The 134,220-nt window shown below is 47.9% G+C and overlaps 3 protein-coding genes across 6 annotated transcripts; 1 reads left to right on the top strand and 2 right to left on the bottom strand.

Moving 5' to 3' along the window:
- Positions 1–13,935: 13,935 nt before the first annotated feature.
- Positions 13,936–20,028, bottom strand: LOC111843087 (uncharacterized). 2 transcript variants are annotated; one of them, XM_023810315.2, is made up of 5 exons: positions 19,774–20,028; positions 18,827–18,952; positions 16,585–16,665; positions 15,649–15,825; positions 13,936–15,517 (listed from the first exon to the last, which is right to left on the bottom strand). In XM_023810315.2, the coding sequence occupies exons 1-5, from the start codon at positions 19,877–19,879 to the stop codon at positions 15,384–15,386; spliced, it is 624 nt and encodes a 207-aa protein (XP_023666083.2). In that variant the 5' UTR covers positions 19,880–20,028; the 3' UTR covers positions 13,936–15,383. The 2 variants fall into 2 exon arrangements, with proteins under 2 accessions (XP_023666083.2, XP_023666084.2); XM_023810316.2 differs by having other exon boundaries at positions 18,827–18,949; positions 19,774–20,025.
- A 3,704-nt stretch (positions 20,029–23,732) lies between these two features.
- znf277 (zinc finger protein 277) lies at positions 23,733–36,472 on the bottom strand. Of its 2 annotated transcripts, none has more exons than XM_023810313.1 (12): positions 36,388–36,472; positions 34,302–34,509; positions 32,791–32,879; positions 31,643–31,725; positions 28,077–28,168; positions 27,355–27,465; positions 25,948–26,080; positions 24,975–25,042; positions 24,794–24,890; positions 24,545–24,587; positions 24,221–24,395; positions 23,733–24,121 (listed from the first exon to the last, which is right to left on the bottom strand). In XM_023810313.1, exons 1-12 carry the CDS (start codon positions 36,419–36,421, stop codon positions 23,917–23,919), a joined length of 1,338 nt encoding a protein of 445 aa, XP_023666081.1. In that variant the 5' UTR covers positions 36,422–36,472; the 3' UTR covers positions 23,733–23,916. The 2 variants fall into 2 exon arrangements, with proteins under 2 accessions (XP_023666081.1, XP_023666082.1); XM_023810314.1 differs by having other exon boundaries at positions 34,302–34,506; positions 36,388–36,451.
- A 106-nt stretch (positions 36,473–36,578) lies between these two features.
- On the top strand, positions 36,579–107,999 carry LOC111843085 (dedicator of cytokinesis protein 4). Of its 2 annotated transcripts, XM_072710076.1 has the most exons (53): positions 36,579–36,779; positions 60,350–60,433; positions 62,832–62,872; positions 64,027–64,082; positions 64,219–64,315; positions 64,819–64,967; positions 65,165–65,249; positions 66,711–66,862; positions 70,698–70,779; positions 71,481–71,541; positions 71,635–71,767; positions 71,982–72,070; positions 73,959–74,084; positions 74,529–74,653; positions 75,085–75,247; positions 75,804–75,910; positions 77,238–77,391; positions 78,071–78,168; positions 79,844–79,927; positions 80,030–80,130; positions 81,138–81,219; positions 81,365–81,535; positions 83,051–83,243; positions 85,029–85,156; positions 86,112–86,246; positions 87,191–87,289; positions 87,821–87,915; positions 88,341–88,416; positions 88,638–88,738; positions 88,877–88,935; positions 89,300–89,448; positions 90,565–90,650; positions 92,785–92,811; positions 93,258–93,353; positions 93,475–93,535; positions 93,978–94,071; positions 94,502–94,650; positions 95,398–95,484; positions 95,601–95,705; positions 96,667–96,808; positions 97,789–97,955; positions 98,262–98,348; positions 98,801–98,977; positions 100,141–100,224; positions 100,439–100,558; positions 100,820–100,941; positions 101,348–101,468; positions 101,680–101,761; positions 102,394–102,503; positions 102,681–102,753; positions 103,752–103,871; positions 104,892–104,953; positions 105,842–107,999. In XM_072710076.1, exons 1-53 carry the CDS (start codon positions 36,743–36,745, stop codon positions 106,283–106,285), a joined length of 5,928 nt encoding a protein of 1,975 aa, XP_072566177.1. In that variant the 5' UTR covers positions 36,579–36,742; the 3' UTR covers positions 106,286–107,999. The 2 variants fall into 2 exon arrangements, with proteins under 2 accessions (XP_072566177.1, XP_072566176.1); XM_072710075.1 differs by lacking the exons at positions 92,785–92,811; positions 102,394–102,503; positions 102,681–102,753; ... (1 more) ...; positions 104,892–104,953; positions 105,842–107,999 and having other exon boundaries at positions 101,680–102,299.
- Positions 108,000–134,220: the final 26,221 nt, after the last annotated feature.

Genomic DNA, 134,220 nt, shown 5'->3' with positions numbered 1-134,220 from the left:
GCGGCTCTGTCCTCCCAGTTTAGGGCCTTTTTATTCACCAGTTGGTGTCAGATTTCTCTCACTCCTCTAGGAACTCGGTGATTCAGCACTCATTCCAGTTTCCTGACTATAGATGGTGAAAGATCTTTTTCAGCTGACTAAAATAAAGCAAGGCCGACGGTTTTTAGAATTCGGAAAGACCTGCATATGATTTTGCCGGAGTACGTGGACCTCTGCTGCAAGTCAGTTTTTTTTCCCTCCTCCCCATCTTGGTCAGACTGATTCCTGGCCATAGCAGTGGATTATAAAGCGTATTAGGTTACTGGCCAGATTCCTCATCCTAAACTGGATTAGGTAATAAAACTGTCTCACAAACGCTCGGCAGGACGCTGAGTCAGACCATTCCCCGGCTCAGGCGGGAGGGCAAGAGAGACAGCTACTTCTCACAGCCTGTTCCCACCTGCCTTTCATCACCGATCAGCTCCAACCAAAGTTAAGCATGGAGATGATGGACGCAGAAATAATGAGGGAATTACACTAGGGGACTAAGGAGGGGCGATTCTAGGATTTGAGGCCTCCAGTCGGGTTGATACTTTCAATCTGAGGAAAACCTGAGATCCGTCCCTAGCGAGTTCTTAACTATGAAATTTACATGGTGATGGGAGATTTAGAAAAATAATTTTTCTGGGGGGTAGAAGTCCGCCTTTATTGGGTCTAGGGTGTTGTGCCGAAGAACACATGAAGATGACTGAACATTGTGGGTTAACATATAAGCAGAGGGTAAACAGATGAGAAGATAATGTTATAGGTTTGAGGCGATGTTGTGGCGTGAGGTGGAAATGCATTAGCGAATGTTTGGGGATAAGATGGTTGACCCTCATGCAAAGAGAGCAACGTGGTAGACTAACACGTGTCTAAGTCGCGGGGTGTGTGTCAGAGATAACTGTGATGTTTTCCACTGCCGAAAGGTCACTGCTTACTCATTTGTGGCGTTAAGCTGCCGGCTGGTCCCGCGCGTTCCAGAGAAGAGAGCTGCTGGAATGGGAACGACTCTGGAGTCATGGGCAGTTGGCAGGTGGACAGCCTTTAGTTGGCTTTTTGAGAAGTGAAGGGGTAATGAATGTTCCTGTCACAATGACTCTAGTCCTGCTATAGTATATGTCACCCCCGTGCCTGTGTGTGTTTTACTGCCTTCTCACCAGTAGCAACAGCAAGTCCCCAGTAAGTGGCCCTAGAGTTGCCCGTCCTGGGGCTGGGTAGACTGCAGAGTCTGCACTCAGACCCCAAGATTCACTCACCAAATGGCGAACGAAGCTTCATTTTAAGTGGTAACTTTACCAGCACTAAAGGTTTCCAGCTGGTGCTCCTCGAGTTTGACCAGAAAGAGTCGTTCCGTTAAAAATTCCTAAAATACCCTGAGCCAGGCAGGTCTGTGAGGACGAAGCTGGCGGTAAGCGGATTATGGAGAACGTCTCCCATCGTTGTGCCGCGCGCCGATCGCGACACGTTTCCCGCTGAAGATGGCCGCATCCCACAGCGTGCCTCCCCTGGTCAACAAGTGTCCTCCTGACATCGTGATCCCTCTCGGGAAGCTGACGGGTCCAGATTAGCCAGAGACGGAGGCAGAGGGGGACGTCATGGAGAACATCTTGTCTTCCCCCCCACTGGGACGTTCCAGTCTCCTCTCATTCTGTGCATTAGATTAGACTGGCAGGCCGGATGAGAGTGTTATTTTTATCTGAGCTGAGGCAAAGATTAAACCACTCTTTTAGAAAGAAAAAAGAAACACAGCCACATTAAGCATACTTTATGCTCCACAAGTTTCATTAACGTCAAGCGTGCGGGGCCATGAGAGAATTCTCTGAGGCTTCCAAGGGTATGTGGACCAGGCGGCCATAACAAACCAAGGCAACGCAGCAGGAAACATGCTGTTCGGCAGGTTATCTTAAATGGCTTTGGTGGTGCTGGTTTAAAGAAAAGAACTTTATGTGGATCTAATGATTTGACACAAAAACGAGAATTCCACCTTACATTGCGCGATATGATGCTAAATATCTACAACATTAGCAGAGCTCTACAATGGATGAGTTTTATTACCTTTTAAAATGCTCCCCGGACCAAAGTCACAATGCAGACTATAAATGGGAACTAGAGGCAGCCTCCTTTATTTTGAAGATTTCCCCTACCTCAGTATACAATGCCCTCACCGGATTTAGCAGCTTGGGTAAAATCCTGTTTTATATACTGTGATGTAACCCACTCTTTCTTAATCTGCAGATTGTAATCATTTGGAGCATAGACTCCAACGCCTCATCCATATTTACTTGTGTTAATCCAGTCTAGCACAGGCCTGCTATCAGTCAGACTGAATTGAGAATGTAAGTCCGCTATGACAGATCTGTCTGGGTCTCTAGGGCGATGGATGTTTGACTCGTGTCATCATTCGGCTATAAATCTCACTGCCCGGGGTTTTGGCTGCAAAGCGGTCATACATTGATAGAAGAGAATATGATATGAACAAGCATTTAGGAGCTGTTTTGAGTGCCGGATCTGAGATAAGAGATGACGGGACACTGGAAGATGTGGTCGACGGCATATTTTTCTTATAACGCCGTTTAGTATGGACCCACGTAATAGTGAGGTTGAACAGATCGGGAAGTACACATTGTCAAACGTGAAGGATGTTACTGCATGGAGCATTGGACTGCAAAGAAGTGTAACCATCCCATAATGAAATTTAAAAGCAAAAACACTGCTTTCATGGCAGTTTTCCAAGATAAGTGATTTTTTTTCCTCATTGAAAATACCCCTGCCACTATTTTAAACATCTTTTGTTCTCTGTGTGAGAGTTTGAGTGGTTAATCTGTGCCTTTAAGACCTTTCTACTCAGTAACATTTTGGATTTTTTGTGTTACTTTTTTCCACAGTATATTACCCATGGACATTGGATACAGTTGTACCTTCTTTTCATTAAAGCTTAAATAATGAGCAGCACCAAAATGTGATCGCTTAATTAGGGTGATCTTAGACTAATCTGTAATTTAATCAGATTTATTCAGTGCTCGCTATGTAATGTTTTTTAGTAAGGGATTGTTTCTGCTTCCCAGTATTGCCTGGAGTCCCTCTTTACCCCTGACCTGTGTCCTCCATGTCACATAAGGCTGTATGGTTACCGCAGGACCACGGTTGCTAAGCAGCCACCCCATCTTTCAACCATGTTAATGGACTTAGTTTATATACGGTGTCATTTATAATTCAATGCGTACATATGGGAGATTCATGGACAGAAAGAGATTCGCAACATTCAGAACTAATTTTTGAAAATTTTGGATATTTTAGAATCATCTTAGGGCAAATGTTCTGTCCATCCATTTTCTAAATGCTGGGAGAGGTGGGGGCTGGAGCCTAGTCCAGATAGCCTAGGGCACAAGGCGGAGGGACACCCTGGACGGGATGCCAGTCCATCACAGGGCGGGGGGACACCCTGGACGGGATGCCAGTCCATCACAGGGCGGGGGGACACCCTGGACGGGATGCCAGTCCATCACAGGGCGGGGGGACACCCTGGACGGGATGCCAGTCCATCACAGGGCACGCAGACTCTCACCCCCTTTGGCCAGTTTAGTGATGTAAATTGTTTGACTGCATGTTTGAACGGTGGGAGGAAAATCCACACATCAAGTGGCAGCAGGGCTCAAAACCCGGCCCAGTCGGTGTGAGGCAACAGCGCCACCCACTGCATCGCCATGTCATCCCCCCATGTGAAGCATAATGCAGCTGTTAATTCCGATCAACAGAAATCATCCCCATGTATGTTCTTTCTTGTCGGTTCAATTTTTTAACAGCTTGTCTTTTAAAGCTGTAAAATATATTGAATGGTTTGATTTTGTATTTAACGGATAAATAAAATTCTGCATTCCGGACCATGTCCATCTTTAGGCGGTTCTCCGTTCCTGAGGGCCAGCACTGTTTCTGATCCAGATGGAGCTATGCTGCAGATGGAACTGCATCACCAAGCTATCTGCGTTGTTGTTCTAGTTACCGTCTTCCTCGAGGTACCGGCACTTCAGGTGCTGCATGGGGGAAATATTGACTCTGCATAACAGACACAGAGTTGAATCCCATTCTGATAGGTCATGCTTTCACCTTTACCCACCTTCAGCAGCCATAAGATGTAAGCTGACCTGGTCCGGGGCAGGAATAAAGTTTCGGATGGTGAACAGATTCTGAGAAGAACAGAATCTTTAACCGCCAAGTCAAGGTGGTAGTGAGAGAGATGCAACCTTCACTGTTGATCCCAGGACTCTTGGATCATCATGACCAACACCTTTCTGATAAGATCCATAAGCTTAGCATAACAAGGTTAAAATGCACGATACTTTCTCGCCATAAAATACATACACATTTGTGCTGTTACACCAATTGATTGTCGCACGTATCACTTTTAGAGGTGAATGCGTATTTGCGTACCAGTTATCCGCATCCCTGTGCATAGAGCTGGACTGTGTGAGTATGTACTTTGCTGATCCTGTGTTCTGCATGTGGCTAATGCTAATTGCTTAGTAAAGGGTCACAAGGAGCCCAAAGGGAAACACCTCTTTGCTGGTGATTACTGGGTCCTCCCTCTTATATCGCTATTAATGGCAAAGCTCAGCAGGACAAGTGTTGACACAGCGTGCAGAAGCAGTACAGTTAGATAATGGAAATGTGCCCAGTGAGGGGGATGTGTACCTTTCTATACTTTCAGGACAGTGGTGGGAGGGGGTCACATCTAAACAAACTGCGGCACGGGGTGAGGACTTCCCAACTTCAGAGGACGGTCCGGCTGAGGGCCGCATGAGTTTGCCGCGTGCTGGGGGTGTGAATGGAGCGACATGGCTTACCAACCCGGGGCTTTTTCCTGAGTCACATTTCCAGCTGAGGAGATCCATCTGGCGATTCGGCCCAGACCGCAGCAAATGAGGCAAATTTAGGCTCGACACTCAGACAGACAAAAACACTCCTGTAACGCTGCCCTCATGTAGAAAAGCGATGGAGTATATGTGTATTCTCCCTCATTATGGATGAATGGGTTGCAGTAGATCAGTACATGGTTGGGAAGCGAATGCATTCGCCTCGACTGTAGTCCCAACTGGCTCAAAAAAGCCTTGTTCAGATGTTCCCACTCCAGAAGCTCTCAGACACACCACAACACTCCTTGACGGAGCAGACGGAGCAGCTTGGGGGCTCTCCAAGTGGCCCCCACATCCCCCAGCAGGCTCGCATTCGCGGTGCAGTGACTCACGGCTGTTTCCCACAACAGCAGCTCTCTTGATTGTAGGTTAGGGTTTAAATTCTTTGGCCGATTGAGCCCACGGGTCCAAATTGAGGTGAAACATAAGCTGTTTCTTCACATTCGCCCTCCTCTGGACCGTGAGCCTCACCGCTACATTCTGTCTGGTCTTCCCATCGGTCGGGTAACGGGGAAGTGCTGGGACGACTGACGCGTCTTTAACCCTAGTGGTCATTAGCCAACTGATGCGGTGATGGCTTGAGTCATTTTTTGAGTCTTTGTAACCAATGGCAGATTAGTTTGCGTGCAAGTTACGCAAAACTGACTTAAATCCGGACTTAAATATCTGAGAGTGTACGAAAGCGATAATACAAAAAGGTGACATCTGTAATGCATAACCTATTGCCACATCATCATCGTCACCATCATCTTCACCACCAGCTATTAATTAATGCCATGGCATTAAACAACAAGAAGAGCAGCCCCCCCCCCCATGTCCCAGAATGATACTAGGATTAAGGTAAGTACAGTAAAGCATACTGTACTGAATCTTTAAAAGTAAATTTACACTGAAAATATCCATCCATTTCCTGTACCCACTCGTTTTATGCAGGGTTGCGGGCATCCAGAGCTGGTCTCAGAGGGTGGAGGTGCGAGGCGGAGAATCACCCAGGATGGTGTGCCAACCTACACACACAAGTCCAATTCACCTTGGCATGTGTTAGGACTGTGTTGGGAAACCAGATGAAACCCCACAATGACACGGGGAGGACTTGCAAACACAGAGCCTTGGCTTATGTGTTTTTTTGCTATAAGGTGTCTTGAATAGTGGGGAGGGGCAAATCTGACTCGTGTAAAATGTAATGCAGTTTGTGGAACGTGTTATGTAGGTGGAGACCTGCCTGTATTTCTGTCCACTGTATTGATTGACCCAATGGATTATGGGATCCATGTCTGTCAGACCACATGTGTTAGGAGATGTGCTCACCGCGGCTGTCGGACTGGGACGGTGTTCCTTTGTTCTCTGGTTTTCAGTTCGGGGTTTTGAATTGAAAGCTGTCTCTAGTACTGACACTCGTGCCAAATATGTCAGATGTAATCTATTCAATTATTCAAGATTATTCCAGTTGTGGAGTGTTTTTTGGTGTCAGAATTTTCGCCTTAATTTGAAACATCCATTTGTAGAAATTGTTTTAGATGCGGAGAAGACAGGGAAGGTAACCCAGGAAATTCACGGGACATTTTGGACAGACAATGAAAGGAAAAGTATTTTAATGATGGAAATCATAGTGAAGGTCTGTCACAAACATGAGGCTGATTATGAGCCAGGGACACTAACGGAGACAGAGACCAGGGGATTCTTTTGTGGAAGCAGGTGATGAAATGTATTTCATGCCATTGTTTTATTTTCATTATTTTTATTTTTTAAACGAGGGACATTTGAAATGAGTGGATTTCTGCCCCTAATGTGTCAGCGCTGCTCTCAGAAAGCATGTCTCCCACTGGCGATTTGCGGTCGGCCTTATGATTCGTGGGTCTGAACGGAATGTGATTCGGCTCAGTGACTGTTTATAAGTGGGACAGCATCTCTAATTTGTTTAAGACAGGAATCTTCCTTGTCCCGAAAAAAAGGCTTTTCTCTCACTAGAGGTTTGACCGTAAAAACATTAGCTGCCAGCGCTATTGTTGTGACCCAAAAAAGTCAACTTTCCATACTAGCAGTCCGGCCATATAAATTTCTGCTTCTCACACTGCTAGCCTGCCAATATAAATTTCTGCTTCCCACACTGGTGGCTCATCCCCATAAACGCCAGGTTTGTTTTCCGTAGCGGGGCAGCCTGCCTCCTGGGGAATGCCGACGTCCTTGGTCTTCAGAAGGAGGTCTGTTGACTGTTACTAACGATCGAACAGATTCGTTTCAATGACTAGTCGCACTGGGATTTCTGCGATGTTCATCTAAAATAACAAGTAGAAGAAAAATGCAGCCGAACGCGTTAATCCACATAAACCGCCGTGCCCTGGATTGTTGTTCAGCCTCAAGTGGAACACATTCACGCTGTGAGAAAATGCGCCTGGATATACGCGTAGCTGTGGGCGAGTGACTCTTATAGATTAAGTCAAACAGATACAGATGACTCACCATGTGAGTCAGGTGACCCTGGCCCCTCTCTGCTCATTGGTCGCCTCCACAAGCTCAGCAGAAAACCGATAGTTCCTCTTCATTGCCGCCCTGGTGACTCTATTCACCATTCGCTCATCATCATCCCGGGGTTAAGTGCCCCCGACTCTTGAAGGGACCAGTGAGAGGTCAGCAGTGACATTCTGGGAAAACGAGGGAGGCTGATTCGCTATCCACAGTCCCAGGAGTCTAAATTGCAGTTTCATCTGAAACTCTTGTAGCCACACGTATTTATATTTAGACAATCAAAGCAGCGTGTCGCTCCTGAGACACTCGCTGCATTCCTGCTGTCAATGACCAAGAAACCAAAGATCACTGGAGAGCAGATCTGGGGTCAGAAGTCTCCTCTAGCTCTCCAGAACCGCCGCACTTCAGTTCTGCGGTGAGTCACAAAGTCACGTCCTCATATCTGTGGTTATTCTAATCAAGACATAAAACTCCAAACAGAGACAGTGGAACCAGGGGGGGGGGGCATCAATAGCAATGCAGCGATGAACAGTATCACAGAAAAATGCAAACCGATAAAGGTTTATTAATGAAAGCCTGAATTATAGTTCTGTTTTTTTTATAAACAAAAGGTTATATATGAGTTTTTCAAAAGCAGACAAGTGGCTGTGACTACACGCCCTCTTCTTTATATGCATTCTGTTGTATATGACAACCATTAATAAACGTGAATATTTATGCATTTGTGAAAATACAGTTTTAAAAACGGGAGGCACTTGAAATAGTGCCCGCCCTCTCTCCCATATCTGGCTAATATAGTGGGATGTAATGTGTTTGACAACATTCCCTTGAATAGGCCTTATCAGCTGTCCTCGCTGTTCCAAGCTGATTGGCTGTGAATGGAAATGGGGCGGGGAGAAGGATGCCTTCATGCTTAAGTGGAGCGTCCCCTGTAATGAATGAGGAAGCAATGAGGTTTTCAGGTGATGTCAGGGCTGGTTGGATCGCACCAAGTTCTACAGTGTGGGGGTGTTCTATGTTAATATAGTCACCCTGGAAACAGGGGGCGGGTCAGGTGTTAGAGCTAACTCCACCCGCCACTCCCCACAATGCCCTATTTTCAGTACATGACCTTGAAATGGGTTTAAATTAGGACAAGTGCAGTGGTCAATTGCTTAAAGACATAACGATGGCCTAGTGTTATAGATGAAAAGATGGTATAGCCATTTGGTATTGTCACAGGGTACTGGGAAATACATTAATCTGGTAGTAAAGAGAATTATGAGTTAACCAGCCAGTAACAAAAGTAATGTACACCAATGTATTAATTTGGGATTATATATGGTACTGAGGTATCAACATATACATTTTATTACACTGAAAAGAAACATCAAATTCAAAATCCTGGTTAATGATTAGTAAAATAAAATACAATGTTTCCAGATAAACAGTGTTGTGAGTCAGCGTAAACCATGCTGCAGGAGTATTTAGTGGGATATTAAGGGGTTAAAGTGTCAGTCCTCAGTGACCCATCATTCCTGCAGTGTGCGTGTGTGTGTGGTGGGGTGTGGTGTGGGGGGGGGGGGGCGCTGAGCCATTCATTGAGGATGAACAGAATTGAGGTTGGTTCACTGACACATGACAATATATACACAGGGCATAGGCTGCAGTCAGTAAAATTTTCCATTTTGATTCTTGTCACTTGCATTTAAGTGGCATTTCCTTTAAGAAATGCCCAGATGCTACAATACATTGGAAAAAAAATGGCAAGATTCTAAGCCAGCGGGCTTGTTTGTTCCTGAGGGTGTGGATGGTTAAGGCTGTGTTCCTGTCGTCCTCCTGAGGAGCAGCACTGGTTTACAGTAAGAAGGCCACCTGGTGGACTGTGAGGCATTGTGGGATATGCTGGCGTGATGGATCAGCTCCCCGTGACTGTCCAGAGGATGGGGGAGAGTCTGCATCTGGCCCCGTTTGGCTCCCTGAGCAGTGCGGCAGGTCCGTTCGGTGTCGGCCCTCTGTAACGGATGAGAGGGCGATGGGCCTCCCTGAAACGGAGATTAATTAGGAGGCATCAGTGACCACGAGCTGCGCAGAGGTTAATAGATCTTGTTTTATGATTCAGGGAGAAACACTGCTTCCATTTCATTACAGACTGTGTGTCTTTTTAAGTAGAATATTCCAGGTGAATTGAGGTGACTGTTTTACACATTTTCCTGCACATTTTAATGTTTGACACCATATTTGTTTACGCATTTTAATAGTAAATTGGGATCACTGAGGGACTTTTAAAGAGGCTTACGAAAACTACATTTGCATTTTTTTATCATCTACAGCTAATCTGCAGTCTGTATTATATGATGGTCTGTGCTCTTACATACACTCATGATTTAAGCCTGGATAGTTTCATTTTTCAGCGTTTGTGAGGCATTTAATTAGAATTATTTCCATAATGTTGTTTATGATGATGAATTATTCATGAAAGCACACACACAGTGTATTGTATTGGACTCTGAATGTAATTAAGCCAAATTTACAACTCAAGTGTTGGCAATTCACTTAATTCTTTAATTTTAATTGTTCATGTAGAAAAGGCATGATATGTATTCTTTAGTACATACTGTCAGGCATTGTTGGGTGTAATTCATTTTGAGCCGTGCAGCTCCTGAACACTGGTTTGATTGGCAAATGTTTATTAAGGTCTTTATTCATGATCTTACAGTTCACTCCTTGGTTTGGCAGAGAGGGATCTGAGAGCACAATGTGATGTCTTCTCCCAGTGAGTCACCATGGCAGATTCACACGGCGCAGCCATGAAAGGAAAACGAGCTGATGATGCGTGACTGAAATGAAGCAGACGAGAAAAACAGTGGCCACCGCATACGGTTCCCTGTTCAGCCTCATCGCATACGGTACAATGTTCAGCCTCATCGCATACGGTACCGTGTTCAGCCTCATCGCATACGGTACCGTGTTCAGCCTCATCGCATACGGTATAGTGTTCAGTCTCATCGCATATGGTACCATGTTCAGCCTCATCGCATACAGTACCGTGTTCAGCCTCATCGCATACGGTTACCTGTTCAGCCTCATCGCATACGGTATAGTGTTCAGTCTCATCGCATACGGTACCATGTTCAGCCTCATCGCATACGGTACCATGTTCAGCCTCATCGCATACGGTACCATGTTCAGCCTCATCGCATACGGTATAGTGTTCAGTCTCATCGCATACGGTACCGTGTTCAGCCTTATCGCATACGGTACCGTGTTCAGCCTCATCGCATACGGTACCTGTTCAGCCTCATCGCATACGGTATAGTGTTCAGTCTCATCGCATACGGTATAGTGTTCAGTCTCATCGCATACGGTACCATGTTCAGCCTCATCGCATACGGTACCGTGTTCAGCCTCATCGCATACGGTACCGTGTTCAGCCTCATCGCATACGGTACCGTGTTCAGCCTCATCGCATATCGTACCGTGTTCAGCCTCATCGCATATGGTACCGTGTTCAGCCTTATCACATACGGTATCGGATTCTTCTGACAGGAACATTCACTAAATCTGAGCACATGTTTAAGATGACTTTGGAAATGGGCGTCATTGTCACCTGACACCTTCAGGGCCGGCCGCCGCGTGAGCGTATGTGAGTTTCCTCATGGTCAGGGGTCTCCGACGTTATACACGCTCTCATCTGCTTCTACAAACGAAGTGATGTGGGGGAGCTACGTGTTTGATACAAGACTGATGCAAGATCAGCTGGGGAGGTGGGGGGGCGGCGACGGTAAAAGCTGTCAGCCTGGGGGGCGGCGACGGTAAAAGCTGTCAGCCTGGGGGGTTAGGGTCCTTGTGTGCATGAGTATAAGCAAAATAAAAAAATACTGAATTTGCATAATTTATTTTTTGTCTAAAAAGTCTTCTGCAAGTTACTCATTGGCTCCCTGCGAGCTACTAGTAGCTGCTAGCTGCTAGTGGGCGACGCGTTAGCGACCATTGGTCTAGTTGGCCTGCTTTCCTCCCACAGTCCGACGGCAGGCCTTCAGGCGGAGCGCTGGCTCAGAATCGTCCGTTGTGTGCAGCCTTGGATGGTTGGTGTCCTGTCCAGGGTTCACCTCCGTCTCATGGCCCGTGTTCCAGGCCCCCGCTTGGCCCTGTACTAGATAAGTGGCTGGGAGATGGATGGATAGATGCAGTCAGAGCCTTTGTGCCGGATTACCCCCCCCCCCCACACACCTTTCCTATCCCAGCCTCAGGTGTTCCTGTATAAATAGCATGTGCTCTCCACCAGATCTGTGCGCTGCTTCGTGAGGCCCTGTGAGGAAAGCAAGAATCAGGTGCGCAACCTTCCGTGAGGCCGGCAATGAGGATAATATACCGCTTGTGCTTTTCATCGTGTCCTCTGTGATGTCATGTGCATCTGGTAGGAACAAGTATTCATAAATGATCAATCAAAATAACAACAACAACAATATTAATAATAAAGAGGAAAATGTTATGAATATCAGAGATCGATAATCTTATTTCCTTTAAATGTACAAGGCAAAAGCTTTGATAAAATTTTTATTAGCATTGTCACTGGAATGAAGATGTTCTCTAAAATAATTTCCCATCATGCCTTGCGGCTAACAGGCTGCCTCCAGTCACTGTACGTAGCTACACCTTAATTCACAAACTGGCTAAAACAGGCGGGTTTTTTCCCTTTTAAACAACCACATACAGCCTTGCACACGTAGACTACACTCTCCATCCTTCACCACCCCCTTTTGTCGTATGATAAAGGCAGGTTTCTGGAGATAGTCTACATGATAATAATGTTTGGTCCTTCATTTGCATCATGCCATTTCCATTCAACTTTCACCACTGAACATTATTAATAATAAAAATAATATAATTGGTAAATACCCAGTGCTTGTTGGTTACTGTACACTTATATGTAATGCAAACATAGACTTTTGCTTAGAAGTCAAAATAAGGTTAGAAAAAACTTTCATGGAAAAGATCAAATTAAACTACTGTTGTAATAAACTTTTAAAATAATTTATTGCAGTAATATGATTTTTTTTTTAAGAAATGCAATATAACAGTCTATGCACCAATAATTTGATCAGTTTTATTTAAATTGAAATTAAATGCACCGATCTGTTATCTTTTTGCAGGATACTATTATAGCCTAAAGATGGTCAGTACTGCAAAGATGTGAATGTATTTCCAGACAATAATAAAATATGGCACCTCGATTCAGTTCATAAGTGGGGCATAATCTGAGGCAACCGATAATGACAGAGGTGATGAACGAATCAGCTTGTCCCAAAATCCAAATTTCAGTGATAACATTCTGCCATCTGCTGGCCATGTGTAAAAATACAGGCACTAAATTTAAGAAACGTGTCTTAGACGAGGCGTATTGCTCTTGCGTTGTTTTGTACATTCCTGTTGTAAGCTAACGGTATTGCAAAGACAATGCACAATACTCATAGCAGGCCGGGTACTACATTCTAAAACTCTAGTGCAGCAAATCGTGTAATATACTGTAAGGTCAATGTACCGACTATATCGCTGACCATATGACCACGAGAATTGCTTAGTCCAGCGATCATTCATTCAGCCTGCACATTATGTCCCCTCTGCTCTAAGACTCGGGGGCTGTGTCCAAATTCAGGAGCTGTATCCTTCTAAGGCTGCATTGGAAGACGGCTGTCTTGTGATAAGGTCATCCCGTTTCGAAGGCTCCTTCAATTGCAGCCTAAAAACGTATTATTCTTCTGCCGAGATCCCAAGATTCATTGCACGTACCTTCGAAGGACGCAGCCTGCGAAGGCTGCATAGAGCGCGTCCTTCAAAGGAAGCGGCCCCCGATTTCAGACACAGCCAGCGTGTTCCTCAATACCAAGAACGCAAAGATCGTACTTGCCATCCTAGCAAAAGCAGTCTTGCTAACTTACCTTCCAAGAACAAACTTGGGGTGCAGTGAATCATGGGACTGGTCTCGTTTGGCAAGGATGCAACTGATGTATATTTGATATTTGGGGCGAGGCAAGAACAACATCCAGGGATGTTTACTATCCTCTATACTTCTTTTCATAGTATTGGAACTAGTCTTCGGCAGTCTGTAATCTGTGAAACACTCAGCCCCAATTAGAGGGCGGACCAATGTATTATTAACAGTTTTCTTGGGCTTGGTCAAGGGTCTTATCTTAAGACCAACATCAGACTAGTATTTTTTCTGCCTTGCAGTCCTGATCTAGACCTCAGGTGTGTTGGTGTTATTCTGGGTCTTGAATATCCTGGCATAAACTCCGCTATGACAGTGATCTCTTCAGTTAGAAATATATATTAAATATATATAATATATATTTTTGCTTTGGGTACAACTAGATCTAGACATCAGAGGTCTGATTTTACAGATTTCTTAAATTTTTTAAATACGATTTACAGTTTTAATTAAGACAAGCTTCACCTGTTCATATCACTGGCTGTTTATATCCATGGGCTGGCAGTGGGTTGCTCTAGTCACCACAGAGAAACAATGGCAGGTTAACACAACGCTGCTGACTCACTCTGTAAGTAGACCCCACACATTTAATGAAACACACAAAATATACAGTTACTGTTCAACAAAATAATGTTTTTTTTCATTTACGTATCTTGTTTTCTAGAAATATACTGCAGACATTCCGCGGCAGTCAGGTCCTTTGTCAGAATGGATGACTGTCAGAATGGGATAAACCACACTGGCTTATAGGTACGAGAATGTGACTGGGAGATGTTGTGAGACTGGGAGGTGTGTGTGAGACTGGGAGATGTGTGTGAGACTGGGAGATGTGTGTAAGATTGGGAGATGTTGTGAGACTGGGAGGTGTGCGTGAGACTGAGAGGTGTGTGTGAGACTAGGAGATGTGTGTAAGATTGGGAGATGTTGTGAGACTGGGAGATGTGTGTGAGACAGAGATGTGTGTAAGATTGGGAGATGTTGTGAGAGTGGGAGATGTTGTGAGACTGGGAGGTGTGTGTAAGATTGGGAGATGTTGTGAGACTGGGAGGTGTGTGTAAGATTGGGAGATGTTGTCAAACTGGGAGGTGTGTGTGAGACTGGGAGATGTGTGTGAGACAGAGATGTGTGTAAGATTGGGAGATGTTGTGAGACTGGGAGGTGTGTGTGAGACTGGGGGGTGTGCGTGAGACAGAGATGTGTGTAAGATTGGGAGATGTTGTGAGAGTGGGAGGTGTGTGTGAGACTGGGAGATGTGTGTGAGACTGGGAGGTGTGTGTAAGACTGGGAGATGTTGTGAGACTGGGAGGTGTGTGTAAGATTGGGAGATGTTGTGAGACTGGGAGGTGTGTGTAAGATTGGGAGATGTTGTGAGACTGGGAGGTGTGTGTGAGACTGGGAGGTGTGTGTAAGATTGGGAGATGTTGTCAAACTGGGAGGTGTGTGTGAGACTGGGAGATGTGTGTGAGACAGAGATGTGTGTAAGATTGGGAGATGTTGTGAGACTGGGAGGTGTGTGTGAGACTGGGAGATGTGTGTGAGACTGGGAGGTGTGTGTAAGACTGGGAGATGTTGTGAGACTGGGAGGTGTGTGTAAGATTGGGAGATGTTGTGAGACTGGGAGGTGTGTGTAAGATTGGGAGATGTTGTGAGACTGGGAGGTGTGTGTGAGACTGGGATGGTCGCACTGCACACTCCTTTCCCGCAGTGTGTAATAAGCAGTGTACATAGCTCTACTGAGTGTAAGTCCTGCCACCTGAAATTTATTTTTCAATACATCTATTTCATTCCTTTTTTTGTTAAAAAAAAAATCACATTTCCTGTAAGTCTCTACTTAAAATATGGTGTATCCTCAACAACCTGACTACCCTCCATATGCAGGGCCATTTACTGTGCTGAATAAGCAGAACTCCAATCGCTATCCTGTGCTGAAATCACGCTCATCTGGATGAGCATCCGCTCTGTGAAATGGCCACAGGGCACCACCTTCTCCACCGGGGGGCGCCCCACCTTTTCTCTCACTTGGCGGTACCCTCAGAGATGGAGATATCCAGGTTCTTCTCCAGCAGGGCCTTCCAGCGCCTGAGCTCCAGCAGATGCCTCTCCTCCACGCCGCTTCCCCTGAGCTCCCCCAGCACCGCCGAGTTTCGCGCTGTCAATCACGTGACAATGGAGGTGTAGTTAGGGTCTCCTGGAATAGTCTGGAAAACTTTGGATTTCATGAACTGAAAGCAGGTCAGTTAATTACTGAGCAGAAGGCAGGAGGGAAGGTGGCGCAGTTACCTATTAAGTAAATCGCACAGAAAGACAAGAGAAGACCAATCAGCAACATGGCGGCGAGTAAGAGCCAGGCTCCGCGGACCGGTGCCTGGTGGACAGGCCACGAAGACGGGCGCTCCTCATCCTCACCTCCCACCAGGGCGTCTGGTCTCAGGAGATGCAGGAGAGAGGCCAGGATCCCTGCAGATCATGGGTCAGTTCTGTCATAGGGCTCAGCTCCATTCTGTGAAAAATTCTCTGGGTTTTTGTTTTCTGAAGTTAATTTACTTTTTTTTTTTTTTTTTTTTACATTTTCCAACTTCCTATCCAGGATTTCTGATCTTATTTAGAGGGATAAATTACAAGCTCACCACAGCCCTGTGCTGGAAAAGCCGTCATGTAAAATAGGTGTATGGATGGATGGACAGTTTATTTTTTGTAGTTTCTTACATTATATTTATGTTTGTCTTCCTGCAAACATGCAGTTCAACATTAATTTAGCTTCTCCTAGTTTACACTTATAATATCTGTGTTACTGTAACCCAGCGTGGTACTGAAACACAATTTACACGGGCATCTGGCCCCAGGCATCCTGGTGCTGGGGGTGGTCACTCCATCAATCGGGGGGTGTGGTCTCCGTGAGGGCGGGGCTTTGATGTTACAGTCAAACTAGGTCAATGGCTCTGGTGCTATGACCTGAATCCACAGTTTGCTTTTTAATCTTTAAAGAAGCATATAGATGACCTGCTTCTGAACACGTTATTTATATAACGCTGCATGTGGAAGTTGGGAGCTGGATTCTATTCTTTAAACATTCATGTCAAAAGGCTGAAGGTTGCGCTGAGGGCCTGAGTTGAGGTCCTGCAGGGGATCCCTTCACTGCGCTGACGAGCTGAGTCTGCAGTAGCCGTCAGTTGGATTTCGGAGGACGGGGGAGGGGGTGGGGCCCTGCACACTCACCTGGAGTGGGGGGCCCTAGGCCATCACTCACTGCTTCCTCTAGCCTTTGGGGGGGCCCTTTCGGGCAAGTCGGGGGTGGAACTGAGACAAAAGAGGAGAACGATGTCAACCTGGTGCTCATCAGAACCACGTGTCATCTGAGAGCTGTTTATATGGGCAGCAGGAGTCGACGCTGATGTCATCTAATCATTGGATGGATGGATGGATGGATGGGTGGATAGATGGATTGATAGATGGATGGATATATTATACCTCTGAAATAAACAGTATTGCATAGTGGGTTGTACAGTAAATGAATGAGTGTTCTGTGAATGTGCCAGTGTGCCAGGTCCATTCAGATATTTGGTCACCCCCTCCCCCCCCTCACCATATGGGGAGTCATTGTAGAGTCTAATGGTGGAAAGTAGGAATGACCTTATGAAGTGTGTGTAGCTGAAAGTGCTCCTTTGTTTAATCAAGATGCCCAAATAAACCTGGCAGCCATGAGGGGGTCAAGAAAGGGGGGTTGGAAGGTGTCAGAGTGTCACACTTTCGTGCCGTCCAGATTGCAAATGGGTCAGATAAACACTAACGGCCCCCTGCCATAGTCGCTGGCTGTCACGTGAGCCAACTGTCACGTAAGCCAACTGTCACGCGTGTTAATGGCTGTCACACACGGGGTGGCCGCCAAGCGTGACCTGACTGTCACACCTCCTCCGGGTGTCACACATAGACCGGCTGCCACACATGAGCCATGTGTGGGCGAAAATTCCCTTGGCGACCCCACCCTGGGTGCGACGGGCACACACGTAGACGACTACGTTTCAGGTCCTTAAAGACACCACTTGGTTGCTATGGTAATGACTGAGCCATTGAGTCGTGGAGATTAAAATCCCTGTCGGTGTTTATTTACGTCGGTGCTGTCAGTGGTCGTTCAGGGCTGTGAGGCTGTTACAATGGGCTGTAACTCTCCGGAATCCAGCCCCCATCAAAGTGATATTCCTATTTTTAATCATGCCGGGACATGCGATGGGTCAGGGAGGGTCATCACAGAAATAGGGCGTGATGTGTCTTATTTCAAGGTGATTTTTCAGTTAATAAGCAAATGCTACTTCTGTACACCCTGATGCTCAGCAAAGTCATCATGTGATCAGTTTAAACATAGTCCCTGTCACATCTATGTCACATATATTGTAGAGCAGATCAAAGCATCTGGCATTTTTATAGCTTCTGACAGCTTCTGCAGACCTGTGACAATCTGCTCAGGGGGTCATTGTCCATGGGCCTATTATCGTCACCTCCCGTACGTCGACGTGAGCTGTAGCCCTTAACCAACCTGCATAAAAAAACACGCAAAGTGTGTCAACTCTCAAATACCACAGTCGCGTGCTGTGCATACAGTCATAGCAAAGCGCTCCAAATATTAGCGGGAGGGCTTAGGAGGGCTCATTAAAACTTGTGAAGGTAACATTCTGAAGAGCAGTAAGTGTTTGATTAAGCTCCTGAGTACTTAAGACATTTCCATGGAAGAATTTTAATTAAACTAGACATGCTGCTACTTATGCTACTGCTATTTGCATAAATATTCCCAAGTCTTCCGTAATAAATACAAAATACAGGGAGAGCTTTCGTCTCTTGAATCATCAGATTTGTATATTTGCTGTTGTATCTCTTGCATACGTAAAATTGTTGCCTAGTGAAAACGTAAACCAGCAAAAGCTTCGTTAACGTCGTCCATCATTACGTGGCTTCGCTGGATTCGACGCACACGTTTCGGACCGTCGTAACCTACGCGAGATGTGTTATTCCACCGAAGCCAGCAGGTTCCCGTGAAAACTGCTGCGTGTACCCGTCCATGCCTGCTGGCTCGCACATTTATCCCGTCTCACGTCCCTGTCGTGAGAGCGGCGCGAGAAATGTGTGGGAGGAGCGAGTTGGGGCATGTGCCAGGCAGGTCGTCGGGCGTGTGCTCGCTCGTTGATGCCCAGGGGATTCAAGCCACTTTTAGGAGGCCCATTTCTTTTTGGTATTCATATACAGTATGTTAGGTCACATGACTTTGACCAACCAATCTGTTTGCCTGGATTTTCTGGAAACAGCTTGGGCAGGGAGATGAGAACATCTGGGAGTAGGTGTATTTTTTTTCTCGTTTTTCTGTGCTGTTAGTCTTTTTAAATCTGTCCAGAAGGTAGATCAGACAGTCCCAGCTGTAGGGTCCTTTGAAGTGACCTTAACGTGTTGCGGCCTGATCGGGAGGCCTCACCCGATAACAAATCCCTTCGGTCTGTGCAGACAGTCATCTTGTGCAGGTTGTTCAGCGACTCGGCTGAGTAGAGCTTTCCTTCCTGGTCAGGACTCCCCAGGTCCAGCGGTATCTCACTCATTACTGCTGGAAGCCAAAGGGGCTTTAAACACCGGCCAATGCCAAAAGAATCACAAGAAACCACAAAAAAAACCAGAGGTGGAAAGTTCAGGTCCAGAAAGTCCAAACCAAGATTTTGTTTCAACCAACCAGTTGAATATAAACAGTCACAGAGTCCTCAGTTGGTTGGTTGAAACAAAATCTTGGTCTGGATTTGTACTTTCTGGACCTGAACTTTCCACCTCTGAAGAAAATGCAGATCTGAGTAAGCATGGGTCCAGCAGAATAGAGCTGCCCCCAGCTGCTGTGAACCATCACAACCCTGCTGGCCAGAGAAATGACAGCTTTATTTACTGTTGCTTTTCTCTCTCTAACCCCTGCCTGGGTCTTTGCCTCCTGTAACTCAGTTGTGAAGACCAGTTCATCCAACTTAAAATGAAGGCAGAGTTATTATCTGCTGCTGGAATTCACAGCTTAAAAACTGACCCAAGACCAGCTGCGGTTTCTGATGCAATGTGTTTGGCTGAGAATGACTATCAGCCGTGACGGGCTTACTAGCGCTGAACACAAAGCGCAGGCTGACTGGCAGACAGCCTTGTTTGGAAGGTACAAAATGGACAATGACGACTGAAACTTGTTATTCACTTGTGAGTCCCCTGGCTGCTTAACATTTAACACAAATCGCTTCTTTGGAAATATCTGGCCATGAAGAATAACATGAAAAGCTTCTTTTAGTCATTTATAAACCAGAATTCATCCTGCAAAATCTTAAAATTAGGGTAAAATCTATGCTTCTGATGCTGTGTGGTAAAGCCTGTGACCGGTATCAGATTTTCCATACTACTTACCTAAGTTCTGCGTGAACATTCCTCCTGTCCCTCCATGGACCGCTGATGACGGTTCACAAAGGTTCACAAGTCTTCTGCGTTCAAGGTCAATTAACCACGAAAGCATGGCGAGTTGAACAGAGTGAACACCCTGGCGCAACAGCGCTTTGGTGCTGTGATCCCCTTAACTCCCCTAAGTTTGGACTAAGACAGGGACCGGATCGGGTTTCTGCAAGCTACACTAGGGATCAGAGGGCTGTCCTCTGTTGCAATGTTGGCATCCCCAGATTTTAGTGATGCAGAATGTCACCTGAGGGGCTATTTTGTGTGACATGGATTTCTTCACTTAGGTCACATGATGCACGTCCACCAATGTCAGCAGCCATGCACGGAAAAGTGGGGAAGGAACGCAGGACATGATAAACAAAACAATTTGTGTTTGGTGACAGTGTGACATTCCTGGATAAGGAGATCTTTTGTGACTGACTGCAACCGAGGCAAAATCAGGAGGCTAGGGATTGGGTGTCTTCAGCGGGAGCTGCTGCCTACTTCAGACGCTTTACACCTGTCCTCAGAATCCAGAGAAGCTTCAGGGGTGGTTTAAAGCTCAGCAGATAGATGCTTTTGTCTCAGGAACTGAATTAACTCTATGGATTTTAAAACGATTTCCTGTGAACTTTTTAACCTTTTTTTTTAAATCCTGTAAATGGCCCTTATCTCAGTGACATTCACGGTCATTGTGGTACTATCAGGGATACAAAGATATGCTAATGACACATCCAACACTAACACTCCAATAACTGTAACTGTTCAATAACACTAACACTCCAATAACACCAACAGTCCAATAACAGCAACACATCAATAACACTAACACTCTAATAACACTAACTCTTCAATAACACTAACACTCTAATAACACTAACTCTTCAATAACACTAACACTCTAATAACACTAACACTCTAATAACACTAACTCTTCAATAACACTAATACTCTAATAACACTAACTCTTCAATAACACTAACACTCTAATAACACTAGATGCTTCACAGTAGTTCAACACTCAGGTATGATACCTGGGCCTCATAATCTTTATTTCTATAAGGCAGTGGTGTACTACCCATTTTTAAGGTTACCGGTTCTAATTGAGTAAGGAGTGCCAGACGGGGACCCTGTGCTGTGACCCCAAGCTCGCTCTCCTGTATATTGGTCTAGTGAAGAGCAAGATAGGAGGAATAAAGTACCTCTATTGTATTGTATTGTATTGTATTGTATTGTATTCTATTCTAAATAATGACACTTCATTTCCTGTGTGCTGGCACAACTGAGATTACTGAGCCCTAAAATGAGAGGATATTTTAAAAATCACCACTAACTTATGCTTCACTCAGTCTTCCATTACAGCTGGCTTTGCAGTCCGTGAAAAAATGTAATTTTTCATTCCTGTTCATGCATTACATGGAGCTTAATGACTATGCTAGTCTAAAATATGCAATGTGTGTTTAAGCATACTGCCATTCAGTCATACATACATGTTTCCTGTAGCAGACTGCAGAGAATTCCTGAAAATGGTACCTGAGACAGTCACTGAAACCGCTGAAGTCATCAGACAGTCCCAAGGCTGCATCTTTTGAGGAACTCTCAGCAGCTTGGAGCATCTTCTGAGAGGTGTTCAGACGACGAGGAGTGGGTTGGGCCTGTTACCGCAGCAACCTTAAAGACCTCCTGAATGAACAGGCGTAATTATACAGTTGATGGTGGCAGTGTCTTTCTGTGTTATTCATGCCAATTGGTCCTTTGATTAAATGTACAGTGCTTCAAGTTTGAAAAGTGGTCAAGGACTCTTACGGTCACTGTAATTGTCTTCCACATTCACACATTACAACTGTATATTACCTTACCCATTGCTTAGTCAAATGATATGGGACTTAAGTTTGTTTTTTCATGTTTCTGAACACTTGTACCCAGACAAATGCAGATTAAAAAGGCTGATTATGATGAAACCCATCTTGATCTCACACATAGACTAATCACAGATCAAATCCATTGTCCATAGCAAATCCACTAATCACAATCAAACCCACCCCATTCTCACACAGAATAATCACTAACACACACTGTCTGCTCACATCCCACCCTCACAGATAGATTAATCACAAACCCACCAAATTCTTACACATTGACTAGTCACAATAAAACCCACTCCATTCTCACACATAGACTAATCACAATCAACCCCACCCTGTTCTCACACATCAACTAATCACAATCAAACCCACTCCACCTGCACACATTGATTAATCACATTCAAATCCACTGCTCTCACACATACACTAATCACAATCAAACCCACCCAACTCACACATATTGACTAATCACAATCAAACCCACCCCATTCCCACACAGACTAATCACATTCACACTCACACATCTCATTCCCTGACACAGACACTAATAACATTCAAACTCATCCTCATTTTTCATAAATACATGAACACTTATGTCTAAGGATACCTTTAGTATTGTCTTAATTAAACATTTATAAAGACCAACCAAAAATATTATATAAAAAACAAGGAATGAAATCTATTTTCCCAGCTGCCACTACACACAATCAGGGGGGGGTCTGACTCATCCCAGGTTAGATAAAAGTTTACGTCAAGAATTGTGTCTCCATTCATCTGAGAACAGCATGATTAATACTAGGCGTTTCAAGTTACTGGCTAAAATATATGCACAGCCAGCGTGGGCTGGAATTGCCTGGCAGTTAGCAGCAGGAAAAGTTTAGTGATCATGCTGTTTAATATCTCAGTAAATTCAGTAGCTTTTTAGAGGAAGTTCTTGAAGGTCGGATAAAACCATGGACATCGCAGCAAAGGTATGGGGTATCAGAACAGCAAATGCTGCAATAATGAGTATTGCTGGTAAACGGTTTATTGAGTGGAACATTATACAGGACTGTGGAAAAGTCTTTGGCAGTCAATAGAAAACAATGTTTAAATGATCTTCATGTTGGTGTTAAACTATAGCTGGGAAAATGTGTTAGCTTAGCCATTCTAACACCTCTAATAAAGTCTCCTAACGTCAGCATTTGCAGCAAGCATCCAAATACAAATATATTTTTTGACTTGACCACTAGCCCACCTTGTATAGCGAATCAATATCTCCGTTTATTCAGTATGGGGTCACAGAGATGGGGGACCCCAAGAACACAGGGGTACGTAGATAGAATGCCAATCCATTGCAGGGTGTGTTATTATATACATCCACAGATTTATGGGCATTGAAGGCGAGAGCCTTTTGCAGAGAAAGATTCCTTATAGGAAAGTCTGCTAAAAACAGATCCTTTAGAAGCATCATCTGACTCTCAGATTCGCCAGGGACGATGTGCGGACAGCACAGTGCCTGACCATGAAAAAAAGACAGAGAATTGCAATGGAGCATTTTTACATAATATTATCTTGCAAACAATAACTAGATACTGTTTACAAGAGGGCCCATGTTTGGACCAATTTAAGCTGCATGCATCCTCTGTGAAGTCTTGCTCATTAGGCCTACCAACCCCCCCCCCTCCCCCCCCATGCCGCTAGACATGTCTGACAGGAGTCTTTAATTAACACGGAACTTGGCTTTACAGCTTGCTCTCTAAGCCCTGGTCCAGATCGGTTGATCCCAGCCGATGGCTGATTTGCCCCCATTAACGTCATTCTCCGATTGCTGTAAAATGGGCGCCACCTCCCTGAGCATAATAGAGGAGGAGCACAAACTGAGGCTTGTTTGCTCATTGTATGCACCGAGTGTGAAAAGCAGGGCAGATATGAGATGGTGCTTTCATGTCCCGAATTGCACACTGTTGTTTTGCCTTGCGGTGGTCTGTCTTGTCCACCATGTAGCTCATTACCTGCTCCTCCTCAAATCACAGCACACAAACCAAACATTTCTGTCATCCTCTGATCACAGTGACAGACTTCTGCCTGAACTGTTTTAACTCAGTTTTATTTATTTACGTCACTTCCTGAATAAAGTCCAAACGATATTAAGTTCAATGAGACATTTTAGATGAAGCCAATTTTGGCTGCTTCTGCTTTCCAGCTATGACTGTCCCAAAGAGTCCTGCCCCGTGGGCTTTCAAAGGAGAAGTCGCAGGCCAGTGGCCCTAAATCACACGGCCCCGGGGCCCATAGGGGGGCTGTCCCTGTCCTCCAGCAGGTGACCGAGCACGCTGTTCTGCCTGAGTGCTTCCAGGGTGGATACGTCCTCTGAGATCACGGGAACGTCCGCGCCCCAGCCGGCGGGGTCCGACTCGCCGTCGCTGTCAGACAGGGCGCACAGCAGTCCGTCGTTTTCGTAAGTGGGAAAGTAGTACCTAGAAGAAGAGTCGGGTTCGAGAGGGAGAGAAGGGCTGGTGTGAACAGCGGCGTCACACTTTAGTAACGTGAAGTAAAAGAGATGGAAGTATGTTTACTGAGGCTGGTCCCAGGTGGACTGCGGAGGCAACGCCATCGCATGGGCAGCGTCCCGCATGTGTTGCACAACTGCCTCCCTGCTGTCGAACTTCTCCTGGCAGCCATAGCAACGGCACTGGTGAACCTCCCGTCTTATGAAGTTCACCAGTTTCACTTGCTGGTAAAATTTCAGGTCTATAACACGACACACACGAAAGACAACCTCAGATACGCTGATAGGTGCCACATAGTGTTGATTACAAACCCCTGCAACCACATATAAAATGACAAAATTGATAGCTCTCCTATCAAAAGAGTATGCATGATGTTTGAGCCCTACTTACTGAATTCTGCTTTTAATTTATGAAGATCAAATCCGTGTCTGTCCTGAAAAAAAAACCACAAAACACACACATACGCACACAGCACAATCAATGCTTCATGAAAAAGTATTAGTGTTGTAAGTCTTTTTCTGCAATGTGTAAAAATACTAGGAACTTCCTTATATCGATAAAAGAAGATCCTAACTTTCAGAAATGAACACAGGCACCCAAAGGTGAACCAGGTCAGTTTAGGCCAGCAAGGAACCAAACCTGCATGTGAGTGTAGATCTGGTCCATGGTTTCTGATTGGTGCTCACAGAACAGACAGACAGCATACAGGGGGCGGGCCTGCCAGTCTGACCAATCACTAGAGAGAATAAAAATCACATGTAACCACTGCGTTCTAGAGTGCAGATTTTCAGGAGCTTAAGATCTTCCCATACAGACTTACTCATCCCTGTCCTCCATCATCTCACGATCGTCCTCTGATTGAACCTCTTCCCAAGTCTTTCCCAGTTCCTGATTAATAAAAATGCAATTTGAAAAATATCACTTGCATCTAAAACGTGACTAATGGATTAGCTTGTATAGTTAAGATCCTTGCACATTTACTCAATTTGTTTCAACTAAAAAAATAAAAGGACCTCACTTGGGTCTTTCCAGTATCCCTCCACACCTCTGGATCACCCATGACCTTGCAAATCTTTGAACCAATGCCAATATTATTCATAAACTGTCGGACACTCAACACGCTCAAACAAATCATTCCGAGACTGTCAACGCAAGGAAGAGTCGTTCCAACTCTGAAACGGCGTTGACGGCACACCCTGAGCACGGGCTTTGAACCGCGCCCCTGCAGCCAGCGACGCCCCGGTCTGTCGTCCGCATCCCAGGTGAACGACCCGGCCGCACGACTCTGATATAATGACCTCCATGCTGCCACAGCGACATTACAGAAAGTGATCGTGTGCATCCAGCAGCACGCAATAACTGCATAAACCCACAAACACGCCACACCGTGACGGTGAGGTGCTGTAGCTCACACCGTGACGGTGAGGTGGGCACCGTCAACTAGGCCGCATCTCCAGGGAAAAATAATATAAACGCCAATTGCACACTGAGCTTCTCCTTTGTAGGGTTCTGCCTGTGCTGGGAAGGTCCACACCGACGGTGTGTGTGGCTCATTAACTCATCTCTGTCCCACCAATACATCATCCCAGGGGCACAAGAGGAGTCATAATTTATACAGATGGGCCGTCCCTATTGTTAGCCAATGATATGTTTCTAATCGGTGAGTGACAGAGGAGGATGCACTCCATGGGCCAATCAGCTTTCAGCTGGGGGGCGGTCCCTGTGGCTCCGCCCCCCCCCCCCCTCCCCCCAACCATTTTTCGCTGTTAGTGGTTGCATGCGCAGGGCTGTACCAAGTAGTTGATGACGTAGAAGCGGTCATACTCCTTGTTGCTGGAGTTGATCTTACGGTGCAGCTTCTTGCGCATATGGTCCTTCAGTGTGTTTTTGTCCCTGAAGGTTTTCTCGCAGTACAAGCACCGCAAGCTGTAGAAGGAATAAAAAAAAAAAACCACAGATCTACAGAGACGGTCTAAAAATAAAACGACAGAATCATCAGCAACAAACTGTGATGGGGAGAGACAGGGGTGCTCAGAGCTGCTAGTGAGGGGACGCGCCAGCAGGGGGAGCCCTGGAGCACAGGAGCGAGAATGCTGCAGGGAACTGGGGAGGTGATTCGGATTCGTGACAGCTGATGGAGGGACGTCCGTGACAAACGCGACAGACAGTATTCAGGTTGAGAGACAATGGATCCCAAGTGAAGAGCAGCCACACCGTATAACATACACCAACAGCGTTTATAAAAAAAAATAAAACAAATAAAAATACATTCTTTGCTCCATTAGCCAATAACAACATGGCGGAAAAACAGTTCTGCTGCCAAGCGGAGAAAGTGAAGCAGCATTAAAGGCCGTAGCAGCAGCCAGCTTCCTCCTCCAGCAGGTCGTAAGGGAAACACGAGGGTGGTGTTCTTCAAGGCCTCTTCCATCCTAGCCCTGGCAGGGGGGGTAGCAATAGGAGCTGCCTTCTGTGTGCATCACATCCTGACGAGAGGTCGGAGGACAGCTGGCCACCCGCTCAGGCCGTGCCACGCGAACGCTGAGAGGGGCCGACACGACCGCTAATGGGGAACCAAGGAGCGGTGAGCCGGGCTGGCTCACAGAGAACCCCCCCGCGGGCGTGGACTCTCCTGCCCGCAGGCTCATGCTGCAGATCGGCCCACTCGGAGCAGGTTTGTCATGTTCCTGGCTGTGTGGCCCCTGTCGTAGTCCTACACAGACTCTGTCATCAGACCCCGACACTGCTGCCTCCCACACCCAGTCCTCTGCGGTTACAGGCCCCGTTCAATGCGAATATAAACCTTTGCTTTCTCTGCACTACTGTAGCAATAGCATCACACAATCAAGACAATTTACTGATCAATAAAATTGCAGAAAATAAAAACTATTCGGGGGTGGGGGGGGCATTTGTTCTGTCACTGTTACGACAATTTCCCTTGGGATAAAAAAAAAGAGAAGATTTATCATTATTTTTTAACTTACATCAGTGAAGAGTGAGGATGGAGGAAAATTCATCTCGAGTTTGAGGCACATACCCAAACTGGAGTTTGCTGTTTCTGGGATCTCACTCAACAAATCACCTCGGGGCCCCCTGCCCCAAAACGACCCTAGTGCAGTGACTGTCTGCGGTCACTAGGGGGCCCCCAACCCCTGGGGCCCCGCACAAACGTGTGGTTTCAGCACTGCCGCCGCTGCACATACCTATCGAGCTTCGCCTGCAGCGTGTCCAGGAACTCGTCGCAGTGCACGATGTTGTCCGGCAGGCCCACGTTGAAGCCGTGCTCCTTCACCATGTGGTTCAGAAGCAAAGACCTGGAAAGAAGGAGGAAATGGTGCCATTGCAAATGATGCAAATGATGCAATATATATATATATATATAGCATCTTACTCAGGACACTAATTGTTGGACTATTTATAAATATTATTTTTTATTTAATAATTTTTATTCTATTGTGTTGTTTAACAATATTACTACGTGTGAACCTTGCACTAGGGGAGACTGCTACCCGATTTCGTTGTGCAAGCACACCATAAAAAGTAAGCTGACTGTGACTTGACACTACCATAAAGTCACGAGTCTCCGAAATGAACACTGAAAGGAATTTCGTGAATTCAGCTTTGGTAGTGTTTGGTAGTGCCCTGCTGTGGATATACTGTATGTAAGCCCAGGGGGAGTTTTCAGGAAAACCCCCATGTTTGTACACCAGCAGGCCCTGACATAACTGCTGTGTGCAGCACGTGGATGTCAGATCACTGGCGGAAACCCTCCTCAGCATCTACCTACATGTGGGTCACGCCTTTGTCCCACGGGTCTTCGGTTTCCCTACTCCCTCGAACCGTAATACCAATTTCCCACCAATTTCTAATATACTCCACACTTGCTTCCTGGGAGACAGACATGGCACTTCCTGCAAGCCCTCACCTGTTTCCCGTGAACTGCTCGGGACAGAACATGCACGTGCGCTGAAAGGTGTGGTCATCTCTCTCCCTTTGCTGCTGTTCCAGAATCTGCTCCTGCGAGCACACGGAAAGAAAGACGTCGCGTGCTTGAGTGCCTTGTTCTAGGTCCGCCTGCTGTCCACCATTCGCCTGCTTGCCTCCTTCAGGAAGCGGCCTCGGGTTCACACGCACAAAATGACGACCGGCTTTACTTTCCAAAAATACAAAATGTATGGGGGCTTAGCACTCTGCGGGAATGCTCTTGGCTGGTATGCAAAGGAATCGACCTTTAGAAAGCTGTGTGTGGCTCAGTGGGTTAGAACACTATCCCTGTGATCAGAAGGTCACAGGTTCAAATCCCAGACCTGGCAGACTAATTTCACTCTTGGGCCCCTGACCAAACCCCTTAAGCTCCCACTTGCTGCAGGGACTGTCTTTCTCGCAAAAAAAAAAGGATGTTGCTTCGTATAAAAACATCTGCTAAACGAATGCACAGAAAGCTCAGCTAGGAAGTAAAACCAGCCAGCCCGTATTATTAGAATCCTGCTTAGCAATCACATTCGGTCATAACCATGTGATGGGGGGGGGAAGAAGGCGCTCCATCGAAGTCAGTTTCAAAAACGCATGTTCACTAAGACGATTGAGGAAACTGGGGAATTTCCGTAACCTTTGTATCAATGTTTTCTTTATCAAACTTCTCCATTCGTCACACACAACTCGTGAGCAAGACGGCCGTTTAGGTAAAGAGAGGCAGTGAACTGGACCGACGCTGTTGCCAAAGAGAACCGAAAATCAAAATAAAACACTGTGGCTTTATCTAAAGCCCTTATAATGTGGAAGTCTTATGTAATCTCTGCTGTAAGAGATGGGCAATGTAGGTTGCCTGGCAACGCATTTTCTCCTTAAAGGTTTTTTTTTTTTCCTTCCTAGATATGTCACATGACGTCAATCACAGCCAGAATTGCTTGATACTCATCCAAGAAGAACATTATTATTTTTTTTTTATGTCTATTACCTTTTTTATGCTGAAGCTGTGTTGGGGAGAAAAAAAACACACTTCCTAAAATTTATGAAATAGACAGTGTTGGTTAGAAATCTGCTGACTGAGACGCAGGTGTGCCTATGAGTAAGTGAATATTCAGGCATACTTCTCTTATCGTAAGTGTGAATCTGCAGATGGCACTTGATGCCCCCCCCAGGAATGTCTGTGTGTGTGGGGTAGGGTGGGGGGGGGGGCTTTGGCATAGCTGAGGCTTTGTACTGAATGCTAACCGCGTTCGTTGCATGCGGAGCGGCAACACTGACGACTAAATATGTAATGTGAAGAAATGGCCACCTACGAAGGGTGACAGACACGCAGGAAAGGGGGTGGGGGTGTGTGTATTGGCTGTGAAGCCAGCTGCACCTGCAGCCCACCACATGCCCCCCCCCTTATGCACTTCAAACCCGGGCTCACCTGCAGCACGCAGACGCCTCATCGCTCGCCACTGTATGAAACAAGCTGACTGCACTGCGTGTATGAGTCCACTGTCTGGGGTATTCTTAGTGCTGGGGGGGGGGGGGGGGCAGCGTGTCCACAGCAATGAAGGGATGTAATTGATTCCCCCCCAGCTTAAAACAGGTGTCTATTATAGAAAGGGAGGGGGGCTCTGTTACTTCCTGTACATTAACACAAGAAATACAAACTCTTCAAGATTTGCTACATTTAAAATGGTGCTTTTAAGGGTCATTGAAAAATCAGGAAGTACATGTGAGACAAGAGAGAGAGAAGGAGATAGAGATAAAGATAGACAGAGATAGAAAGAGAGAGAGGGAGAGAGAGAGAGAGATCCCTCTGAACAGTGTTTAAATGAAGCTGGCAGCTCAACACAGAGTCAGTGCTGAATTAGTACCTCTGTGCGCTTGACAGAGTGTTTACAGACTCGGCCAACAGGAACACTGCTCTGTTTGTAATTGAAAAAGAAAATGGGGATCGGGGGCGGTGGGTGGGGGGGTGGGGGGGGAGCACAGAGCTCCTTCCTCCTGCCGGCCCCTGGACTGAGACGGAGCAGGCACAGAAGGCTGTGTGGCACGATGAGCCTGCTGTTATTTAATCGGACAGGCTCGCTGAACATATAGGCGTCTAGTTGACTCCAGAACCAACGAGGACCCAAAGGAGGGAGAAGGGGCTCGATGATGAGACACGGGATGCGGAGGCGTCACACAGCACACATTCTGGAGCAACCCTTTCACGTTTATCCAAACGCAAATCTTAGTTACAGGACGTGGCCGCCCACGGCCTTCCGGCGGGCCACAGTCCGTAAGAAGCCCCCTAAAATGCAGGTCGCTGCCTCTGACATCCCTTGTTTGGTGTTTTTGTTTTGCTGCAGTTCTCGGCCGGATCTCTCTGTTCCCACACAACTGCGGTAGGAAACGAATGTGTAGAATGAGCAGCCCGGTCTCCAGGGGGCTTCCTGCGCTCACCCATAATGCCGTTTGCTTTCCTTAGCGGGTCTTTTTTTTACAACACCAGCATGGTATCAGAACGGACTTCCTCTCACAGCAGGTCCCTTCGAGGGGTACGAGGCGTGCAGGTGGTCCGATATAGGATGCCCTTCTGCTTTTAAGTGCTAAAAAAAGACACATTGATATCTGAGAGGGCTTTCTTCTACGGCCAGACCACGCAGATCACCACCTCAAGCCCGAGCTTTCACAGTAAATGCGCCAAGAGGCGGCTCGTTCGTCCCCAGACAGTTTTCATGAGGAAGTTCTGCCTGAAGTGGTTTTGGGAGCACATGGACTCTAGTGGACTTCCTGGTTGAGTTTTTGGTCATGTGACCATCCGGGACACGGGGTCAGGAATGATGGCAGGGGGAGAGTAGCGACATCGCAGGAGACAAGCGAAGTGCATGCAGTCTGTAGAGGTGCAGTTAAACAGGCTGACATTAACCCCTTCCTCCTAAAAAACCACAGGTCTTCTTAACCAGAATCCAGAAAACTTGCTTTTTTCCATCAAGGTTATTTACCCATAAGGACAGGACCTGTGTGACTGGTCACCCTCACTGCTTGTTAAGGGTACAATATCTCCCTTCGCCTGGGGCAAACTAGCAGTTAGTCTGCACCCTACTCCCATAACCAGCTCAGAGGACAGGCAGGGGATTCACACACCGGGAGCGGACAGACTGGGTGGGGGGCGGGGGGGGTCACCGTTCGCTGTGACGACTGACTTCCTGTCATGCTGGCGCACAGTAGCACGAGGGCCCAACTGGTTTAAATGCAGCGAAGAGCTGACTCAAAAGTACTGATTTTTCTGTTGGACTATAGGAGGAAATGGAAGCATCTAGAAGAAAACCTCACACGATCTCGGGGAGAACAGAGCAGGGATCGAACCCGTGGCCCTGGGGGAGTGTGACTGTAGCCAAAGAGGGGTATCGCCTCAGTTTTTTTATTGTCAAAAGGCACAGGGGTGTCGCAGGCGTCCCATCATGGTGGAATCTGCCCCGTCCCCTGACAAACCCTGGGGTGCACCTACACAGGATCTCCACCAGAGGCGCTGTTCGGAGAACTCACCAGTCGCTCCTGCTGAAGCTGCTCCCTCAGGACGCGGTCTTCCGGAAGGGAGTCACACAGCAGGAAGTACTTCTCTTGCTTCTCTGAAATGACAAGTTGGCGGAGGCTCAGACAGGCCGCGGGGGAAGGCTCCGGCGACTGCGGGCGGAGCGCGTATCCGGCGGTTTGAAGTCCATCGCATATTAACTCTCATTTCCCTTTAATACCAAACAGATGCCAGTAAAGGTGTCTGTGGCGTCTCGCCTCTGCGGACCCCAGGGACTGGTTTGCGGAGGAAAGGCGCTTTGCACCTCCTCGCCCCCTGATGGACAGAGGAGCCGCAGGCTTCTTTCTGCGGGTCCCATCGCATTTTGCCGATTCCACCACTTCAGTTCCAGGTCTAGTTCTGTGTGTCCCCATGAAACCACATTACACCAGGGGTGTATAAAGGGGCACTGGCTCTAGCTGAAAGCTGACCGGCCCTCACAGTGCCCCCTCCCCCATCACTGACCAATTCATTGGCTAATGATAAGGCTGGCCCCTCCGGATGAGTTATGTCCCCATTAGCACCCGCTGAGGTGGCTGGGGCGCCGGTCGTTTCCATGGCAGCGGAGACAAGCTGCCCGACTCCTTCAGAACTCTGCTGGTCTGCTACAGATCAACCTGATCGGGCCTTTCGTCTAAACTACATCTGGCAAAGACTATGTGTGCAATATAGGCAGAGACTGTGGCAAAGTGTAAAGTGGGACTAACAGGAAGTCCCCACAGCGACCTAAGCACTGTAAGTGTAGCCCATTGTGAGTCACCCCCCCGCCCCCCCCAAAAATAAACTGGTTTCCTGGAAGAAGGACTTATATAGACCTGCACTGCATCAAAACCTTTATTCCGGATGCTCATCCTCCATCTCATGCTTTGTTTGTTCTATTCACCACCACCCCCCCCCCCCACCCCCAACCCCCTCCCTCCACCAACATGGTCTCATCTCTGCTCGGACCCGTGGAGACTGGCTTGTCATAGGAAGTGGGTGACATCACACCCAGTGCGTGCCTTCGATCACACTGCACCTTGCAGAGTGAGAGAAAAAAAAAAAAAAAAGTGGGCACAAGGTAAACGGATGGGATGGGGGGGTGAGATCTGGGCCCTCAGAGACACGTCAACGCGGCACTTACCGGCAGGTCCGTGGGAGTTGGTCTGGATAACGCTGCAGAAGTCAGTGATGGGCAGCTCGCTGAATCTTCTCCTCCAGTACAAGATATACCTGCACCAAACAGGGGGCACATACGCACACCCAGTTACTCACATCCGTATGGCTTGGGAATCTCCTGGGGGGGGCCCTTGGCGGGGAGGGAGGAGCCTCGTTCTCTGGGTCCCTCAGGTAATATTCTGCCCGCTGACATACAAGGTGTCCTTCACTCATTCAGAACCTCAACATCTATTCATTCTTAACCGAGGTCATCGAGACGAATGCAGCTTTATGGGAAAGCGATCCTGGCCAACAATGGTGACCTTCGGGCGTCTGGGGGGGGGGGGGTTTATTCAGGACTGGGGAGTGATCGCGGGGCGACGGGGTGTCATTGCGGCCTCGGGGAGCACACTGTCCCCAAGCGGACATGGCGGCCCGGCTAATGACTCCCACTCCCCCGGGTGACATCAGCTCTACAGCAAATATTCCACATTGTTTCTTTATGGAATTATCTAGAAAGACGACATCGTCCCTGTCGCTATTCCCCAGGGTGGGCGGGACGCCGTGTCGCCCCGGAAACCAGGAAACGGGATGGTAATGGATAGTCACTGATGCGGAACTCCCTCCATCCGCCGATCAGTGAGGCAGACTCACGCCGCACATCTCTGCCTGTCTCATTACCCTGCAGCTGCGGGGTGGGGGGGGGGTATTCAGCCGCTCTTTTTCTTAGACCAGGGGTGGCCAATCTAATCCAGAAAGGCCCATAGTGTGTGCGGGTTTTTGCTGCAACTCCCTAATTAGATTACTAATTAGAGGACTGATTGGCTGAAGGGTCCTCACACCCGGGTTTGAACAGCTGACCTGCAGGTTATCCCAAAAACCTGCATACACACCGGCCCTTTGCGGATAAGATTGGCCACCACTGTCTTAGACTTTCTAAGGGACTGTGTGTGAGGGGCCCTGCAGTGTACATAAAGAATGAGCACACAGATACATATAGGTACTCCTACAGCATATATACCCATATAGGGGGGTGACATGAGGCTCAGCAGGATGGAACGTGGTGCCTTTGACTGGAAGATCGTTGGTTCAAATCCCAGGGTCGGCATTTTAGATACGGTTATATAAAATAAAATATACACATTGTATGGTGATGAGGAAACTGCGTGCACTCAGCTGAGCCCACCTAGTTCCTCAACCCCCCCGCCCCAGACATGGTGGGGGTTGCCATTGCGTTGTGATTTAGTGAAACCTTCAGAATTTCTCTCAATGCCGACATGTCGGCGCATTTAAACAGAGCGCGTGGGAATGCGTGGGAGGGCGCCTTTTTGGCACGTGGTGACGATCACTCCCCTTTGCCCGCTCTGAGCTGGGCTTCTAAGCAGGCTCAAAGGTTCTGAGAGAGCAGGCAGAAGAACGTTCTGGAAAACCCCTCGGCAGCCCGCAGAGCCTAAGAGGAACTTCTCCCGCTCTCATGTGTCAGAGCTGTGAGGGTACCTCGGAAAATCGGCCACCAGCCTGACGTCGGCGATGACCAACTTGTGTTCCAGCAGCATGTGCTTCAGGAGCGACTCCTTCTCCCAGAGGGGGGGAGGGTCGGGACACAAGGCGCAGGGGATGGTGGCGGCGGTCACACCCGCAATGGGGACACTGCTGTCGGGGCCCTCCGGGAAGGACAAGGGCTCCAGGATGCAATCCTGCCCTTCTGGGGAGAGGAGGGAAGTGGCACAGTGGCATGAGACCTAAGGACTGTGGCCTGTGTGGATCTCATAAGGTGAATGGTGTAAGTTTGGGCAGGTATCTCGGTTCAAGATTCAACATTCAAGATCTTTATGGGCCGTGTGCAACAGATGCATTGAAATACTTGCTCATTCAGCCACACTTGCTTACAAAATGACCAATAGCAGTGCAAGACAATACAAGACAGAACAAATAGTCCAAAACAGTACAAAACGGTGCAAAAAATACACAACAGGGGGATAAAATGATTGATAAAGTGACTGAAAAAGTGCAGTAACAGTGCAGGTGCCATCGATGCGACTGTTACGGCAAATGCAGTTCATAACCTGCTCTGCTTCAAAATGGCCAATGCTGCCGTTCTTGCATTTCAAGCAGTGGTTCCAAACACAAGCCCCTGAAGGAGCCACTGTCCTGTGGTCTGATTCACCCACGCTGCTACCGCTCAGCTACGGCTGTAGTCCACCCCCCCCCAACCACCCAACCCCACCACCCCCCCACTTGGTAGGACCTGCTTCTGTCTCACAGAAACCTCTTCCTGGCTGTGGTTCGACACACCAAAACAGCAGGCGTTCTGTGGCAAATGGGTGCATCTGCTACTCGATGCCTGCATGCGAGCAAAAAGATGAGCTGGTGCATTTAAGGACTGGTTAGACTGAAATAATGTTCGAATATCCATCCATCCATCCATCCTGGGCGGGGTCACGGGGGGCCTGGAGCCAGTCCCAGGCAGCATAAAGCACAAGGCTGGGATACACCCTGCATAGGGTGCTCCTCCATCACAGGACACATAGACAATAAGACACTAAAAGCAATTTGGAGGTGCAGAATATCATATCTCAGAATGCATCCCGACTGTGGGAGGAACCCCACATGAAAAAGGAGAACTCTGCAGACACCAGAGTTGGGGTGGGACTTGAACCCACAACCTGGAGGCTGTATCCAAGCAGCTTCAGTAAATATCAAACACTGAAACTGGATGGAGGCATAGATCTTTAAAGGAGGTTTTAATTTGGCAGTGCCTAGTTTGATCACCTTTGCTTACATGTGTTTCATTGGGTTTTTGGTTCTATGCCTGTAATTGAATCGTCCTTAACAATGCCCTTACGGCTCCAGCGATGTTGGCCGACCGTGCTATCTATCCCCAAGCCTTCCATACTTAAATATAATATAATATATATTCTCAGTATACCATTCAGTTCAGACTGTATCCTCTATTCAGATCCCGATATTCAGAAGCAAGACCTTTTTATCAGAACCCGGCAAATCAGCTTTGGCCATGAGGAAAGACTTAAACCGGTTAAAACATCAGACCTGGGACTCATGGGGTGACACTTTGAATACTGAAAGTTCTGGTTTAATGCGTCACTTTAACTCGTAAATTAAAACTGGCCTGTTCGCGTTTCTGAGCACAATTTCATTAACTATACGATCATCCATAAAAATCCGAGCTGCCATGCTTTTGAACAGTTTACTAGAACAATATCATACCAATGAAGTCAGTAAACTTATGCTGTCTTAGCTCAAATTCGCAGGTGATTAGGAAACGGCTGACGGTTAGCTACATAACACTGTTAGCATAAACTTAGTCAGCTACACCCAATTTCTGTTTTTATTTCTCCTTCATAATTTTATATCAGAATTAAACCCTCTAAGTAAAAATGCGGAGCACAAGAACACAACCAATATATTGTTAAACGCACGGGTTGTCAAGTTCAGCTATCCGAAATAGCTGGTTAGAACTCTATTACTAGAGTAAGATTTGTAAAATCCCTTTAAGACTAACTTCGACAGCTAACTTTCAACAGTTCGTATACTTATGAAAAGTAACTTAAATACTACACACCCCTCATTGCCTTCCCATCGCTGCAGGCAGCCATGCTCTCATCCAGCGATCACGTGGGACCACATTAAAACAGCAATTGGCCAATCACGTATGTCACCCACGTCAACATAGGCAGGCGGGCTTATGGGACATGAGGTTCTGAAAGTGCTGGTGACGTAATTTGCTTTTGACTACATATCCCAGGATGCAGAATTCGGCAGGAGCAGCGCTCGGCCGCTGTTTTCTCATCCAGAACAATGAATCCGTGGACAGTGCTTGGGGCTCGCTAGGATGCGTTGTGTTGCACGCAGTTTTTAATGTCGCGGCGCTGCTTTTGCATTTCTTTTAAATGCGCCAAACGTGCAAATCGTAAAATATGTGGATGCCTACAGAACACGAGAAATACGGCGTCGGTAAGTGCATTTTGGACATTTTGCTGATTTTTTTTTTTTTTAATGGAAATCGAGTTTCAAGATAGGTGATGCATAGACTCGGAGCTGTAATAAGAAATAACGGATACACGGCAATAGTGCAAACAAAGTAAAACAATATATCAAGCTGGGCAAGTAGCAAGCTTTTAAGATTTTCTCATGGTTAAATATTTTATTGGTGCATTTTTAACTTTCGTATTTATGATTATACGTTAATTTTGTGTAATAGTTTTTCTCCTGGTTGGGTACACTACAGTGTGTCAAGGTGCATTGTTGAGGGGGTCTGGTCTATATTGTGGCAGTATTAATGAACGCAGATGGACATTTGCGTCTGTTGACAAATATACTTTTTAAATTAACAAATGAACCGTCCTTTTTCTTCAATTATTATAAAAACGTTCGCACAATATTTTCATGGTATTGATATATGAGTATGACAAGCGTTTTCCAGTAGATAAGACCTTATAGGTGTTTTCACTGAAAATTGTCAAAACATATTTTTGTCTTAAGGTCATACACTGAACTGGTTTCGCCAGCAAGTAATATGGACTCTGACACCGGCATTTTAAAAATAATGTGTAGCAATAAAAATAACCAACAAGTAATTGATTAGCTTCACGCTGTCCACTCAATTCACACCAATAAATGGCGAAACGTTTAAATGTCGTTCATTCATGGAAACACGGACTTGGCTAAAAACCGAATGATCATCTCATGTTAAAGTTTTCATGTTTACTGCGATTTCTCAACAAAACTGCGTCTGTCTGACACATCCATGATTCATGGTGTCTTTCTTTCCTCCACGTGTTTCCCCTGAATATATAACTTTTTCCCTCTCATCTTATAACACCTCTGCAAGAAAGCACCAGAAATGGATGTTTCTCGCATTTTTCTAAGCCTTTGAAAGTGACAGTTAATTTGCTGTTTAGTGACAGCTGAGCCGCTCTTTAGCCCCGGGTCGCCGGCCGCCGTGGGTCTGTGGTCTATCTGACACCCTCTTCCCCGGACCTGTGCCGGCTCACCTGCCATCTGATGCGCCGGCAGGACCATCGGTCTCCGTTGCTCCTTCCTGGGCTCCTGTTATCTTTTCATTGTTTTAAATTGCCGGCAGGTTTTTAGTCCCCTCCCGATTCATGCCCCCGCCTGTTGACTGCCGCTTTGTGCCGGAATGGGGGGAAGGTGGCGGACGGCAGGCGGGGGGTGGCGAGTTTTGCGGGATTGTTGTCGCTCTTATTTCTGTATTGTCTCTCTGAACCATTTGCTCACCCCACCACCCCCCCCCCCCCCGCCTCCACCCCCTCATAATTGTTTTTTTTTTCCAGGATATTTGGTGTCGATTTTCTCTCCCCTCCACCCCATTTCTTGTTTTAAACCAGTAGTTTTTTTCTCTTACTGTTTGGTCCTACACTATTCACATGCTGATGCTCAGAGACGTGGGGTTATATAAGAAGGCTTCACACGTTCCATGGACACGGTTCAGTTATTTGTGCATTTTGTGAAGTAATACAGTGGACTCTCAGAGAAATGTGAAGAACTGCAGTCTGTGTAAGCCCACATCCATAAGAAAAGTCAGATACCAACAGTAACTCGGCCTCCCAGGACCAGGGGGTTGGGAGAGGGGGAAGGATTGATGCAAGTCCTGGGGGGGGGGTGGCAGAGACCCGGCTGCAGGCCGAGACCTTTGCGTATGGAAGTAGTTTTCTGGAGCTGTTCTTGCTGGAGCTTTGCAGGTGTTTGACCTATGAAATAGGGAGAGCAATGGTCGCTTTTCAGATGATTCTTGGGGGGTGGCCTGCACGGATCAGTGTGATTCAGCTCGACATGTAACTCCCAAGGGGATCCTGCTCCGATGGTCCCGGAGATTACGGTGTTTGTTTCCCCTCAGATCGGAATCACATGGCTGTCCGACTCTGGTCTGGGGAATGAGACTCACCTGCAGCTCCTTGTTGCTCTGATGCTAAAACTCCTGTATCTCAAAGAGCAAATTCCACTGAAGGATTTATCTTTATTGTCCTGATAGTGTTTGTTTTTTTTTTTTTAAAGACACGGAGTATCTTAAAAACAGTATTTAAAATGAAACTCTTCCAGTTTTCCATGTGAAGAAATAATGCTTTATTGTGAAATTGAAAGTGTACGGCTACCTCATTCTCGAAGAGGTCCTTGAAAAGTCAACCGGGGGGGTTCAGCATCGTAGGTGTTTGTTCCTCTTGTACAAAATGATTTCATTTCCAGCTGCCAGATCATAGCAAGAAACCACTCTGCTTTTCCAACGCCTGAATCTGTAAATGCGAGTGCGGCTGTATTTGAGTAGGTGAATCGAGCCTCTTTGTGTCTCTCTTTGCTGCTCTGATAAGCTTTTCTTAATTGGGACATTTGGAAGCTTTAAGCGAGTGGAAGGGGATTTTTTTTTCGTGAACGCTGAATGTCTTCTGTGATGAGTGTTACACTTTTTCCCATTGTGAGACTCAAACCTAGGTAACCAGTGAATGTGGGGTGAGAGGCTGCTTAGCTCATTCTCAAAGGAGACTTTCACTGTCCCCTCTGAAGTACGGGATGAAGAGGAGACGTCTTCCCCACCAGCCTGTTGGTCTTCTTTGAGTACAGAGCAGAGAGACCTTGTTTACTGTTTTTTGGAGGCCTGATGTACTGTATCAGCGGATTAAAATGCTCGTTTGGGACTTAGTTGGCAGGCACATTGCCATGAACGTATGGCAAATTTAAACACAAGACGTAAACAAGGCCACGCAAAGCCCCACGTGCAACGAGAACTCACTTTACATCCAGCCGAGCTATTCATGGTTCCCTGGCAAATTCAGCCTCATCTTCCCTTGTTATTTCATAAGAAACAAAGTTATGTGTTACTCTGTCCATGTAAGATACATGAATGTGGAATCAACGTAAGCAAGATTTAAGTTTGCGCGCTGCCTTTACCAATGATTGTATGACGCTTGTGGGAAACCTTTTGGGATTTGCAGGCAATTCTGAGTTTATTTCATGCAGGTTTAAAAATTAAGATGCGTGAAAGAACCGTACTTTCCAATTGATCTACAGGTGTTCAGAATGTTTAGAATAATACTGTATATGCAGGATTTGTTAAAAATTGAAATTCAAACCCCATGCTTACAAGATTAGCATGCAGCACAGTGGTAACATGATATGAATGGACATCATTTCAAAAAAAGACAATAAAAACAGACCTGAGGTCATCATGTCACTACAGAAGGGTTTAACCAATAAACCTGGATTGAATATTGAATTCCACTGTTTGGTGGCATTTAATTACAGGATTAACTGTGTGGGGCTGGAGCAGAAGCTTGAGTCTTATCATTCATAAAATATACATGGAACCCTGCTGAGTGAGCGTCCGAGTTCTCATTATCCGGCGGCGTGAGCGATTGCGGTGTTCAGCTTGGAGTATGGGAAGGCTGACCTTCACTTTCAAACATCTCATGATGTTTTTGTGGATTTGCTTAGCTGGAGACTGAGAACTTCCATCAAAGTGTAATGGACACCCTCTTAGAAACCAATACCCAGGTGTGATCTCCAGACTCCAGATCTCCAAACCGGTCAAGCCCATCCTCATTATTCCCAATCCTGTCCGAGATCCAGCTGTATTCTATCAGGCTTGCAGAATGATGCCCATTGACTTCAGAGGGGTTCTGTGTTTTCTTTTTTGTTTTTAAAGACTGAATCTGTAAAAATCTGTGAGTATGACTTTGCTAGGTGAGTCGAGCCTCTTTCTGTTTCGGTTATGAACTGACCCTCAGCAGTTCCGGCAATGAAACCGCGAACCGACTGAATATCATGCAGGGTGACATTTGAGGTTTAGTGCATCTGCCTGCTCTGATATTCGCATGTGAAGCTTGAGATCGAAAGCGATGCTGTGACTTTCTACGACGACCAAGCCCTTGTGGCCTTTTAGGTCACAGTCACTTGGCGAACCATGATCCCAAGTTGTTCGGTATCACATTTCGGAGTTTTCATGCGCTCCTTGCATTTTTTGGAGCCACCCTTTAAAAATTAACACGCAAATTTCGGTGGTGATATTTATAAACAATCAAAGAATGTTACAAATATCATATATTGCATGATTAAATAAGAAATTGGAGCAACAGTTGGATAAAGTTCTGTAATCCCTAAACCTTGGATGTGTTGCCACAATTTTGGCCACTAGTGTATAAGGAAAGAGAGAAACCTGCGTGTCTTATTTTATGGTCGTTTAAATTAAGGAGGGAGCAGGTTCGGGGCGCAGAAGATGGGGAAGATGCGATCACTGACCGAGACAGATGGAAGAACCACACATGACTCTTAGTAAGGCTCTGCTGGCTGGTTAAATATAATCCCCACTCCTTTCCATCGTCACAAGACCAATTACAACTAAAACAAAATCCTAAAATGTGCTAAACAATAGACAACCTTGCAGCTAAGGAGAACTGGAGGGGAAAAAAGCTTCTTGCATAATCTTAGAAGAAATAAGTCTATTCATGGCGGCGAAGTTTGGAACAAACAGCCAGTGAGTGTTGATGATTAAGGGGAATTGTTGGAAGGAGGCCTCGTTAAATCGGATGTCGGTGAATCAAGCCTAGTGTCGCTCAGAATAGTTAATTAGCTAATGTGGAAGGTGCACACCCTTAGAACAGGTCGTCTGAAATCTAATCCTGCATCCCATGTTTGGAAGGTCTTCTCCTTAATCAATGGTTTTGTTAAAATGAAATGAAATGATGAAATGAAATGAAATAAAATGAAAAAAAAAAATGACTTCAACATTAGTGGATAAGGGTTATGCCCATGGAAATTAATGGAGTTTCCCCAAAATGATATGAATACTGGGCTGTGTGTGTGTGTGTTTGTGTGTGTGTGTGTTTGTCTCACTGTAGAAAATGGCCTGTCTGTTTTTGCCAGTAACATCTCCATGCCCTTCATCCAGGTGATCCCCTTTCCCCCTCATTTTGGGGAAGCCACCATGTTTCATTCTGTCAGGCTTCCCTGGGAACTGAAACGTTGCCTCGATTTCGGCATCCAGAACCCCCAACCCCCCCCACAAAATGGAACGCTTTCTTGAAGATTCCAGAAGCGGTTGTGTTGTAATTAGGACTGACCACCGATCTGTGGCGTGTTTCCAGAAAGGAAACGGCTCTTGGCTTTCGAGTCTTTACCAGGGAAAGCTTGAAGCAGGGGGGCCGCCGTCTACGGTCACGCACGCGGTCACAGCGCGTGGGCCTCGCCGAGGATCATGGGAGCCGCCGTCTACGCTCACGCACGCGGTCACAGCGCGTGGGCCTCGCCGAGGATCATGGGAGCCGCCGTCTACGCTCACGCACGCGGTCACAGCGCGTGGGCCTCGCCGAGGATCATGGGAGCCGCCGCCTACGCTCACGCACGCGGTCACAGCGCGTGGGCCTCGCCGAGGATCATGGGAGCCGCGGTCTACGCTCACGCACGCGGTCACAGCGCGTGGGCCTCGTTGAGGATCATGGGAGCCGCGGTCTACGCTCACGCACGCGGTCACAGCGCGTGGGCCTCGCCGAGGATCATGGGAGCCGCCGTCTACGCTCACGCACGCAGTCATCTTCCCGGTTTCTCAGGATGGACTGTGCAAACGGGACGGCCATGTACGGCAACCACACCACACTCTCTGTCTCTCCACAAGATCTTTAACTTGAAAGCGTTTTTGACTGAAAAGTGCCCTTTGTGATTCTGCCGCACATTATCCAAGTCCGAATGTTCAAAGGGCAGCCGTCGATCAACACTGCATAATGGAAGGTTCTGGATATTCATTCGGCCAGTGCTTCTCACGAGGGTCTGCAGGACGGTGTTACCGAAACAGGAAAAAGGGGAATATACTGTGGCCTGCAAAAGCACTGACCCCCCCTTTAAAATGAACAGATTTCCCTGAATGATACATAGAAATATTCTTCCTGCCTGTATTTTTATTGCAAACTCAGTTTCCCACAGCAATTTTTTTCAGTTAAAATCGATTATTTTAATTTTCTGCGAGAGTTTGGAATAAAAATACAGACAGGAAAAATGTGTATATATCATTTCTGATTCACATAAATCTGATAATTTTTTTGGGGATAATACTTTTGGCAGCCACTGTATACATAATCGGATACAGTGGCTTTTGTGCCAGGTTTGCGTTGAGACTCACTGTCACTCCTGACTGCGTGTAAAGGGAGTGGGGATCCCCCTAATGTTAGCGGTCACCCCCTCACATGCCCTCCTGTGCCCTTTGCAGCGCCATCTTTCTGATGCCTCCACTGTGAGGCCTTTTGTTAGGACCCCCAATAGCTGCCCGAATTACTGCCAGAATGCCGTGAAGTACAAACGCCTTAATCCGGATCATAACAAGGCCGATTAAAGAAGTGGGATATTATTGTGTGCCATCGTGTTTTTCTTCTGCTTTTCAGGTTGTTGTTTTTTACGTCTTACTTCAGAAATACGTTTGAAGCTGTTATTTCAGTTCTGTCTTACTTCAGCACGTTTAAAGGAAAAGGTGCAACTGCCGTGAAGGATAATGCTGATTCCCTGCTCTGACGGCTTGGATTTCAGGCCTTTTTGTTAAAAACCTCCAAACGTGTTAGGGGTTCCTTTGTGGTACAGCGAAATGGCCCCCTCTCCCCTGCCCGTTTTTCCAGAAGGTGTCGGGTGTCTTGCGTTGCTGCCCTTGCGTGCCTAGTGTTTGCTTTTTGACCTTTGACCTTGAGAGATGCGGGAGCTGCTCTGATTGGTCAGGTGCGCTGTACTGGTCCCCAGGCAGGAGATGCTGGGTAATGCAGAACTTTACCAGGCATTTGGTGACAAATTAGCCATTGTTTATATAGTGGGGAAGGATCTCGAAAATTACATTACAACATATTTACCCGATAAGATGATTAGTCTTCCAGCGTAGCTAGCTATTGCGGTTTTGTGGTATCTGTGTTTGAATGACAATGCTTCTTCCAAGCCTTTCGTTGAATGGCCTTCCCACTCTGCTAACTGACTCGCTTTGTATGCACAGGACGCACCTTTCTGATCAGGAGCGTGCGTCTCAGCCACCAAGGGCATTTTGGGCGCGAAGACGGAAACTGATTCAACGGCGCTTCCTAAGGCAGTAAATCACTCCTGAAAGAGTGTGTTTCACGCTGTGTGTGCAGGGAGGGGCCTTCCTGCTCCTTATCGCGCCGTGTTCAGACAGCGAGGCCAGGGGTGGCTCTGAGCGTCACGCTCCATCTGGCACCTCCCGTGAAACGTTATTGGCTCCTGCTCTCTTGTGGGGTTTTTCTGCCTCTGAATAACGCATCGTTAACGGAACAGGACCCACGAATCTTCTGTGAATCAAAGCTAGAATTTTAATGGCCGCCCCGTGATGCTGCGCCGTTATGAGGATCCTGTGGTACTTGACGCTTACCATCCCTCTCGCTCCTCTGCCTCTTCCGTCACGGTCCGCCAGGGGAGAGCCGGGGCGGTCCGCAATCCGTCCCTGTTCCTGCATCGATTCCCACAAGCCGCCGCGTTTACGATCCGTACGGAGCGCCGTGTCTGCGCGGCCTCGTTAGGGCGGATTATGTATGCTTCTCCCTCTTCGTAAGGCGAGACGCTTTCTGAATAATTTATTAAGAAAGATTGCGGTCGGCGTTCGGGTCGAACCCGCGCTGTGGCGCCGGCTCCGCCGTCCCCCGGGAAATGCGATGTCCCTCTTCTCTAGCCTTCTGCGGTCATCTGGAGTGTTTTAAATTGACTTATGTAGTAGAGTCGGGGTGGCAGAGAGCAGGGAGGTTAAGGGCAGGGGAAATTCTGCTAGAGTATTTCCTTCCTGTCAGGAAGAGGCAGGATTTTGGCAGAAATGCTCCTTCAGATTCCCCCATACAGCTATACAGAGGCTTGTGAAGGTGTAAAAGTTTGGATGTTTTTTGTTTTAGATACCGAGCACAGCTTTTGAGAAGTTGTAAATGAGCCAAACATTTGGCACGCCGTGGATACGGCTGGTCAGTCCGGGTTCGACAGCGAGACAGAACAGCCTCTGTTTGCGTTCAGTAAAGGGGGAGGCGTCCAGCCGCGGGTGACAGGCGGGTGAGAACCCAACAAGGGTCGCTTGTGTTCGAGGGGAAGTTTATCGCGAATTAAGCACCATGGTGGATGCAGATGTGTGCATTGGCACCGATTTGTTTTGTCACCCTGGCCTGTTGTTCCTCGCGCGGTGTGACTTTTCCCCTGTAGGGTGACATGGGCTACCCACTGCCCCTTCGGTCCGGGGGGGCGGACAAGGCCTTCAGCTATCTAACATGCTTGACCGAAATGCACGGTGGCCCCCAAGCTCGAGGTTCCATCTGGGCTCGTCATTCCCTATAGAAAAATATCACTTTCCTGGATGGGGTAGGGATGGGGGGGGGGCATGAAATTTCTGGCCTCTTCACAAATATTTGTGAACAAACAATAGCACCATTGTGTGTATGCTTGTGTCTGTTGTCGTTTACTTATACTTTTTAATTTGTGTTGACATTGAATTTCATATGAAGTATGGATGTCCATGTTGAAGTTGTCCCATTCTGGGAATGTTCCTGGAGACCCAGTGAATTCAGGAAGACCTCACTGCCTGGAGAACTTGAAGATAAAAGAGGAAGCGCGGGAATGAGGTAGGGCCACTCCACCTGCAGGTCAGGCCGGGTAATCCACCTGAAGCTAAGCAGCTTTGGGCCTGGCCACTACTTGGATGGGAGACCAGCTAGGGAAGCTGGGTTGCTGCTGGGAGAGGTGTTGGTGTGTTTGGCCAACAGGGGGAGTCCGTCCTGTGGTCTGTGTGGATCCTAATGCCCCAGAGCCGCGACGGAGGAAACTGTGCTATGAATATGGGAGGAGATGGCAAGTGATGTAAAACCAAGGCCCTGATTCTCGGAGGTCATGAAATCCCTGCATGGGCATCTTTGGAAAGAGTAGGTGTGGTAGCCCGACGTCTGGGCTAAAATTGCCCACTGTAGCCCTTTTTGATCTGGCCTCCTAATCATCCCCTATACCTGACTGGTGAATTCACTCCTGCCCCTTCACCACCTTAGCTTCTGTGTGATGACCGTACTGGTGCAGAATGGCTGCCGTTCCGTCATCCAGGTGGGCGCTACATGCAGGTAGCGGTTGAAGTGGCTCCTCATTGGTTCTGTAAGGTGCTTTGAGTGTCTTGAAGAGCCTTATATAAATACAACATCCAGTCATTCTTTCATAGTTGGAGTGAGTCATGGCAGCAGCGTACCTGCATTTGGGATGCATATGTGGAAAGAAAGTTGGATGTCTGTTGGCCCAGGGAGGGAGGGAGGCCGATTGGGTCTATTATGCCTTAGGCAAGAAGATATTGTTTTGAATACTATGTGTCCTTGTCTCACAGTCAGTCTGCACATAGTGTCATAGGCCGTGATACCTTGGAGAGACAGGCAGTAGACTGAGAGGGGGGAGCTCAGGAAGGGATTCGACACTGCCCCACCTGGCTAAGCACGAGGGAGTGCACCGGATGGTGTAGATCGAGAGTGTAGCTGCAATATGCTTTGCACAGTATGTTATATGGTTGTGTATCCATAAGAGTTATTCTGAACTATAGTTCTGTAGTTTCCCTTATGGGCTTGTAGTTGGTGAGCCATGCCAGCCATGGACCCCGAAGTGGGGGGGGGGGGGGTGGGGCGGGGGCATGCCTTTCGGCGGGTTGGGACTTATATGAGGCCAAGGGGGAAGGGAAACTGGTCTATCATGTGAGTATCATGCAAAGTGGGCGAATGCTGGCTGATAGGTGGACACCCTGATGCCAAGGTAGACCAATACAGGTGGAGGATTATGTCTGTTGAATGTTTGAACTTGGTTTGCTGGCGTTTAGTGACCAATCAGGACTTAGAAGTCCTTGTAGAGGAATTGGTGTTATAGTATATTAACTTGCTGCTTTTTGGGTGCGGTGGATGGATGGCTACGCTGTATTGCTTGAATAAAGGAGGAGACTTGGCTCACCAACTGCGAGGTCCGGAGTTTTATTCTAAGTGGCTTAACTATGAGCTTTTGGAGATGTTGTAGATTTTATTTATCTTGCACACATGAAGACCAGGCCAGGAGACGGAACGTTCTAGAGTAATACTGTCTTTTTCACCAGGGATTTACTTAATAATACAAACAATAGTGATATTTACCTTTACGATGCGGCATCTTAGCGTGTTACCCAGTTCTGCTTTAACTTTTGTTTTTCTTGTCTGCAGTCGACTTGTTTTTACCAAGTTGCTGGGGTGCTCGTGGGTCGTGTTGGTGTTCTCTAACGAAAGAGGAGCCGTGGTGTAGATGATCTACATGGTGTTCCTCTAAAGCTCCCCGAGTCATGCTGTTTATTCTCTACTCCATGTTTCTCTAACCAAAGCTCTCTGTACCCTTGGAGGAAAGCCTTGCACAACATGATAGGGAAAAAAAAATCAGCACTGACACTGGGTCAGGTTACGCAACCCAGTAGCACCGCCTCCAGTTTACCTCAGGTTGGGGTTTTGCTTCCACGAGCCAAAAGTAAGATGTGAAGTTCATTCTGATGCTCCGAAGGAATCTTGCCAGGTCCCAAGCTTACCTCCCTCCTCGCGCTGGGCTCTCAGTCCTTTTCTTAAATCGCCATTATTCATTAAGCTGAGGAGCCCAGGAAGCTTCAGAATCATCGCCCCCCCCTCGGCCCAGGATTCAAGGTCGACCCACCGGTCTGACGATGGAGGAATTCAGGGAAATGCAGGAGCCACGATTTTCTAATTGGGCTTCGGAATTCTTTGGCAGGGGTGCGGAGAGAACAGCAGCAGATAATCCCGTCTGTGTGACTGCTGACAGGAAACGGTGGCGAGGAGGATGTCTGATTGTGTAAGATTTCTGCGGCTCACCGACAGGATATGGTGTCTGCTTGTGAATTCTTTTTTTTTTGTCAAGGATGGAGGGACTCATCCTCTATCGAGGGGTCAGTCACCTACCCTGCATCCGCTTTGCAGAGGCACAGCTGTTTGTCAGCTAGATCTTCTGATACATTATTGTTTATAAATAGACTTAATGGGAACAAAACACGAAGCGTTTTTAAGTGGAAAGGCACAAATCCGATTGGTGAACTAAAGCCGATCTTCTGCAGAAAAGCCTCCCAACAGGGGAGCAGACGGCACCTGTCATCGTTACGAGAAGCAGTGGCCAGAGAAGGCTTTTGTTTACTATAGACGGTAGTTTTTTTTTTTTTTTTTATCAAAGTTTTCCTGAAGGCAGCCATTGCTGAAAAGGGGGCAGTCAGCTTAATATATCAAGTTAATATTCCAATTTGAGGACACAAATCTGGTCCTTGGGGAGGTCATAAGGGCCTTATAAGTTTGTGTGTCTATTCTCAGTGTATTCTTCTCAGTTCTGCTTCCCTGTGTATTTTTCTGTTTTCCTGCGGTGCTTTAATAACTCTGATTCTGAGCCGCTGTAAACGGCTGACGTTGGCCTCATTCAGGGGGGAAGTAGGCCATCGCTCTCGGCCTCGTACACTGCCCCCCCCCCCCCCCCCATATCGATTTGCCCTGTACAGACCCGGCACAAATATATTAGTCGCACGCAGTCGCTAATGGCCATGTTTAAATGAGCGCCCCCCCCCCCCACGCTGTCAGGGCCTGGCTGCCTGGGGCAGACCAACACAATCCCAGTGTTGCCCGCAGCAGGGAAAGCAGGCTTTGGAATATCCATATCCGGCAGGCTATGAAGCAGAAGAGAGCCAGAATGTCCTTCCTGGAAGACAACGAGGCGCCATCACCAGCCGACGTCCCTGCTCCGGGGGGCTGCCATCCCCGTCAGATATGTTGGTCGCACTGATGATCTGACAGCCCCGTTTTGTGCCCCGAGCGACACACTAACAGCAAGGTGCTCCCTGTTTGAGCCACATGGGGCCACGCCCACAAGCCACTGCAGCCAATTGCTTTTGCAGAGCCCCCTCCACCTCCCCCCCGCCCCCTGTGATCAGCCAATCCCATCAAGGCCTGAAAGATGAACCACACAGGGCACATTCGTATGGCGCCCAGAGAGGTCCAGGCGGCTGAACTTCGACCTTTGCACTTTGTCCTTTTTCTGTGAAAGACTTTTTCCAGAATGAAACTGACTGCTTAAAATAAGGTAAAAATTGAGAATTGGCCCAGGTTAAGTATATTAAGTCACAATGTTTTATTTTGATACCATATAAGGATACAAAAAAAATCATTTTCTTTAGTGGGTCTTGAAATATGTCTGTCGACACCCTCTGTGTTTCTGACATGGCTTGTGAGATTATGCTACAAATTTCCTGGAAATACTTTGTTCTCAAGCTTTATTTTGGTACCTAGTTTAGTGGGGGGTTTTTTTGTAGAAAATTGAGTTTCAAATTGACTTTGATTTTTTTTCCCCTTGAATAATTTTTTTTTTTCCCTTTAAGGCATAGGCTGTCAAAAAGAGTAAGAAATATCCTTTATTTTTATGAATGAATTATTTAAATGTGACATTTCTGGACAGAGAAATGATAAGTTGAATCTGAAGCTCTTTGGTCTTCTTTTTACCCTTTTCCTCCAGTCAATGTGCTTACCTGCCGGAACCCAATTAAACTGCAAATTTACAGTTCAGTGCTGACGGAACGTCCATTAGTGGCTCGGAATCATCTGAACGTCACCCGAAATTACCGGAAATCTTCATAATCTTCATGCAAGTCATTTGTATTAGACAGGTCTGGCACTTTTTTTGTTGGCTGTTCGTCCGTAACATACATGGTGACCTTTTGCTGTCCTTGTTATGAAAAGTATGCTAACCTATGTGAGGTCGGACTTCAGTAAGGGGTTAGGGCGGGAATGCCAGGTCATCACAGGTCACACTTATATTAAGGGTGATTTAAAGGGACGGTTACCTTCAAATCCATGTCTATGGGCTGTAGTAGCACGAATAAGCTTGATGTGGGTGGATATACCAACCATGCAGAGCCTTTAGGCTGAAGTTACAGTGCCATTCAGGGGGAACCCTTACATCTGTATAGATACCAACATGCTGCTGTCCATGGAACAGGCATTTGGGTGTGAACCCTGCACTGGCCTGAAGCAGTGTTTTTCAACCCAGTCCTTGGGGACCCGTAGACAGTCCACATTTTTGCTCCCTCCCTGCTCTTGGTGCACCCACACCAGGTATTCGGTTTTCTTGATTGGCTGAGAGGTGGGAGGGAGCAAAAATGTGGACTGTCTGGGGTTCCCCCAGGACTGGATTGGGGAACGCTGTTCTAAAGGGATTTCTGAGGACATCAGCAAAGCATTTTGGGTGTGAGTGAAGGTTCCGGGCATGAATGAGTGATTGTGCTTTTGTTGTACATGAGAGGATATGTTCCAAGAGAAGAGGTTCTTAAATCTGAGGGTCCACAAACCCCTCCCCCCCCCCCCGCCCCCACCTTCATATAGATATGGAGTAATGCAGCTGTTTGCACACACTGTTGTGACATTTCCCTTGCCTATTATTAGTAGTTGGATGCACCCAGATCGAATTTGAACCAAGGATAAATGCAAGAGCAGTCAGTGGGCAGTTAGAGTAAAAATATCCACCGGTGATGCATGAAGACGGAACAATTAATATGATCTGATGTAAGCTGACGCTAGGCTGTAGTTTCCGCTTCGTTCAGTTATTGGCTGGATGATCATGCTCAGGAGCTAAACAAACAGACCAGAAATATCCGGGCTGCTGCGTGCAGGTTTAACCCAAAACACAATACCCTATTGCCCTTCTCATCCTCGTAAGCGTGTGGCTTTTAAGATGAACGGGCTTAAGTGTTTCTGTCCAGTCACTTACAGAAAGGACACATGACCTGATTTTTTTTTTACCTTTTCTCCCTGTCTTGACCAAGCTTTCAGTGCATAAGGGGTGGGATATGAATGCATCATTTTTTAAATTCCTTCAGCTCTTTGAGAAATCTTTCAGTAGAATGTTAGAAGACTCTGCAAGCTTCAATGTCTCGCTCCCTGTGACCAGACCTGCGTGTTTAGCTCTCTGGGTCTCTCCCTAGCCACCTAAAAGCTTTTCCCATCTGTTTCAGGGGGAATTTACCGACAGGGCTGTCTCAGGTGGGGCGGGCCGCTCTAGACGGGAATCACCGAGTGACGAGCGGGGGGAGGGGGGGCTAGGCTGGGTGATCAGCTGACTGGATGAGCCTTGGGTTTGTCCGGGTTAATGGTTATCCAGCCTGGTGGATCTACATGCTTTCTCGGCAGATATCCATATGTATGCAGTGTGTGTCTGTTACATGCATTTGTGCTTAGCTGGTTGTCAGTGGGACAGTCAAGCTACAATTTAGTCCTGAAGGGCTGTGGTCCTGCAGAGAATGGAGATGGAGACCCAAGCCTGACGTAGGTGTCCCACCCGCACGGTACACTTCATGGTTTTGCAGCTTTTTTGAATCTGGTTTGACTTCAGATAGATTTCTCAAAGAAGTATTTTGTGTATACAGGCCTCACACAGGAGTGTCATTTTCCCCATAGCCACCCGCCAGTGCCTCAGTCATGCACAGTGATTGGTGGGTAAATCGATGAATGAACCAAGAGCTGTAATGCAATAACACACGAATGTGCTATTGCTCCCGGCCATCTCCTGTGTATCTTAATGCGAGCTGCTGAATGCTCGCTGGCATTTCACAGGAGTGTGTCGACAGAACAAAGTGTCGCTTGTTTTTCATTGTCCTCGAAGTTACCATATGGTCCACAGGGCCCAGCTCGTTCTGGACGGGGCTCCACTCAACATCTGTTACGTGTCGGAGCTTCAGGTTTCCAGCTGAGAGGGATCTGATTATAAAAAAGAATGGGGGGGCGGGGGGAGGTGGTTGTGCGTACCGGCTAAAAATGCTCCTCATGACCCGGTCATGCGTTTCTGTCGCTCCCGTTCAGCTGCAGATGCATGGAGATCATAAGGGAAGCTCTTGCTTGAGGAGAGAGAGGTGTAAAGCACACCCACACTCTGCCCCCGGTTATCCGTGACATTCCAGGGGTGTCTAGAAGGGAAGTCTGCCTGGATCGGTTCCTCGTCCCCGGAGATGGAAAGGACAAGTGTCCTTAGCTTGGCCCTTCCGTCTCCCTGGCGCCCCCTAGCCCACCTGCTTTACACACTCTGTCCCTTAATTATGCTTCGGTTCCAGTAGCGGCCGTGACACTGATCTGCTCTCGGTGGAATATTTCATGTCTGTTTTATAACGTTAAGCCCTTCAATGGCGGAGGAAGCCTTCTGGGGAGGAAAATGAGCGCAGATCTGGAACGCCTCGGCAGTTCGGAATGACGGGCGGCTCGGCTGGCTTTGCAGATGCCAGATTCTTTCTTGTGAGGCATCTGGAAGTGTCATTCGGTTTCCGAAGCCGTTCCCAAAATTTTTCCTTTTAAAAACAACCACTTGGGTGTGAAGAACACCATATTTATGTTGTTTGTATTACCTTCCTTAGTTCATTAATTTTAATTTCTAATATAATTTTTTTAAGAATTTCCATGCTTTTGTCAAGATGAATGCAGCTTAGCACTCTGCAGTGAAGGTGGAGAGTGTGTGTGTGTGTGGGTGGGGGGGTGCCTTGATTTTTGGCTTTTGCTTCCAGCTTAAAATAAAACGCTTCTTTTCAGTCTCTGGGTGTCAACTTGAGGACAAATGAGGAAAGAGTGCTGATCCAATGGTAGGCTCTCCATGCAGGCACCAGACCTGACGCCACATCAGGGTCCTTGCAGGAATAAAGGTTGGATAAACTCACCAGGGCATCGCTTAAAGACCACTGTCCCATCTTCCAGGCCTGAAACCCAAGACCCACTGCCCTGTTCACCTCGGTATCGCTGATGCTCCGGCGTGGCACTGAGAAGAGACATCTACACAGGGCGTCCTGACCCATCATGCCTCAGTGCCTGTTTACCCAGCATGCCTCTGGTGTCATTACCCACAATGCTTTGGAAGGCCATGTTCTTGTTGACCTTTCAGGAATAACTTTTTCCATGTGGCTGCACTGGGATCAGCCCGGATGTCCCTGACTGTGCCATTAATACTGGGGAGGCTGGAAATGAGTGTGCCATTAAAACTGGGCAGACTGGAAATGAAGCACACCTGTAGACACATTTTTCCAGTCGGGCCTGAATTGATGTTTAATCTGTCATGAACTCTATATCAAGAATGTTTGTTGTTCTTTTATAACAGTATGCATCTACTGTAAATTATAATTGCAATTCAGATCACTGTGTTTAGTCTGATGGAATGGGCATGTATTTAGGGAAGGAATGAGGGTTACTAATTAATGCAAATTAAATATTAATTTGTTGTCCATTGTCAAATGTCAAAAAGTGAAATTTGTACACGCTAGTTATGATTGACTAGTTATGATTCTTGCATCCCTGTGTAATTTCTTCACCTGCAACATTAATTAAGAGGAGAGTGCTGCTTTTCGGAAGGACTTAAACACCGGCTGAGGGTTCCGGAAAGGCTGAAACACTGTTTGGACTTTCTTGAAGGGCAAAAGCATCGGCCGAAGCTTCCTGCAGGCTGTAGTGCCGCATAACTGCCGGACAATAAAAAATAAAGGCAGAAAACGCAGCAGCCAGCCATAAATACCACAAAACGGGAGAATAACAGCACCGCCCAAGCGCATTTACACATGCGAGAGGCAGGGTGGAGGCAGGGTGGAGGCAGGGGGTGAGGTGGGGCCAGGGCAACAAGGCGTCAGGGTGTTCATTGTGGCAGGATTTGGTGGCCAATTGCCTTCTGCTGAGGAGCCTGATTGCATGCAGATTGAGAGGCAGTAAATGTTGTGGTATGGATCTAATAGCTGGAGACTGTCTAATGAAAGGCGGCGGGGGCTCGCGGCTGTACAGGGAGAGTCCCACGTGTCGTCGTCGTCCCCCCCACCCCGACTCCCTGAGGCACTGGGTTATGTATTTATTCTGTGCTCCTGTGAGGTGTTCTGCTTCTAGAGGCACGCACTCTCTGTGCCAAGCATCCGTCTTGCCAAGATGTTACGTAACGGCTGATTGCCCCCCCCCCCCGGGTAGCGCCGCTGGTGGCATGCGGCTCTCCTGCAGGTGTCAGAGCAGGGAAATTGCGGGTGGGCTTTGTGTGTGACTGCTGAGGTGTGAGAGCCAGCCCCTCTGCCCGAATGTCACCCCCCCACGGACTTTGACATGCAGGGGTTCCCCCCCCCCCCTTCCTCATTCATTGTGTGGCCCAGAAGTCCCCATGGAGGAAAGTGGGTCAGGGCAACTGAGAAATGTGCATGTTCCCAGCCTGCACCAGGGTGTCACAGAACCGCAGCATGTCTGAGGTTCTGATCTGAACCACTGTGGTCATCTCCCCCCCCCCCCCCCCAAAAAAAAAAATAAAAATAACTCTTTCTAGCTTTTCATATAAAACATAACTGTTCAAATAACAGGAGCTTCTGATGTAAAAACGAAAACGAAAAAATGTAAATGGACATATGATGTCATCGGTCACATGGTCACTCATGTTCCGAGGGGAGGGGACTTTGGATGCCCAGCCCACATGTGCAGCTCTCTCCCCATAATAGTACGACAATAGCCTCCTGGATTTTAACTGAAAAGAGTAGTGCCCCCATGTGGTGAGTGGGCATGGCAGCATTTGCCCCTCCTCGATGTTTAAATATCCACATGGGCTGGCGGGTCGGCAGCCCCGAACGCGACCTTCCCCAGGGCACCGTGTAGGATGAGCACGTCAGTGCCCGACCCCCCCCACCGGGCCCACGTCGGCACAGCGTGGGCAAAAAAAGCAAGCACTTTGTTTATTTTTGTCCTCTGAGCGCCATATGTTTTTAGGTGTGCTGGAGGGAATTGGTCTGGGCAAATCCTTATGGCGCTTGAGGCGTCGAAATTGCCGCCCAGTCCGTTCCCCCTGTTTTTGTCCATACTCCCCCATCGCTGGGGGCATAGAAGGCTCACATTGACCACTTAAGGGGTAATTTTAATGGTGGGATTTTAGGAAATCTGGGCATAACAAACTGGTTGCCCCTATAGGGGCAATAGTGCAGTGGGTGAGGCTAGTAAACAGAGATGCCTCACTTAAAGTCCATTTGATGTAATACCCTGAGAGGGATTTAGTCCGTGTACCTGTTTGTTTGTCTAGGGCACGATAAGCCTTTGCAGTTATAAAAAGGAAATGCACAGATTTTTATGATGATTGAAAATCTGCTTTGTAATAAGTCACATCAAGGAAGCACCAGAGACAAAGCAGCAGCTGTGCGCTTGTAGCCTGTGTCGCTGCGCCGCCCCGCTTCCTGTGCAGGCCGTGTGCACGGCAACACTTCCTTAGCAACAGTCAAAACACCACCTCCTGCAGCAGGTGCGACCAGGAGCGCGGCTGGCTGGACCGGCACAGTTGAATACGTGCCGCAGTGGCGGATGGCGCATGCGCACGGTCCGCTGCATAACCCCCCCCCCCCCCCCCTGCAGCCCCCCAAACTCCAGACTCTGCAATGAGGATGCAGCCCCAGCAGGGGGCAGGAGTCCTGCCCGGGTCGACGTCCTGCACCCGCCTATGCAAGGCAGCCAGGGAGCGTCTGCGATATCATGCTCAAAAACTAGCCCCGTTAAAAAGCCTTATTTTGGGCAAAAAGACAAAAAGTGCACATTTAGATTATTATAGGGTGGGGGTGGAGGCGTTGCTATATTTAACTCGTACCTTCTCTGTGTCGAGAATATAGAGATTCAGGGATTCAAAGGTCATATTATCAACGAGATCATGTTGTTGACTTCCAAAGCCGATGCAATATAAATATAAAGTAAATAATATATAAATGATGTAAACAATATACAAAAGAGTAAACTTTATATAGAAGGAAACATATATTGAGGTAGTCAGACTATAAAAGAGAGAAACTGCTGTTCCCCCCCCCCCCCCCCCCCCAGGAACATTTTTCAGGAACCATTGTTACATTTCACTGCAGTCATAGTTAGTGTTAGTTCTTCAGTCATAGTTCCTGAACCTTTTTTTAAGTCCCTACTAGTAGCATGGTACATTTTGCTCGCCCAGGAACTACTGGGTGGGGATTATAATGATTAACTTGATAATCACTTTGATAATAAGCACCAGCGCTAACTTGGAGGTTATGAAGAAGGGCAGGAAAAGGAGAAGTAGAGGAGGAAAATGTGAGCAGATAGGATAGTTTTTTTTTTAAAATCTCAGTTACAGTAAATGCATTAATGAATACCTTTATTGCTTGTGTCTCCATACTTCTGCATCGGAAAATCCGAAAGATAACCGATATACTTCTGTGTAATATTACCGGTGCTGGTGGTGACACTTCCTAGCAGTTTCTTGTGGAGAAACACTGCATTGTCTCTCTTTTCTGTGGACAATGAAAGTTCGATCTGCCGGTCAGATTGAATAATCAATTATAAACATGTTGCGGGCAGTATAAATAACAAATAAATAAAATGCAATTTGTCCCGTGTTTTCTGACTCTGCAATCGATCCTCCTAATAACTTAACAAAGCGACTTGTATATCCTACATTGTTCTGGAGTGGGGGTGTAGTTTCGTAAGAAATTACGTGTGAAGGTTAATCTATAAGGGTTTTGTGTCTCCTATTCAGCACAGAGGTCACGTTTCCTGTTGTGTGGTATGAATGTGACTCACGAAAGTGGGCAGGAGCTACAAAGGCCCGTGATCTAGGTTCCATAACTGTGGCGAGAAAGTGCTTGATTGTAAAGAGACAGACTATGTAATGATAACATCACAAAATCAGTGAGGATAATCTATCCTGGGATCCTATCCTGTACACAGCCTGTTGCGTTATGATGTCTGCATTCTCCCCTTCTCTGGCATTGGAAGACCCTCTCGGGGCCCCGTCATGTTCATGGGGGTGTCTGCATTTTCCCTGCCCCTAGACAGGGGCCTGCCATAAGCAAAGCCCCCCCAACCTGAAAGGTGTGAATCCTCCGGAGGAAATATGGCGTCTCTCACCCTGCTGAGCTCCGGCTGAGCTCCGCTAACGTCCTGCCGCTCTTCACTCTGGAGACTCTAAACCTTTTTTTTTTTCTTTCTTTGGGGGGGGGTGGGGTTTACTGCGTGTGGTCTGAGACTCTTGATCTAATAGATCAATTATTCATGTTTATTTGGCAGCGGGGTCAAAATGCCCCCCCCCCCCCCCACACATCAAATGCTATGAATTTCCATATTAATGACAGTATGAATAATGTATGGATTGCAGTATGGTGATATAGGCACACCTGGATGTCAGGACAAGCAAGGGAACCAAAATGTAATAAAAAGTGCGATGAAAGGACTCAGGCTTCGTTTATATGCACAGCTGAATCTGGCAGCCACTCTCTCTCTCTCTCTCTCTCTCTCTCTCTCTCGTTCTCTCTCTTTTTCAAAGTTCCCGTGACTCTGTGAATGGTCACTTTCACCGCAGTCAAGAGAAATTTAATTAATATCCATGCTAATCCCACTTGCACAAATGAAAGTTAAGTGTTAGCTTAATTTATTAACATTTCTGGGCTCTCTTATCGCTGATAACTTGGGATGGCTGTACGGGACCCGTCCAGGTACTTACTCTGATTGGTGCATTTTGTTCCAAAAGTCCACATCTGTAATCTTCGCCTCTCTGCTCTAGCTGGTCTCCAGCAGGGGTCAGTGTGCAGCGCGTCCAGAATGACGTGGGATCTGTGCATCGACGCTTGCTGGCTACCCGTGTCGTGCTTTTAAGAGGCGATGATGGCTGCCTCAGAGCCTTGAAATGAAATGCTGTTCTGTTTGCCATTTGCACAAGTCAGAATGCAGGTACACAGGAATGCTTCTCTTCACGTATCCCATCATGCTCTCTTTTGAGACAAACACACACGTAGGTGAGCTTGGGGTCTGAGTACTGGGTCAGCTGCTTATCGGCGCCCCCGGAGTTTATCGGGGGTTCGGGGGTTTGCTCAGGGGCCTACAGCCATGTGGCTGTTCTGATGAGGATGGTACTTAAACCCTCGACCTTCCAGTTATAGGCCCCAAGGTCCATGTACCGCTCCTCAGGCTCTGCTATGAGCATCCCCCCCCCTCCCCATAGCAGATGCTGGCTGGATTAGCAGTGAGCGCCTCAGCTTGGTGGTTGGTGTTGCGCCGAGGGAGTCTGTGAGGAAATGAGCTTCCACCTGAATTTCTTTCTCTGTGTTGACTCCCGCGTTTGGTCTCCTTGCTCCCGTGAGTGTGGGTCGAGGACTCGGCGATGCTCTCGCCATCCCCACGTCCCTGGCTGCCATGTGTCGTCCTGACAGGGTTCTCATGGCGGCATGTAGATGGCTCTGCCCTCGCCCTCTGCCTTGGGGTCTCCTGGGCCATGAGGGCAGGGGCGAGGGTTCAGGGCCCAACATGCCAGCCTGGAGCTTGTGCTCTTATGGCCTGTTTGCCCAACCACTATGGTATAACCCAGTGTTTCCCAACCCAGTCCTCAAGGAACCCCGGACAGTCCACGTTTTTGCTTCCACACAGCTCCCAGCGCACTTGTACCAGGTATTCGGTCTTCCTGATTGGCTGGGAGCTGGGAGGGAGCAAAAACGTGGACTGTCCGGGGTTCCCCGGGGACTGGTTTGGGAAACACTGGTACAACCCATTGTCTAATGGATAAATCTAATGGTTTGCCGTCATTGCTAGATGGTGATGAATCACAACCAAGTGCATTTTCAGGCTGAACAGGGATAAATCTGCCAGGATTCATTTATATTTAAACATTGGTGGTTTTAATGTAAAGTGGTGACGCGGTTAAATAAAATAAAAGAATTTGCTTATATGATGCTAATTGATGTTGCGCCGTTACACCTAACGCTGCAAAAATGGCAAACAGTACGACGAAAAGCTGAACCAAGTTTAAAAAAAGTACGATAACCCCCTTCCCTGACTCGAGCTCAGCTGCCAAACTATGAATTTTTAATGAGCAAGTGATATAGCACCGCTACCTAGTAGAGGGTAGGACCAACTTTTGCCTCTGGAGCTGTTTCAAGGGTAGACGGTTTGTGCATTCAGAGGAGCTTCTCTGAGCACCTGCTCTGTCGTACTGAGCTGTTATTAATGCCCCGGTGCCCTTTGTTAGCTTTGAGTCTGGCCATTCTCTTCTGACCTCCCTCATTAACAAGCTGTTTTCACCCACAGAACTGCCACGGACTGGATGTTTTATCTCCCACTATTCTCTGTAACCTCTAAAAACTGTAGTGTGTGAAATTCCCAGGTGGGTGGCTGTTTCTGAGACGCTGGAACCTCCACATGCATAATTACCTGGGTCTAGCGATTCTAATTCTCACCCAGACAGCGACTGAACCTCCTGTCCCCTGCCGGTGTTGCTGTATGTATTCGGTTGCAGCCACGTGATTCGCTGTTTGAGGCAGCAGGCTTTTTGTTTTAACACGCAAGGGTGCATAACACACTGGCCACTAAAGGTGTAGCGACAAAGACTATTACAGGATCTAGGCCATAAGCAGGCTCTTTTCGTCACAGAGTGAGGGTTCTGTGTTCTTTTTGTTTTGACAAAAATGGCTCTGGTGTTGCAGAGAGCCGTCATGCTGTGCGCGTCACTGACCTTTTGGGTATAGCATGCTATACCTTTTGGATGTGACAGCTGGGCAGTGGTACAAGACAAGGAGCCTACAGACGCCTTTAAACGATGGCGCTGGCAAAGACTTGCAAGGGTACGAAAGTCCACAAAGAAAATAGACAAGGATTCTTCATCAAATCGACCTTTTCTTGAAGCACATATCCAGACTGAAGTTCTTAGGTTGGGGATATTGTGAGAAGACCCAGTGCGCTGGGAAGGACCAGGGTGCCAATAAAAGTCAAAGGGAACAGAAGATGAGAACGACCAACAGCAAGATGGATGGACTCGATCATCACCACAATGACTGCGATTGGGACGCCTGAATTAATTTGACAGCACATAATAATAATAACAATAGTACGTCTTGGTAGGACTCGCCTCTTCAGTAGGGGGCTTGTCGTTCCCCATTTGACATCCTGCACAGTTTATGCGCAGCGTGTTGCCCTTGATTGAGTGAGACATCCCGCCCCCCAGCCCCTCATTGGCCACGTCGGTTGGTACGGCGTGACAAAGCCGCAGTCTGGTGGATGCAGGCTCAGCAGTACGCCTTGGAGGTCATGAGACCTTCCGGAAATGTGCAGCATCAGATCATCACATCTGCTCCCCAGCCATACTGCCTGATGGCAGGCTAAACAAAAGAGATTAAGTCCAAATGCCTGCCCTTTGGATTCTGGTGGGGGGGGCTGATGATTAAGGGCCATTTGCAAATACACTTTTGGGTTCTGTCTGCAGAATGTCTGGTTAATCAAAGAATTAATTCTTGCACCACTTTAACCCGGTTTATCCAGCTGGTTATTTTTATCTTGCCGACTCTAGTTAAGTACCTTGTCTAAACAAACCATGGCTGTTCTCTTTGTCGGACTTGAACCTGAAGTCTTTGTTATTACTCATCGCTGAAGTCATAGGCTGTCATCTGCCGTTTTCAGCATGGCAGGATCTAGTATGTATGAGGAGACACAGAGATTAGGGTAGATGAAGCTGCCTCTCCGGGTAAATTAAAGTCCTGTGTGTGTGTCTGTGTGTTCTAGTGCTGGCCAGCTTCAGAGGCACCGTGCAGTGTGGCTTACCGCTGGAGATCGGGGACACGGTGCAGATTCTGGAGAAGTGCGAAGGTAAGATCCTTGTTTTTTATTCCCCCCCCCCCGCCATAAAGATTCGCACCTGAGAACATGAACGTGGAGCAGAGTTACCCTCCAGTGATACATGGAGAGGAGATGATTCTGTACTGGTGTCATTTTGAAGGGATTCCTTTTAGACAATGTGATCCACCAGGACCTTCATTTAAGTGAAGATTAAGGATGACTTTGTTTTTTTCTTCTCCTAAGGCTAAGGGGCTTCCTCTATGGTTTGAGATGTTTTCTAAACAGGCATCTGTAAAATTTCCTGTTTTTGTAAATTGTCCAGAAATCCTTCTCTGTTTGCTCATTTCCTGTTTAGTGAAGATAAGAAAAATGCATGTTTGTGTCTATTCTTCCTCAGCTCATTTACAGATTTTTTTAAATTGTAAACCATGAGAGCAGAGGGGAAGTGAGGACTCTGGAATGATGGAGCTGTGGGTCTGATCAAGGCACGATGCTACGCGTGTCGCAGAGCTCTGTATACGGTGTTAAGACATAAATGCATTGGCTGATGTTTACCATTAACAGTTGAGCGCTGTATGTCTGCACAAGTTTTCCGGCGACACAGTGTGCTGGGCATCGTCTCTCATTACATGCATCAATTAAGATTAATTAGTTCATCACAAAACAACAGAAACACCGATACCGACATATCCACGTCATGGATGTAGGCTAATATTAAGTGCATAATATTTATCAGATTTTTGAATAAAACAAGTTTTGAGAATGCAAGGTCAGCCAGTCCCTAGAGCAATTAGGGGTAAGGGTGAAATAACTCTACCAGGCCTGGGATGTGAACTGGCAACCTTCCTATCACCAGGTAGTAATTACAGGGTGGTTCTTTCTGTCATAGAAGACCCAGACTGCGTGTAATGGGATACTGGAGCATATTATATAGAGTAAAGCTTGCATTTCTTTGAGGGATGAGGAACATGACTGTGTGATAGCTGCGGGTACCATAAGGGACTTCTCACAGTGATTAATGGTTGGAAACAGACATTATGGCCTGAAAGCGTCTTTGGTTTGTACCAAATGTGCAAAAACCCATGTGGAAACAGAGGTGCAGCTTTTGCTGTCCTTATACTCTATGAAGCTTGGTTGGTGGTGCTCTTTCAGGCTGTAGTCGAGTCTGAGGCTGTACTTTTGTGGTGTTTTCCATCTATGCTGTTAAGTGTCCATCTGTCCCTGACTCGCTCGTTTGTCCCGTTTGCCGATGCAGGCTGTCCGTGTTTGGCGCACGCCGTCAGGATTTCTAAAGGCGACTCTGTTTTGCTGTTTTTCTGACTGGCACACCTGCAGTTTCAGCACTGATCTGGCTTCTGTTTTGACCCTTTGGAAACTCACATATCAAGGTGCCGATTCTCTGTGAGAGCTGACATTCACTGCTGACTGGCATGTGGCGTAATGTGACTCACCTTTTGCTGCTGCACCTGGAATCGTGATTTAGATACTTCCAAGATACAAGTCACTTTCTATTTTCATGTTTTTGTGTGTGTGTGTGTGTGTGTGTGTGTGTAGACCTGGGTGGTGTCACAGTATACAGTATCTTGATGGTATTCAGAAGCAGTGTGCTACTTTTTTGAAATCTTCATGATAAAACTATATCCCACCCCAAGCAAAATACCTCTGTATACCATTTTATCTTAATATTACCCAAGGCTGTTGTGTGTGTGTGTGTGAGAGAGAGAGAGAAAGAGATTATCAGATGATTTTTGTACAATGCGATTTCTATAGCTTATGGTTTTAATCTGTTTATATTGAGTGTTTCTTGGAATGTACCCAAAGCAAATAAAAAAAATTTCCAATAGAAATTCTGCAAATAGCCCGATATCGGAGTTCTCTCTATTCCAGGGACCGATTAGACTCGGGTAACTGGGCATAGATGTTCTGCGTGAGCGGTGAATTGGGGTTCAGCGTGTGAACCCCCTCAGGGATTTGAACCATCTCTGCCGAATGCCAACGTCCCTGGCAGCGAGAGTTGCCATTACCACTCCGTCGTGGTGTTTAATGTGGCCATATTTTACATAGTTTATCAGGCTGTGTTTTTTTCTTAAATGGGTTAAATGAAACCCCAGACATCATACGCTGGGGTCGTTGTGCTAAGAGCCGACGGCTGCGCTCTTCGTTATGTCACCATCACAGCCCCCGTAGCTTAAAGCAAAGCAGGACGGCGATGACCAACCTCAGGACCGAAACATCGGCACAACCGGCACAACCTTTTCCTGCCCCTGGTGCGTTGAAATGTGCACGCTAGGGGGCGTAGTGGTTAAGAACGGAGACTGCAGTGTCCCTCAAATAGTCCAGAAATGTCGTGACATGGCCAAATGTTAAAAAAGGAATGTGAAAGAAGAGAGATGGGATGGAGGAAAGGTTAATATTTTTGTCTCTCCAGGATGGTACAGAGGATTTGTTCTGAAGAATCCGAGTGCCAAGGTGAGCGGTGCCTTCAGCTGGTGTCTGAGTGTGTGTGTGTGTGTGTGTGTGTGTGTGTGTGTATGTGCGCGTGTGTGGATTTTTTAATGTGGAGTTTTTTGTGAGAAATGCTTTTTGGAATATGGAACAATGGCTTCCGCATGATTTACTTTGAGCTGGTCCCTGGAGGTTGTCTGATGCATCAAAGTTTTAACAGTTTTTATCTTTACGCAGCCATGGCCATAAACACACACACACACACACACACACACACGCAGAGCTGAGAGGTGTTTTTGTTCCCTTTCTAGCCCTGAGCTGCTTAGGCGTCTGTGAGCCTTTTTCTGTATCGTGCGCAAATTGTTACAGAAATATTTCACCTGCACTCCAATATTTAATAAAGATGACCCAAATAACAAATGTAAAGTATACTATATCCTTATTTATTACACAAAACATGTTTGCATAAATGCAAATCTTTGTTTTCTGTAAGTGCACCTTTTCATCTCAGTAAGCGTTTTTTTTTTTTTTCTTTTTGGACGTCCTGTGCGTTTTTTTTTTTCCCCCTCTTCGCTCTGTGGGATAATTTTGAAGGACGTCCACATCCAGGCAGAGTCACTGCGGTCAAAAGATTTCAGCCATTTGCAGACAGCCCTACAGCAGTCTGAATCCCCAAACATTTCACGATGATTTTATAACATTTTCCAGACTGTTGTTCTCTTACTGCCCTCTTACCTGGGTGTATTACACTGACCTGTGCTGGTAAGACCAAAATGACCCGTTATGTTTTTTTGCATTTATGTAGAACAGTGTTTCCCAATCCACTCCTCTGGGACCTGCAGACAGTCCACATTTTTGCTTCCTCCCTGCTTCCAGTAGCGAAAATGTGGTCTATCGGGCTGGGAGCTGAGAGGGAACAAAAAAGTGGACTGTCTGTGGTCCCTGAGGACCGGATTGGGAAACCCTGGTGTAGAAGGCCATCCAGACACCAATAGACTTATTTCAGTCATATTTTGCATGTCCGTAGATAAGAAGTTAATCGTAAAGACTTTTTCTAGCCTGTGAATCGTTCTTCTTTTGACAGACTAACACCAATGCAAATCTAGTAAAAATGTATGTCATAAATATGCAAAACAAGCTACATTCGCTAGCTCATGGCTATATCTTTCTTCTCCCAGGGAATATTCCCAGCATGCTATGTTTACCTGAAAAGTGCCCATATTAAGAACAAAGGGTAAGTTGCTTGCTTATGACTGCATATTCCGCGCTGAAGTGTAGCGGTGGTGGGTTAGGCATTCGGGACCGGGCTGCTGTTGGAGATGTGGTACGCTGTGTGACTTACCGGGGTAATGCTGTCTTCCTGACCCCAGGCAGTTTGAGACGGTCATTCCCAGCGAGGACACGGTCATCACGGAGATGACGTCCACGCTGAGGGATTGGGGCACGATGTGGAAGCAGCTGTACGTGGTAAGTGTGTCCTGACCGCGGGGAAGGATCCGGCAGATCTGTTTGATTTACGGATCTATTTACGGAGACGCAGCGACCAGCAGCTGACTAAGGCTTATTAAATAATTATAACGCAATTAGGTTATGGTCTAATTAACTGTATGTTAATTTTGCTGACAGTGAATCATCTTCACATTACATTATGCAGTGGTATATCATCAGTCTCTTGCATTTTTATATTTTTTTAATTATTACGTTGCTGATCTCCTGAGTCAATATTAATATGCAAGGTGAATTTCATAACTTTTAGCCGTGACACACCTATGCAGCTATGTGTTAAAGGAAGCTGTCCAAGTTGAGTGTCTCCATCAAGGCTAGAGAGTTATTAAGTAGGATTCATTAAAACAGCTTGGACAAAAGTGCGGTTTCTTAACTACTGCTCCCCCTGCTGTCCGTGGCACCTATGACTGCATTTTCTGCGGCAAGCTACTAAATGGTGTGTGTGTGTCTGCTCTTGCGCACAGAAGAACGAGGGGGACCTCTTCCACCGCCTGTGGCACGTGATGAACGAGGTGCTGGACCTGCGGAGGCAGGTGCTGGTGGGACACCTGACGCAGGACCGCATGCGGGACGTCAAGCAGCACATCACCGCTCGCCTCGACTGGGGCAACGAGTGAGTCCTTATCATATTGGGCCCCAAACCCAGTCCAGTCTAATTATGTCGCAAATTTTTAGGGCTCCTGTCAATCAGGGGCCTTTAGGACAGTCTTAACCCCCAACCCCCCCCCCCCCCCCCGCCCCACCTTACAGCACCCCTAAAAATCTAAACATCTAAATCTGTGCCAACATGCTCCTTTTCTCTGTCGGCAGGCAGCTCGGTCTGGACCTGGTGCCCCGGAAAGAGTTCGGGATGGTGGACCCGGATGAGATCAGCGTCACGGAGCTCTACAAGCTGGTGGGTGCACCCCGCGTCGTCCCGGCTTTCTGCCCACCCCGCTTCCTCACGCCGGGCCCGCGTTGCCATGGTGACAGGCTTGGCTTGCTGTTAGTTCGTCTTAAATAGCCATTTTCCATCTATGAAACTGAGACGCTTAATCCCCTTCCAGTAAACATAGGGGATTGTGAAGCAAGCATATTGTACCTCTATTATTATAATAGTATATACAAAGAAATGGTAGTAATTAGGAACTAAGGGAAAGATAAAGTGTGTATAATTAGCTTGTGATTCCTTTTTGCATACTAACAAGCCGTGGATAATTAAAATGTTAGTTCGGAGTCGTCGAGGTTTAGCTGTGATACGGGCGAGCTCTTTAAAGGGTCACCTGACCGCGTTTAATCTGCGCTTTCGTGTCGAAAGGGGAGTCGGGCGGCTGGGTAAATCAGCTGCATCCAGCACAGAATGAGTTCTGCCGTCCGGATTGTTTCCTCTGCTGATGGAGGAGCCTGTCAGCTCCGAGCAGGACGCCAGCACTTTCCGAGTCTCCGGATAATTGGGCGCCAAACAAGATGGAGAGAATAAAAGAGAGAGAGTGACAGAGGCTGGTGGAGGAGGGAGAGAGAGGGAGGGAGAGTACACAATGAGCTGTCATTGTCCAATAGCACCACCGACCTCCATCCAGAAACCTCCAGATCACCCCCCCCCCCCCCAGGTTGACGTGCCCTTGCCAGCATCTTGGACAGGGTTTGTGTTCTCAAGAACACAGAAGAAAAGCTCCTAGTTGGAGGGGTGAGATGTCAGGCATACTGGGAGGCAGGAAAGGTCGAGAATGGGAAGACGGACAAGGCACAGAGCCACAGAGCCGCGGAGCTCGTCGCACACGCCTGATCCTCACGGGACACGTTAAGGGCCCGGCGCCGTGACCAGGCACCGGGTGTCGCTTCACGTTAGCATCACCTGATGGAGACTCTCTGGAACCCGGGCCGGTTGGACCTCGGGATTTGTTTTGTAGTGGGGTCTGAGTTCTTGCCCTGATGAGGAATATCGACAGGAGGTCCTTGGGATTTGTGTCGACCATGAAGAACAGAACAGAATCACAGCATGTGAAATCTAACCAGAAGTGCAGAAATTCCGTGCTGCATGAGACCGTCGGCATATTATTCATCGTCTAACCTTCTTGGTCGCCAAGCTGGTCGCCCATTGGGTTGAACCTGAGGCTGATTGACGGCGCCAATGATCCCGCGCACTGTGGGCTTGGAAGCTTCAGGTCTCACCCTGCAACTTCTGGAATAAAAAAAATATCAAGCTAATTTCTGTTAAAAGAGGCGCTTGGGGGAAACATCTGAGCCGCCGTTAGAAATGTACACATTCTTATTTCTCTGATCCGGCCCATTACCCCCAGCACACTTTCTGTAGAAGACCCCCCCACCACCACTAGATGGTGTCTGCTTAGACTGTTAACATTATTTGTGCAAACAGATGGAGCATCGGCACAGGAAGAAGGACACCCCCGTCCCCTCGAGCACACATCACCTGTTCGCCCAGGTAAAGAGCCTTGTCAGCTCTAACCTGGGCGAGGAGCTTGAGGTCTTCTTAACCATCTACGACGGCAAGGAGAACCGGCCACTCAGGTACACCCATTGCCCATCCCCTGTCGCAAACCCCCAAAACGCTGGTAGAGGAGTTGGGGAAGAGCTATTTTTAATGTTCATTTTAATATTTGCTTAATGGATTTGACCTCATTATAATGGTCAGGGGCAATTAGAGGGGCTAACCTTATCATTGGCCAATGATGTGTTTTAGAATAGATGAATGACAAGGGTGGGGGCCAATCAGCTTTTAGCTGTGCTCTTGTGGTCCCGCCTCTGAATACGGGACAAATATTGCATCATGTAGAAGGCGTCATGGCCAGGTTGTCGAAAGAGCTGGAGGGGCATGTGGTGTAGCTGGATGAATTTGAAGGTACTGGCACGTGAAAGAATTCAGGAGAAGTCCCCGGGCATGATGGCTGCACCGTAGACCCATTTCCGGAGTGTTTATTCCGCTCTCAAAGAAATCTGCCATGGCGGACTTGACCGGCTTCACGCAGCTCGTCCTGCGCAAACGCCGCTTTCAGAAGCCCGAACCGAGGCTGGTTACTTAGCAACCCCACTCAGTGTACTCGCAGCACTCCAAATGCGCTCGGCTCTGTCGCATGCCTGTCGCATGCTTCAGAATGCTTCCTGGCCCAAGTGCTGCAGGATCTGTTTCTACTGCAAAACTTCAGTGCCGTTACATGATTTAGTGCTGGAATTTTTCCTGTTTTCACCAATTATTATATATCAAAAGTAAATGCATACTGCACGTTAGACGTGTGTATGTATGTATGTTTATCTGCATGCATGTACATATCCGCAGTATAGATACATTATATATATATATATATATTGCACATATATACATATACAGATACGTCGTAGTTATATATGGATTTTGCCTTTGGCAGGATTTAAAGGATCCAGAATGATGTTAGTGTTAATTTCCTGTTAAATTTATGGATGGAATGGGGGAGGGGGGGCTGGCACTTGGAGATGAAAGGGAATTCATTAGTTCCACCCATGAGTTCAGACCTCTTTTTCTTTTGGGTGGGGCCTCCATTAAGCCAGCCCCTGCTGTTAAGTCTTGGTCTGGCATCCGGAAGATCCTGCTTCCTTTGTGTGTGCGTCGCACGCCTCCTCCCTCCCGCCAAACCTGCGTCGCGTGTCACGTGGCGTTAGGCTTCACCACCGGTGTGCATGGTGCCCATAACGTAGGATGACCCTGAAATATGCGACGGTGCAAATCAGTTTCCACTCTTCTGTTGCATGTGGGAGATAGATCTCCACCTGCTATAGTCAAATATTTAATGAATTTATATAAAAATGTTGAAATAGGAATAATTGATATCGTGCCTTAGAGTTAAATGCGTCAACGAATACTATTTATTAACCGTTTGCCTCTCGTGCCTATAAATTGCGAATCAACACCATCTTGCATGTCCATCGCTTGTCTTGCGTTCTGGCAGACGCGATCTGTCTCCGCTCGTATCTGGTTCCGTCTCGGTGGCCGTTCTTCTCGGCCCCGCGTCCCTTAATGCGCTCGTCTGTCAGGGCGCCCCGCCGGTTGCGAGGCCGTGGCTGCGTGCCAGCTCTGACTAGTGTCAGTTCGGCTGCCGCTGGCCGCTTTCCAATCAGTCGCTGTGACTTTTGTCTGCGTTTGAACAATACCAGCTGGGTGCCGGACCTGCTCGTTCTCAGGCCGTCGGAACCTGCAGCTGTCGTGCGATCGGCAAGCCAGTCATGGCGCACGGATCCGACGCCTGGATCCAACTTGTTGGCTAAAGTCTGCCTGTGGCTTCTTTACATCTTAATCAAGTGGATGACCTGCTTGGGAAGATGGAGCCTCGCATCGGCTCTGGGCTGACTGGGTAGTACAGCAATCTCAGCTAGTTTAGGCATTAAGGCTGGTATGAGGGCTAATGTGGCTGTTCTGGATTCTGTCTGGTCCGGTCCGGTCCAGCTTGCTGAACTCTGCTGCTTCGTGCCAGTGGGCTCAGATTCTACTGGGGAATGTTTGTTCCACACCGAAGGCTCCTTGTTTGCACAGCAGAATATTGAAGCAAAGAGTTTCAACATCATGTGGATCTGTGGCATTGAAACTGACCCAGCCTGATCCGTGTTTGTTTTAATGATGACCTTCTTTCGCATTATATAATGGCAGCCAATCATGATTGCACTTTCAAAATCCACAACAGGCAATCAGAGCTGGGCTTTCAGTATTCGATCTCTGCACAGACCAAGCTGCTAACATGTTGTATGCTGTGTCGTAAACCCTGTAATTATGGGCTAATATCCAGACCTCTGCACTGCCAGTATGAGGCATTGGCTGCGATTGGCACAAGGTGGCTTAGTGCCCATGCGCATGTGGTCGGTGTCAGCCAATGGCTGCTAATTGAAGGCGGGATTTGTACGGCAGCACGTTAATTACGGCTCAGCTGACACGGAGCTATCACGCCACGCCGGCTGGGCACCGGCTTCTGCTGGCGTCCCACTGGGCCGGGCGGGGGCAGGCAGGGGGGCTCAGGAGTGCCGATGCTTCAGTGTTTCCTGTATTCCTGCACTTGTCCTGCCCACCATGGAGGAAGTCTAACTGGATTAGCGCATAGCGATTAGCCATGCGGGGAATGCGGCTCTCGCTGCTTCAGGCCTCCAGACGTGAGCGGCTCCACGCTGGCTGTGCCGCATCGCTGGGCCGCTTCCGCCAAAAGCCGCATCTTTCTGGGACAGCTTATGGAGAGAGAGTGCAGCGCTCTTTTATTGCATTTTGCAGTAATGAATCTGGCCACCTACCACAGCACATAGGGTACATACCATCACACATAGCACATAATGCAGCATATAACTGAAATACATATATAATACCCACCGTCCACAGACGCTATAGAACACGCAGGGTACACGCCACCAGACAAAACACAACATGCCATATAACTGAAATACATTTATAATACCCATCATGCACAGGCACTATACAATATAGGTTACACAGTACCATTAAAAGCATATAACAAACCATATAACTGCAACAGACCACATACAGTACCCACCGTGCACACAATAAACTCAACAACATGAACACAAAGAAGGCCCTCTGGGAATTAGCTCATCGTCTGTTAGATCAGACCTTCCCTTAAGTCCATGATATCATTTTTGATGTGACAGGAGGACTGTAACCCCCCCCCAACACACACATACAGTGCTGGTGGCTTCTGGCAATCTGTCACTTCCCTCCCCCCCGCCCAGGCCCCAGGGCTGTCCCAGTCCCTCCCAAAGGCAGACCCCCCCGAGCCCGGAGGTAATGACAGCTTTTGCTTCTCCGCACCCTCGCCATCCATCATTCCTGTCTGTGGTTTCCCATTCGGGCCTGTCCGCTCCTGGGGGGTGCGGCCGGGGGTGGGATCTCCTCCTATCCCAGTGTTGACTCCATCTCAGACTAAATCCCCACATTTTCACCACCTGAACTCCCCTGTCAGGCTCCAGGTCCATATAATAGCAGTTAAACGTCACATAAAGGGGCAAATTGCTCCTTAAGCCCTAATCTGCGGAATGTTTTGAGCAAATAAAATGCCCGTTGTTGGCTTTATGAAAGCCCTCTGTTCGGGGGTCGCCCCGGAGATGCCCGAGATGTGTCTCTTTGTGGGGCTTTTTTGTGAATAGCCCCCTCGTTGATAATGTAAGGGCTGTGTGCCGTTTATGAGTCATTGTGCCGTTGTGTTGCCCCTGCCTGCCCGCCCCTGTAATGTGGGGGGGGGTGTCGCGCTGAATGACGCAGCGGGATGAGGGGCCGTGCATGTCCGTGTGCGTCGGCGGTCCTGACCCATGCGAGCCTCCTGCCCTACACTCGTGTGAAGTCTCCCCCCCCCCCCCCCCGTCCTCTTATCTCTCCCAGTGAAAGGTTCTTTGTGCGACTGAATAAACACGGAGTTCCTAAATCGCCGGAGAAGACGGAGAGACAATGCACCCTCTTTGTGGTGAGTATTCGGGGCTCATTGTGAAAGACGCGTGCCTGCTAATCCCCGTCAGGCCGGAAAGAGCTCCGCCCCCAGCGCCCGGGCTTCACGTTCCTGCGCTCTCTCACGTTTAAGCGCGGTTTGCCTGCTGAGCAAGTGAACAGCGGCTTCTGTTCATGCAGATTCATTGCCATAATTGTCACTTATATCCTCAGTGTGGATACTATTTCACTCAAGTCTTGAGGGAAGTTAAATCTACAGCACCGTAGATCATGGGTTCAGATCCCTTGGCCAGCTGAGTAATCATATCACCATTCGGCCCTTGAGGAAGGCCATTAACCCCTCCAAAGGCGCCGAATGCTGGCCGACCGTTGTCTCCTTCCTTAAGCTTTCATCTTTTGTACAACACTTTGGAAATCAGTGTTTGCCAGAAATGTAAAGGTAGTGGCATTAACTGCCATCAGTGGCACTCTAAACTCAAAAATATTTACTGTTTAATTTGTTTGGAGAGAAGGGTTACTTTCTGGGATTTGAACCCATGACCTTCACATTGTCAGCGCAGTGTTCCTACTTGTTGAGCTAAAGAAGCTGTTTGGTGCTGGGCTCTACTATCCATGTAGATATAGACACATATAAAGTGTCTTACTTTTGAACATCTTTGCCATTTTGGTGTTACTCCTCTGTGTAAATGAACGGCATGTTTTGTTCTGTTTTGTTTTAAGGATTTGGGCACCAGCGACCTGAGGAAGGATGTGTATATTGTGGTCCATATCATACGGATAGGTAAGCTGGTCTGCATCACCCCCGAAGGTGGACAGTATCCATCTGCTACCCTGTGTGTAGGCCTGAGTGCGAGTCCCCCCCCCCCCTCCGTAGGGCGCATGGGGGCCGGAGAGAAGAAGAATGTGAGCAGTGCGCAGTACCGTCGGCCTTTCGGGTGTGCGGTCGTCAGCGTGGCCGACCTGCTCACCGCCGACATTAAGGATGACCACCTGCTCAAAGTCTACACGTGAGTAGTGGGGCAGGGGCGGGACCGGGTGGGGGGAATACCAGACCATAAAGCCAGTCGCATCTTTCGTGGACTGCGGGGGTAGCTTTCCTGGAGACATGCATGGTTCCTGTCATCCTCGTTGACGATGCCAGTGTCCAGCTGGGCGGTAACGTGATTTTCCTGTGGACTGTAGGAGGCGCTACTTCAGTCTGTCCTCTGCATGTTCCTGCAGGTGCAACACAGAGACCGAGTGGTATCAGATCCACGAGAACATCATCCGCAAGGTGAACTCCCGGTACAACCTGAGCGGATCCAATGCTGGTGAGGAACTCCCCGTGTCCCTCCACGGCTGTCGGTGAAAACCCCGCCCCCAGGAACACGAATCCGCACGCGGCGTAAGCGGGTGATCGAGCGGGTCGAGCTCATAAGCGACACGTACACTCGTGCTTCTCTGTTTCCCTTTAAAAATAACTTTTTTTGTTATCTCCGTAGTAAGAGAACTCCTCCTTAACCTCTTAATGGCAGAGAAGTATATTTGGCTTCCCAACGTTTGAGTGAAATGTCAGTGTATCTCCTAGCAACGGGTGCTTTGGTAACACGCCTTCTCAGGTCTGCGAAGGCAGAAGCACAAAGATTTGGGAATAATGACTCGCCGCGTTATGTAAGTGTCCTCCGGTGTACAGAGCTAGGGGGGCGATGGCTTTTCCTGTCCGGCCTGCTTTTTTCGGGCTGTGGGCAGCGATTGAGTCATTAGATACCCAACATCCTACTTCCTGTACATAAATATCCATCCATCCGCACTCCGGAGCTGCTCATCCTGCACCGGGATGGGGTTAGGCTGGAACCCATCCCAGAATGCAGCGGGCACAAGGCCGGGGCGGGGGGGGGGCTGCACACTCACACACTGTGGGCGGTTTGCAGATAGCTGCTTACCTCACTGCATGTTTCTGGACTGTGGTGGGGGCGGAGGCAGGGGCAGAGAGCGGTGCGTTTAGACAGGAGCGTGTAGGCCGTGTCACTTTGATATGGGGACTTGTGGTTATCGTACAGGCATTGTACCAGCAAACATGGAAATGCACAATTGCTACAACGGGAACGCTGGAGCGGACAGGATCATGGGCTCTGGCTAGAAGCCATCGTCCCTCCCAACAAAACTGACGATTTGCCGTTTCCTGTCTCAATGTATCCCGTAAATTAGCATTAGCATTATGGTTACTCTAATTCTCATCCTGAGCTAGGTATACCAATATGTTCCTCATACGTTACTCTGGTTCCTGTGCTGGACTGACTCCAGTGCCTACCATGTGTGCCGTTTCCTGCCAGGCTGGCTTGACCCGATCGCCCCGTGCCCAGTAAGACTGCCACGTAACAGGCCGTATTATTGGGCAGGCCGTCGCCTGAACCAGCCGCGACGGGCCAAGCGGCTCTTTGCTCGGATGTCCTCGTGGTCTTGCCTGCTCGTTCACCTCCTGCTCATGTGTCGGGCCTGATGACGAAAAGGGTGTGATTCTGGACCCGACTGGAAAACGGCGGAGTGCGCGTGCCGTTTGACAGAGGACCCCGCAGCCGTAGTCCTGCCCGCTGGGCTCTTAGCATTTGGAAATGTCCATAGCGATGGAGATCTCACTGGCTGAAAATGCTTGGTTTTGGCCACAGGGTGAGGCGGGGTTGTGCCAGATATAGGGGGCGCTGTTATTTCAGCATGGCTGCACGATGAAAAGCCATTGAGGATTTTAGGAGCTTGGATATGGCTCGTTGGGATGAGCGCCAGGGCTCACTCCGCTTTCCTTCCCGGGAACAGGCTGTGTCACTGGGCAACCACAGGGGGGTGATATGCGAGTGAGAAAAAGGGAATGGAAACCTTGAGCCACAGGGAGAAACAGAATGCAGACACATGTATAGAGTCATGGTAGAAGGTGTCGGTGGCTTCCTGGGTCACGGCTCAGTTCGCAGTGGGCTATGGCAGGATGAGACCAGGAAAAATCCAGAAAGCATGAGGTATACAGAAGTAAATATGTGTAATATGGTGCAGTCTCCATACTCATCACATATTAAGCAAAATCCTTCTATTTTTATTATCAAGTGCTGTTGATCCACAGTACACTGCCAAGCCCCGCCCCCCCATAGAACACTGGCTATGGTATGAGCTGTGTCCCCCCCACCCCACAGAGCACTGAGTGTAGTATGAGGGTGTGTTTTCCCCCAACAGGGCTGGCCGTCTCCCTCCAGCTGCTCCACGGTGACATGGAGCAGATCCGCCGCGAGTACATGGCGCTCTTCACCCGTGGCATCGCCATCACCAAGAAGCTGGGCTTCTCTGACATCATCATGCCAGGTGGGTGCTTCCCCCTGCCGCTGCCTGAGGGGGGGGTTTATACCCAACTTGTAATATAATTGCTCTAAGTGCTCTTAAGCATCATTGGGAAAGACACTGTATAAGTGTCAGCATCCATCCATCCATCCATCCATCCTCAAACCACTTCTCCTTCTGTGGTCATGGTGGCAGCATGCTGATTGGGTCAGATCTCACTGTTGGGGATTCCCCGGCTTTCCCAAGCTATCTAGGAGGTCTGATCCCTGCAGTGTGTCCTGGGTCTGCCCCGGGACCCAGACTAGTGGCACGTGCCTGGATAAAAATAGTAACAGAATGGAGTCGGCGGACCGTTTTTCGCCGTGACCTGAAAATGGAGATGGATGCGGTCTTCCCAGGAGGCAGCGTTTCCGGGGCCGCCTGCTCTGCTCCCCCGAGTGGCTGATTTCTCTTCTGATTCCCTCACAGGCGAGATGAGGAATGACCTGTACGTCACCTTGGAAAGAGGAGAGTTTGAGAAGGGGGGGAAGAGTGTGGCCAGGAATGTGGAGATTACTGTGTGCGTGCTGGATACGGACGGAGTCGTCCTGAAGGTAAAACTCTCTCTTGTTCAGATCAGGAACACCAGCGCTGTCATATACAAGGACATAAAGCAGCATGCTGATTTGCATTTTGTCTAGTAGGTCTTTGCTGCCTGCCTGTCTCCTTTTCCGTTAGCCTGATTATCTTCTGCCATGTAATATGTTGTTTCTGTACTTAGGTACTTAGTATTAAAAGTATTTAAATTTAGTTTTAACAATGTAAGGTATCAAATCCTTACTAAAGAGGGCCAGATTTCTTAATAAGCTGTTAATACCAATTAATTAAAGACCGCAAAAGCAATTTCGGTCATGGGATTTGAACCTGTCACCTACTGGTCACATGCTCATTTCTTTAGCTGTCATGTTCTCTACCAGCCCGTTCGCAGCTCATATCTGCACTCATTCTTTGGCCGCCCTTCTCACGCTTTCCCCATCTTTCCCAGAATTCCGTGTGGGCGGGGTCCGGGGAGGCCGGCGCTGAGGAGTACCGCTCCCTTGTGCTGTACCACAACAACAGCCCCCGCTGGGCAGAGCAGGTTAAGCTGCCACTGCCCGTGGACAAGTTCCGGGGCTCCCACGTTCGCTTCGAGTTCCGCCACTGCTCCAGTAAGCCCCGCCCCCCCCTCGCCACATGCCGGTGTGCGCGTGTGGGTCACGTGCGCTGCCGTGTTTCCTTTCAGAGATCGCCGGTAGCTTCCCTCGGCCCTGGGGGAGTGCCATCCTCTAATAGCTGTCTAATTCGGGCCTGTGACGTACCAGTGGCGGGGTGGGAATATTTATATTTGACTGAGAGATAAAATTTAGGCCCTTTGAGAGTATTGGTCTGATGATTTTGGAGGGGGAGGGGTGCTAAAGGCTTTCCTTTGATGCCAACAGTAGATATCTTTTGGTGGGGTGGGGGAGGTTTAGAGGGGTATGTATTAATAGTGAAGCTAACAATGCTTACATACATACATGCATGCAAGCATACCTCAGCTAGCCTATACCTTGCTATTACATCTGAGACCGAAAACATTGGAATGATGGACACTGATTCCAGGATGACTGATTAGCTGAAACATGTTTTAGTCGTCCAATTAAATGACCTCAGCAACAGTTGCATGCCCTCCCTGCAGAGGGCGCCGTTCTCTGAGCAGAAGTCCAGAATGCACGTGTTTTTCAGCTAAAGACAAGGCGGAGAAAAAGCTGTTTGGCTTCTCCTTCATACCCCTGATGCAAGAAGACGGCCTCACATTGCCCGACGGCACTCACGAGCTCATCGTCCACAAGGTAACCACAGCAACCCGTGGGCGGGGCAGGCAGGGGAGGATGGTTTGAATCTGGGTCTCACTCGTTCGCCGGGGGGGGGGGGGGTTGCCGGATTTCTCATGGAGCTGTGAAGAAGCCTCGTCACGATCTCGGACAGAGGCTGCTGATGCACCTGTTAAAGCGATGATGTCATGTATTTATTTTGGGGGGGGCCCTTCACCCTTTGGAAATGCTGGTTCCACCCAAAGAGAGTTGTGTGGGCTCTCCCTGTGAAATGCTCACTTCATACTCTCTCTCTCCTTTGTATGAACAACGACCATGAAACTGTCAGTTTAAACGTTTTTTTTTTTCCCTTGGTGGGCGGACCGGGGGTGGAGGGGTGCGGTCTGTAATGGGCGCCTACGGGCAGGAAAGTACATGTGAAACTCGTTCTTCTGAGATGTGCCAGTTCAGGGTACTGTGGATGGGGGGGTGGGAAGGCCTTTCTGACTTTCTCCTGCTGTAAGGCTACACGCCTCTGGCAAACCCAGACTTTTCCAGCAATATAAAAAAATAAAATAAACGTGATATTTGTCCTAACAATCTTCTCCTGAGGGCCACTCTTGCTTAGATCTCCATCTTGCCCACGGGTCCCTAAGGTGTAGACAAGGGCATCACCTGCTGGATGCAAGACTTATTTTATGTCGCAATTCCATCCACTTTCTCTTTTATTCTGTCCATTCAGGATTTACTTCATGACATTGTGTCATAACTTATGTGGAGGAACAGATGATCTTGTGTTCAAACATCGCTTGGGCGCTGTAATTTTACATGCAAAATTAAAACAGAATTGATGAGTTATTGGTTGATATTTCTAAAAAGTATTGGCTGAAGTATGAACACATTGCAAATTTGGTTTTGTGGCAGTGAAAAAAGTGAGCTTTCTGAAATTTGTGTGACCCAGTTGTACTCTTCAGAAGTAGGACAGTTTACCAAAGCATCGTGCTCTTGTACTTCGGAGCAGCAACGGTCTTCACAGGAATGTTCACTTTTCGGAATATTATCCTGTGCAGAGTGTCAGGCGTGTCCGTAGCTCCGTCTGAATCGCAGAGATGGGAACGGAGCTCCTGGTGCCATTAACAGAGCTTCCACCTTTCCAAAGACGCTTCAAGTTGGCGAAGCATGGCTTCCTAAAACTGAAGCACCCCTTCACTAGTAACGCCAGATAGCCTCGCAAATAGTGTCATATTGTTTGCTGATGCTGTGGCTGAGGAAGTGTATCAGGCAGGTGTGGGGTGGGGGGGTCTATGAGGGCTGGGATCTCCCACTGAGGGCCTCCCTGGGTCTTTTTCTTCTCGGCCTCCCACAGTGTGAGGAGAACACCAACCTCCAGGACTGCATCCGGTACCTCCACCTGCCCTTCTCCAAGGGGAGCCTCCCGGGGAACAGCCAAGCCGCCAAGGGCATTAAGGAGTCTGTCTGGATCACGTCTTTCCTGTGTTCCACGAAGCTCACGCAGAATGGTACGGACACTCGGAGATTAGCCAGCCAAGATGCACGCCGCTTCCTCGTACGAGGCGGGTATGGGGGACTGAGGGGACGCTTGCTGTCTGTCAGTCAAGCAGACCGTCATAGAGAAACAGACCTTCGTGGTAACCTTTCTGTTGTGGTTTGACATAAGGCAACTAAATTTCCATCTACCGGCATGCATGTGTGACAAGACTGATCTTACGGAAATAACAGCACACAGATATATAAATATGCAGCTGGTTATGGGCGGGCGGATGAGGTTATGACTTGTTTCTTTTGTTGGCACAATTGTTGGTGTAGCAGTCGGTTGAATATACATCCATCTTCCTGCCACTTCTCCTGGTCTCGGTAACGGGCAGCGTGGGAGAGCCCCTGGAGAGAGTGCCTGCCCAGCACAGGGCACACAGTCACACACCGCAGGCAGTACGGAGACAGCGATTAGCTTTGCTGCGTCTCTTTGGACAGTGGGGTGGCAGGGAAGGGGCATGACTTCGAATCAGTGTGTTAGTTGGCCTCGTTTTGTTTCATTTTGGCAGATAAAGCTTTTTCATCTTAAACAGATTAGCCCCTGTTGTCCTGCGTCCATTGTCCCCTGCATTGCATTGTGTTTCCCCCACATAAACACATAAAACTCCCTAATGAAATCCCTTGCATCTGTCATCCTGCTTTCAGGGAATATGCTGGACCTGCTGAAATGGAGAGTTCACCCAGAGAAGATCAGCGACAGCCTGTCCAAGCTGAAGGAGATTGACGGCTCAGAAATAGTCAAGGTAGAGGAGGGCGGCGGACGTCTCTGTGTCCGATAACGTGGGGCCATGCTGGACCCATCCGACTGCTGAGGTCGAAATAAGTGTCACTTTTCTGTCTGTCACTAAGGCATTTTGCTGAACATCAACAGTAATGGCAATACTAATAGTTGCAAACAAAAGAGGCTCATCCTGAAGTGTAAAAATTATTGCATCGAGTTAAATATTTTTCAATGGCAGATGCACCAGATGAGGTGGGGACATTGCTAAAGCAATTTGATGAGCCAATAAAGAAAGAACCATCAGTTTCTGCTGAGAAGATCAGGTCTGGTCTCTCCTGCTTCAGATGCATCTTACTGACGAGGACATCGCAGCTGATGATTACTTACTTACAGAAATCTCGGGTCATGATTCTTTGCTAACAATCGGATCTCAGGTCAAGATTCTTTACTGATGATGAGATCTCAGGTCATTATTCCTTAGTGATGAGGAGATCTCGGATTATGATTCCTTGCTGATAATGAGATCTCAGATCATGATTTCTTGCTGATGATGAGATCTTGGGTCATGATCCCTTACTGATGAGGAGATCTTGGGTCATGACACCTTACTGATGAGGAGATCGTGGGTCATGATCCCTTACTGATGAGGAGATATCAGGTCATAATCCCTTACTGACGAGGAGATCTTGGGTCATGATCCCTTACTGACGAGGAGATCTCGTATCATGACACCTTACTGGCGAGGAGATATCGGGTCATGATCCCTTACTGGCGAGGAGATCTTGGGTCATGATCCTTTACTGACGAGGAGATCTTAGGTCATGACCCCTTACTGACGAGGAGATATCGGGTCATGACCCCTTACTGGCGAGGAGATATCGGGTCATGACCCCTTACTGGCGAGGAGATATCGGGTCATGATCCCTTACTGGCGAGGAGATATCGGGTCATGACCCCTTACTGGCGAGGAGATATCGGGTCATGATCCCTTATTGACGAGGAGATCTCGTGTCATGACACCTTACTGACGAGGAGATCTTAGGTCATGATCCCTTACTGATGAGGAGATCTTGGGTCATAATCCCTTACTTACGAGGAGATCTCGGGTCATGATCCCGCACTGATGAGGAGATCTCGGGTCATGACCCCTTACTGGCGAGGCGATCTCGGGTCATGATCCCGCACTGATGAGGAGATCTCGGGTCATGACCCCTTACTGGCGAGGAGATATCGGGTCATGATCCCTTACTGATGAGGAGATATTGGGTCATGATCCCTTACTGATGAGGAGATATTGGGTCATGATCCCTTACTGATGAGGAGATATTGGGTCATGATCCCTTACTGATGAGGAGATATCGGGTCATGACCCCTTACTGGCGAGGAGATATCGGGTCATGATCCCTTACTGATGAGGAGATATTGGGTCATGATCCCTTACTGATGAGGAGATATTGGGTCATGATCCCTTACTGATGAGGAGATATTGGGTCATGATCCCTTACTGATGAGGAGATATTGGGTCATGATCCCTTACTGATGAGGAGATATCGGGTCATGACCCCTTACTGGCGAGGAGATATCGGGTCATGATCCCTTACTGATGAGGAGATATTGGGTCATGATCCCTTACTGATGAGGAGATATTGGGTCATGATCCCTTAAGTAAAGCTCTTTGCTCTGTCCATCCCCCACAGTTTCTCCAGGACACTCTGGACACCCTCTTCGGCATCTTGGATGAAAATTCCCAGCGATACGGCTTGAAGGTTTTTGACTGCCTGGTAAGTGTCCCGCGGTCCGGTTCCTGCCCATCCCAGGGCCATCGGGCATCTCCGGCTTTGAGCCGCTGCTCCTCATCCCCGCTGAGCTGCCCTCTCTTCTAGGTCCACATCATTAACCTGCTGCAGGACAGCAAGTTCCAGCACTTCAAGCCGGTCATGGACACCTACATCGAAAGTCACTTTGCAGGGGCTCTGTCATACAGGTGAGTGTGAAGCCCCCGTCGGCCCCACGCCGGCGTCCTGGGATGTGCCATCCTCGGCTTCTAGCTCTGGGGGGCGATTAAATTTGGGCAGCGGGGAGAGAAATTAACCCTATCCTCCCCAGGCCTCAGTTCCCTCCCTCCCCGTGGGGGAGGTTGTGTGTGTGTGTCTGCGTGCTCAGTCTGTGTGTGTCTCTGTATGTTGTTATATAAGCATTTTTAAAGTGCCCTCCCTATCGTAACTCATTGTCTAGTTTATTATGCCCAAATCATTGACAGTCCTCTCACCAGGCCGGGGGTGCCAGAGTGGGGGTGGAACAGACTGAAGTGTGAAATAATGGTGTCTGTTGTTTTGTCCACTGACCTCTTTCCAGGGCTAACCATGGGCCTTCCATTCTACTCCAGCACCCCCCTCCCACACGCACACATACACACACACACACACAGAAAGAGCCTAACACATCCGGCCCCCCCAGGCCTGCCTGGCTTTGGTCTCTTCCCTCGTCCGCAGCACAGTGTAGCGTTCATGACGATGTCGTATTTCTGATGTTTCCACATTCATCACCCGGTCAGATATTCACAGTGGCCGCTGGCAGGGAGTAAACGCTCTGGGTCTAACCTCGCTGTGTGGTCTTGTTTTGGCTACTTTAAAGCCTTGCTTTTCGTACACCCCCCCCCCCCCCCACTTTCCTTGAAGAGATGAATGCTGATTTCACAGTGCCCTCCCCCTCCCCCGGCATGCATTGTTCACCGCGAGTCACCGCATGCGCAGGGCGATTCAGGGTACACGGATTTGAGGTGCCAGACCGTTTGGGATGGCAGGCTGTTTGGGGTACGGGCCCAAGCAGGAAGAACGTGCGTCAGTCTGACTCCCTGGACGGGATCGATTTTGTCCAGAGACCGAACGTGTTAATAAAAGTCAACATGCGGGATGAAAAGTTATTTGGAGTTTTGAATATTAATTCTCCGTCCAAGCCTGATTCTGATTCTCTGCCGTTCTTCACTCCCAGAGACCTGATCAAGGTGCTGAAGTGGTACGTGGATCGCATCGTGGACGCGGAGCATCAGGACCACATCCAGCAGGTCCTAAAGGTGACTGGGGTTCATGTTCCTCTCAGAAGTGAAGCACCGCTTCTCCATTTCCTGGAAGAAGGAATTTCTTCCCATTCCTGAGCATAAACGCCCCAGTCCCGCCGCTGACCTCCCCTTCTCGTACCCCCCCCCCCCCCCCGGTCAGGCCACAGAGTACATCTTCAAGTACATCATCCAGTCACGCCGCCTCTTCGCCTTGGCCACCGGGGGGCAGAACGACGACGAGTTTCGCTGCTGTATTCGGGAGCTCTTCATGTCACTACGCTTCTTCCTGTCCCAGGAGGGTAAAGGCGGCAACTCTGTGACCCAGACGCAGGTGAAGAGGGCGACCCGGGGCTACTGTCAGTATCGCCGTGGACGTTTCGATCCCGAGCCGCTTGGAGTTTGTCGACCTGAGGCATTTCGCGCATAGCCGGGGTCCTCGGGCTCGCTGCAGCTTTCACTGTAGGCGTCACAGTGTTTAATTAGCGGCCGATTCACACTTTAAAAAAGGCGAGTTGGCATCCAAATAATAATTTAGAAAATAATTTGGAAAGCAGTGAGCAGAGGAAAGGCCAGCATTCCCGCAGACTTTGAGTGGAGCAAATTCTGGTCCCCAGTCGTACCTCCTAACTGGGTGGTTGGGCCTTGGAGCTCTGTGAGGACTGAGGGGCCACTTGCAGAAGACTGATTCCTGATTAACTGCAGTAGGAGCCTGAGTGATGAATTAGTTGATGCTGGTTTTGGTGAGCTGGTTGCCTCCATTTGGGGAAGAAAAAAAACTTGCATTCCCCACCTCTGTTTTTCACATTTGGGTGCGGAGGGGGCAAAGATGGATTGTCTGGACCAACATTTGTTTGTTTACATCTGAAAGGGGTGGAGGTTCACAGGGTGCATTGTGGTCACATGCTAACAGGGGACACACAACAGGCCACATGGCATCCCCCATCCCCCCCGAAAATAGATGCCCTTTGTATACTTCTGATGCTGCCTGTAGAGATCGTCTGCGTAGAATCCCTGATCACATTTTCACTTCAGACTGCTTTCGAGCCGCCCGGCCCCAGAGCACCATGCACCCTCGCAGCCCCCAGCCTCCTCACAGCCTCCTCACAGATGCCTCTCAGGCAGATGGGACAGGCTGGTGTGTTTGTCACAGGGCTGTTTTTCTGTCTAAATCCCCCCCCCCCTCCCCCCCCAGGGTGCTTATTGGGAGGTGCGTGCGTTCGGAATTCTCTTGAGCAGCATCACCATGACACACAGCTGAAGGCAGTCTGTTGAGCCCCCCCGCAACCCTTCTCTATAATTCCTCCCGATCTCTCGCGATCACCCCCCTCTCACTTGCTTTTTAGATGCCCTGGAGCAGGCTGCCTCTCCCCCCGCTGATTTTTAATATTCTGTTCATCCTGCCTGCACAGAAGCACACCAGCTATGGATTGTGTGTGCATGGGTTTAGTCTCCTGTGAGTGGGTGTGGCCAATAGCACTTAGTGGGTGTGGCTTATCCCAAAAGTGGGCGTTGCCAATAGCCATTAGTGGGTATCGCCTCTCTGGCGAGTGGGCATGGCTTCTCCCACAAGTGGGCATGGCTTCTCCCATGAGTGGGCGTGGCTTCTCCTATGAGTGGGCGTTGCTTATTTTGTGAGTGGCGTTGCCAGTAACCATTAATGGGCGTTGTTTCTCCTGCAATTGGGCATCGCTTCTTTCATGAGTGGGTGTCGCCAATAACACTTAGTGGGTGTGGCTTCTCCCAAAAGTGGATGTCGCCAGGTCCCATGAGTAGGTATGAGTGGCTGTAGCTTCTCCTGCCACTGGGTGTGGTTGAGTTACCGCCTTCCCTATACGCCCCCCCGCAGGCCGTCTTCCTCAGGACGTTCCCCTGCGTTTACTGCGAGCTGCTGAAGATCTTCACCATGCGGGAGGTGGCCGGGTTCGTGCGGGAGACCCTCGGGAGCCTGCCTGCCATCTCCCATGCTGACTGCCCCCTGGAGGCCGTCAAGCTGCAGTGCATTGCCAAGACTGTGGAGAGCTCACTGTACACTAACCCAGGTACAGCGATGGAGTCGTGAATGTTTCTTGCGGTGACACTTTGGTTATTAACTTCCCACTACACCATTAAAGGCATTAAGTGATGATGACACAAATCCTGTTTACAAATGTGATTAGCACAGACCAAGCTTAAATACACATCTGATAATTAAACTGGGATTAACTCGATACTGGGTAATTGTCACGTGCCATCTGTGGGACAGTCATACACCGGCATGTGTATTATTACCAGACATAAACAACAATTTACATTGTGCTTTTGAATATGAAGAAAAAAATGCAAATTATGCACTGGGCAGGATGGGATTTCATGGGAATCATATCCTTAAAGCTGATTTAATGAATTGAATGTAATTAGGAAGAAATGGATCCATTGTACAGAAATGGCCGATTAAAAAGTTAATGTGACATCATTTTTGCGGGGGATTTGCATTTGGGGCAGTCAGCGGATTCGCAGTTAGCCTCTTATTAATTGATTAAAATTACAAACGACCGACGGGCTGAATTTTAATGCCACCATGTTTGTTTTTCATTCATTAACCGCCGCCGTCTTCAGGGACACGGTTTATTAAGGTGTAACGAGAGATCGCTTGTTTTTGGCTTCATTCAGACAGGACGACGGGGGGCATGGTGGCTCCATGCCTGGTCTCATGCCCCCAGGGCTGGGGGTTTGAGTGTTGCCCCTGCCTCTGTCGTGCATGGAGTTTGCCGGTTCTCTGTGTCTTTGCATGTCTTTCCTCCGGGAATTTTCTCCCGCGGGGCTAAAAATTGCCACCCAGGAGTCGACATTATAGATATATATACCTTTGAGAAGCAGAGGTGCAAACTGACTCTACCGCTTCGCTTTATTTCTGGGTGTAGAGATTATGGTTGGCCTGCTTTTGCTGCCTCCCCCCCGCCCAGCTTGGATAAGTAAATACCAGCTGCTTTGTCTGGCTGTTCTGCAGGGGATTAAGGGGGGGAAACCATCTTAGTGACATTTTCCTTTAAAAGCGACACCTATCCCCACTGCTGCTTATGAGAAGCTGAAGCTGGCTACCTTAATCTTTCTCCGTAAACCCTCAGTCGGTATTTCACACATCCCGTCCACGCACCATCCCGTGGTGTCACGATTTTTGTCGTCCGCTTTCGCATCGGCGCAGCGCTGCCAAATCTCCCGCACTTTGGGAATCAACCGTTAAAACTCATAAACTTAAGATATGATTTCAGTTCCTGCTTAATGTGGGACTGTTTGTCCTTGCTGCTGTCTTCTGCGCTCCGTTAGATTAGTTCTCTTTCACTGTCTGGTTCACTCCCTGTTTTTTTCAAAATATTCCCCCATGTCTGCTCACACACCCCTTTTTCCAGGTAATCCCCTGAGAATGTCCTTATACTTCATTTTCTTAGATTAATTTAACTCTTTCAGTAACGCTTTAGTGCACCTTCATAATGCATTCATAGAACATTCATAAGCAGCATGACCTTAACATCCTAACATACCTTAACAGCTTAAATATACATTAATAACAAACATTACATGATTATACAATTATAATGTTTGTTATTATATAATGTTTGTTATTAATGCATATTACAGCTGTTAAGGGATGTTAGGATGTTAAGGTATACATACATGATGTTTATGAATGTCTTATGAATACTTAATAAAAGCATTATGAAGGTGCAGTTAATGTAAAGCGTCGCCCTTTTTTCTTACATAACTCGGCGTGGCCATGAAATCCTCCTGACGTCCGCAGGCATGTGGAGGTTCCTGTTCCCACCTCTGTCTGTTCCTCTTTCCTTCAGAGTCCAGGTGTATCCTGCTCCCCGTGGTGCTGCACCACCTCCAGGCTCACCTGCAGGAGCAGAGGGACCTCGTCATGTGTGGCCAGATCCTCTCCGGAATGTTCTCCCTCATGAAGAAGGATGACACTGTGAGTCTCCTGGGCCTGCCCATGACTCCGCCCATGACTCCACCCATGACTCCGCCCATGACTCTGCCCATGACTCCGCCCCTGCCCCCGCCCTTCTCTGTAAAGTTGCCTGAAGACATCAGCCTCTATAATTCCACTGGACCTTCCTCATTTATACCTGAACTATTCACAAGTCTAATTTATAAAATCGCTACTTTGTTATTTTGGACTTCCTCTGCCGGCCCCTGGAGGATTGACTCCCCCTCTGAGTCTGATCCTCCCAAGGTTTCTTCTTTCTCTGGAGTTTTTCCTTGTCACTGTCCCCTCTGGCTTACTCTCTGAGGGCATTAGGCAGGGATGATGTAAAGCGCTTTGAGACAATGTAATGTCGTGAAAATGCACTATACAAAAATAAATTGAAATGTAAGTTGACTGCAAAACACCTCATTTACCATATAAAGAAAATGCCTGACTGTGCCCCCCAGCATGGTGGAAGGGTGGGGCTTCATTTGTTATTGCAAAGTATTCCTGTAGATAAGGAAAGAGGGCAGAAGAATCTTAAATGTTTGAGGTGAGATGATGAAGACCAGACCCTAGACTGACCTGGCATACCGAGATCAAACACACCGTTCCAGTATCCCAGGGGTAAATTACCCATAAATCCCAGCAGGCCTTATAATCTCAGGCCAATGAGAAGAATGAGAAGGTATCTGTAGCTGTCCAAAGCCACCATAGAAACCTCACAGGAAGGCCTTGCATTCCTCCTAAAATAGAACGCTTAATTAGTAAATCACATTAATAACAATTAGGAGGTGTAATCATTTCTGCCCTCTGGAGGTTAGCCAGATCTAAGAAGCATAAAAACGGCCGTGTTTCTGGGGTCTCGCACACGGCTGGGTTTTAGTAAGGAGTAGTGAGTTTCTTCTGAGGCTGGGCTTGGCTACATTACTGTGTTTGGTTGTATCTGTGTTCCCAGGAGGCCCCAGCCTCGGAGGAGGTGGAGGTGATGGTGAGGAACCTTCTTAGAGTGCTGTTGAGGACCATCTTGGAGATCACTAACCGACCGCAGCCTGCCGGCAACTCCATGCGCTTACAGTTTCAGGATGTCACGGTACGCGGCTACTCCACCCTTACGCTGTTACAGTGGCCCTGGATGTCGATGTTGCAATGGGACCGTCTAACATATCTCGTTATGAGGGATTCCGGAAGTCTTAGGGTGTTTTCACATATAGTCCTCCTTAAAGGAACCAAACTCAGACCTCTAGAAGTGGTCCCAAAAGTGGACCAACAGAAAGGGAACTCAGTTTTTTTGTGTTCACAATGCGAGTTAATTTGAAAGGGGACTCAATTCTCTTTCTGGTTTACTTCAACTTAGATGGGGCTTCAGTCCTTTTTCTGTTCATACTTCAAGTTCTTATGGAGCTCTCAGACCTTTACTGCTTTGGATTCTGGGTAGTTTTCACTTCAAACGAGATGGCTGCAAAATGGATGCAAATTCCTGTGTGTTGTAGATAGTTGACGTTTTATGTTTTCTTCATTCCAAATATCAGGAAGCGCCGTAGTCTCCTCCTCTGACCAAACTGTTCCGCGTCTCACATTTTGCAGCCATTATTTTTGCTTGTTTCCCGGGACTGTACCACGTGATCTGCCTACGGCAGAGCTAAAGGGTAAAAATTGTCGAAGCAAACCAGGACCGCTTTGTGTTCATAATGCACAAGTTAAACGAACCGTGTCGCAGACTAAAAGTGAACCGGACTGAGACTGCCTCCCGATGTGGTCTCAGTTCGGTTTGTTTCAAAGGGGTCTGAGTTCGTTTGCCATGTTCACATGTACGCAAAAAATGCTGACTAATCGAGTTCGCCTTAAAGGATGAAAAGGACCAAGTGTGAAAATACCCTTACACACTGGCTTGTGCGCATGTGTGTGTATGCGTGTGCTGTCCTTGTGTATTCCGTGCCCGGCTTTGTATTTCCAAGGAGCCTTACCGTTCCCCGCATCACCACGCCGCTCGTACGTCGCATCCGGTTGCTGACACCTCCGCGGTCTCACCACCAGGGGGAGTTTGTGGCCTGCCTTTTGACCTTACTCCGGCAGATGACCGATAGTCACTACCAGAAGCTGCTGGAGAGTCTAACAAGCAAGGACGATCTGAGGGTGAGGTCCCCCTTCGATGTGACACTCACCGTCATCACTGTAGCGATGGTCGGGCCCCCATCTATCAGCAGGGAAGGATGCAACCTCTGGTGATTGCCATCTAGCGCCATTAAAACGGGCACTGAAAGGGGAGTGAGGCATTTTGGGTAATTGAATTCAGTTTGAGACAGCTCATTACAGGAGGACCACACAGTGTGGAATTGGAATTCATGAATAATATCAGATCCAGGCGGAAAGTAAATTGAGGTCTCGCTGTGACACTGCTAAGGCGCTTCTGTCTGTGTGGGCCAGAGTGGTAACTCCCACTTTGAAAGCTGGTTAGTCCCAGCAAATGGGATCGACTGACCTGTGCCTGTAGGGGATGAAGAGAGGGATTACTGTCCTCTCCGTCACTCCCTCATCCATTCTCGTAAACAGACCGACACACGCACGCTCACAATGGGCCACCTGCCCATGCAAGCACAGCTTCCACACGCAGCTCTTTGTGGAAGCGCATTCTTTGTAAGTGTAACGTCTCTATTTATGTCCAAGGATTTTCTCTTGCAAATCTTCACGGTCTTTCGGATCCTCATCCGGCCGGAGATGTTCCCCAAGGACTGGACGGTCATGCGATTAGTCACCAACAAGTTAGTTCCTTCCTTTATGTGCATGAAACTTTTCAAGATTGTTTGTTTTTCTTGGAATTTCTGCTGCTGTTTGTATCAAACTATATTGTTCCTAATTGGTGCCTCCTTATTTGATAAACACCCCCAAGCCAAGCCCTCTGTTCACACCGCAGTGTGATTGGCAGACCTCCGTGTCCATCACAGTCAGGTGTCAGTCAGGGACCACGCCCATGTGACTTAAAAATCATTACTTACAAGTCTGTGGTTCAGTTCGGCTGAAATTCCTTTGTACACTTTGTACTTAGAAACCAAGCGTATCCTCTTCCTTCTGCCTTATACTTCCTTAGATAAGTTACGGATACTCAGTAACCTAGTACTCAATAATGGTTATGGCTGGATTGATTTATGAAATGCTTTCCTTCTGCTCTTTGCTTCCTGTTCTTTAGTGTTATCATCACCACGGTCCTATACCTGTCAGACGCCCTGAGGAAGAACTTCCTGAATGAGAAATTTGATTATAAGGTAAGTGGCTCTGAGTGTCCAGGATGGTCCGCATGGTGAGGAACATTACAGGCAGATCCGGCGTGTTCAGGATCAGCGGGGCTGCGCGTTGGGCCTCCTGGGGTGAGCCTCACAGGAGACACACAGCGATGCATGGAGACCTTCAGTCCATGGCTGAACGAAGGACACACTCCACATGATGAAGTGCTTTGTGGCCCATTTTTCCACATCTCCTTTCCAAGGTGTGGGATTCCTATTTCTACCTTTCCGTGATCTTCATCAACCAGCCCTGTCTGCAGCTGGAGACCTTCTCACCCTCCAAGAGGAAGAAGATTCTGGAAAAGTGAGTGGCTTCCGTACGCAGGGATCAGCACAGTGATATTCGGCCACCTGAGCCTGTCTTCACATAACCTGTGTGGATGATGTGTGTGTGTGTGTGTGTGTGTGTGTGTGTGTGTGTGTGTGTCTCCCATGCTTCAAGGTACGGCGACATGCGGGTGATGATGGGCTGCGAGATCTTCAGCATGTGGCAGAATTTAGGTGAGAAATTTCCTTTCATAGTTCAGTTTTCGATTTGACCTATTGATGTAGCTGGAGATTTTACTGCTTGTTGATGCCTTGGGCCTGGACTGCTGCTTGAACTTAAAATGTTGATCTTCAGGTTATAAATCCATGTCTTTAACCATGGATTTTACTGTTGAGCCCCTGAGCAAGACCCTTAACCCCCAATTGCTTCAGATGTCCGTCATCGAGATACCATGTGTGGTACCATGTCTCTACAGGACCCCATCAGATCATAGAAATGGGTTCTGTGCTGTAGTGGTACATAGCTGTGATTTTTCGTGCTCTGATATATCAGGCAAGCGAGGTTGTGTTTAACCCAGGTGCTTATTGGTCTTCCCAGGAGAGCACAAGCTGAACTTCATCCCAGCCATGATCGGCCCCTTCCTGGAGGTGACACTGGTGCCCCAGCAGGATCTCCGCAACGTCATGATCCCCATCTTCCATGACATGATGGACTGGGAGCAGAGGAGGAGCGGTAACTTCAAACAGGTGCGGCAGACGCATGAGATCTCGGTGTGCCTGCAGGACACAGCCCACCTGACTGTAGGCCAAGGACTTGCAGGTTCTGCTCTCTGCGGTTCTGCTGCCTGCGGACGTTTCATGGGGTTCCTTCACCACAGTCGATCCAGCCTTCCTTCTGGGTTGGCTCAGAACTACCTTGTCAAAATAGACAAAGCTCTTTCAACTGTGACATTATGGTTTGAATTGGTTTCAGGTACATTATTCTGCCCTACAAAAGCATAACAGACGCTACGCTGACACTGAATAAAGGGGCTTCTGACTTTTTTGGCTGTGGGTTACGTTCCGGTGAACCCTTCATAAGCCAAAAATTTAGTAAATCAAATATAAGTATGATAAATAATTAAGTAAATTACTACTGTCACTAAATAAGTTATTACAGAAATAATTGCTGCCTTCAAGCTGGGCAATTATTTAAAATTTCACCTACAAAGTCATTGCTGTCCTCTTTTTCTTCTCAGAAGAACAGGAGACACGCTTGGGTCTTTAGTGGATATAATGGACATGGGAAAAATGTGGTTAAACACAGAATAAAAGCACAGTAAGATACATTGTTAAGCACTGTATGAGACGCACTGTATGAGACGCACTATATGAGACGCACTATATGAGACGCACTGTATGAGACGCACTGTATGAAATGTTGGCGATCATTTCAGACGCTGGAGGCGTGGCTTAGTGGTTGCTGACATCGCCCGGCATCAGTAGAAAGTATCGTACGACATATCGCTGGTCCAGAAACAGATCAAGATTATAAGTTTGATGACTACTGAACATGTATCGCTAACGCTCCATCATAAAGTCATAATGTTGTCAATCAAACAATTTTAAAGCAAGGAACTCCTGTATTTAAAAAATCTGAGCATAGTTGAACTAAGATGTTTTGTCACGAGTTAAAACTGAGCCTAAGAGACCCAGTTTCGGTCATAACTCCGTTTTGATTAAATACGCAGTGATGGTGTTTTGCCTCTGTGCAGCAGTGTAGTGTACATGTGCGTTGTTCATTTGCATGCGTTTCCCAGTGCGCTCGTGTTTAAGGTGGTCTGGCACGTGCGAGACACTCACCAGTGGGTTTGGTGTCTGCAGGTGGAAGCCAAGCTGATCGACAAGCTGGACAGCTTGATGTCGGAGGGCAAGGGGGACGAGACGTACCGGGAACTGTTCAACAGCATGTGAGTCACCTCCTACCTGCCCCACACAAACCACAGCCTCAGGTACCGAGGGCTTTCATGCATTCACACCTAGTGCTGAAGACTACCTCCATTCACACAGGCGTTTTCACATCGCTCCCAAACGCATTAGACATAGCTATTAGTGTACATTGGGCATGCACCCGTCGACACAATGACCAGTGAGTTTGTTTCTTTTTACGCACATATGCAGTGTCACACTGTATAACATGCTGCTTACCTATTAGCGACACTGCTGTCACTGCAGGATCTGAGTCAACCGTGGACTTCAGTCGCACATGCACTGCCAATCTGAGTCAACCATAATAAACTATTAAAGCAGTAAACTATTCAAATAATAAAGGACTTTGGATCATCTGCCAAACCTGTACCCTTAACAATTATAGAAAGTTAAGGACCATGTCATGTATTTGCATAAAATTCCATAAAATGGCTGATTACCTTTAATTGTCTGTTTTGACACTGGCAAAGCCCCTCACAGAAACTGGACATATACAGGTTTTTTGTATTTGGCTTGCTTTTGGTTAGTTTTCGTCTTAGTTTGTTTTTAGTTGTTTTTGCATTTGTTCTTCAATGCTGGCACATGCGTGACTCACATCCACGACTGACTCGGATGCTGTAGTGACGAGCGCTGGTAACAGTTTCTGTGTATCCGCCATGTTGGGACACTGTTTACTTCTGCGTAGGGTGACCAGGTGGCCAATCAGACAATGAGAGGTTTTAAGTAGCGGGATCAAATCAGGGAAAGGTCATGTGATGAGTAGGGACCAATCAGGGTGCTTTTAAAGTTTGCTTTTTCATAAGTCTCTGCTTTCACTCACCCACACTGCAAAGCTGAAAATGGAAGCTAATGTCTGTGTTTTTAAATTAAAATGTAGCAGTGTGGATCTAGCCTTTGATGGGTAATATTTAATTTTATTCCATTGTTGGTGCCTTGGTGTTACGTGCTGTATAAAATGTGCATTGTGTGCAAACTATACTGCCTTCATACCATACTGGTGTCCTAAACAGTGTGATGTTACATCACCAGGCCGCATCCTCCTCTGTGTCTGACACATGTTCCTTCACAAATGTGCAATGCATGCATAAGGACCAAGGCTGACCTCTGTGCATTAATGTGAAAACTGAGAGCAGATTTGTGTCACTGAATTCACGCTCACCTATCATGGGCATTGCGAGTGGTTTCTGTGTGACTGGTGGCTGTGGGAAATAGGTGGGGGTGGGGGGTGGGGGGAGGGGGGGGGGGCAGGGGATGTGGTCATTTAATTAATAGCTCAGGTGAACATCCACCCCCCCCTTGGACTGAGGCTGGCTTGGCCGTGTGAGTGATCATGTGACCATGCCTGTGTTGGTCGCTGCTGTCACACTGAGCTATTGGAGCTGTAATTTATAATATGACGGCTTAACTGTTTTTATGACCACAGTTATTTTAATTAATTACACATTTGTTGGTTTTATTCATTTTTTAATATTGTTTTGATGTGACTTTATGGATTATTGCATGGTTTTATTATTAATAAAGTATTCTTGTGCCGGGATGACAACAGGATGGATACCGTTGTGATTCCAAGTTGACATGATCAGTACAGAATAAAAAAAATATATATATGTGTGTGTGTGTGTGTGTGTGTGTGTGTGTGTGTGTGTGCATAGCATTGAGTCTAATCACTACTGGAGAGGGTTTTGTAGCTGGCTGCTTGTAAGCTCCACCGCAACAAACATTTCAAGCATTTTCTCTCTGTTCCTGTCCTGCACACTGCACACTGCACACTGCATCCCCTGCAGCGCTGCTTCACTGTTATCCACCGTTTTGTCTTCATCACCCACTCCAGTGACTTTCTGTGCAAACCCTGCCCTAGCTTCTGTTAGCTGTAGGGCAGTTTTGCTAATATCCTCAAAGCGTTTGAATGTCACCGCAGTGACACCGCCATCAGCTCCTCATTGAGTGTGAACCATGACAACAGATTACTTCCTCTTGCTTCTAGAAGATTCCATTATTTGTCCTTGCTTTTGTTTCTCTCCAACTAACAATACTAACACTGTACTAACGTGTGTGAGTGTGTGTTGATATTAATATATTAAAATGAATCTGTCCTACCAATGCTTCCTGGATTAGAATCCCCCTGTTTGGGCCCTACCCTAGGTAAGATGCCACCCTGCTCGCTGCCTGCTATAGAATTGGATGTGACAGAGGGATTGACATGGTGCCCCCTACTGGTTGGGAGGTGTTGGCACTTGCCCAGGGTCGCTGATGGCCCAGATGGTGTTATGTGTTTGCATATGTGAGCGTCTGTTGAGGGCATTTAGCTATGAGCAGTGAGTGAGTATCTGTGCATGTCTGTGCATGCTCGGAGTACTGCAACCCCTATGTGTGTGTGTGTTGTGTGTATACTCATCTGTTAAGGACAGTAACAGTTTTGTCTGTGCCCTCAGGGACCTGACAGCCTTCTTTTTGTGTGCGTGTGTTTGTGCATGTGTGTGTGTGTGTGTCTGTGGGTGGGTGTGTGTGTGTGTCTGTGGGTGTGTGTGTGTGTATCTGTGTGTGTGTCTGTGTGTATCTGTGTGTGCGTGTCTGTGCGTCTCTTGCAGCCTTCTGAAGAAGATCGAACGAGAGACATGGAGGGAGAGCGGCGTCTCTCTGATCGCCACCGTCACACGTCTCATGGAGCGACTCCTGGACTACAGGTCTACTCCAGTCCCCCGCAACCCCCACCCCCCCCCAAAACCCACCGCGTCTCCATTACCATCCTGCCCTCACCCCTTTTCCCTCTGTCAGTGTTTGACTGCGTCCCTGCCTCACGAACAGGGACTGCATGAAGTCGGGCGAGGTGGACGGGAAGAAGATCGGCTGCACCGTCAGCCTCCTGGTCAGTTGGCGGTCCTCCTCGCCGTTACAGTCTTACTCGCTGCGTTCATGTGTTTCTGTGGCTCTGTCGGCTTTCAGAAAGGGGAACCACAGCCTTTTCTAAAGCGCTGCTACTTTAACACCCATCCTGGGTCCTGTGGTGGTGGTTGGAGGGGGGTTTAAATGTCACAGCAAGGACCCAGCCTTTTTCGAGTGCCGTCATTACCCTGGCTATCTGTGATTCGGGGGCTCCATTCAGCGTGGGCCCAGGGTCTGCTCTGAGCTCCCTGCCCCCGCCTGTGCCAGCCGCCTCCCACACGCTAATGTCACTTGTTGAGTCACTTGTGCTCCCGTAATGCAACTGTTCAGCTCCCGCGCGTGTGGGTGGCTTGAGTGTTGCTCTGTGGAGAAGATCACATGACCATCTCTGTGTTTTATTCCCCCCCCAACCCCATCACTTCTAGAACTTCTACAAAACTGAGCTGAACAAAGAGGAGATGTACATCCGCTACATCCACAAGCTGTACGACCTCCATTTGAAAGCGCAGAACTATACAGGTAGTGAACACTGCCCCCTGCTGGTTCCCATTATCTGATTAATCAGACGACAATCTATGCTTTTAGCACTGGGAAATGAGGAAAAATTTATATAATATTTTTTATTTAAATGAATACTTTTAAGCAACCAGTAAGAAATCCCTTAACATGCTCCTCTGTAATAAAATGGTTCAAACGGATGATAGTGGAATATAAATATTATTTGACATTTTTACTCCTTTATCTGTCACTTTTATCCAATTTACAGTACAAAGATGGGTTAGAGTTTTTGTGCGCTCCTTGCGATTTGAACCCAGTATGTTTGCATTGTTAGCACAATACTCCACTTGTTAAGATACAGTCTGCTGGTCTTATCACGGATTATGAATGGGCTGGGTGAGAGGGTGGGCGTGGCCAAGCGGTGACGGGGGCGGGGTGTGTGTGTTCCCAGAGGCCTCCTATACGCTGCTGCTGTACGACGAGCTGCTCGAGTGGTCGGAGCGCCCTCTGCGCGAGTTCCTCAGCTACCCCATGCAGACGGAGTGGCAGCGCAAGGAGACCCTACACCTCACCATCATCCAGAACTTCGACCGCGGCAAGGTGGGGGACGCGTCCGACCACCGGGTCCGTGGATGTCCGGGTGGCCAGTAGACGCGGATACGGGTGGGATGTGCGACTCGGTCACATGGTCTGCGGAGCAGATGCTCGGTTTGTGGGTGACTCACCTATCTTCAGAATTAGTGGGAGTCGTCTAAGCTGACTTCTGACTCAGTGACCCTCTCCAGCGAGGGCTGAGCGTCATCCTTGGCACCGAGAGCCCATCTTTTGATCAGAAGGACCCTTTGCGGATTCAGGTCGATTTATATCCTTAAACATAAGAGGCGAACATGCCGACCCGAATCCTCTATCTCTGAAATGGACAGGCCCTGTGTTCCCTCCCTCCCCAGGTGCGGGAGACTCAAATGACCTTGAGCGTCCCAAGATGAGAAACACACTGCGTGAGTCGTGTGTCTGCACCTCCAATTAGAGGCGTTTCTGTCAGTTTGCAGCGCTCATTTCTCCGGTGAACACATCATTAGGGCCATCTGCGACCGCCGCTGCTCCGGGGGTAGAGCAGCAGGATAGAAAATCCTCCATTTAATTAGCGAGATTGCAAGGGAGCGTGCGAGGGAAAGGGCTTTCTCGCAGCCGGTGGCCTAAATCACGTTGTCAGCCACTGCCACCAAGTGGCAGGAATTGGCAGTGCTGTATAGCTAGGCGACAAAACGGCCAGTGAATGACATCACAGTGTGTGGTTTGTCCTTTTGGCTTATTTGTATGCTAATGTTTTTGAAAACACTTTTCCAGTGCTGGGAGAATGCCATCATACTGTGCCGGGAGCTGGCAGATCAGTATGAGGCTTATTATGACTACAGGAACTTAAGCAAGATGAGGGTAAGTGTGTTTTCTGAGGCGTGAGAGTAGAACCTTCCGATATGTCGCTGCATCCCCAGCTGGCACCAACATGGCCTCTGACAAGCAATACCTCCCCTTTGTTTTGGCTCTGGCAGATGATGGAGGCCTCCTTGTACGATAAAATCATGGACCAGCAGAGGTTGGAGCCAGAGTTTTTCAGAGTTGGCTTCTACGGCAAGAAGTTTCCCTTCTTTTTAAGGGTGAGTGAAAACACAGCAGTATATGTATGTTTACAACTAAATACGAGGCACCTTCGCAAAGTAAAACCTGTTTTTTTTTTAATACAATGGCAAAAAATGGTGCCATACCCACTACGTCCTGCAGGTGGCTCTGTGGAGCAGCTGTGTGAAATTTAACTCTGATCCCGATCTTTTATTAAATGGTAGCTTTCATTTTGGTTTAGGCCAGCAAACTGAAATGAAAGCCTTCTGCCCCCCCCCCCACCCCCCCACCCCACCACCACACCTTAAGGTCACGGCTATTTAATATTAAATAAGAAATTTCAAGGACTGCAGAATCCGCCATTCGCATTCTACTACTTCATGTGCACTCGCTGCCTGAGCAACTCCACAAATGCCCATCGGGTGGCGCCAGCAGCAAAGACAGTGAGGGCAGCAGCAGAAATGATCACGCGTTTTGCAACAAGCTGCACTATTAACAGATGGACTGATGATATGAAGCTACATGTAGCATCATTGCAGCTGGTTATTCTGCCAGTGCCCTTAACAAGGGCCTGGACGTCAACCAAAGCTAAAGTGCTCCTGTTGGATGAGTCGCTGATTAATTAGGATATTAGCTGGTGGGAGGGGCCTCCTGTCTGAGCTGCAGGAAGCCTGATGGGACGAGGGTCTGTAGGCACTGGTACAGACAAACGGCACTAAATGAAGTTGTCCTGCCTTGGGCTCTGAGCTCCCCTGGCCGGGTACAGACCTCAGAGGATCCTGGCCACAGTGGCTCTCGGTGGTGGGGTCCCACTAGTTGGCCTTTGGTGGTGAAGGTTTGGCAGATGTTTCTCAGTGTCACTCATGGTTGGTGTCTCCATGCCTGTCCGCCATGCATATCGTTCATGTGTCTAAGGATGATTATTGAGCGACCCTGGTTGACTGGAACTGAGTGTAGGCCTCAGATTGAAGCCTGGGCCTTTCCTTTTCCTCCCACAAGAACAAGGAGTTTGTTTGCCGGGGCCACGACTATGAGCGCTTGGAGGCCTTCCAGCAGCGCATGCTGAATGAGTTCCCCCAGGCCATCGCCATGCAGCACGTCAACCAGCCCGACGAGACCATCTCCCAGGCCGAGGCGCAGTGTATCCTCCTGGCTGAATGCCCGAGGCCTCTGGATGCCCCAGATGGCGCGTCACACCCCAAAACACCACGGCGCATGAATTGAAACCCCCAGAAATCCTTCAGAACGCAATGCGCTCTACGTACAAGAATGATATTAATGCGATTCACGCCAAAATGCCAAGCACGTCTTAATACACTGTGGCCTTTAACAAAGACCGCAGGAGAGCACGAAACCGCGGCAGCAAAACCACTGCGTGTGTAGCTACGTGGGTGTGTGCTGCAGGCTCATAGCAACCATCATTGTATTCATAATAAAACAAACCTATATATTTCAGACTTGCGAAGCTGTCGGACTATCGGGGCTGTAATCTGACATTTGTATTCCTGCGATGAGGGTCGCTCCCAGCAGTGCCGACGGGCAGAGATAAATCGATGGCTGCTTCAAATTTGCCGGCGTGTTTTATGACGAGGTCCGTTATGCAAATGCGGGCCAATGGATGGGACAGCTGTTTCTAGGAGTCGTGCTCCGGAGATGCGTCTTCCTCCTGGGTGCAATTATACCGGAGGAGGCCAGTCAGACTGCATTAGTGTGGCGTTTTGTTATCTTTGTTTACGATTAATCAACTGTCTGCAGTGTTTGGCGTCCTGTGGGCCCCTGCTGCCCCGCTTCACTGGCACTGCATCTTACCTGCGGGGGGCGGGGCTATTGTTTGTGGCAAAGCGGGCTAGGATGCTGTGTCTATGATCAGAAGGTCACTGGTTCAAATCCCGGGTCAGCATAGTGATGTCACCATTGGGCCCCTGAGCGAGGCCCTTAATCCCCAGTCTGACTCTGCTTTCTCAAAAATGTATGTCACCTTTGGATTGAGGCATTTGCTAAGTAAATACAATGCAAATGTATTTGTCAGTCTGGGTCTTAAAACTCAAGCTTCTCCTGGGGGGTGGAATTTTCATAGGCAGAGGCAGGTGGGTGTTTTTCCCTTGACCGCAGCAACTCTAGACCTGCAGATCTACGCCGTGAGCCCCATCCCTGAGGCCCAGGACGTGCTTCAGAGAGAAGGCGTGGCAGACAACATCAAGAGCTTCTACAAGGTTAACCACATCTGGCGCTTCCGCTACGACCGACCCTTCCACAAGGGCACCAAGGACAAGGAGAATGAATTCAAGGTGTGTAGCGAGAGAATTCCTCCATCTGTCTACAATCCATCCATCCTTTCCATCTATCTAGGGTCTATCCATCTACCCATTCAGATGGACTGCTGGTGAGCCCCCTATCCTGAGCTCATCCTGTTCCCCGGTGGTTATACTGTTAGACATAAAGCGCTTTGATCAGCATCTATCTCTTTGTGGCCTTGAATATAGATTTAATTATACATAATAGTGTAGTGATAGGTTGTGGATGGAATCTCAGGAGTGTTAGTGGTACATGGAAAGGCTCTCAGTAACTGTGTGTGTGTGTGTGTGTGTGTGTAGAGCCTGTGGGTGGAGAGGACAACGCTAACACTGGTGCAGAGCTTACCGGGCATTTCTCGCTGGTTCGAGGTAGACAAGAGGGATCTGGTGAGTATCTGCCTCTGATGAGAACATCCAAAGGGCCCTTCTGAGTGCTCTTAATGTAGCCTGTGTTTGACGCCTGAATACAGGCCTTAAAAATGTGTACAGACTCTTCAGCTTCTCTCATGCTGAAATGTTCTGGTAGAGATCGTTCCCCATTCTGCAACCGTTTTCCTTAATTATCTTGACTCTAGGCCAGTATTTCCCAGTCTGGTCCTCAGGGACCTGCAGACAGTCCACATTTTTGCTCCCTCCCAGCTCCTAGTAGGAGCAAAAATGTGGACTGACTGGCAGGGAGCTGGGAGGGAGCAAAAACGCGGAAAGTCTGCGGGGCTCCAGGGACTGGATTGGGAACCACTGCGCTAGGTGATTAATTTCCCTTTAAAAATAACCGAAATGCAAACTGGATGGAGAGTGGAGGCTGCAACGAGAGCACTGAGGCATTGTGGGTGTTCTAGATGGAGGTGAGCCCACTGGAGAACGCCATCGAGGTGATGGAGAACAAGAACCTGCAGCTGCGCACTCTGATCGCACAGTGCCAGGCGCGACAAGGCCAGAGTGTCAGCCCGCTCACCATGTGCCTCAACGGTGTCATCGATGCCGCAGTCAACGGGGGCCTCGCCCGCTACCAGGAGGTGAGAGCCTCGGGTGCCCAAGAATATCTCTTCGTGATCCGGTCCTCAGCCCCGGAGAACCTCTCTCGTAGCTGCAGCCACGCCCACGAAAGCTTCACGGTGCTTCTTTTTGGTGCGAGAATGTTAGCATCCTACCCGCTGATCCCCAGTTAACCTGTAGGGAGCGCCATCCCATTCTCTCCATCCACGGGGGCCGAGTGTCATTATGACAATTTCGGTGAGCCAGCTGACATCTCCGCGGGCAGGAGTGTCACCACACTACTTTTCCACCGCAGTTTGATGTGACTCCACTTGATCGGCACGGTGGGGCAGGTCCCAAATGATGACCGCCTGGTGTAGTGCCGGGTTTAGGAGCAAACGTGGGGCCCTGAATCTCACGCCGGTCCTTTTGATCTCCCGTCTCTCACCTCGCAGTGTCACCGTCTTATAACGGATTACAGCTCTGCATTTTGACTTTTCTTTTGATTGGCCAGTTAATTGAGCCTCAAACACCAGTGCTGACTTTTGAGTTGAATCTCTGTTTTCCGGAAAAGTCTTCGAGGTCCACGCTTTTGCTGCTGGTGGCATAAAGAGGGAATAAGGACCGGTAGTCATTCCACCAGCAGCCCTGGCTGGTACGGACCAAAACATCCACTCATAAGTCACATGATTAAGGTAAAGTCACATGATTAGGGTAAAATGTATGACATCATGTTGGGTGAGTTATCTCATCACTTGGTTCCATTCCTTTGAACAGCGGGAACAGGGAGATGTCTCATTCAGCTTTGGGATGGTCCTACCACCATATTCTTAACTCTGTTCAACATCAAATCGAATCAAAGTTTATTCATGAAATGCGCAACATCACAGCAAATGGTGGTAGACGCAGGCAATTCCCACGAACCTCCAGCATGTGGCGTTAGAGTTCACCGCGCAAGAATGAAGCTCTGGTTTTGTGTGGGCAGTAAAAAGCCTGTCGGCGCTCATTAAACGTCCCGCCGGGTGAGGCCTGAGCCGGATTTAGCGGTAAGCCACGGCTGGCAGGGAGCGTGTGAGAGCCCTCCACCGTGCTGTCGACACGTCCTTGAGTTCCCAGTGCCACCCGTGTACAGTGTGTGTGGGGGGGGGGGAGGATCGGGGCAGGGGGTGGGAATGGCTGAGAGAGTCTGTTCGTCTCCCCACAGGCGTTCTTTGGGAAGGACTACGTGGCAAGCCACCCGGAAGATGGCGAGAAGATCACGCGGCTGAGGGAGCTCATGTTCGAGCAGGTGGGCCCGACACATCTCCGCGGTCGTGTCACACACCCGCCTGTAGGGGGCAGTCATTAATCTTGCAGTTTCTATAGAGTCAGCCACTTTCCCCAGCTTGGTCAGGTCGGTTTTAAGGGGATGGCACCTGTGTATCGTGTGAACCTCTGGTTTCAAGTTCACTTCCTTAACTACTGTTGCCCCTGCTGACCGTTCTGTCCTGTTTGTCTCCCAGGCACACATCCTGGAATACGGTCTGGCCGTGCACGAGAAAGTCGTTCCCCAGGACATGCGGCCACTGCACAAGAAGCTGGTGGATCAGTTCCACGTGATGAAGACGAGTTTGGGAATCCAGGTGGGTCTATGTTCTCGTCCCACCCCCCAAACACCCATGTGATCTTACATTATGTCTGTTTCTGCTTGACATCTCGGCACTCAGCTACATGCAAACCTCTGGTTCAGGGCTTGAGTTTCATAACAGCCCATCGCCTGCAGCCGTTCCCGCCTCCCCGTAACTACAGAAACTGCTGCTATGCAACGGCAGGCTTTCAGAGTGAGTGCTGGCACCTCCTCTCTCCTGCTCGCTCTCATCTCCTCCCTCCTCCTTCTCCGGCAGGAGTTCCCGGCCTACGTGCATGCCAACCCCCTGCCCTTCATCAATGGGAGCCCGCGTGGCTGTAGGAGCTCCCTCCCCAGCGCCATCAGCCCGGACGGCGGCCGTGTGGTGGCTCGGCGCAGGTGAAGACACATCCCCCACCCTCGCCAGCTATTAGCTGTGACCCTGTGATCGGAAAGTTGCTGGTTCAAATCCCGTGGCCAGCTGAGTGAATTCACTGTTGGGCCCTTGAGCCGAGACCCTTAATCCCAGTTGCTCCAGGGGCTGGTTGATGCCTGCTCTATCAATTATACATTGTTTTGGGAAAGAGCATCTGCTATATGAAACGAATGTAATGGGTTTGGGGTCTTTCTATACTGCGGCATGTGGGAGGCATTTTAGCTCAAAAGAAAAACATAAATCAAGAAGTATCCATTTTTGGTCTTATGCCTTAAAGATTACAGATACACGAGAATTCGGTTGGTACCCCCCCCCCCCACGCTCTGAATAACCCTGTATCCTTGTGTTCCTCTGTTGCCATGCCGACAGTCCCCTCAGCTACCCAGCTGGCAACCGGTACTCGTCGTCCTCGCTGTCATCGCAGGCCTCCAACGAAGTGAGCAACATCACGGGCCAGTCGGAGAGCTCGGACGAGGTCTTCAACATGCAGGTCTGCCCTCTTGCCGGCCACGCCCACTAGGGGGCTCTCTGCCGGCTCGTGCTCCGGGTCGCCTTGGCCCAAATCAGTTTCTTTGGAGACTTTTTGCTGGTCTTCTGATTAATGCTAGTGCAGACCAGTTCCCACACATCAGCCGTGTAATAGTCAGGGCCACTGATATGATGTATTAATGTCAAGTATGCCTGCCCCCCCGCAACTGTAGCCAAGTCCGTCTACCTCAAGTCTGAGCTCCAGCCACTCGGCCTCCCCCAACGTGACTGGCGCCGCTCCATCCAATGCCCGAGGTCAGACCCTTCCCCCTCCTGCCTCCCACACTTGCTTCTGAACTGAAGCCATTTTTGCTGACCTGCCATTCACTCAGAGTTACCCTCCTGGTGTAAGGACCCTACACCTCTCCTGCAGTCCCCGCATTCCTCAAAAGCCCTGCATCGCTACACTGAAGCTGCTAATTTGCTTTTAAAATCAGTTATAATTCTAGCTGCTGTTTGTCCACTCTAAGATAAGTAGTGCGCAAGGCATGATGGGAAATCGTTCTTGTGAGAACGTCTGTTAAGCAAGTGGTTGACATCTGATCACACTTAGCAAGTCCTTCAATTTCAAGTAGCTGTGGACATCTAGGAGAGCTTGAGCAGCCATACTGAGTATAAAGCGTTTGTTATGAGCTGAACACTGAGCTAATCCATAAATTTTCCACCTGGTGGACTCTGTGTCGGAATGAAAAACCTGCCAACGGTCGTTTCCCCTTGAAGGAGCCCCCGGCGACCAAGCGTCAGTATGTAATTGGCCGTCTTCGGTCACCGACAGCGTTTCCGAGACACCTGTTGAAGGTACGCCAGCCTGCGTGTCTGTCCCGTGTCCCTGTGCCGTACGGCAGGTGTCGTGTGTCACGCGTCACCATCTGAAGCTTCCTCCCCAGGCTCCCCGCTGCTATCTGACAAAAGTAAGCATTCCAGGGAAAACTCCTGCTTCTCCCCCCGGGATAGACCCTGCAGCACTGGCTTCCCAATGCCCCTGGACCCAGGACAGGTGAGACTGTGTCCCACATGGCTGGTACAGGGGAGTGTGACTGAAAGCCCATAAACTCACATCCCCAACAGAAGAAAGCCCAAAGTAGGACATCCGGACTTTGTCACCCCACTACAGGTGGCAGAAGATGAACCCTAAGAGCGTATGATTTAACCATGCTGCTTTTCTGCCCCCCAGAGGTCGCTCCCACAACTTATAAGCAATTCTTCATTACCTCGGAGTGACCCGAGCCAACCAGCACCCGAGAAAGGTAAGGCTGTCCTTCATCATCAGCATCATCATCACCAGTGAATAAATAAACATTTGGATTCTCGCTTACATTGGGTGCAATTTGTAAATGCAAGTCGAGATTCTCCCTTTTAATTGATTTGTTAACAATGAATGAGTTTGTTAATTTGAGGGAGTGCATTGTGGGAAATGAACAGAATCTTTTGGTCTGCATCACTGGAACATTTATACAGTCCCTCGCTGGCCCCTGCTTGCCAGAGGGTTCATTTCTTACTGTGGACTGTCGGTGTAAAAACGACCTTGGGGACCTTTTAGACGTGTTAAGATATTCCCTATTAAATTGTGTTTTTGTTTTGGCCAAAGCTGGATATTACTGTTGTTTATAAGTGCGTAAATCTGTCCCTTGTCTCGATCTGAAGGTTTTTACAAATGCACAGTGCCGACGGGTTTTAATTTGCACCAGTGGCAGAGGAACCGCCCCATTGAGAATTTCAGAACCGCACAGCGCGCTGGAGAACTCATCTATGTAAAAGGCTGATTCCAAATGCCCCCTCCACACGCGCTCCACAGATGAGGGCTAATTCTTAATTTTAGCTGCTCTCTACTCGGTGGCGAGGTTTGTTAGGGGGGTGGGGCAGGGTGGAGGCACTGGCTGTAATAGGGTTCCCCCCCCCCCTTGACCTTTGACCTGTAGGCATATTTTCCCTCAAAAATTGCCCCACAGCGTTCCTGCATGCCTTGCTGGATAATGGCGCAGATGGGTTACCTTCAGAAGATAGCTAATGCCTTAGGGGTGGGGGGCTCAAGCAGAGAACCAGCACAGATCCTCCTCAGAGGTGTCGTCTTAAAATGCACCAGCAGGGGGTGGTCAGGCATCAGTCAGAGCCATAATCGTGTCCCCTAGTAGCTAACCTTGCTGTCCGCTGTGGCTATGCATCGTTTGGGTAAAGTGATAATTCTTCCAGGTTGCTGGTGACTAGCCGTAACTGACAGCACTCTCCTCGTGTGTCTTTTGTGAAGTCCTGAGCCCCACTGCGTGCACCTGGAATCTAGACAGTCCAAAAGAGGCTAACACGCAGTATTCAGATGCGCTCGGGAAATTGATATCGCCCCCCGTCCCTCCTAGGCCACCGTACACAGGTAAACACCGACGGAGAGCTTCGCAGCCGCTGCTAGCATTTCCCACCCTTGCCACTGACTTGCACCCATTGGCTGGGATCATCTGCTGCTGTTTCGCTGTGCCTGGCTTCGCCTGCTGCTGTCTCATGCTTTTACACGCCTCTCCCGCTTTCCTCAACGTCATCGGTTCAGCCGGCGGGCACTCGTACGCAGGGCCGGTCCAGGGCATCAGCAAACTAAGCGGCTGCATGGAGCCCAGGGGCCACTGGGGATCCTCACATCCTATCATCCTGTCAGAACTGGAAGGAAGATGACAAACGACTAGGTTAATCAAATTTTGCTAAGGGTCCCGAAAAGGCTTGGGCCGGCCCTACGTCTACGCAGACCTGTACTCCCCTATCGATTGCCGCTGTCTGGAGTTGCGCCTCACCTTCAGCTGCAGTGAAAACACGGGAGTTTCTAGCCACTCACAAACTCCTTAGAAACACCGCCTTCGTTGTTGAGGGTGGCCTGGTTCATCCGAATGCGTGGGGCTGTGGACCGCATGCTAAAAATAATGCGATATTAGCATGAAGGACGTAGCATGTAAACCGCAGGCATAAGTGCTCGTTCATCCACAGGCCTTAATCCCAGCGCTGCCCTGCGGATCAGTGTTCTTAGGCTCTTTTACACATTTATCTCTAGGCCACCTCAAGGCTCCATTAAATCCACGATCAAGGAAAGGGAGGCCTCATCGTATCCCCCCCCCCCCAGTATAACGGCTTTGCTGTCAGAGCTAAACCAAGCTGTACCGACTTTTAATAGTGCAGCACCCCCACCCACCATGTGACAGGCTTGCGATGCATGTTGCCTGCTAACATGCTAATGCTAAAGGGCTTGGTACAGCACTGCAGCGTTGACACGCGCCTCCTCCTTCCCTTCCTGCCCTCAGCTCCGTCGCGGCTCCTGCATGCAATTGGGTCTCAAGCATGACGTCCGCCTTCGTCGGCCATTTTCACCTCCTTCTCTCCCTCCCCCTCTCTCCCTCTTCCCTGTGAACAGGTTCACCTGCCAGGAACTTGAGGTCCCTGTCCCCTGTCCCCATCCCCAGGTCTCCGCAAAAGGTATGCCCTGCTCCGTCTCGGGATGCCCCGGTGGATTGTGGGATACGGGCAGCCAGACCGCGGCTGCACGCGCGGTGCAGTGATCCCTGCTGTTTCCGCATGCTTATGAATCCAAACGCTTAATGGTGATGGGCGCATGTGGCGGCCATGTGCTGCAGAGCGAGGCTGGCCAAGCCCATCTGCTCTCAGAGAAGCCGCCCCGATAGGCAGCCCGAGAGCAGGTACTCTGCTCGTTACCCTCGTTAGTGTCAGGTCTGATGGGTAACAGCCAACGTCGTCACCGAGCAATGAGAAAAATTCTCAATCCCTTTGTCAGGCCACGCTAAATCTGGGCCTAATCGCCTGTATTGGGATTCTTTCACTGTCCTTGTCTCCCTGCGAACATTGATTACTTGCCGCCGCCCCCCCTTCCTTTTTTTTCTTACCCCGTGAGATATGGATAATTGTCCATTTACTCGGCTAAAACACTAGAGGGCGGAAAAGGTCACAGCAGTCCGGCCCAGAGGCAGCAGGCAGAGCAGAAACGCGCCTGGAGGAGGCAGCTGGGCTCTCTGGGCGCCTAAACGGAAACGTCGGACGCACCGCGGCAATTCGGCTAGAGCCGTGTTGCCAGAAGTGAGGGATTGTATTATGGGATATACAAATCTGGCAGAACCAGATCGACAGGATCGAGCGATCTTTCTTCCCATCCTGGTATTATTATTGATTGTGGTGTTCTCTGTGGATACTGCTCTTATGAATACCACTCAGTGGCAGACTCCCATCTCTTTGGTCATCCAGGACCCATTCATCTGTCTGTGGTGACAGTGTTACTGGGCTGTGCTTGGCTGCCGCTGTGTAGTTCAGCCCTAATGGCCCACTCTCTTGTCCCCCCCCCCCCCCCCGCAGAGCTCAGTGCCCCCTTACACTCCCTCCCCGACCGAGTGCCATTCGGGGGGGCTGGTGTCCAATTCGCCGGTGCTGTCGGGCAGCTACAGCAGCGGGATCTCCTCGCTGAGTCGCTGCAGCGTGTCAGACACTTCGGGCCTGGAGGCCCCACCCCCCGGCGACCCTGCCCCCACTGGCACGCTCAGCACCTCCGTGTCCGGCGGGTCCGACGAGCTCTCGCGACCTGGGAACAAGACTCCGCCGCCGTACAGCGTGTACGAGCGCACCAACTCGCGCCGGCCGGTGCCCCTCCCCCACAGCCTCTCCATCCCGCCCCCCATCGCCCCGCCTGCCCTGCCTCCCAAGCCCCACCAGTTCCGTGGCACCAAACTGGACTCAGAGCCCCGGCGACCAGAACCCATCCAGCGGCCCAGGCCCCTACCGAGGAAGGTGTCTCAGCTATAGCGCCTCCCTTTTGGTGGCAACCAATGGCACGCTATGCACTTTCTGGTTGGGTAATCCCAAGGTTCTAGGACAGTACGGATTTAGACATAGAAGTAGAAGTGATTTTTTTTTTTTTTTTTTTAAGAGGGCTGTAAATATATTTACTGCACCTCTTAGTGCATCTCGGATTAACACACTCTTACATAGTAGTACAGGATTGGTGATCAATGAAATGTTCAAATACATGTATATATGAGTTGGAAAAATAACAGGTTTTTGCCTTATTAGAGTCTCATTATTTTTGAAGGTTTCCAGTAAACCCTGAAACACATCGGAAAAGCTACTATATTGTCCTCAATGGCTAAAAGGTGCTAGAGGTTTCTTCTGTGTCTTTCATCATAGCCTAGAATCTACCAACCCTCCTTCCCCGTGGCCCCACACTGCAGATCCGCCTGGTTTTCACCAAGTGTTGTGCCAAAGGAACCTTTACGCGTTTCTGTAATGGGACCCGCAGATTTCCAGTAAACAGGCGCTCTCTCCCGAGCCGATCTTCTAATGACGCACAATCGTAGTTACCCCCCCATCTGTGCGCGACACGGAATACGAGCGGTCGGCTAGCCGCCGCGCAGAACCTCCGCAAAAGCAATAGCCGGGACACAGCCGCGTCGGACAAAAGCACAAACCGGGACCACCTCCGACGGCGCGCCCCCCCCCCCACCCGCCTAATAATAAAGCGGCGCCGGTCACACGTGACGTCAGACTGCCAATTCCTCACGCATACATTCCTTTAACGCAAAGTGAACACGCAGCTCGCAGAACTCCGATTGCCCTTTTCACTAATATGGTGATTAGCTACGTGATTGTACGGGTGTCCTCTCCCCCCGCTCCTCCCCCAGTACGTTTTACTTAATCGAAAAAAATACTGACTGAACAGACTTTAGTTCTGATTTTTTTTTAACAGTACTCTGATTGTTCCGGGTCACTTACCCGTTATTGAAAATATTTTATTGTGCACAAACATGGTTTTGTAACACGTCAGTGGACAATATTGACTGCTTAACTCAGTGAAAATTCAGTATTAACTGCAGTACTTTGGGACTTTTTTGGTTTGGTCTCCCAGTTTCGCTTTTCTCTGCATAAATTAGTTTTTTTTTTTTTTTTTTTTGTGAAATTGTAAATGACATGAGATTGTTGTAAGTATGCCAAATACTTTGTGTATTGCAATTATTGTAAATAATGTGTTTTTAACAAAATGTAGCCATATTGGATTTACAGCATTGAATGTTGCAAGGACAGAATTATAAATCTCAAATATTTATATGTCTTAGTGAGTGTAGACGATGGAGGCAATGGGTATTGCATCTAACATTCACATGCTTAAATAACATTGTTTAATAAAACATTTTGAACAAGGCTAATTTGTATAAATTAGAATTTCATTCTATTCTTTGCATTAAGAAAAGCGTGTTTAAATTCTAAAATATTTACATGAGGTTGTATTGAATTGTTTGATACTGTTTTAATGCAGTTTTTACTTGTATTTTGAGACCGAAAGAGTTTGTGTTGACTCACTGTCCTCTTACCATTAAAAGCCAGGTTTTAAACTGGTTATTTATCACAATAGGAACGACATCTATTTAATCTAATTTAAATGTCTGGAACATTGATTGGTTTTGGTATAAAATGGATTTTACAGATCAAATAAAATGACATCTTCTAATCAAAAAGTATATAATTGAAGCTGTGTGTTATGTAATTGGATTGAAGGGAGCAAAAGAAAAGTTAGCAAAGGTGGATCAGTTTTTGTAAGATGATTGTAAAAAAAAAAATGCTGGTTACACCGGCTTGAAGGACAGGATGATATTTAGCCTTAAATACCCCGGTAACCAGTGGAGTGATAAGCAATTGGATTTTCCAATTCGAGACAAGTCTGCACACGCAATTACATGTATGTAACAGTTTTATTGCCCTGTAAATAGTCTGTAGGGTTTGCAAACTACCCACATGCTTTTGATGTCCCTAGTTTTAGGTTTATAATGGAATAATATAGATTTGCTGTAAGATTTCTTGCGTGAGAGTCTGAAAGCGTGAGAGCTGGCAACCCTGAGAATGACCTGACAGCATTCAGTTGGATACGATATTGGGTGCCACACCACGATCCAGGGTATGAACTGTAAAACCTTGGGTCACCAGATCGAGCCGTGCACCCCAGCTCTTGCCTGAGCGAATGAGATGTGGCGGCTGATGATTCCCAACCCCCCCATCCCCCAGTGGTTTAGGTGACATCTCTAAATCTCTAAGAGCCACCTCTCTCGTCCAATTACCGCTACCTTGTCATTTTTTCTCCAGTCCCATTTTTTAAGCTGTCAAGTGTGGCCTAATATCAGGATGAACAAATATTATATTTTCGAGAGCAATCTCCTTGAAAACGTGCTCGCTCAAAGTCGCGGGACGAGAAGTGCGGAAACCCGCAGATGTAGCGTGTTTCTCCTCAGAGAATGCGCCGCAGTCGATTTTCAGCTTCAGATTCTGAATAACGGCGCTTTCAGAACCACCAAAACAGCCCATAACCTTCAAAGTCATTTATAGACAATAAGGAAGATATGTCTTAGAGAGTGAAGCTGTCAGATGCTGTACAGGAGAAGCACAGCGCTGAAATCCAAAATGTCTGATTGCAGAAAACGCATTCCCATTCCTCACTCTCTCAGCTAAAGCTGTGACCTTTTACCCTGATTGCAACATGCAATAATATACATCAAGAAGAAGCAGAAATCAATAGACATTTTGTCTACCTCAGCATCAAATATTTATCGCAAATCTCCTTTTGAAGTGGTCACCTTTTGAAGGACTCCTCCTGCTGTCATGCTCAGACTGCTTTGCCGTTATATAACCGTCCAACTATTTTTCTGTTCGAACAGCTCTTCGTCTCTGATTCTCCTCTTCCTCGCCGGAGAGACCGTCAGCCTTGTTCCTCTCTCTGTTGTGCAGACTGCACAGATCATTCCTCATCAGGATATAGAAAAATCACAGGATGCGTCTATCCATCTGCCAGCCTGGGTGTAGACGTTTCAGACAGCGGACGTGACTGAAGCTGATCATTGTGGTCCATTTTGTATGTGCGATGACCGCAAAATCCCAGCTGCATTGTTAAGAGACCAGTTTCATTCACACTGACCAGATAGGGACAGTAGCACTTGACTGATGATTCACCAGCAGCACAGAAATCGTGAGCTATTCTAAACAACTCCTCAGTGCTCTGCTTGGCTTGTGGGACTTATGAAGAGACGAGAACTGATCTGATGAAATCCACAATTAATCTCTAGACTCCTCTCCCTCAAGAGGGTTAATTGGTTGTATTCTCCATGTAGAGAGAGGTTTGTTGTTTGTTGTTGGCCAAGCATAAAGCATCCTATGTTTGTGTGCTTGTTAGGAAAAGAGTTTATTAGGAATAGATGTTCACATAATTTTTTATTTTTTCCTCTATGGTCAGCTAGCTTAAGTGGGCTGGGCTCCATTTTATATTTTGACATTGAACATAACTGATGATGTACAGGAACGGCAGAGAGCTTCACACAGATAGACAAGAGGGATTAGTGACTAGATACATTATATGTAGCTAGTGATGGACAAAACAATGCTTCATGAACCATTTGCTGTAGTTTTTGACCCCACTAGATGGTGCTCTCTGTTCAAAAAAGGGCGCAAAGCATGTCCCAAAGTAAACCAAGAGCACCATCTAGTGGGGTCAAAAATACGGCAAATGGTTCATGAAGCATCATTTTGTCTATCACTACTTGAAGCCAAAGAGCAACGCTCTCTAAAATCTAGCGTGGAGTGTATATTCCTGCAGTTTAATCTGAATATCTAATTCTGTGTGCGAGCATGATCATTTTTTATTTTAAAAAGTGTGCCCACTTATAGTAGCCATTGTTTGGATGTTTTTCCCCCATGTCCTTTACTAAAATGACAGCAACCAACGATGTCCCCGGTCCATGAATGAAAACAGCAGTACAGCTGATCCCCAGCATCTCACAGAAAACACAGGCCTGACAGCTGCAGAAGTGGCTCAGAGGTCATATTACAACACGGAGCACCAAGCCTGATTTCTCCACCACAAATCACTTTATGGCTTTAGAAAAAATCCTGAAGTTGACTGCTTTTTGTGCAATCCATCACCCTCTGGTTTCTGCCTTCCTTGCTGGTAATGGCTAGAGTCTGTCCATCCATCTATACAGTGAGGCGTCGCAACGATCCTCGGTTTCAAAGCAGGTGTACCATGGACAGGATGCCAGACCATCACCTGGCACACATGCACAGGCGATCACACATTGAGGGCAATTCAGAGCCACCCGGAGTGCATATTTTTGGACAGTAGGGGGAAATCTGTGTCGTGCCTTGAATGGTTTTATTGTTTTGTTTATTGGGCGAATTTAAGAAGCAGCAACACTGCTGTATGATATTTGTAGGCTTGTCACGCCTGCTTTGACTCACTTTTGCATTTTGCATGCTTTGTTGAGTTTTGTTGAGTGAGAATTGTTGCGTTTACTGTTTGTCTTTGTGTGTATTCATGTTGATTTGCGTTCAAGACGTGGCGGCAGGCTCGGGTGGTGTATATGTGCAGCATGCGTGTAAATCCGGGATGCCGTGTGTTTTCTCATGTGCGCTCCCATGTGACACACACGGCGTGGGCTCCCATGTTTACAGCTGGGGGCCGTGATGGCGGGGTCCTTAACATCACTCCCGTGGATTGGTTAATAACCTTCAAACAGAGCCATACAGAAGAGCAGGGGTGACTTTTCTTCCGGCACACAGCATACACTCCGCTGGGTAGGCTGGAGTAATTGTTACCTTCTGAGTAATTTGACGGCGTTAATCGGCACTGCATAATCCCCTCTCAATCCAAATTCTTCTCGCGAGAGAGGACAAGGGCCGATCGAGACGGCGCCTGGATATTAGGCCAAATCCTGTTCATTACAGCAAAGTGGCGCATATTCGGTTAAATGTGGCTTAGGGGAAGCAGCCTGCCGTGTGCAGCGTGAGAGACTCGTCCTTCTCCGAGCGCTCAAGAGGTGAGATTGTTCATGCTTATCTTTTAATTGACAGTTCCAATTTTGTAAGGCCCGCTGAATTTTTACGACCTGCAGACCACTGGGACATACTAGTCACAGTAGCTACACAGACACTGAAGGAAGCATGCGGATTTCGAACTGGTTTCGACAAGCAGCCCGACTGCAGATAAGAGGATGCGTTTGGTGCGTCATCGTGGATGAGCATGTGGTTTACGGACACCAGATGCAAATGCAGCATGACACTATCATCTTACTTCATTTACCAAAAGAGTACGACTCAAATCTCCTTTGTGTTTTGAACAGAAACGGCAGACAGAATGGATGTGGTGAGTCTGGCAGTGCACAACGCGTTTTTGAACCTAAACACGCGTGCGGTGTGGCTTGAGTGCGGCCTGGATGAAGTTCTGGGTGTTTGCGCTGTGCTCGCTCTCACTCCCTGGGACCTGTTTTGTGTGTTTCTCCGCTTCTGTTTTTGAGGACGCGCAGCCTAGGAGAAGCCTGGGGTGTTTTTCTCTGCACAGGGCCCTCATGGAATTTGAAAGCCGGCGCGGCACTTTAGGGAATTAGTGCGCAGGAGTGGGAGGCCGGGGGGCCTAGTGTTTCAAAGGGGACTTGTAAGTTTCCCTCCTCTCTTTCTCCACCCCCCCCCACTCTTCCAGCTTTTTCTCCTTTTCATGACAGACCTGTATTTCCCTGAATTCTGTTTGGCCTCATGACTGTTTTTTGTCGCTGTTCACGTTTTGGGTTGGCTTTCAAATTTAAAGTCCTACTGTCCCTTCATAAACAAGGTTAGACATATTTTAATTGTTCTGCATAAGCTTGCTTACCTGAGGAAAGTAAGTGGCAATAAGGCCAAACTGCAATTTATTAAGCTTTACCATCGCTGTATAGATACCTCTATTAGCATTAGCATGACAGTATGGATAAGTCCTTTAGTATTAGCATCACTGCATGGATAGCTCTATTAGCATTAGCATGATAGTATGGATAAGTCCATTAGTATTAGCATCACTGCATGGATAGCTCTATTAGCATTAACATCCCTTATGGACACCTCTATTAGCATTAGCATCACAGTATAGATACCTCTATTAACATGAGAATTGCTGTATGGATCCCTCTTTTAATGGATACAACGATATAGATGGATGGATGGATCCCTCTTTTAGCATTAGCATCACCGAATAAATATCAGTATCAGCATTGCAATAGTTTAAATAGTATTTCTGTTATCATTAACATCCTCCTATGGATAGCTCTATTAGCATTAGCATATTAGCAACCTAAATCGTTTACTACTTAGTCTGATAAAGCGTCCACCTTCCTCTCCTACAAGCTAGCTTCATATGTCAGCTTGTTTGAAATGTCTTGCCCTAACTCCACCACCCCCCCCCCCCCCCGACCAAAAAAAAGCCCTTAAAGGGATGATATTATGTTCTTCGCCCATTCGATTCGCCTAAAGAACATCTGATGTCATTAAGGTCCTGAATTTGTTTACTGGAATAATTGTCTCCGACACAGTGACACTTAGACCCTGCTCAGCGTTCCATTTCTGGATCTGTCACACTGTTGGCTCATGGTTCAAGCAAAGCTGAAAGCGATCGTGTGACCTGGTCCAGCCTCTGAGTTTGTGCCGTGTCCCGGACTCAATGAAGAAACACGCAGAGATTAATAGGTGAGGAAGCTCTGTAGAGTGCAACTGACCCCTGTCACAAACACCCCACTCCGCTGGCTGGGTCACAAACACCCCACTCCGCTGGCTGGCACTTTTCTCTTCTGTTTCTGAACACTGTGCTCCAACGTTTGTTTGGTTGGTATAATTAGTATTAATGATGTTTAAAATCCAATACGAAGGGGACTTTTATTTTCAAAACTGCACTATTGTTCTGACGTTGTTATTGCTATCTTGATTATGAATGATTCTTGGGACAATAAGAAATGTTTCATTCCCTAAATCCGCTCATAATCTCACTGTTCTCCAGGATTTTTAGATGTTATCTAAATTCATCCTTAAATGTCTGGGACAGTGTCGGGGGGCGGGGGGGCAGTATGGGCATGGATACCCTGACAGAATTAGGGGGCCCAGCACTTAAAACAAAATGATATATTGCCATAGGGGAGCCCTAGGCAACATTTTGTCAGACGGCCCAGAATGTCTAGTGATGCTCCTGATTACATCTAGAGAGCTCCTTCAAAGTGACAGTTAATTACCTGCTGTTTTTTTCCTCCATACTGTTGCCGAGACGACCCCCCCCCCCCCCAAGGTGTGGCCGGTGTGACTGGCAGGCGCCTGCCATGAGCTATGCCGCTGTCGGAGGTGCGATTCTGCGCCCAGCGTGAGAAGTGCTTTGTTTCACAGCAGTTTCCTGAGCGCCATGTGAAACCACCAGGGCCCCCCAGGAGGCGCTCGGGCTCGGGGGGGAGGGGGGTTTCACAGCCCGGGTGTCGATTGCGAGGTCCAGTCTGCAAGCCTTTCTCAGGTAGAGCCGTTGTCGCTTTCCTGTCGCGGTTCCCAGGTGTTTTTCCTGGAATGTTGGATTTATTTATAAGGAAAACTCACACTGTGACATCATATCTGCTATATAGAAGCCCGTTTCTACCACAGTGGAAAAAATATATATATAATTTAAGTCAAAATTTTGACTTGGTTAGCTTGTTATTTTGAGATATTATCTCAAATTTTGACTTAAGTCGAAATATCGAGATATCTCGAAATATCGAGATATCTCTAAATAACGAGAGTTAAGTTGAAATTTCGAGATAACTAAGTAGAAATATCGAGATAACTATCTCGAAATTTCAACTTAATTCTCGTTATTTCAAGATAATATCTCAATATTTCGACTTGGTTACATTACACTGAGATCGACAGGCGGATCGGTGCCGCGTCAGCAGTGATGCGGGCGCTGCATCGGTCTGTCGTGATGAAGAAGGAGCTGAGCCAAAAGGCAAAGCTCTCGATTTACCGATCGATCTACGTTCCTACCCTTACCTATGGTCTGGAGCTGTAGGTAATGAAAATAAATAGATGTCACCCAACCACTGAAGAATTGGACAAGGGATAATCCATTCGATCAGCAAATACTCAGCACAATTTACATTTACAGTATTTATTTAACAGACGCTCTTATCCAGAGCGACGTACAACAGTACCACAACTATTCATCAAACTGTTAAGCTAACTTAAATCAATACTCCAAATCAGTCTTTTCCGGGAAAGCTGCTTAATGCGCGCGCATGTGACTGCGAGTTTCTCATTATTTTGAGATAACTAAGTTGAAATATTGAGATAACTGTTGAAATTTTAAGATAATATCTCAAAATACCAAGATAACTAAGTCGAAATTTTGACTTAAATTATATATATATTTTCCACGGTGGTGGAAATGGGCTTCCATAGATCTCAGTGTAATATAACTAAGTCGATATTTTGAGATAGTTATCTCGTTATTTTGAGATATTAAGTTGAAATTTTGAGATAATTATTTTGAGATAAGTCGAAATTTCGACTTAAATTAAATATGTATCTTTCTCCACGGTGGCGGAAACGGGCTTCCATAGATAACATCCTCTAAAAGTCAGACAAAACTTTTTAGCCTTGCGATACATGTTGAGATTTGGCTAATGGCACTGATGACAAAGCATTAAATATACAGTCTAAAAATACAACTGATTGGTATATGTCAAATCACAATGCTCAGTGAGTCATTTTCTTTGCCTAAAAGTCACATTTTTAGTGGACAGGATTGTAATTCAGACTCATTAAATTTTATCAGGTTGCATGTAACTATTTGTAGGTCATTTTTTAGTGATTGTTCATCACCGCATTCTTAAGGATGTTTCAGAAGTTGCCAGGGGACGCCTCTCTGCTCTTTTTCCCGGGTCATTCTGCCGTTCCGCAGTCAATGCACAGCCTCGAAGTAACAAAGTTAAATACCGTTCCTCAGATGAAGGCTTCCTCCTGGGGTCAGAACCAGCACATGGGTCCATCAGGACCGCGATCACTGTGCCCTCTGCACCGTCTGCTGACATTTCAGCGCCACGTCGCTGTGAAAATGGAGACTGCAGAGGAAACAAGGACCAAGGACATGGGAGGGAGGGGGGGGGGGGATGCCTGGTGGCAGGAGGGGGACGTGGAGGGGGACGTTCGCTAGGTGGCGTGAAAGAGCCTGATTCACACGTACATACAGACAATGGCGTAGGAGAGAGTTTGATATGGGGAGGGGGGGGGGGGGGGGGGGGGGGGCACAGCTTAATCATTTAAATATAAAGGTTTGTTTATTAGGGGAATGAATGAAAGCAAGTTAAATATCCCCCCGGGTCCTGCACCCCTGCATGCACACACACACACACATAAACACAAACGCAGACCAACTACTGACTACCACATGCGTGTGCTCCGTATGTTGTCCAAGCAACCCCCCCCCCCAAAAAAAAATCCGACGTGTGTCCACTGAGCCGTTCTGTTGTTCCTCTTGCTGCTGCCAAAATGAACATGGCTAGCAGGGTGTGATCCCACAGGCGGCCGGGGAGAGCCCAGCCCTCTGCTTTTTGTTTTTCAATCAATATGTTCTCGCAATGTTTTTGTTTTCTTGGAACGATGAGTTAATACCGGTGTAGCACTGCTTATGCCCTCCGTTGCTGGATTTGAGTGATTAATTATGCCCCCAGTGGCTGTCTGTTTTACAGGTTTGTACTGTTAACACACTGGTAGATGTTTATCAGAGCGGGTCAGATTAAGTGCACTCGCATTTTGGCTGGATGGCCCGTAAGCTACATGAGCTCACTGTGTATTTCATGACGTTCCTCCGCTTAGAAAGCAGCTTCTTCAAAACTCCACTGCGTACTAGGCTTCCGGGAGCTTCCGGGCATCCGCTAATCCGGAGGCCCCTCACGTGTTGAGCGCCGTGGTTCCATCTGCCATAGTCTGGAGAGCATGCGGCGAGCTCCTGTGGTCAGTCGCGCCAAGCGCCAGGCGCCCGCTGCCTTCCGGAATAATCCCCCTGGCTTCACTGTGAAGCGTGTCATATATACACACCCGCCGCGGTCGTGTGCCTCTCTCCTCACTTTCGCCACCTTTTTCTCTCCCTTGCTTTGTTCCGTCTCACTGTAGTTTGCCCAAGACGGCTGTCGATTTCCTCATTTCACGCCACCGTACGTCTGATTTGATATTTTTTTTTTGCTTTGTTTTCTAATCTCGGCCCCTCAGAATGGCTGCAGACAATGAGCCGCTCTCATTGCTGGATGGGAGACTCTGTTCGCTGTGGGATTTTTAGACCAGCCTGTCCCTGGTGGTAATGCTGCAGAAATCACAAGACCATTGAAAAGTCTATGCGGGGTATTTCAATATGTGTTTCTGTTGTTCCTTCTGGAGTATTCTGTCAGTTTGTGGGGTTTCCACAGTTCCAGGGCTCAAACGATGGCCACGTCCCCCATCCTATTTGATCTGGTCTGTGGAGACAAAGTTACAGTGGTTTTCCGTGACACATGCCCACCGAAACACGGCTGCAACATACTAGGGGCTGCACTTTAGACATCACTAGCTTTCGCATATAAAATGATCCAATTCCTCGGAATGCAAATCAAACCACTGCGTAGGCTGGTACAGAGAGGGCAGCTAGACTGCCATTCATTAGCGTTACATTTACATTTCATTTAGCAGACTCTCTTATCCAACGGCGCGTGCAGTGTGTATATAACAAACAGGGAAATCATCAGCATAGACACCGCTGCCCCTAGTGGTCAAGTTTCCCTCAACATTTTACGCTTTTATAATATGATCTGATGGTGCGTCCAAATCAAAGACACGAAAAACATACACAAACAAATGCACAAGACGAGGTGTTTATAGTTCCTTTAATCCATTCCTCATAGCTGCTTATCCATTTCCGGTTTTATGGTGAACTTGGAGCATGTCCCAGTTAGGGGAGATACTCTAAGTGGGACGTCAATCCATTATGGGACTCACATCATGTGTTAAGGGTAATTTAGAAACCATTCAAAACAGCTGGGTGTTTTTGGACTGTAGGAGAATGCCAGTGTAGCTGGAATTAATGTATGAAAACACAGGGGGGACATGCAGACTCTTTGCTCACAGAGACAGGGCGGGACTCCACCCCGTGAGATTACACTGCTGGCCAATGAGCTCCGGCCTGTGTTATTCCGTCCAATCAGATCCTGCCTGCTCGCTGACTGATGTCTGCTGCACGTCACAAATGATTTGCGGGCCTCCCCGCCGCGTGAGCAGACTGGGGCGATTGATTCGCGTGTGGCGCTCAGTCATGTGGCAGATAATAAACCAATCCCTCTGTTTTAGTCTCAGGGGCGCCATGTCATTGTCTCATTGCTCCCTGTCAGACGTTACCCTGGGTAACAGTTTATTTATTGGGCCACTAATCGCTTCTGTCTCTGTGCATCCAGACTGTCCGAGAAAGAAGCCACATTATCGGTTTTTGAAAGGTCCCTTATGACAGAGAACAAGGAGCCTAATGGCCGGGGGTGGGGGGGTCTGAGCGGGGGAGGGGTGGGGGGTTGTTTAGGTAATTCCCGTATCTGTCAAGCTCCTGTCCTGCTCCATATATGGGCAACTTCCTGTTTCCTCAGAGCAGGCTGTTATAGCTGCATGTGGTGTAGGTGCTGAAGGGACTTAAACATTCTTAAGCTTTGCTCGGCTATAGTGCGGCTTCTCGTGCACGATTAAAGTTCATCAGTATGGTTGAGGAAGACATCCTATGGCTTTATCGCGATGATCCGGTGTCCGTTTCCCGTTTGGCCAACCTCTTTAGGATTTTCTTGCAAGTCTTAGAATTAATGTACAGTTTTGGGAGGTGGCAAAGGTAAAGGTGTAAGTTACCACGGAGATGGCAAAGAACACAAATGTGTCGCGGGGGGGGGGGGTGCCGTGATCTGTCCCATGATGCCGCAGGAGACCCGTCCCACCTGTGTATTACAATGACGATGACAGGAAGCTTGGCAGTGGTCCATGTTTCAGATCTGTCACTGTTACTTAGTGGCATTCCCACGCTTCCTGTACATGCATGTGCGTGTCGTACGGCACGTCGTCTTTCATGTTCCCGTGACCGTTTGACGCTTAGCCGGTGATGACAGCGTCATGCTACTTTAACACACACTGGTTCCCTTGAAAATGACTAAGTAATTTACCACCGCCACTGTCTGTAATATTTGGATGGGGAACGGGGGGGCACCATGATTGCAGATGGCGTCTGGAGCGCGTTCTGCCTATGGGCTGTCGTTTGACAGCAAAGGCGCCCCCAGGTGGCTGCAGAAGAAGTGACGCATGATCAATCCTGACAAAACAGTGACATTTTTCCAACAGGGAGGACGTTCCGGATGTTTCTGTGAAACACATAGCATGTGCTTAATGTGGATGAAAAACCACCGTGGCTGGGTGAGTACATGAATACCAGTGCCCCCCTCCGCACTCTTAGACCTCTGTTGCACAGGGGCAAATACAGGGGCGGAGCTACGTAGACCCTAAAAGCTAACTGGCCCCCAGCGTGCCTCACCCCTGTCACTCACCTATTCAAAACATATCATTGGTTAACGATGAAGTTGGCCCTTTTGTATGATTATGGCCCCTCTTATAGCCCCGAGCTTAAAAAATCCCAGGATTGCTCCTAATTCCTCTCCCCATGGATTCCTGTCCGGCTACCCAGTCCATGCAAGACTCTCTCTCTTTTCGAACCAACGCCAGTTGAGCATGTTGGTACAAACTGTCATGACCCGAGTCTGTCACTGTGAGCCTGACACTCCCTGCTGCCCTCCTCCGGGACCGAGCGATGAAAACTGGGCCCCTCGCGCAGCATTTCTCCAAACACCCAACTGCCTTTCTACTATTTTTGTCCCACAGCTGTAATCATCTCCAGACAGAAAAAGAAACAGAAATAACAGCCAGAAATCGCCCCCAAATGGCAGCATTGTTGCCTACGGGGGTTAGGGACATCTAACAAGCCTTAATTGCCCAAAATGTAGGTGTGTGGGCCATTCTGTGGGCATCTTGCCGGCACGATACGCCAGAGGGTGTTTTGCAGTGTGCCGGTGAGGTTTCTTCTCCCTGACAGGCTGTAATCGATGTCTCTCCGTGGCCCATGGGAGGTTGGTGGCCGAGACACGCGGTCGTGCTTGACGATGATGTGTCCTGGCAGGGGGGAGCCCAGTTTCTTCGATGGGGGCTCACATGATCCGGCTTACCTGTAAACAGCTCTGCTCTTGCCCAGTGGGCCCAGAGCTTTTTAATTAGTCTAATTTCATCAGGCCGATCGGTGCGACGTGGTACATCAGCTCTCGTAATTGGCGAGAAGAATCAGTCCGGAGGCTGGTCCCACTGTACTGCGGCTCCCGCTCCGAGTTCCCGCTTCTCCGCTCCCGGACAGATGGCCTCGATAGCCGACTTGAGGAAGAGCGAATTGCATTCATCATTTTTTTTTTTTTTGTCAGGCGGTGAATGACAGTGACAGTGAACACACAGATCTTCGAATAATGACTTTCTTTGCTAGTCTCTCGACCATTATCCTCCGAAAGTGCGGCCGGCTCTGAGCCGAGTCATATAAAAGCTCTGTGAGCGGCAACAACAGCAGTGTGAACTCTTTAATGTTGTTCCTGTGGGTGGGAAGAGCATGAATGCAACTGGGTCACTGCAGGATCCTGGTCCACTCCTGTCAGAATCATTTTCCTTTTGTCCTGAATAAACCAGTTTGGAAAGTTGAGATACATCCCGACTGCTGCTGATTGCGATTCTCTGTACTCGTTCATGGTGCTGACTCCACGCATGTTGTCCGTCAAACTGCTTATCCTGTTACCCGTGCACTGGTTCTGTGGAGTACTGGTCAAGTGAGGGCATCCGGACCCCAGTAGAGGGACTCTGGTTCATGGTATGATGGGCAAACACACACAGAGGGCAATTTAACGCCTCAGTACAAGAGTCACTTTGGATGAAATGAGACAGACCTCAATGGTTGGGAGTTGGAGGCCTGCCCTGGCCCTGTCTGTGTGCAATGTGCATGTTCCCGTAGGACCGTGTGGGTTTTCTCTGGGGACTCCAGTTCCCACATGCCAAGATATGCAGGTAAGTGAAGCCCATAGTGCGTGAATGTGGGACAGGCAACCATCCTGGGTGACCATCAGCTTATGTTCTGCGCCTATCTGTATAAGGACTTTTGGAAGACGGCTAGCATGTCTGCGCAGAAGGTAACCCATCACTAATGCGGAATTTGCGTTCAAGAGTCATAAGGGCTCTGAAATTACACAGGTTTTATAAGATTTTATTTTAAACTCCATCGATCCATCCATCCATCTTCTAACTGCTTATTCAGGGTCAGGGCTCCTGGGGGGGGGGGGGGGGGGGGGTAGTGGTTGGTGCTTATTTTATCTTTAATTATGAATCATAATTGTGGTTTTAGCAAACGAATGTCCTTGCTTGGCATACGCTCCATGTTGTGGAGCAGGACCAGGCCAGGGCTGATGGGATGAAGAGGAAAGGCAGGCAGAGAGGTCTTCTTCCCATTCTATATATGGGGGAGGGGCTGAAAGCTGATTGGCCCCCAGAGTGCCCCCTCCCCTGTCGCTCATTGATTCGAAACATATAATTGGCTGATGCTAGAATGGCCCCTGGTTCTGGTGTATTATGCACACCATTAGAATACAGATCCACGTGATGGGGGCTGCCTGTGGTTCTCAGGACGCTGCCGGCGACAGTTCCTCGCGGCCGCTGGCTTCCGGCACGTTCTTCACCTCTCATGTCTCTCATTTGAGCTGCTTTCTCGGCGTGCCTTTCGCTGCCGGGGGAAGGAGCGGAGCGTGTTCTCATTAAGAGCTCCCATAATGACTTTGGACAAATACCAAATTGCGCTGAATTATTTATTTGCTTGTAAAATTCATGCAGCTGTATTTTCTGAGCAATTGAGGGTAAAGTGCACCTTCACTGGAGCACAACACCATGCTGCATATTCTGGGACTCAAACCCATAATCGGGTGCACTGGTCTGCTGTCCACGTGCCGCTAAATGTGTGTGGTTAAAATGCTACATTTTTTGAGACAGCTGGGTCTGATGGTCCTGGAGAAATTGGGGGTTATGACTTGGGGGGCCTGATGGTGAAATTGCTCTACTGGCTTTGGGATTTGAACCAGTGACCTTCTGGCTTCAGGTACCGCAGCCAAACCTGCTGAGCCGCACAACCCCCCACCAAAAACGTAAGTACACATACATACATCTCATCATGATGGCCAGAAAAGCTTACCTTTACAAACACCCCCCCTCCCCGTTGTGTTGATTCTAATTTGTCTTTTTGGAGGAAGGTCCTCATTATTCATTCTGTCTCGATTAAAAGGATTACCGGCTCTCTGTGTTTCCGTGGGTCACGGCGCTGACTGAATCTCTCTCCGGAGTGTGCCGATGTGCCAGAAGGATCCATGTCACTCCCCAGTTTGTGTCCCTCACTGGGAGCCGTGTATTAAGGTGGGGGAGGGAGGGACGAGAAGCGAAAGAACAAAGCGCGAGATTTGGGGTTGAGAAAAAAAAAAATTAAAATAAAATTATATTTCCATCTTTAAAGATTTAGTTAAAAAGCACAAGGAGGCGTTTAAGGTGGTGAGGGGGTGTTGGGGGCTGGAGGGTTGGGGGGCAGGGGGGCTGACTTCTAACAGACATTTTGTCATAAGATTTGTTATTGACCTGGTGAAAGAGAGATCAGAATGTGAACATCCAAATATTTGTTATGTTAAATACCTGGAATCCTTCCCATCTCGATGAATAATGAATGAACAATCTCAGGGGTGATTGTTTACTTGTTTACAGACCTCGCCAGATTCAGGAAGGAGGCTTATCTGCTCCTATATATGAAGCTGTGATTCTGAACAGGGAACGTTAGTAAATAAGAGTTGTTGACTTCAATAATTCTGTGCCCAGTTTGAAATCACACACACATACCATAACATGAGGCTTTCCAGAAGATCAGCTATGCCGTGATGTTCTCCTTCCCAAAGCGTGATGCTGCTAAGTGATGAAAGCGTGGTTCTCCTACCCTTATGGGTCCATCACAGTACGAACAGGTACAGCCCATTCACTGGCACAACTCAATGCTCACGTCTAGTTTGGTGTTTAGGTTCTAGATTTAATGCTGTGGCCACTAACAAGGACAGTCTTTCATTTTACACTTTTGACCATTTACGTGTAATCAGCTACTTACAATTTCCTTCATGATTAATAAAGTATCTATCTATCTATCTATCTATCTGTCTGTCTGTCTGTCTGTCTGTCGGTCTGTCTGTCTGTCTGTACCTATATTTCTTAGTTTATTTCAGCCCATATTACGAGTGGCATATAGTAACTCTAACAAAGCCTCTCATTTTGATGTAGCCGTTGTAAAAATGTGATACATTTCCACATCTCAGCTTGCTGCTTGGAATTAATGACACTGAAACACATCTATTACAGCATGTGAGTTCATATTTCATATTCTGTGATGTTCTGTCTTATTATATTAATAAAATATCCAAAGGATAGCCGTGATAAAAGAGAAAATTAATGACTTCTGTCTGCCCGCTAAGTAGTGTTGACTTCTTTTAGCTTTTGAGTTTGGGGGGAAAATCGAGAGCTGGGTGTCATTAAGGAGGTGTTTGTGTTCTCCCAGATAAAAATTTTAATCTTATCTCCACTTCAGTAGCCACTCAGTCATCTTGGATTTTTTTTTCCCGAGCAAACAATGTCATGAAGAAGGTGAGGCAACAAATGAACTTTCTTGTGCATTTGGGGTGTCACTCTAGGGTGTCATTTCCATAATTAATTGCGATTGTGACAGCATGCATGTAGAAGCTCCAATTAGTGGTTACTGCTGTGTGTGTGTGGGGGGGGGGGGGGGCAAGCAGCAAACATCTCTAGATTGAGCTGTTTGTGTAACATGAAGTGACAAGATGAGCAGTGTCAGCATGTCTGTGATCAAATTTCCATCGGTTTTCTGTAACCATTCACCCAGCCGTGGAGATTCTGGAGTGTATCCCAGGGGGCACTGGGAGCAGGACGCCAGGGGCTCCTTGGGGGGGCGCCAGTCTGTCACAGGATACACACATCCAGCGATTTAAAGTCGCCGCTTCACCGTACTGCATGTGTTTGGTGCGGGGGTGGGAACTGGAGTTTCTCAGAGGGAAACTTCTAAATCCCCCAGACAAGGAATCAGGGGCGGGATTCAAACCCCGACCTGCTGGTGTGCGGCCACAGTGCCACCCAAGTGTCTGCTTTCAGGATACGCATAGACCTTGAGGACTGGTCAGGGATCACACCAGCTCAGGAATGTCACACTGCAAGCCGGTCCCCGGAGGTGCAGGCATTAAAATTTTCCGGGGTGTGAGGATACGATATTCATTTGCATTCCATAAAAGTGCCCCCGTAATTTTTCTATGTGGCTCAGAAGCATGCCACACAGTTTAAGAACCCCTGAGTAAGCTACACCGCTGTTATTATTGCGTTTCCCAACCCTTCTTGCTAACCGGCATCCAGAACAACCCACCGGGAATCTTCCCGATTATCGGGATTATCCACTCCGACACTAGATCATGCCAGTCTGCGCTCTTTTCTCTGCCACACCAACCGGGTGCTGCTTACTGTTGCCGTGTCGGCTGGATCTATTTGTTAGGGAATGCTTATGAAGAGAGCATGTCCTCTCAGAGAAGGGCGGTTTAACGCTCGGGCTGGGTGCGAATGATTAAAAAGACAGCGGCTTTGATAAGGGACCGTTTGAAGTTTTCCGTTAAACGTGAATCGCTATCCTATTTACGTTCGAAAAAAGCAGTGTTTACGAAGTTAATGAATCCTCCATAAAACACACACACGCACACACACATTAATGAAGACAATGGTACAAATGAAACAAAGGCCTGCTTTTAAGAGCAGAGCTTTTTTTCTCTGATGGTAAGAACAAAGAGGAAAATGGGTTGTCGGGTAGCGGATGCCAGTAATAGAGGGGTAATGGGGATGCTTGATAAAAGTATAAAAATATATTTGACGTGAAGAGCTGAACGGTAAACGGAGGTAATGGAGAAGAGACACATTAAGGCTTAGGAAACCATCACTAAGGAGGCCAGGAAATGAACTGAAATCAAGGAGCGTCGGACGTGAGAGACAGCAAGGCCGCGGCGATCCAAAGTAGTGCTGGATAAATAGTCCAATGGATTTTCCCAGCTTGAAGCAGACCACAGACTCTGTGCATGTGTCCTGGGGGGGGGGGGGGGGGTGTTGGGTGATTAGGGGGCATCTGGCGCTTCTTTGCGGAGCCTCCAGCTGGTTGTCAAGGCATCGGAGCCAACGGTGTGTCGAGGAATGGTGTGAAAAGGACATGTGTGGTTTAAGGGAAAGACTGAAGGATAGAACAGGGTGATAGAATGTGGTGGGGGGGGGGGGGGGGCGCGGGGGTACCAGGGGTGCCAGCTGCAAATATCGTAATGACATGGAAAGATCTAGAACACAGATAATACACAAACACTCAAGGTCAGTCTGAAAACGCTGAAAATGATGACAGCTTCAATACATTTAATAGCAGCTGTCTGGGAGAGAAAAAGGGTTGTGATTTGCATAGAGGTTGTTGGCTAATTATAATCATATCTGGGTCATGGAGCTACCTTTACAGCCTTTAATGGGATTTTTTTTGAGTGTATATGTTTTTCAAGAACAAATTACAGCCTGTGGTATAAGAGGTTTTTATTCCGTCGGTGTTGCTATAGAAACCGCGAGAGCAAGATTCCGGCTCTTTTGAAGGATCCAATCTTTCAGGAAAAATAAAAGTTTTCGGAAGATATGGCCGGCATTTATCTCCCCGCACAAGATTTACTGTATGACATTCTTTTAAGAATTCATATTCGGTTTAAAATATTTGAAGAAGGCTAGCGATTCCATAAACTTTAAAAATGTCCCTTTAAGAGCATGTAAAACCTCGTCTACCCTTATACAGTAGGTGTCTGAGAAGCGCTCGCAGAAATACAGGCCGTCAGCCTTGGTGTCCTTGATATTCTGATAATGAATCAATACTGTTTATAGAGCAATAATTTTCTCATGCCGCATTTCTCGCTATTGGTTTATTGTTTGGATGTCTGAGTCGTTTTTTAAAAAAGTTTTGTTTTTTTCTCATTTTACAACATTAAACATATCTGTATTTTCCGAAACGTGCTGTCAGCTTTAGAGAACACTTTATCTGCGTGAAAGATAGCATGATGGAAATGAGAAAGCACGAAGTAGAAGATTGCTCATCCGGAAATGTGCGTGCAAATATTTATTCTGTGGAAACAGACACGGGACTTTATTCTTAATCGACGGTTCTCGTGATCGTGGGGGTGGTTAACGATTCATTTGATGTCTACATTTATGTCAATATGGACAAGAGGGGATCCGGTCACGCAAGAGCTGTTTGATGCGGAAACAAGCCCCGAGTCCTGATCTACAGACTGTAACTAAGTGCCACGTTTATCGCTTTGAATAAAGTCACGGCCGTTATCGGTATTACAGCCCTTCATCACTGTCATTATCTCATTCTTTGGTCCTCAAAGGATCGACAACAATGCATAGGTAGATCGTAGAAAGATATGGTGTTGGGAGAGTTTCAAATATAATTCTTTGTTTTGTTACATGATATTCCTGCCATCTGGGTTCTAATATAACCTTCCGTAGCCCTACAAGTAGAGTATTGTGCGAACAATGCAAAATGTGTGGGTTTAAATCCCGGGAAGCACATGTAAATTATAACCCTTTACCGTTCCCTGTACTATAACTCGCTTTGGATAAAAGCAGCAGATAAACGAATATGAACCTTGACCAGATTGACAATGCCCTCACAAACAGACCCCTATAAATTAAAATATTTAAATGAAAATGATGTGTCTAGGAACATCACAATTTTCATCACACTTCACATGGAGGAACACTAGATCTGACCTGGTTCATTTAATTTCTGCAGCATTTTTCTCTACAGAAACTTAATTGCATTGTTTTAGTGCAGATTCTTTCTGCGGAAAAGCCTCTCTGCAGATGCTCTTTGTTGCATTTTTTGCTGCATGCAAAAGCAGCGCGCCGACCCGTTTAGTCGTATTTTCGTTGTCTGTCCCTGGGCGCCTCTGGTGCCCGTTTTGTCCCGCGCTCCGTGTCTCCAGCCGCCTTCGCGTCAGGTGGGCGATTCCCTTCCGCAGCGGCAGCGGACGGGAGAAGAGCGGAGTCTGTGCAAAAAAAAAATGACTAAAATATGAGGAGCGGAACAAGTTTTGTTCATTACTGTTCCCATAGTGCAGTGTGAGAAAATAGAAGCCAGGATCTCGAGGGAAATCATCTAATCAGTGGCAAGCTTTGACCAGAGTGATTTATTTCACGAAGTACACTTAAAGCGACAGCTGATTTAATGCAGCACGCGCTCCTTTCTTATGATATCGTTAAGGTAAGATTATACCTCTGGCACCTGGTTTACTCTCTGTCACATGGACTAAGAATTCGGCAGGGAGGATTTTGGGGTGGGATTTGTGGTCTTTGTTGCTTTAATTAAATGTGGCTACATCAATGTAGTGTGCCTCTTGGTGAACTAGGTATCCCATAATCCTGGTTTAGGGCTGTCAGATTTAAACTCATGTATGTGCTGGCATTTGTGTGTAGGTTATGCCGCCCCCTTTTTGTTTAAAGTGAAACCGCAGCTGAAGTTAAAACATGAACTTTGTTGAACTACTGGTGTCTCCTTTGTCATAAAGCCACAGAACAGGACCCTAAGTGGTTTTCTGTTTCACTAGTCTTGCCTGTCTCTGATTCTTGAAGACGGATGGGTATGATACTGTGGATTGGATTCCCTTTGCTGAAAATCTCCCACGTCCATGAAGGCAGACGTGCTCAAGAACACGTCAAATCCTGCAGCCTAGGAAAAGGCCAAAATATGTGACAGATACAGGAGAGCCTCAGTCCTGCATTAGCTCCCCCCTGGTGCTCAGTTCCTCAGTCACTGAAGCAAGAATATCTATGCATTTGGTATGAGAGCAGGAGGAGAGCCAGCCTACAGCCTGTCCCAGGAACCACAGGGAATGATGAGGGACACCTTGTATGGGATACAGGGCACACACCTGTTTCCAGACTGTGAGAGGAATCCCACCCAGTCAGGGAGAGAACATGCAAACTCCACACACACACACACACACACGCATGCATTTGCATTGATATCTTTGTGGGGACCATCCATTCATTTCTATGGGGAAAACTCTAATCCCAACAATGAAAAACTTAACCCATACCCAGCCATAACCTTAACCATAAGTGACCAAACAAAATGTAAGACTTTTGGCATTTTTAGTTTTTCGATTGCAGTTAACGATTTTTATAAAATTGAATTTCCCCTTGTGGGGACCGAAAAAATTGTCCCCACAACATCAGAATAACAGGTTTTTATTACATCGTGGGGGGCATGTGGTCCCCCATAATGTTACACCTTATAGCAAAAAAACATTTAATAGAAAACATATTAGTAATATGTCCTAAACAATGCATATTAAATAAATGAAAGTAAAATGTATACATTTACTTTCTGGCATATGTGGCCTTTTTGCATTAGCCCTTCTGTAAATTGTGTGTCTTGGATACATTTGCTTAAGTCCGGATTTACTTAAGTTGGTTTTACATAAGTCGAGAGCTGCCTGTACATTACAAAGCAGCCAAAGATATTCCACTCAAGCAGTGTTTCACTGGATATTCCACTCAAGCAGTGTTTCACTGGCATTTAGCATGGAGTGGAATTCGCAGCTTCTCTGTGACACACCTTTAAAAGCCTCCCATAATGACTGACGTTTGATTCATTGGGGCTGTCAGAGCTATTATGAAAATCTGTCTTGATGCACCACTGCCGTTTGCCCCATAACAACACAAATAAATCTTCACAGGACAAATTGATTGCGTTCGTTGTCACATGCCACCAAGCAATTTTGCCATTTCCCACTTTATACGCCGTGGCATGACTCTTAATTTCCTCAAGAGTAGAAAACAAAATTCAGAGCTGGTTACAAAGGAAGGCCCAACGTTAAATATTAGCAGGTATTAACATAATGTACCCACTTAATTTCAGCTTAGGACTGCGATTTAAAGGGGTCTGCGCCACAGTTGAGAAGCACTACTGAACTAATTAAACGGATCAATGGGATAATCGTATGTTAAATTAAAATCTTGCTGACCTTATCCTCGTGTAGGTCTGAACCTTCCATCAAATCAATCCTTTAACCCATATGTGACCTGCCAACCCTCCTGGTTTGAAGGAAGGACTCTGACTATATAAAGACCAAAACTAATTAGCGATTTCAGCAGCTCCTCCATTATAAACCAAGATAGTGTAATAAAACATGTGCACAGATGTCACGCACACGGTGTCCTCACCGGGAGTCACAGCACACACAGGAAGCAGCGCCCGTCTCGCGCGTCTGCACCGAAATCACATGACCTGAACGAGGCAGATGTGTTTGGGCCCCCCCCCCGTGATGCCGGCTCCGCCCCTCCATCACTGCCACGCTGTGGCCGCCTGCAAGCAATTCAGGTGCTGCTTCCTTACTTCCCTCCCCGCGGCTTCACATCACCGCGGTTTCACATCACCGCGGCTTCACATCACCGCATCCCCTGACGTTTTTTTTTTTTACACTGGAATGACTGATAATGAAAGGAACTTGTGTTTTATTTCCAGCGAAAATGTTTGTGCATATAAGTTTTAATTTACATGGCTTCCTTCACAAGCCCTAGGGGAGCCCCCCCCCCCTGCCAGTCAGCTGACATCACGCTCAGGCGTGGTGGAGAGTCTGGAGCCACATGGGGGCGCCGCATCAATTGCGATGATAACGAACGACTGACGTCGAAGCCTCTGGCGGGTACATGCCAGGCTCCACTGGGCTGTTGATTTTCCTCCAAAGATGGTTCTAGAAGCTCACAATTTTTCGCACTGCAGGGTTTAAATAGAAAGCAATAGGTTTACAGAAAATTAAAGATTGTTCTGTCATTCTGTTGTTTCTTGCACTACGACCAACGAGATCAGAATTTCATTACAGTATATGACCCACACGTCTAATGGCTGAAGACTTGCTGCTGCCATGCAAATCTCCTCCTTTTTATGTCAAGCTGCAAGATCGCAGTGGGTTCCTGCGTCTGGTCGTCATTCGGAGCCATGACCCCTCAGAGGTTAATGAGCCCCACTCCTGCTTCTCCTGCCTGCCTCTCCTCCCTGCTTCTCCTGCCTGCCTCTTCTCCCTGCTTCTCCTGCCTGCCTCTCCTCCCTGCTTCTCCTGCTTGCCACTCCTCCTTGCCTCTACCCCCTGCTTCTCCTCCCTGCCTCTTCTCCCTGCTTCTCCTGCCTGCCTCTCCTTCCTGCTTCTCCTGCCTGCCTCTCCTCCCTGCTTCTCATGCCTGCCTCTCCTCCCTGCTTCTCCTGCTTGCCACTCCTCCTTGCCTCTACCCCCTGCCTCTCCTCCCTGCTTCTCCTGCCTGCCTCTCCTCCCTGCTTCTCCTCCCTGCCTCTCCTCCCTGTGTCTCCTCCTTGCCTCTCCTCTGCATCCTCACCAAGGAGCATGTGTTGCCTGGGGCTTATCGGACCAGCGTTCCCTGTTCTTATTGTACTTTTGAGCAGCGCTGTGATGACAACCAGGCTTTGAGCACCGCGTGCTTAAGCTTAAGTGGCCTTCTCTCTCTCTCTGGTGGAGAGAGGAGCCAAGCAACCGGGGGTGGGGGATTGGGGCTGAGGGGTCACATTTTTTTCCCATCTCTCCTTTTACTGACGATTCCAGAGATCTCACTTGTCTTTGTCATCTCAGTGTTTTGCTGTTTTTTTATCTTACTGCTAAAAACTTATTTATGTGGTATTTTATTATTTAGTCATGAAGAGTTTTTGTTATTACTAAGTCACGGCGCATTGCTGAAAGGCTTATGGAGACCTTTTACAGGATCATACGGCCAAATCCTGAGGGATCCATTTGTCGGAAGAGCTGATGATAAGGAGCAGGTTCCCTCATCGCATGTGTGGCCTGCAGTCGACGCGTGAGCAGATTTCACCCTGAATTGTCGCGGGATATTCCGCGCTGTTTAGACGTTTCATTCTGCGGCTGCTCGATTCTGCCACCAGTGAGTCCCTGATCTTTGGCCGTTCAGCCGGTGTGCTGTTCCCCAAATGCTCCCCCCCTTCCCAGTGAGAGCGACGTTCCTCCGCTCCTGCCCAAAGATGGCACTGTCTCCCTTTGGGGGGGGGGGCTACCCTGCGCAGGTCACACAGACTTCCCGCTGTGAACCGTTATCCTTAACAGATCGCTGCCTGGGCTTTCTGAGAATGCTAATTCACGTTGTGGCAAAACCCCGCCGTGCACGGTGACACCGCGCGGCGCGTTGGACCCCACGGAAGACCGGCGCCTGGTATATTTGGAAGCGTTATTTACTATTTTAGCTCCTGCCTGCTGAATCCGGCATGTCCCAGCGTGTCCCAGAAGATGCCAAAGTCTCCCGGCGCTGTAAAGAGTCCATGTGGCATACTCTCATATTCGTATAGTGTATTATCACCCTCCTCCAAGAAGACTTTTCAAATGCAATTCCTACCATTATTTGCACTTTTAAGAAAAAAAAACCCTCCCCAAGAAAAGAAACAGCACAACTTTTCTCATTTCCATGACCAGCAGCTAAATACATCATTGCCTTCGACCTTACCACGGAAAAGTATGTTTTATATCTGTTACATGTCACACTTAAATATTTACAGTATACTTGTTGTTAGTGGGAAATTAATATTTAATATTATGGAGAAATCGTTATAGCAACATGTGAAGAGGGGCCATATTGACACCCGAGTCGGGGGGGGGATTTCATTAAACTGAACGGCCCGAATCTATTTGCTTCCCCAGGAAAGAGTGCTATCCATTATTTACATTTCAGATCTCGTGTTTATCTTCCACTGCAGAATCTAATTCTCAAATATAATTGATATTCATTTTGAAGGCAAATAGTTCAAGGGAATATTTCCGTCCAGAAATAACATCTCATTTGCGGGATTTCAGTCATTTTGGGGTGCCGTTCGATAGGGAGGATGGGCCCGCCGTTCGCTGGTGACATGTGGTGGGCTGCCCGTTTCAGGCTTATAGCTGAGCTCTTCTCCATGTTGCTTCAACGTTGCTGCTTACTGTATTTTGGAACAGCTGAAAGCTGATTCCTGGATGAACACATTTCCTTTAGTTTCAGTTTTGCACAGACGCTCCTCATTTAGCAGCTACCATGGTTAGCCGTCATTTGCAAATTTGGAAGCTAATAAAAAATTTATTTTCCGACCAATGCGCCATTTTCTGGCCAAATTTCATAGTCCTCTCAATATCGCATGCCGGGGTGAGAGAGATCTTGAAGTAGAATGTAAAAAAAAAGTGAAAAGTTTCTAAATGAGCAGTGGTTGTATTTTGTGTATGTACAGATTGATAGATGGTCCTGTAGTACAGTGATTCTCCATATATAAGGTGGCTAGACTGTTTGTCGAAGACGGATACGGGTGTGACTGTAGTCTTTGAGTCGTCAGTGTCTGTCGTGCTGTCTTGGCGTTCAGGACCGTCAATGCTGTCTGTTCCTGAGCTGGATTCGAGCGACAGGGCACAGAGGTGGTAAATCATTGGCCCTAAAGCCAGCTTTTCAGGTCCGTCTGGCTGAGCCTCCCTGAATCATTTTGCAGATCTGCAAACTCTGTTGATGGAGAAGAGCGCTCACTAAAAGAGGCTGACGTACACTCCTTTTTTTGTTATTCCAAACAGGGACTGAACATTTCAGCTCTGGTGATTTTCTGATAAGTTTGAACCGCTTGAGAATTGACACCATGACACTGTCAGTCCCAAAATGCACCACTCTAGCTAAGAGAGCCGATTTGTTCACTAAGCTAACAGACACAACACTCCAGGTTGTGGCCTCATTGGGTTGCTTGGAACGCAGGTCTGAACAAAGAGGGAGAGATCAAATGCAGGGAATTATCCTGGTTTTTGGGGTAGCTTAGGATGTAGACGCAGTGAGTGAGAATGTCAGGGGCGCTCTCTGTGATGTCTGTGTGGGAAAATGATCTGGCCCCGCCCCCCCTCTGATCAGCTGGGTGGGGCGAGGCAAATGCGATGGCCCAAGATGACCCCCCGTCAAAATCTCCTTCTAGCAAAATTGCCCCCTCTCACTGGAGTTCACTCAGCATGCAAACCTTTGATTTTACACAAAGAATTAATTAGCAAGCGTGGCTTTGCCCGATCGTAATTAGCACTTTTAATATGCATTCCTTCGTGCCTCAGAATCCAGAAGTTGATTCGTCGTACTTCTTAATGAGCCCGGACACCCCCCCCCCCCCCCCCACTCTGAACAGACCTAACCGTTCAGTTAAATTTCCGTGTTTATTTACATATTTATTTATTTCCATCAGGAGCAGATTAAACATTCATGCCTTGTCTGCTGAATGATTTATGGTAATGATTTAGGCTGGCTTTTTACCCACGTAATTACTACAGTTATAATTATTACATTCACGCCATCGCTAAGCTGCACATTGCCGTGTGTACTGTGCAGTAACATAATATTACTGAGCACACAATTTGTATTAATATGCATGTTTCATTTAAAGGTTGTGTTTTGGATGGAACATTCTGGAAATCAGTCTCTGATGTCGAAAACCCAGTTTGATGATTCTAACGCGTTGTGAAGCCTTACTCCTGCTGATGCATTTAGTTTGTGTCATGAAGCATTTTGGGCTTGGACCAGGAACTATGACCATGTGACCCTCAAACTTTCACACGTCACTTTCCGGAACATTCTGATCAGGGCGCTGCGTAGCCCTGAGCAGAAACCATGGCCCACACTTAGCTGTGATCCTGGGCATCAGTTATCAAGCTTCTCCCAGTGACCTCTGCTTCTCTAACGCCTACGTATGGGTCATTGTCACGGAACATGGGGAACACGTTACGTAAATGTGGAACAGAAGCGTGTGGCATGTAGAGGTGGCAGGATGACGACGGCGTGTCTCTGGACGTGTCACGGGTCCTCTGGTATGACATGGGCAGCTCAGGTGAGCTCGCCGGCCCCATCACACTGATTGTTCTGATTACAGTCCTGATTACCCACCGTCGTGCCGAGTCTTTGAGCATGCCCAGATGATAACCCTACTGGCCAGGCCCCCACGTTTCCCGGGAGTACATCTCCAGGGCCCGCTTCAAATTTTTTATTATAATTTTTAAGATTAAACGCCTTGGGGGGGCCTTGAATGTTTCACTGCCTCAGATTTCACCTGAGCTAGCTCTACAACTTGCTAACCCCCCCCTGCCCCCACCCCGGATGCTACTCAGTGAGGATCGAATGCCCGTAGCACATCCCCCCCTCCTATCGTGTTATTGACTTAATGGCTGCGTGAGTTGTCAGATCTAGTCCGGGTGCTCGCTGTCACTGTGGTGAGGCGGTGTCTGTGCTGACCCATCTGCTGCCCGTGCCTGGGCCGTCGCATCACGTGTTCACAAGGTCGCATGTGCGCCTGCATCTCACTGCCGGTGCAATCCGGAGGCCCCGCTTGGGAGAAAAAAATGCATCTTGTAATTTCACATAATAGACAGGAAAATCACTTGAAAACGGCGCCGATCAACCCAGCCAGCCACTTAGGGCGCCACCTACAGGGGGGCACTGGTACTGAAGTTTGCCTAGGATGCCGCATGTGCTTCCATCAGCACCGCTTGAAGATAATGTTAAATAAACTCAAAATCAAAACATGGTTTTGGTCCAAAGTTTCAGTTTTTAAAAACTGTGCTATAATTATTTTTTCATATAGATGATAATGGAATGCTGCACACTTTCGTCAAGCGCCTTGAAGCGACTCTGTTGTTAAAGGCATTGTATAAAAATAAAATGAA

Source organism: Paramormyrops kingsleyae, chromosome 3 (genome assembly GCF_048594095.1).
Source record: "Paramormyrops kingsleyae isolate MSU_618 chromosome 3, PKINGS_0.4, whole genome shotgun sequence".
Classification (NCBI taxonomy): Eukaryota; Metazoa; Chordata; class Actinopteri; order Osteoglossiformes; family Mormyridae; genus Paramormyrops; species Paramormyrops kingsleyae.
Note: the sequence above shows the minus strand (reverse complement) of the source record. Positions and strands in the feature narration are given on the sequence as shown.

Coding starts and splice junctions, on each gene's coding strand:
- LOC111843087 (XM_023810315.2), bottom strand. CDS start 19,879: ATGCTTTCGTGGTTAATTGACCTTGAACGCAGAAGACTTGTGAACCTT. Junction 16,666..18,826: donor CCGAAGGGATTTGTTATCGG/GTGAGGCCTCCC, acceptor CTTTTGTCTCAG/TTCCACCCCCGACTTGCCCG. Junction 15,518..15,648: donor CTGTGCGATTTACTTAATAG/GTAACTGCGCCA, acceptor CGTGATTGACAG/CGCGAAACTCGGCGGTGCTG.
- znf277 (XM_023810313.1), bottom strand. CDS start 36,421: ATGGCTGCCTGCAGCGATGGGAAGGCAATGAGGG. Junction 25,043..25,947: donor TCTACGTCATCAACTACTTG/GTACAGCCCTGC, acceptor TTTATTAATCAG/GAACTGGGAAAGACTTGGGA. Junction 24,396..24,544: donor TAAATTAAAAGCAGAATTCA/GTAAGTAGGGCT, acceptor GTCGTGTTATAG/ACCTGAAATTTTACCAGCAA.
- LOC111843085 (XM_072710076.1), top strand. CDS start 36,743: ATGTGGATGCCTACAGAACACGAGAAATACGGCGTCG. Junction 89,449..90,564: donor GGAGCGGTAACTTCAAACAG/GTGCGGCAGACG, acceptor TGGTGTCTGCAG/GTGGAAGCCAAGCTGATCGA. Junction 100,225..100,438: donor GGGAGCTCATGTTCGAGCAG/GTGGGCCCGACA, acceptor TTTGTCTCCCAG/GCACACATCCTGGAATACGG.